At 47.8% G+C, this 101,873-nt stretch overlaps 5 protein-coding genes and 1 long non-coding RNA gene across 14 annotated transcripts; 2 read left to right on the forward strand and 4 right to left on the reverse strand.

The window, feature by feature from the left end:
* Positions 1 to 553: 553 nt before the first annotated feature.
* Positions 554 to 46,175, reverse strand: SRP68 (signal recognition particle 68). Of its 2 annotated transcripts, XM_066237461.1 has the most exons (16): positions 45,996 to 46,175; positions 42,668 to 42,734; positions 35,883 to 35,996; positions 32,060 to 32,255; positions 30,423 to 30,505; positions 30,026 to 30,135; positions 29,591 to 29,673; positions 27,622 to 27,762; positions 14,820 to 14,918; positions 12,372 to 12,436; positions 7,789 to 7,945; positions 7,043 to 7,137; positions 5,280 to 5,409; positions 2,698 to 2,773; positions 2,213 to 2,265; positions 554 to 1,388 (listed from the first exon to the last, which is right to left on the reverse strand). In XM_066237461.1, the coding sequence occupies exons 1-16, from the start codon at positions 46,156 to 46,158 to the stop codon at positions 1,161 to 1,163; spliced, it is 1,860 nt and encodes a 619-aa protein (XP_066093558.1). In that variant the 5' UTR covers positions 46,159 to 46,175; the 3' UTR covers positions 554 to 1,160. The 2 variants fall into 2 exon arrangements, with proteins under 2 accessions (XP_066093558.1, XP_066093559.1); XM_066237462.1 differs by lacking the exons at positions 7,043 to 7,137; positions 7,789 to 7,945.
* A 1,987-nt stretch (positions 46,176 to 48,162) lies between these two features.
* On the reverse strand, positions 48,163 to 51,054 carry LOC136309039 (N-alpha-acetyltransferase 35, NatC auxiliary subunit-like). Its single transcript, XM_066237048.1, is given in 4 exon segments — positions 48,163 to 49,056; positions 49,059 to 49,209; positions 49,315 to 49,608; positions 50,010 to 51,054. Coding segments are annotated over 4 exon segments (2,175 nt in total). The 5' UTR covers positions 51,012 to 51,054; the 3' UTR covers positions 48,163 to 48,328.
* A 4,310-nt stretch (positions 51,055 to 55,364) lies between these two features.
* Positions 55,365 to 58,473, forward strand: GALR2 (galanin receptor 2). Its single transcript, XM_066237538.1, is given in 4 exon segments — positions 55,365 to 56,362; positions 56,365 to 56,479; positions 57,704 to 58,130; positions 58,132 to 58,473. Coding segments are annotated over 4 exon segments (1,116 nt in total). The 5' UTR covers positions 55,365 to 56,130.
* A 438-nt stretch (positions 58,474 to 58,911) lies between these two features.
* On the forward strand, positions 58,912 to 64,622 carry ZACN (zinc activated ion channel). The gene is made up of 9 exons (XM_066237539.1): positions 58,912 to 58,924; positions 60,451 to 60,575; positions 60,724 to 60,768; positions 60,937 to 61,043; positions 61,338 to 61,507; positions 62,410 to 62,534; positions 62,659 to 62,869; positions 63,007 to 63,171; positions 63,617 to 64,622. Exons 1-9 carry the CDS (start codon positions 58,912 to 58,914, stop codon positions 63,805 to 63,807), a joined length of 1,152 nt encoding a protein of 383 aa, XP_066093636.1. The 3' UTR covers positions 63,808 to 64,622.
* Positions 64,623 to 64,745: 123 nt separating this feature from the next.
* EXOC7 (exocyst complex component 7) lies at positions 64,746 to 80,832 on the reverse strand. Of its 8 annotated transcripts, XM_066237904.1 has the most exons (21): positions 80,334 to 80,816; positions 80,111 to 80,176; positions 78,654 to 78,838; positions 78,351 to 78,456; positions 76,848 to 77,070; positions 75,189 to 75,356; positions 72,324 to 72,416; positions 71,344 to 71,412; positions 70,224 to 70,369; positions 69,797 to 69,949; positions 69,438 to 69,536; positions 69,047 to 69,109; positions 68,718 to 68,784; positions 67,997 to 68,035; positions 67,193 to 67,258; positions 66,805 to 66,925; positions 66,477 to 66,572; positions 65,632 to 65,695; positions 65,398 to 65,439; positions 65,136 to 65,269; positions 64,746 to 64,919 (listed from the first exon to the last, which is right to left on the reverse strand). In XM_066237904.1, exons 1-21 carry the CDS (start codon positions 80,514 to 80,516, stop codon positions 64,817 to 64,819), a joined length of 2,286 nt encoding a protein of 761 aa, XP_066094001.1. In that variant the 5' UTR covers positions 80,517 to 80,816; the 3' UTR covers positions 64,746 to 64,816. The 8 variants fall into 8 exon arrangements, with proteins under 8 accessions (XP_066094001.1, XP_066093994.1, XP_066093993.1 ...); XM_066237897.1 differs by lacking the exon at positions 72,324 to 72,416 and having other exon boundaries at positions 80,334 to 80,810; XM_066237896.1 differs by lacking the exon at positions 71,344 to 71,412 and having other exon boundaries at positions 80,334 to 80,810.
* A 1,194-nt stretch (positions 80,833 to 82,026) lies between these two features.
* Positions 82,027 to 86,370, reverse strand: LOC136309560 (uncharacterized). The gene is made up of 3 exons (XR_010726302.1): positions 85,484 to 86,370; positions 84,940 to 85,074; positions 82,027 to 82,290 (listed from the first exon to the last, which is right to left on the reverse strand). It is a non-coding gene; the product is annotated as an uncharacterized lncRNA (long non-coding RNA).
* Positions 86,371 to 101,873: the final 15,503 nt, after the last annotated feature.

Below are 101,873 nucleotides of genomic sequence, written 5' to 3' on the forward strand. Positions count from 1 at the left end.
ATACTCACACTCTTCTCCCTTCTGCAATTCACTGGGAAGACAAGAGGTACAAATGTGCCCATGGAGGGATTCATCTCGAAATAATGTTCTCAGATCTTTAGTCGTTCAAACTTCTCTTTAAGGGGCTCTAGTTGGCTCTGTCTGGACCACACTTAAGCCCGTTTCCTGTGGTGGATTCTCTTCCCTATGGATGAGTTTCCATCTCCAAAGGGATTTAGAAGTTTCAGGTCCATCTCATGCTTAAAGCACTTTTATTCCCTGCTTTCTCACATAGCTTTTGTGACTTATTATTGATGCTATAATAGAAATGAAAGAGTGACTAAGGAAAAAATAAAGGGGTAATGAAAGAAACTGATTCAAGTATAATGGCATCTAAACATTAGTCTGGAACTCTTTAGAAGCAGTGTCTGCAACACTCTCTTATCTGGCATCAGACATACCTGCATTGCCAGGAACTCAGGGTATACCTGACAGACAGGTTTGTGCAACAAGGCCCCCAAAGAGAGACCTGGGACTGGACGTAAGTGAGGGCATGTAAAAAATGGGCACAATCTCCAACATATTTGCCTTTTAATATAAGATTTGTTTTCATCATTTCTGAGTGTAACACATTTCTTCTAAAAATAGAGCTCTTTGCTTGTTCTGAAACTTCCACTTGGAGGTGAAGGGGGTAAGGCTGACTGTAATTCTTGGGTGACATTGCCAAAGGGTCCTAGTCACAAACAAACTTTTCAAGGGGGTCTGGATGCTCACAGCAAGGAGGAGTTCGTTTCAAATCCATGGTACTGAAGAAACAGGACAAAACATTCTGAACCCACATCTGTATCTGGTGTGAACCTCCTCCCTGAACACATTACTGACCAAAGGAAATCAATCACAGCTCACACAGGACCAGAGGGCAGTGGCCTTCCCCCTCCCCCAGAAGGAACAGACAGAGGGACCCTGCACACATGTACCAGAAGACAATAGGGTGCTCTCCTCGCACAGTGGTTAAGGATGTAAGTGCACAAATACACGAGACATAGGGATGCAGGGCTGAAGATCTTACACTCCCGCCCTGGGCCAATGTGGACCTGGATTTAATATCATGGAACTTGCTGGGGTTTCCTCACAATACAGATGGAATCAGAATCTTCCCTTGCCCCCAAGGAAGAGCCTGGTTAGCTCCTGAACCCAAAGATTCCCTTGATGTAGCCAGTGAGGCCACTCTTGGTCTTCTGCTCCAACTTGTCCTCAAGAGGTGGGAAAGCCACATGGTTGAGGGCCAGGTCAAAGAACAAAGGCTTGCACGGGATGGGCTGGAATCCTGGTGGGAAGTGCACGAGGTTGGCTTGCTTAGTGACGAGGGAAGGATCTAGGCAGAATGTCTCAAACCGTTCAATCAGAGGCTGGAAGTCAAAGCAAAGGGAGGAATCAGGGATTAACCACAGACTAACGGGATGTTCACTATGTGTGAAGCACCCAGTTCAGGGCCTATATGTGCTGTCGCAGTGGTCCCCATAAATCTCCTATAAGGGAGCTACCATGTCCCAATTTCACAGCTGAGAGTCATTAACAGGTTAAGAAAGAGGTAGGCTAGGATTGCAGTACATACATGCTGACAGAGGTCCAAGTCAGAACTCTTAGGGGTGCTACTCTGCACAGACAAGTCCCTAATCTTATTTGGGACCATCTAGATGACACCTAACAGCTTACACAGGCAGCTTTCAGGTTTTTGAGTAAAAGGGAGGGAAGTAGATTATTTCCTTAGGATTAAGGGTCCTCTGTTCCACCAATGTGTACACACACTCCCAGTAAATTATAAATCCTACTTCTTTTTTTAAAAGAATTTGTTTTTGTGACGAGACAAAGAGAGAGGGACAGATGGGGACAAACAGGAAGGGAGAGAGATGAGAAGTATCAATTCTTTGTTGCAACTCCTTAGTTGTTCATTGATTGCTTTCTCATATGTGCCTTGACGGGGGGCGGGGGGGGGGCTACAGCAGAGTGAGTGACTCCTTGCTCAAGCCACCGACCATGGGGTCATGTTTATGATCCCATGATCAAGCCAGTGACCCCATGCTCAAGCTGGTGAGACCACGCTCAAGCCAGGGACCTCGGGGTTTTGAACCTGGGTCCTCTGCGTCCCAGTCCGACGCTCTATCCACTGCGCCACCTCCCGGTCAGGCTAAATGCTACTTCTTACTCATTGAAAGCCACAGTCCAGACTTACCTTATTGTCCTTGACTTGGGAGGCAGTATCTGTTTGGTGCAAGTCACTTGCATCTGAAAGTTTCACAGGGATTTGGTAAGGACAAGGACTTAGCAAAGTAGATTCACAAATGACACCTATCAATATGTAGGCTCAAAATTCCAAGAACAGAAGAGGCAGACCTGTGGGTGAGTTAGCCCTTTCCCTCCTGGGCCCAAGCTCTGTTCAGAAGCTGCGCAGAGCAAAGACAGTAAGTAAATCCCAGACCAGTGCCATCAGCCCCATGAAGCAGTGCACTGTATGGAAGATACAACTGGGGAAAAGGACAGTTTAATAGTTTCTCTAAATTCTTCCACACAGTCGGATGTCTTAATGCTCCACAGTAATGGCAGGGAAAATAAGAGCCTTACAAATGAACCTAATCGATGCCTTTCAATCTCCAAAGAGCAGTGTGGGGTGGAGGGCAGAGGATCAGCAGTGAATCTCTGGGAGAACAGGAGGCTCACCCAGGATAGCCGCCGCCTGCAGAGAGCATTTCTCCGATCTCACTTGCGTGATGAGCTCTTGTACATTGGGCAGGTCCTGCAACGATTCAGAAACCGTGTACTCACGAGCCAGTCAGAGAAGCACACCAAACCAACCTGACTGAGTTAGGCAATCCCACTGGTATTTTCATGGGATTTTAGACGTTTTAACCAATTCTCCTTATTACAAAAACACTAGCCTATTTCAAATGGGAAAAATTAAACCATGGACTAAGTAATAATGCCTAGAAATAATGAGATTAATGATAATATTAATAAATAAATTTATTATACATAAAATGCATTCATGCCATGTGTTGTCCTGAGCAGTTTATGCTAATGATCCTGAGATGGTCTGTGCCCATTTTATAGATAAGACTGAAGCACACGAGCCTGACCGGGCGGTGGCGCAGTGGATAGAGCATTGGACTGGGACACGGAGGACCCAAGTTCGAGACCCCGAGGTCGCCAGCTTGAGCACAGACAGGCTCAGCTGGCTTGAGCAAAGCTCACCAGCTTGAGCCCAAGGTCGCTGGCTTGAGCAAGGGGTCACTCGGTCTGCTGTAGCCCGGGTCAAGGCACATATGAGAAAGCAATCAATGAAGAACTAAGGTGCCACAACAAAGAACTGATGCTTCTCATCTCTCTCCCTTCCTGTCTGTCTGTCCCTATCTATCCACCCCACCCCCATCAAAAAAAAAAAAAAAAGACTGAAGCATAGAAAGGTCAAGTAATATGCCCACTTGTACTCCCAGGGGCAGCAAAGCTGGGTTTCACCTGGGCCAGCTGGCTCAAGTACAAGGCCATCATTTTCTTTCTTTCTTTTTTTGTGACAGAGAGAGAGAGTCAGATAGAGGGAGAGATAGGGACAGACAGGCAGGAATGGAGAGATGAGAAGCATCAATTCTTCATTGCGGCTCCTTTAATTGTTCATTAACAACTTTCTCATATATGTCTTGACCCAGGGGCTACAGCAGAGTCAGTGCCCCTTGCTCAAGCCAGCGACCTTGGGCTCAAGCCAGTGACCTTGAGCTTCAAGCCAGTGACCTTTGGGCTCAAGCCAGCGACCATGGGATCATGTCTATGATCCCACACTCAAGCCAGTGACCCTGCACTGAAGCTGGTGAGTCTGCACTCAAACTGGATGAGCCTGCGCTCAAGCCGGTGACCTCAGGGTTTCGAACCTGGGTCCTCTGCATCCCAGTCCGATGCTCTATCCACTGTGCCACTGCCTGGTCAGGCGAGGCCATTATTTTCTTGCCTCCACCTCTTACTTGACAATATTCAGAGTGATCTGATAAGGTCTGGATACTGCTAGACACCTCACAGCTCTATTCCTCAACACTCTCCAGACCCAAGGGTACATTAGGAGGACAGGCATTGGTAAACTGTCTTTCTCCACTGAGAGAAGCCATCATGCTAGTTTGCCTCCACATCCCGACATCCCGCTGTGATGCTGCTGCCACACTGGTCGCCCCCTCTCTGCTTACACCATCTACTCCGTTCTAGCTCTCTGCCTTCATTCCAGGACCTCTTCCTGCTTGTGCATTCACAGATGGGCTATTTCAGGCAGGTCTCATGACTGTGGCAAAACTACAAGCTCTCTGAAGGCAGAAATCAGGTTTATACTTCAGCCCCTGCAAGCCTCGTGCTGTTCTGAGCAAACAGCCAGAGTCCCAAGAGTAGCAACTCTCATGCACCACCTCGAGATCATGCTCATCACTGTATTGTTATTATAAACCTGATTGCATTTTTCTAAACAGTCTCTGCTCATAAAATACACATGGATTCCCTGGACCAGCCAGTACCTTAAGAGTCTCTGCATCACCTCAGCAGTCCATGAGATGAAAAAGCTAGCTTCCCTCAACAATCAGTAAAGAAACCACACACCCAATACTTCAGATCAGCATGCATGTTCTGATGTACACCCAAATCGCCTGCAGGTCTGGCTAAAATGCAGATTTCGACTCCGAAGGCCTGGGTGGGGCCTGAGAGCCTGCATTTCCAGCTAACACCCCAGTGCTGCTGCTGCTGCTGCTGCCGCTGGTCCAGGCACACTTTTTGGGGAAGGGTTCCAGTGCTGGCTCTCAGCTCGGCTGCACACTAGAACCACAGAGGGGTTAAAAGCTCAGTGCTCATCCCAGACCCCACACCAGTTAAGAGTCAGAATCTTGGGGCAGGACCCAGACATCCATTTTTTTTTCAAAGGCAGCAAATCAAGATAAATCCTATAGTGTGTCAGGACCAGAGAGGCATATGACTCCAGACATCTGTTTTTTTAAAAAATCTTCCCAGGCAATTTCAACATGTAGCTGAGTCTAAAAATAGTTCTTCAGGTTTTTTTTATCCAAAGGAATGACTTTCCTTTTTAGAAGCTGAGTCCCCCTCACACCTGGAGTGCTGCCGAGTTCTACAGCCTGCAGCTCCAGGACACTCAGGGACATACCATGTCCACGGCTGACCAGGCAGGACTAGGCAGGACCAGCCTGAGGAGCGGCAGCTCCTACAGAGACTCAGTGCACAACTTCTCCCAGCTTAGAACCAGGGAGAGGCCAATGACTCACCTTTAGGCTATTCCTGAAGGCCCTGGCATCAGAATTTACTTCATTTGCATACTTCAAAACTCTGTCATACAGGACGAGGGCTTCACTCCACTTTTTCACCAACACATAGGACTGAGCAATAAAGAAACACCTGATGGGGAGGGAAAAGAACACAGTATTCTAAAGCAACAACTTCCCAAGAGCAAGGTTTTCCTTGAAGTTTAGGCTAAATTTTAGATTTGGAAACGTTTCTGAACATCAGGATCACTGTCTGGAAGACTGTAACATTCTCATATCCACATATCCAAGTCTGTCAGGCTACCCAGCACTGGCCCCTGCAATCGGAGGGGACAGTGAAGGTCTGATATAAATCTCACCCAGCACTGCCCAGAGCTGGATCACAATTGTTCATTTCTGCTCATCTCTTTTTCAAAAACCAAATCCAAAATCCCCTTCCTTCCTTTTTTTTTTTTTTTTTTAATTTATTAAGTGAGAGGTGTGGAGGCAGAGACAGACTTCCGCATGCACCCTGACTGGGATCCACAGGCCAAACCCACTAAGGGTGATGCTCTGCCCATCTAGGGCCGCTGCTCCACTGCTCGGCAACCAAGCTATTATAGTGCCGTAGGTGAGGCCACAGAGCCATCCTCAGTGGCCAGGGCCAACTTACTTGAACAGTTCGAGCCATGGCTGTGGAAGGGATAGAGAGAAGGGAGAGAATCAGAGAAGGGGAAAAGGAGGGGTGGAGAAGCAGATGGCTGCTTCTCCTGTGTGAATTGAACCTGGGACTTCCACGTGCCAGGTTGATTCTTTTTTTTTTTTTTTTCCTGAAGCTGGAAACGGGGAGAGACAGTCAGACAGACTCCTGCATGCGCCCAACCGAGATCCACCTGGCACGCCCACCAGGGGCGATGCTCTGCCCACCAGGGGGCGATGCTCTGCCCCTCCGGGGCGTCACTCTGCCGCGACCAGAGCCACTCTAGCGCCTGGGGCAGAGGCCAAGGAGCCATCCCCAGCGCCCAGGCCATCTTTGCTCCAATGGAGCCTTGGCTGCGGGAGGGGAAGAGAGAGACAGAGGAAGGAGGGGGGGGGTGTGGAGAAGCAAATGGGCGCTTCTCCTATGTGCCCTGGCTGGAAATCAAACCCGGGTCCCCCGCACACCAGGCCGAAGCTCTACCGCTGAGCCAACCAGCCAGGGCCCAGGTTGATTCTCTATTGCTAACCCAACCAGCCAGGGCCCAAAAGCCTCTTCCTTATGAAACCAGTCCACTGGGATCAGCAGAGCTTTAGGGCTGTTGGCCCAACAGGACAGAAGGGTCCACAGGGGCCAGGAAGAGGGGCAATGTGGGTCAAAGACAGGGTGCCCTGGGGCACCAGAGTGCTGGGGTATCAGGTTCAGAAAAAGAAGGGCTATAGTGTGCCCTTCCGTCCAGGTCTCGATCTTACTACACAGGCCACATAGAAGTTACAAAGAACATGAGTTGTTTAAAAAACTGAGAAGTTTAGCTTTCTCTCAGCTTCAGCTCAGGGCCCGCTCTGGTTCTGCTAACTGCCACCTTTTCCAGCACTTGTCCCTTTCCACTGGGAGGAAGGCATTTACTGTGTTTGCACTGGCTCCCCGCCCTATCCAGGAGCAGACAAAGGACACTGAGAACTCTCAGCCACGACCTGAGATTTCCCTCAGACATGCTGGGCTGACTGTTCTCGGACCTTGAACAACGTAACCACACAGCCAGTGACCCAGCCTTCCAGGGGCAGAGGGAGCCTGTCAACCCTGCCCTTACCTGTAAGCCTTATACACCAGGGTCCTGAGGCCTATCTCTTTCTGGAAGGCTTTATCCTCCTCTAAGCCAGGGAGCTGGAGCAGTTCCACCAGGTTCTGCATAAGACGCAAAAAGAAAGTTCATGAAGAGGCAGCCTCAGACTGAGTTTTTGACACAAGACCTTGTAAGAACAGACAAGGGTGAAAGGAAAGAGCCTGAGCTTGAAAGGGAAAGGCTGAGAGGATGACCTGGCAGCCACATCTGTTTCACCGCCATCCTCTCTGACAACAAAAGCCTGTTTTCTTCTACCTGACTCAGCTTACTCCTGAACCCCTACAGAGATTGCTTGGAGCTGCTCAGCTAGAGGGGACTGCTCTAGCTCTGCATTTTTTTCAGAGTGGCCTGCTCATCTGGCATCCACACAGATGCCTGTGTGTATAAATGTGTCTCACAGCCCTACTCACTGGCAAACTCTCAGCGGGTCAAGACAATGTGGCCCTGGTCTCAGGATACACCCCAGCAGGTGGGGGAGTATCAGACATGGGAGAAGTGCTCAATGAAACCTATGGGCTCACTAGTCTCTGCATATCAAACTTCTAAATATTGAGGTCACAGACTATGGAAGTGGTTCAAGGACAAGACCTCTGTCTTTTACCAAGACACTAACAGCTGCTGGTTATCACCACCCTTCCACTATGCAAAGCAAGGTCACTTGTGTCCAACACACACAAAGGCCAGGCCCCTGCTTTCCCAGTCCTCCAGGCCACCTGCAGAATGATGTCATAGAGTCGGATCAGGTCCTGGGGCCGGGGAGAACGCTTGCTGTCATCTTCCAGCTGCGACTGCAGCAGGGCCTTCTGCAGACCTTTAGCCATGTTCTCGTTCCGCTTGATTGCCGTTGACAGCTTGATGTAAGTCAGGTAGCTGGAAGGTAGCACATGTTAGCTCAGGCTATGCTCAGGGAAGCTGAACTTCTATCAAGGGCATAGGACAGCCTGACCAGGCGGTGGCGCAGTGGATAAAGCATCGACCTAGAACACTGAGGTTGCAGGCTCAAAACCCTGGTCTTGCCCAGTCAAGGCACATATGGAAGTGGATGCTTCCTGCTCCAACCTCCCTTCTCTCTCTCTCTCTCTCCTCTCTAAAATGAATCAAGTCTCAGAAGGGCATAGGACCATATGTTGGGACTGACCCAGGGAAAGTATGGGGGAGAGGGCATGTCACATAGCAGAGCCATTTGGCATGGTCCTCAAGCTCAAGGGGCCCTCAATTCTGGCTGCTGTTCAGTGGCAAATTTGCAGAAGACCAGGATTAGACCTTAACACAAAATTTTACTTTAGCCTGAATTATAGCCTCTGTTTCCTTTTTTAAGAAGCACAGAGCATCCCTTGTTGGTTGGCTCAGTGGTAGAGAGTCAGCCTGGCATTTGGAAGTCCTATGTTTGATTCCTGATCAGGGAACACAGGAGAAGCACCCATCTGCTTCTCCACTTGTCTCCCTCTCTTTTCTCCTCTTCTCCTGCAGCCATGGCTCAATTAGAGCGAGTTGGCCCTGGGCGCTGAGGATGGCTCTATGGTCTCCACCTTAGGTGCTAAAAAATGGCTCCAGTTGCAATGGAGGGCTTGCCAGGTAGATCCTGGTTTGGGTGCATGTAGAAGAAAAAAAGGAGGGAGGGAGGGAGGGAGGGAGGGAGGGCAATCACAGAGTTCCTAATTCCAGAGGTAGTTTCATGGACAGCAAGCTTGTGCCTGAAACAAGGACTAGTTCATGGCCTGGCCCACACTCCCACTATAAGGGTGCTGTGCTCACACAACAGCTGCCCCTCTGATGACCTCTCTTCTCTTCACAGTGAGGGACAGTCTCTTTGGATGACTGTGCTTATTAAACATATGTTTATACTATGGTGTCTGCTCATTTTGACTGTACCACTAGGCAAATCTCTTTACTATCTAAGGGTAAAAACAGGGTAATCAATTAAATATCTGTTTAAAGAGATGTGTTGTTGAATTGGGCACCTTAAACCTATATAATTACGTTTCAGTGTCACCTCAATAAAATCAATTTTAAAAAATCTGTTTAAGAAGTGTTTAGGCCTTGAGATCCCCACCCTCCTCTGGCAGAAGACTGCAGGTAATCTCATATTGTATCCCTGGGAAAGGAATCAGAAAAGGCCTGGGGACAGGGACACAGGCCTGGCTGAGATCAGGGACTCCATAATGAACCAGGGGGATTAAAGGTCTGTCAAATTCTGAGTGCCGACCTCCTAACCCACGTTCTCTTACTTAGCTTCCAGAACAAGAGCAGCCTGCTACATTCTAGGGCTGTGACCAGCTCAAGAAAAAACCCTGCAAGGTTCTAGATGTGGGGTCCTTGGTGGAAGGGCTGAGCCAGAATGCCTACAGTGAAGCCCAAAGCTGGCAAGCCCCAGGCATGAGGGCAGAGCTGCGGCCAGACAAGCCCCGTGCTTTACAGGAATTGATGACTCACATTATTTAAGCCTCTAACAAGAGAGAAGTCAAAACTGAGGAGGAAAAAAGCAACTTAGAAAAACCAGACTTTATAGGGAGCAGAAAATATAAGAAAACTATTATTAATAACCCCTAAAAGATAAGGGAAGATTTTGTGATTGTAAAATTAGAATGAAAAACTGTATTTTAAAAATAATATTTAAGGGCCCTGGCCGGTTGGCTCAGTGGTAGAGCGTCGGCCTGGCGTGCAGAGGTCTCGGGTTCGATTCCCGGCCAGGGCACACAGGAGAAGTGCCCATCTGCTTCTCCACCCCTCCCCCTCTCCTTCCTCTCTGCGCCCCCCCCCCCCCCCCCCGCAGCCGAGGCTCCACTGGAGCAAAGATGGCCCGGGCGCTGGGGATGGCTCCTTGGCCTCTGCCCCAGGCGCTAGAGTGGCTCTGGTCGCGACAGAGCGACGCCCCGGAGGGGCAGAGCATCGCCCCCTGGTGGGCAGAGCGTGGCCCCCTGGTGGGCGTGTCGGGTGGATCCCGGTTGGGCGCATGCGGGAGTCTGTCTGACTGTCTCTCCCCGTTTCTAGCTTCAGAAAAAAATACAAAATAATAATAATAATAATATTTAAGAACACAAACAAGTTCTTGGAAATTAAAATGGTATCAGAAGTGAGAAAGCCCATTCAGAGTTGGATGAGAGGTCAGGAACGGGGGAGAGTGGACTGGAGTAAGTGAGGAGGCTATTGTGGAAAGGGTACAAAACACATAATCGCAAAGCCAAAAGTAGCAACATATACATTATTTAGAGACATGAGGATTAATACCAAAAACCTTTGTTAAAAGAATTAAAAGTATCTGCTTCTGAGAAATGGGACAAAAGGCCATGAGACAGATTTCCATAAAGCTTTGAAAAAACTAGACTCTCAAAACAAACTATACTGCTCAAAAAATTAGGGGATATTTCAAAATGAATATGAAGCTATAAAATATCCCCTGATTTTTTTTCTTTCTTTCTTTTTTTTTTTTTTTTGTATTTTTCTGAAGCTGGAAACGGGGAGGCAGTCAGACTCCCGCATGCGCCCAACTGGGAACCACCCGGTATGCCCACCAGGGGGCGATGCTCTGCCGAAACCAGAGCCATTCTAGCACCTGAGGCAGAGGCCACAGAGCAGTGGTTCTCAACCTTTCTAATGCCGTGACCCCGCAATACAGTCCCTCATGTTGCAGTAACCCCAAACCAAAAAATAATTTTTGTGGCTACTTCATAACTGTAATTTTGCTACAGTTATGATTCAGAATATAAATACCTGATATGCATTATGTATTTTCTGATAGCTTTAGGCAACCCTGCTGGGGTCGCAACCCACAGGTTGAGAACCGCTGCCACAGAGCCATTCCCAGCGCCTGGGCCAACCTTGTTCCAATGGAGCCTCAGCTGCGGGAGGGGAAGAGAGAGACAGAGAGGAAGGAGGGGGGAGGGGTAGAGGAGCAGATGGGCGCTTCTCCTGTGTGCCCTGGCCGGGAATCAAACCGGAGACTCCTGCACGCCAGGCCGACGCTCTACCACTGAGCCAACCAGCCAGGGCCAATATCCCAATTTTTGTAAGCAGTGTATTATTCACAAAGTGGTATAGGAATTTAGATACATCCTCACAAAATTTTATGAAAATACAAAAGCTACCTGATTTCTCATTTGTCAAAGCTAGTCTCCTGATCATGACCAAAATCCACCATCCAGATACTAGCTAGATCTGAAGGTGGGAGAATGGATCCAAGGGCAAGGGGCTTCCCAATCTAAAAGTTCTGGGCCTTGTTGAAGCTGTTGGGATCTTTTCAAGGTTAGAAAGCTGGAGCAACTTCTGACTTTTTGTGACTGTTAAGCTACAAACAGATCCCTTAATTCCCTATTTTTCTCACAGGGTAGTTGAAATACAGGACATTGTCATCTGGACAGTTAATCTGACATTCACATTATCATCAAATTCCCTAAGAATGGGGATTAGCCTGGTCTGTGGTGACGCAGTAGATAGAGCATCAATCTAGAACACTGAGGTCGCCAGTTCAAAACTCCGGGCTTGCCCGATCAAGGCACATACAACAAGCAAGCAATGAACAACTAAGTGAAGTAACCAGGAACTAATACTTCTTGCTCTCCCACTCTCTCTCCTCTCTCTGTAAAATCAATAAATAAAATCTAAAATAACCAACTTGACAAGGTGATGTATAAATGAATACTATAAAGCAAAGGGACAAAAGCAGACAAGATATGCCTGAGGAAACACCTGGTGCTGGGAACTTGCCCTACCAGATACCAAGACTTCTTATAAAAGACGGTAAACCACTGTCCGGCTCTAAGTACAGACACACACACCAGCAGAGCAGAGGAGCAGGGAAAATGGGGGCTGAGCTTCACAGGGCGGACCCAGCAGGTCGGCGGGGAGGCCAGAGTCGCCCATGAATAGTACTGAACATTCTAGCACCCTCACAGAAAAAGTGAAGCAGATCCTTACTGCAGTAAAAAATAAACTCCAAATGGAATTAAACTTGAGTGTAAACTGAACTTAAATGTGAAAGGGATAATATCAAACATTCAGAACACAGAGGATGACCACAGAGTGGTTGGCTCTGGAGGAGGAGTGGAAGGAATCAACCAGGTGCTTCGAAGTCATTTGAATTCCAGTTTTTATGCAGTATAAAAATTTTAAATTACATATAGATTAGAATTCCCAAATGTAATATATATACTCTTACATGATAAAAGTGTGCATAGATACATGAGTATGTGATATATTAAAGTATACATTCAATCATACATAAACATTATATATATCTTCTTTTGTTCCAATAATGTAGTTCACAATATTTAAAAAGTAAAAAAATCACAACCCTTACCTGTGCAGGTATTGAAGATTAGATACCTTCCCCAACTCACCATCAAGGGTATAATCTCTCTGTTTCTGCAGAAAATGAAAAGGTAAAGATAAAATAGTTGATCTTATCCTTGGCTCTGACCACTTCATTCAGTGGTGTGGTCCCCAAAGTGCCCTGGAAGGAGTCCTCAAATATCAAAGACCTACTGGACATATTCTAGAACAACTGGGTCACTTAGTTGCCACTGGCATTTGAAAACTGGACTTCAGAAAGAGATGAAACTTCAGATTAACGGCCAGTAAGGTTTCCTGTCCGCAGTTCCCACTGGCCAGGTCCACTGCACTAATGGCAAACATCCCATAGTCCATGGCTCCTTGTAGGGTTCTGGGCCTTAAACCCGTGTTGGACCCCTTGTGCTGTCAGCTCCTGCATTTTGGGGTTGGCTGAATAATAATCCCCCAAAGATGTCCACATCCCAACTCCAGAACCTGTGAGGCTATTCTCCTCCATGGTAAAAGAGACCTGGAAGAGATGATGAAGTTAAGGATCTATTGATTAGCCTGAATTATCCAGGTAGGTCCAATGCAATCACACACTCCTTAGAGGTGGGAGGCAAGAGAGTCAGCGATCCAGTCAGAGACTGAAACAGAGGTCAGAGGACAGAAGATGCTATGCTGCTGGCTTTGAAGATGGAGGAAAAGACCATAAGCTAAGAAATGTAGGTGGCTTCTAGAAGCCAGAAAATGTATTCTCTGGGATTCCAGAAATGAATTCTCCCCTGGGACCCCTCGAGCTTCCAAAAGGAATGCAACCTCAAGTGCCCATTCAGACCCCAGACTGTTACGGTCATGAACCTGTGCTGTGTAAAGCCACGGGGCAGACCCCAGAACTGTACGGTCATGAATCTGTGCTGTGTAAAGCCACGGGGCAGACCCCAGAACTGTACGGTCATGAATCTGTGCTGTGTAAAGCCACGGGGCAGACCCCAGAACTGTACGGTCATGAACCTGTGCTGTGTAAAGCCACAGGGCAGACCCCAGAACTGTACGGTCATGAATCTGTGCTGTGTAAAGCCACGGGGGGTGGCAATGTTATAGCAGCAACAGGGAGCTAAAACATCTTGGTATCACCATATGCATTACATTCTGTGAGGGGTCCCTCAACTACTATGAATTCAAAGTGAATGACCAAGACTGGGGTTCAATATGTATCTGTTAAGTGGATGAACGGAAGTACAATATACAAAGGCAGCTAATGGTTAAGGAAAACAGGTGATGACAGCCCAACAAATATTTATCGAACATTTTATACCCAACATATTGTGGTAGATGCTGAAGGAAATATATCATTCCTTTTAAGATTCTTATAATCTTGAGGAAAAATATAACAAAAAAGTAAATATAAAAAAATACACAAAATTTAAAAGGCAATTCTTGATTATCAAAGAAAATATTGGCTATAAGTATGAGATATTTAGAAAATGGAGAGGTCTTTGTGAGCTAGGATGGTGCAGGCAGACATCTCAGAGATGGTGAGCTATGAGCGGGACCTTGCAAAACAGGCCTGTATGAATTGTGAGAAGGGAGAAAGGGATAAGCCAGGCGTGAGGAAGGAAAGGAGAAGAGTAAGGAATGCATGAGGTGGGACAGGTACACGAGGAAGACAGTGAGTACAACAGTGTGAGGTGGAAGATCAGGGAAGCAGCAAGGTATGGGGCTGGAAAAAGAGGCTGGACACAGCAGCGGAGGAAGGCCTGGACACCAGCTCAAGGCATCTGGACTGTATTTGCTAGACCAGTGGTCTCTCAAGCATGGGGCACACAACCCGAAGAGGGTGGGCACAAGGAGAAAACTACAACTCCTACTTATATTTATTTCATTTCTAAAAACTTTGTTTTTGCGCATTTTATATATTACAACTCAGTTGAATAAGGTATACATTTGCAAATAAACATTATCAGGGGTAAATGTTCAACTTACTTACAGGAGTGCATTATCACAGACGTTTGGAGACCACTGCTCTAGACCTAGAGGATCACTCGGCACTAACTAGGAACAGGAGGAACAGACAAGCAGAGAGAGAAACTACAAAGGGAGAGTAAGTAGGGCTTTTGTTACAGGGAAGAAAGAGGCAAAATGGTTCCAAGGTTTCCCAGATGAATGAATGAACCACAGTGATTTTATTAGAAAAAGGAAGCACTGGAGAAATCTACCTGGGGATATGAATTTGAGACCAAAGGCTTAACAGGTAATACAGGAAACCATTAAGAGAAACAGGATGGAGAAGAATTCCTCAAGCTGATGGATCCAGAGGCTTCTCTTGTTTGTCAGCCAAGCACCACACCTCAGAACAACAGTGGCTAAGAGTCAAGGCACTCAGACCACTGGGACCCCACCTGGGAATGAGACACACAGACAGAAGAGGATCTCAGCCCAGAGCAAAAGCAGGCCATGCAGCTAATGGTCCTACCTGATCTGGCTTAAGCTCTTCCCGAACGGCCTGGATGGCATCCCGACACTCGCTGAGCATGGATTCAAACAGACGCTCCTTGGTTTCTTCACTTTCAGCCTAAACAAAAGCAAAATGCAGTGAAGATTTCCCTTTGAGTAAGCCACAGTATTCTGACGGGAGGAGGGCATGACAGTGCTGATTCCCCCGTTACACACGAAACAAAACCAAAATGTACCCCAAATCAGAGAGCGTTTCAATTGTTACTATTCTCTACAATATAAGATTTTTCTCAGAGTCATACTCATTATTTATATAGAAATGGAAAATTTATATATAAATAAAGAGAACAAACTAAAAGGTATCTGTATAACCATCTGAAACTATCTTGTCAGGCAACTGATGCTTCAAATTTTTTCCTATCTTAGAACTTACTACTACTTTCCTCCAGCGCTTCTCCCTCTGCTCAGGCCCTGCACCTGGCATCCCCGGAGGGGCCTTGCTGATGAGATATGGGGCACAGCTACTTCACAATGAAGCACATCAGAAGTTTCTTTTCCTTTCTGATCTAGAACAAACTGTCTTAAACTCTATTGTACAACAGCAGAATTCTCCTTACAAACGTAACCCGAGCAAGTCAGTAACATGACGAATCAATACCAATCAGAAATACATTTCTCTTCACTATCATACAGGGTTCTTCTCTTCACCACCAAAATTCTGCACTCAGATATCACATATGGTCTGCTGAGAACATTTTGGGGCCAGACAAGGCTGACAAGCACTCAATGACAGTCTCTGCACAAGTACAGGGTGTCACCCACCTGCTAGCCAGCTAGGAAAAGGGAACGGTGATTCACTGACTGAATACCTGCCCTACCACATTATTGTTCTAAAGAATCCCATTGAGCCGGTAGAAATGGACGAAAGGAGGTGAACTTGTGTTACTGGTGGACCCATTGTGACATTAAAATATCAACATTCCATTATTGTATTTGACTTTTCACAGAAACTAACATCCACTCTGATCTCTTGACATTCAACTGACCTCTAAGAAAGCCCAAAAGACAACCCAGTACTGCTCACTCCTTTAAGAGATGGTTGGTAGGGGTTTAAAGAAAAAAACTTTTTTTGTGTGTGGCAGAGACAGAGAGAGAGTCAGAGAGAGAGAGATAGACAGGGACAGACAGGAACAAAGAGAGATGAGAAACATCAATTCTTCGTTGCAGTTCCTTAGTTGTTTATTGATTGCTTTCTCATATGTGCCTTGACCGGGGGGCTACAGCAGAATGAGTGACCCTTTGCTCAAGCCAGTGACTTTGGGTCCAAGCTGGTGAGCTTTGCTCAAACCAGATGAGCCCACGCTCAAGCTAGCGATCTCGGGGTCTCAAACCTGGGTCCTCAGCATCCCAGTCCGACACTCTATCCACTGCGCCACCACCTGGTCAGGCAACTCTTTTCTTCTCTTAAAAGCTCTTACGTTTTTTCTAGTTTTCAGTGTGATAAATAATTCCTTGTGAATTACCTAAATTAAACATACTTTTCTATTTACAAGTCACTTGACTCTCCTTTTGTTCCCTAACTTAAGAACAAGCCAGGGACACAATTATTCTATAAATCTACAAAGGCAAACACAGCCACCATCAACTCACTGAATCCTAGAGCAGTGCTACTCAATGGAACTTACTGTGATAACACAAATGCTCCACACTTGCACCATCCAATACCACATGTGTTACCTACCTGTGATTACTGAGCACTGGAAATTTTAATTAATTTAAACTTAGCCATGTGTGTTCAAGTGGCTACTGTACTAGACAGTGCAGCTCTGGAAAAACACTTCATACAAAACATTGTTAAACACTTCGTTATAAGGTTCTTCACAATCATTTAGTCAAACTTGCTGGTCAACTTTCAAAGTAAAAATCCAGTGGAATGAGGCAGCCATATTAATAGTTTAACAACTGTAATAAGATTCAGGAACAGACGTGGCACAACCACACAAAGAGCAGAGCCACATCCTCAGCAGGCAGGATGAACTCCCACTTCATGTCCGATACCACGTCATCCAGCGAATCTGCCACCAACACCCTTTTAGAGACGGGAGGGGTTTAGCACTTACAGCATCTTGTGTATAAGTAAGAAAAGGGTAACTTCATTTTACCAGCAATACAGGTCTGTGTCCTTTCCCACAAGGAGGGTATGGCTCAAAAGAGAAAATGAAAATACTGCTAACCCTCTGTACTGCCATGTTATCACCTTTATTCCCTTTGAATGAGGACACCTTTGTATCAAAGTGTGAAAAAAGCGAGACTCCCACTATTCTCACAACATTCTAGGTTCCATGGGGAATTTTACAAAAGTCTGAAACCACAATGAAGGAAAAGTCTATGTGAAGGGAGGACTTGAGTCAGGCATGCATGGTGACTCAGAGACCACCAACCTCTGGAACAGAACATCTCACACTCTCCCTGGGCGGGGCAAATGTCTCTAAACAGGAAGATCTAAACCAGGGGTCCCCAAAATTTTTACACAGGGGGCCAGTTCACTGTCCCTCAGACAGTTGGAGGGCCGACTATAAAAAAAACTATGAACAAATCCCTATGCACACTGCACATATCTTATTTTAAAGTAAAAAAACAAAACGGGAACAAATACAATATTTAAAATAAAGAACAAGTAAATTTATATCAACAAACTGACCAGTATTTCAATGGGAACTATGGGTTTGCTTTTGGCTAATGAGATGGTCAATGTGCTCCTCTCACTGACCACCAATGAAAGAGGTGCTTCTTCCAGAGGTGCGGCGGGGGCCGGATAAATGGCCTCAGGGGACCGCATGCAGCCCGCGGGCCGTAGTTTGGGGACCCCTGATCTAAACATTTTTTGCTACTTATACTTTTATTCTATAAACCTACCTTGGAAGCTAGATAATTTTGAAAAGACAAAGGAACAAGAAACACCTCTCTACATGTAAGACAGGACTCCTCAGAATCCACACGCAAACCTCCCAAGTTTGCCACTGAACCAACAGAAGACACTCCAGACAGACATGGCAAACTCCGTGTTAAGAACTGTGGTCTGCCTGGACCTTTCCCCAGGTGTGCCTATGACAAGAAAAATCTGAGGCCCAGAGGAATGTGTTACTCATTAGTACTACTACATATATTCTGGATCAGTTTTTATAAAACTTCAAACATCCTAGGATGTGGCTGGAGGTCACCTCTCAAGGCTAACTGGTACAGAGGAAAATCAGGGCTCTATGTCCTAAACTGGTGACCCTCCTACCGGCCATCACCCTTTGCTGTTAAAAACAGACTTTCCAGATTGTTTTCACTTGTCTACGGAAATTGCTGGAAAGTAGTGGTTTGACTAAGACAAATAAGGCAAGTCTGACCACATTCTTCACCACACCCATAGGAGAACCAGGGGATGGAAACCAAGCCTCCGCCAGCCCACTGAGGTCTAGAAAAAAATTATGGATACCTGGTAAAGGGAGGTACAGACCTCACTTAAGACTTTTTTTTTTTTACAGAGACAGAAAGAGAGTCAGAGAGAGGGATAGATAGGAACAGACAGGAACGGAGAGAGATGAGAAGCATCAATCATCAGTTTTTCATTGTGACACCTTAGTTGTTCCATTGATTGCTTTCTCATATGTGCCTTGATCGTGGGGCTGCAGCAGACCGAGTGACCCCTTGCTCGAGCCAGCGACCTTGGGTCCAAGCTGGTGAGCTTTGCTCAAACCAGATGAGCCCGCGCTCAAGCTGGCAACCTCGGGATCTTGAACCTGGGTCCTCTGCATCCCAGTCTGATGCTCTATCCACTGTGCCACCACCTGGTCAGGCTAGATTGTTTTTTTTAAATAGGATAAATGTCTCCTTTGAACTCAAACATTAAAACATTAACCATAAACTTAGGATAAGAATCAGACCTGTAGAGCCTGACCAGGCAGTGACACAGTAGATAGAGCATCAGTCTGGAATGCTGAGGACCCAGGTTTGAAACCCTGAGGTCGCCAGCTTGAGTGCGGGAGTGCAGGGTCACTGGCTCAGTTGGAGCACCCTCCACCGGTCAAGGCACATATGAGAAAGCAATCAATGAACAACTAAGGTGCCGCAACTATGAGTTGATGCTTCTCATCTCTCTCCCTTCTTGTCTGTCTGTCCCCCAATCCCATCCTCTCATTCTCTCTCTCACTAAAAAAATAAATACAATCAAACCTGTGAATATTTTAAACCTGCCACCCCACCCAAAAGAGCTGCCTCAAAACACAAGCACAGTGACAATCAAGTGTTGACCAAATATTAATAAAACAAAACAGAAATAAATCACAAAGACAACATTAAAGATGTGAAGACTTAAAGCTTGACTGAAGAAACTCAGGATTTTGCAACTGGATTTTGGCAGTTGATTCACTCTCAGCTCCAGTCTTTTCAGTTCAATGTTTTATAGCTCCCTGAATTATTTCTTCCTTCCACACTTTTCAGTAAACTGTTGTTTCAGTATTTAAAGTCATAAAAACCTCAACAAGCCAGTATCAGGTAGGTTAGGATACACTGAAATGAAGAGCCCTGTATCTCCAAGGCATAGCTCTTGGTTTCCAGGGAAGAGAACTCAGCACAGTAGTGAGGACTGGCAAGGTGAGCAAGGCCCATGTTATAAACAGCCAGATCATCTCAGTGGCACCAAGGGGCAAGTGGTTCTTCTTGGGGTTAATCTCAAATGGCCAAAGGGCATTTTCCACCTTTAATAATCTACGATTCACTCAATTCAATACATGTTTAATCAGCTAGATCTGACATCTAAGGATTTAATTCATTTTGACACTGTACTTATTTTATTTACCTGCTGGACTTGGCATATGTGTGATAGAGGACATGAGGCACTAAACTATTTTTTGTTCTGTTTTTAGCAAAAGAGAGAGAGAGAGAGAGAGAGGCACAGAGGGATGAAGGGAGGGGGAGGAAGAGACAGAGGCAGGGAAGGACAGAGGGAGGGAAGGAAAGGGAGAGAAAGGGATAAAGAGGGGAGGGAGAGATGAGAAGCATCAACTCTTAGTTGTGGCACTTTAGCTGTTCATTGATTACATCTCATATATGTCTTAATCGGGGGTTCCAGCCAAGCCAACAACCTTGGGCTTAAGCCAGAGACCATGGGGTCATGTCCATGATCCCACGCTCAAGTCAGTGACCCTGCACTTGAGCTGGCGAGCCTATGCTCAAGCCAGATGAGTCCGTGCTCCAGCTGGCAACCTCGGGGTTTCAAAGCTAGGACCTCAGGGTCCCAGGTCGACGTTCTATTCACTGAGCCACCACCAGTCAGGAACATTTGAATGTTTTTAAATTTAATAACAGAGGCAAGAAATACTCAGAGGATAATGAGTTTAAAGAATGGAGACCTTTAGAAAATGTGAATACAACACAAAATGCATCACTTTCAAATTATAGAGCTTTTAGAGTATTGTGAAGAGCTATTTATTGAAGAACTGTTCTCTTCTTGATAAGGGCTGTAAATACCATAACAAAACATAGCATGTGAAGAAAAAAAACCTATCAAAACACTGAGATTCTTTTACTCTCCCTCCACTGAACATTTTTTGGCAAATGCATAATAATAAAAAATAATAAACAAAAGCTTTGAAATGAACATCTGCATTACATCAAGATAAAAATTCTTAGCCCTGGGCCTGACCAATGGTGGTGCAGTGGATAAAGTGTCGACTTGGAAACGCTGAGGTTGCCGGTTCAAAACCCTGGGCTTGTCTGGTCAAGGCACATATGGGAGTTAATGCTTCTGGCTCCTCCTCCTTCTCTCTCTCTCTCTTCCCTCTCTAAAATGAATAAATAAAATCTTAAAAAAAAAAATTCTTGCCCTGGCCGGTTGGCTCAGTGGTAGAGCATCGGCCTGGCGTGCAGAAGTCCCGGGTTCGATTCCCGGCCAGGGCACACAGGAGAAGCGCCCATCTGCTTCTCCACCCCTCCCCCTCTCCTTCCTCTCTGTCTCTCTCTTCCCCTCCCGCAGCCGAGGCTCCATTGGAGCAAAGATGGCCCGGGCGCTGGGGATGGCTCCTTGGCCTCTGCCCCAGGCACCAGAGTGGCTCTGGTCGCAACAGAGCGATGCCCCGGAGGGGCAGAGCATCGCCCCCTGGTGGGCAGAGCGTCGCCCCCTGGTGGGCGTGCCCGGTGGATCCCGGTTGGGCGCATGCGGGAGTCTGTCTGACTGTCTCTCCCCGTTTCCAGCTTTGGAAAAATACAAAAAAAAAAAAAAAAAAAAAAAAAAAAAAAAGAGATGTGCTTTGATTAAGCAGCCTTTAAAAAAAGTATACCTTGCCTGACCTGTGGTGGTGCAATGGGATAAAGCGTCAACATGGAACACTGAGGTTGCCGGTTCGAAACCTTGGGCTTGCCTGGTCAAGGCACATATGGGAGTTGATGCTTCCTGCTCCTCCCCCTTCTCTCCCCCTCCCCTCTAAAAACCAATAGGGCCCTGACCGGTTGGCTCAGCGGTAGAGCGTCGGCCTAGCGTGCGGAGGACCCGGGTTTGATTCCCGGCCAGGGCACATAGGAGAATCGCCCGTTTGCTTCTCCACCCCTCCGCCGCGCTTTCCTCTCTGTCTCTCTCTTCCCCTCCCACAGCCAAGGCTCCATTGGAGCAAAGATGGCCCGGGCGCTGGGCATGGCTCTGTGGCCTCTGCCTCAGGCGCTAGAGTGGCTCTGGTCGCAATATGGCGACGCCCAGGATGGGCAGAGCATCGCCCTCTGGGGGGCAGAGCACCGCCCCTGGTGGGCGTGCCGGGTGGATCCCGGTCGGGCGCATGCGGGAGTCTGTCTGACTGTCTCTCCCTCTTTCCAGCTTCAGAAAAATGAAAAAAAAAAATAAATAAAATAAATAAATAAAAAATAAAAACCAATAAATAAAATATTAAAAAAAAAAAAGTATACCTGCCATTATCTGTGTATACTAAAGAGGAATATTTTTGTTTGTTTGTTTTGACCGAGACAAAGAGAGAGAGAGAGGGACAGGTAGGGACAGACAGGAAGGGAAAGATATGAGAAACATTAATTCTTTGTTGCAGCATCTTAGTTGTTCGTTGATTGCTTGTTTTGATTGCTTTCTCATATGTGTCTTGACCGGGAGACTACAGCAGAGCAAGCGACCCCTTGCTCAAGCCAGAGACATTGGGCTCAAGCCGACCTTCTGACTCAAGCCAGTGACCATGGGGTCATGTCTATGATCCCATGCTCAAGACAGATGAGCCTGCACTCAAACTGGGGACCTTGGGGTTTCGAACCTGGGTTCTCCACATCCCAGTCTGAAGCTCTATCCATTGAGTACTGCCTGATCAGGCTAGAGAGAAATATTAAACAAGATATATTTAACTACATAAATCTGTATGCTGAAAATGAGGGGGGAACACAGAACTAGCAGTTGTTTAAAAAGTTAAAAAATATATTTTTTATTGATCTGAGAGTGAAAAATTGATTTATTATTCCACTTATTTATGCAGTCATTGGTTGTTTCCTGCATGTGCCCTTACCAGGAATCGAATTCACAACCCCAGTGCACCAGGATGACCCTCCAACCGACCGAGGTACCCATCTAGGGCAAGTATTTTCTTTTTTTTAATCTATTCAAGGTTGGAATAATGTTGCTGTGTTTTCTTACCAATATTACCAAAATTTTTGCCAATACAGTACTGCCTCAGATGGGATGGCTATGACCTGGATATTGAGAAGTCATCCTGTCAACTATACCAGTAGCCCCCAACCTTTTTTGGGCCACGGACAGGTTTAATGTCAGAAAATATTTTCACGGACCAGCCTTTAGGGTGGGATGGATAAATTTATCATGTGACCGAGACAAGCGTCAAGAGTGAGTCTTAGACGATGTAACAGGGAATCTGGTCATTTTTTAAAAATAAAACATCGGCATGACCAGGCAGTGGCGCAGTGGCTAGAGCATCGGACTGGGATGTGGAGGACCCGGGTTCAAGACCCCAAGGTCACCAACTTGAGCACAGGCTCATCTGGTTAGAGCAAAAGCTCACCAGCTTGGACCCAGGGTCGCTGGCTCGAGCAGGGGGTTCCTCGGTCTGCTGTAGCCCCACGGTCAAGGCACATGTGAGAAGGCATTCAATGAACAACTGAAGTGTCGCAATGCGCAACAAAAAACTAATGATTGATGCTTCTCATCTCTCCGTTCCTGTCTGTCTGTCCCTGTCTATCCCTCTCACTGACTCTCTCTCTCTGTCTCTGTAAAAAAATTAAAAAATAAATAAATAATAATCTTTTAAAAATAAAACATCGTTCAGACTTAAATATAAATAAAATGGAAATAATCTAAGTTATTTATTCTTTCTCTGCGGATCGGTACCAAATGGCCCACGAATCGGTACCGGTCCGCGGCCCAGGGGTTGGGGACACTAAACTATACCAAATCTCAAGTTGAGAGTAATCCTTTTAAAAATGACTGGTTGCACAAAGCTCAACCAGTCACCACATGATTGAAATGATCTCTAATTTTAAAAGCAATGGCTTCACGTACAGATTTAAAATGTTTTCCCTCAGTCTAATTTAGCTGAAGTGGAATTATTTTATAAATAAGGCAAAAGACCTCCCCAAATACAGATTTTAATTCTTTATTTATAAGAAACAAAAGAAAGATAAATTTAGAAAAAATGCCCCTACACCCTCTACTCCCATGTGGGAAACGTGCCTCCCCTACTAACTGCTCAATGAATATGACTCCTCTGCCAAGGACTATTTGTTTCACTGAAGGCTGTGGTTATTCAAGTCTTTACCAGGGACCCACGATCCTGGTTGTGTACTTGAAGTAAAATGACATTTAGCTATTCACCAAAGCCAAATTAAATGACCCTGTTCCTAGTCTTCCTCATGAATCTAACAGGATTTGTGGAAAAATTCAAGAAATGCGTTTTGGAGTCAAAAGGGTATGGTTTTCTTTCATTCATTTTTTTTTTAATTTTTATTTTATTTATTTATTTTAGAGAGGAGAGAGAGAGGGAGGGAGAGAGAGAGAGAGAGGAGAGAGAGAAGAGAGAGACGGGGGGAGGAGCTGGAAGCATCAACTCCCATATGTGCCTTGACCAGGCAAGCCCAGGGTTTCGAACCGGCGACCTCAGCATTTCCAGGTCGATGCTTTATCCACTGCGCCACCACAGGTCAGGCAAAAAGGGTATGGTTTTAAATGCAAGCATTCCCTTCTATCAGGCATATGGCTGCAGGCAAGTTATATAGTCTCCTGAGACACATTTTCCCATCTTTAAAATGACAGTGTTGAGTGTTGCCCCTCTTGTAAGGTTAAAAAGATAAAAGCATAAATGCATCAGGCAGTATATCTAGGACGTTAAGGATCATTACCTTTTTTTTTTTTTTTGTATTTTTCTGAAGCTGGAAATGGGGAGAGACAGTCAGACAGACTCCCGCATGCACCCAACCGGGATCCACCTGGCAAGCCCACCAGGGGCTACGCTCTGCCCACCAGGGGGCGATGCCCTGCCCCTCCGGGGCGTCGCTCTGCCCTGACCAAAGCCACTCTAGAGCCCGGGCCATCCCCGCTCCAATGGAGCCTCGGCTGCGGGAGGGGAAGAGAGAGACAGAAAGGAAGGAGGGGGGGGGATGGAGAAGCAAATGGGCGCTTCTCCTATGAGCCCTGGCCGGGAATCGAACCCAGGTCCCCCGCACACCAGGTTGACGCTCTACCGCTGAGCCAACTGGCCAGGGCCGGATCATTACCCTCTTTTGCTCATCACTGTGGTGTCTCTGTCCAGATGACCAGGTGAGAACATCAAAAATCCTTACAAAATGGCCTGACCAGGCAGTGGCGCATGGATAGAGCGTTGGACTGGGATGCAGAGGACCCAGGTTTGAAACCCCGAGGTCACTAGCTTGAGTGCGGGCTCATCTGGTTTGAGCAAAAGCCCACCAACTTGAACCCAAGGTCGCTGGCTCCAGCAAGGGGTTACTCGGTCTGCTGAAGGCCCACGGTCAAGGCACATATGAGAAAGCAGTCAATGAACAACTAAGGTGTCGCAACTGATCATTGATGCTTCTGACATCTCTCTCCGTTCCTGTCTGTCTGTCCCTATCTATCCCTCTCTCTGACTCACTCTCCGTCTCTGTAAAAAATAAATAAATTTTAAAAAATCCTTATAAAATGTTAATAAAAACAGGATACAAAACTGTATCTCAGTGTAATTCCAACAAGCAAAAAACATGTAACATTTCATGAATACAAAAAAGACTAAAAAGAAGAGGGTTTTTTTTTAGTACAATATAATATTTTAGTACAATGAAAGTATATGGGAAGTGAGACTCCAGATTGATGTCTTAAAACATCATTTATGTTTTCTAAACTTTAAGCTGAGTAACTTATTATTATTATTATTATTATTATTATTAAGTGAGAGGTGGGGAGGCAGAGACAGACTCCCACATGCGTCCTGACAGAATCCACCGGCAAGCCCCCTGGCAAGTCCCCTACCAGGAGATGCTCTGCCTGTCTGGGCCATTGCTCTGTTGCTTGGCAACTGAGCTATTTTAGCACCTGAGGCGAGGCATGGAACCATCCTCAGCACCTGCGCCAACTTTGCTTGCCAATTCCCAACTTTGATCAACCATTCAAGCCATGGCTACAGGAGGGGAAGAGAAAGAGAGAGATTGGGGGGGGAGGGAGAAGCAGATGGTCACTTCTCCTATGTGCCCTGACCAGAAATCAAACCTGGGACTTCCACATGCTGGGTGGATACTCTACCACTGGGCCAACTGTCCAGGGTCCTGAATAACTTTTTATTTTTATTTTTGTATTTTTCCAAAGTTAGAAGCAGGGAGGCAGTCAGACATTCCCGCATGCACCTGACAGGGATCCACCTGGCATGCCCACCAGGGGGCATTGCTCTGCTGCAGTCAGAGCCATTCTAGCACCTGAGGCAGAGACTATGGAGCCATCCTCAGCGCCTGAGCCAACTTTGCTCCAATGGAGCCTTGGCTGCAGGAAGGGAAGAGAGAGACAAAGAGGAAGGAGAGGGGGAGAGGTGGAGAAGCAGATGGGCCTTTCTTCTGTGTGCCCTGACCGGGATTGAACTCAGGACTTCTACACGCTGGGCTGACACTCTACCACTGAGCCAATCGGCCAGGGCCCTGAATAACTTTTAAAACTAATAAAAAGGGCTTTTCTTGCCCTTTATCTGATATAGGTCTGCAGCCCCATTCCTAAGGAGCCCCCATTTAATTTGCCTCTGTGGGCCTCTCCCCACCCCTTGTGTAGCTGAAATTCCTGACCTGTTACCACTGATGGCAGATGCTTTTCTTCCAGCACGAAGCATGTTAAAACAACATAACGCAATTACATAATCTAAATGGTTATTGCTACCAAAGCCCTAGTCCAGAAGAGATTCTGCCTCACTATAGTCTGATGAAATGCTCTCAGGAAAAGATTCTCAGTCTCTAAGTTAAAACAAACAAACAAACTTTCTGGGATTGTTCTAGTCTTCCGCTCTTTAAGCAAATAAAAGGAAATGAGAGGGGCAAATGAAAAACAGAGAAAGGCACAGGAAATTCAATCATTGAAAACTGTCTTCAATCCAAAGTAGCTATTCTGGAACAAGTCACTGAAAAGTTTGGATGCTTAAAGCAACTCATTAGCACAACTAACAAAGCACCCTGATAAGCAAATTATTCAGGGTCAACAGCTTATCATGGAGTCTCTTGAAAGAAACACCACTGGTCCTTGGGGAGGCTGTAGACACACTGAGCAGTCGGGCTTTTTTTTTTTTTTTAGATGCTCTTCACCTCATATAAGAGGAACTCTAAAAAGTGCCTTAATCACTGTCTGCTGTGTACCAACCAAGAGCACCAGGATCTCATCTTTTAAAATTCACTTGGTTGGCCCTGGCCGGTTGGCTCAGCGGTAGAGCGTTGGCCTAGTGTGCGGAGGACCCGGGTTCAATTCCCGGCCAGGGCACACAGGAGAAGCGCTCATTTGCTTCTCCACCCCTCCGCCGCACTTTCCTCTCTGTCTCTCCCTTCCCCTCCCGCAGCCAAGGCTCCATTGGAGCAAAGATGGCCCGGGCGCTGGGGATGGCTCTGTGGCCTCTGCCTCAGGCGCTAGAGTGGCTCTGGTCACAACATGGCGACGCCCAGGATGGGCAGAGCATCGCCCCCTGGTGGGCAGAGCATCGCCCCTGGTGGGCGTGCCGGGTGGATCCTGGTCGGGCGCATGCGGGAGTCTGTCTGACTGTCTCTCCCTGTTTCCAGCTTCAGAAAAATGGAAAAAAAAAAAAAAAAAAAATTCACTTGGTTGTTCACATCCACAAACAGGCAACAATTATGTCAGTAAGCAGCTCTGCATGAATAGTACATATATATCACACATCAAACAAGATATTCTGGCTTAGCTAGGCTCTCCTCAAAAGGTCCAGGAAGAAGAGGGTGTCCCTTTAGGGCTAGAGGGCTAGAACAAGAGGTCACAACTGGAGGAATATAACAGCTAAGCTGCTGCACCACCTGCTGGGCCAAAAGTTAACCCCTTACCTTAGGTCAACCTCTTATTGCCCCATTTTTATGTTGATGACTGTCATCGTAGATTTCTTGCCCTTTAAACATAATATCTCCTTTATAAACTTGGCTTTTCAAATAACTTTATTCAAGAAGGTGCATCTTGAGACTGTTACCAAATCTCCAACAGCATTAAGATAATTTTTTTGTGTGTGATAAATAAACACCAATAAAATACTACATCTTAAACACACAAACATACACCTCTTCACATACACAGAGGAGAATAGGTACTTCCTCTTTACCTGAGCAATGGCTGCCTCGTTATCAGCCAATCCCAACAAAAAGATCCTCACTTTGTCAATCTTCACTGGGACCGTTCTCCCTCTCCATTCCACTTCACTCATGGTGGCTGCCTGTTTGGCTCGAGTCTGAGTGATCAAAGCCTGGAAGATAGATTAAGAAAATTTAAGCTTTGGCCTGACCTGTGGTGGTGAAGTTGGTAAAGTGTTGACCTGGAGTGCTGAGGTCGCTGGTTCAAAACCCTGGGCTTGTCTAGTCAAGGCACCTATGAGAGTTGATGCTTCCTGCTCCTCCCCCCCTTATCTCTCTCTTTTCTCTCTCTCTCCAAAATGAATAAATGAAATCTAAAAAAAAAAAAAGTTCAAGCTTTAACTGATGAATATAAGTGACCACAGTGAAATAAGTAGAAATCACTATTTGTCTCTTTCTATAACCAACATATTATACCTTATAGAGTATATTCAAATTTATATTTAAATTCCTCCTTGATATATCTTGGCTTACAGAACTCAAATTTTAAGAGGACAAAAGAGGAGGTTAAAAAGGCTATCACGCCTGACCAGGTGGTGGTGCAGTGGATAGAGCGTCGGACTGGGATGCAGAAGACCCAGGTTCCAGACCCAGAGGTCGCCGGCTTGAGCACGAGCTCATCTGGGTTGAGCAAAAAAAGCTCACCAGCTCGGACCTAAGGTCCCTAAAGTCACTCGGTCTGCTGAAGGCCTACGGTCAAGACACATATGAGAAAGCAATCAATGAACAACTAAGGTCTCGCAACGAGAAACTGATCATTGATGCTTCTCATCTCTCTCCGTTCTTGTCTGTCTGTCCCTATCTATCCCTCTCTCTGACTCTCTCTCTGTCCTTGGAAAAAAAAAAAAAAGGCCATCACTAAGTTCTGCTAAGGGTGTAAGGAGAAAAGCATGCCTGTATACACCAGGAGAACTTAAAAAATAATTGTCAATATGTATCAAAACCTTCCCAAACATTCAATTCCACTTTTAGCAATTTACTCTAAGAAAATAACTAAGAATGTGTACAACAACTGGGGATATAGATATTCGTGGTAAGACTGTTCACCACTTAATAACAGTGAAGTACTCAAATAAAAAAGATGATGATGAGGCGGTGACGTAGTAGATAGAGCATCGGACTGGGCCAGTGAGGACCCACATTTGAAACCCAGAGATTGCCAGCTTGAACATGGGCTCATCAGCTTGAGTACAGGGTCACTGGCATGAGCGTGGGATCATAGGTATGACCCCATGGTTGCTGGCTTGAGCAAAGGGTCCCTTGCTGTGCTATAGTCCTCCCTCCATTAAGGCACATATGAGAAAGCAATCAATGAATAACTAAGGAGTCACAATGAAGAATTGATGCTTCTCATCTCTCTCCCTTCCTGTCTATCCCTATCTGTCCCTCTCTCTCCCTGTCATAAAATAAATAGCCTGACCTGTGGTGGCACAGTGGATAAAGCGTCGACCTGGAAATGCTGAGGTCGCCGGTTCGAAACCCTGGGCTTGCCTGGTCAAGGCACATATGGGAGTTGATGCTTCCAGCTCCTCCCCCCCCCTCCTCTCTAAAATGAATAAATTTTTTAAAAAATTAAAAATAAATAAATAAATAAATAAATAAAGATGATGTGAAAATGTATTTATTGAAATGGAAAAAAAAGGGCATGTAACATATTTTAAAAGACTGTTACTAAGTAGTGTATATTAAGATTCCATGTTTAAAATACATGGCTTTTTCCCCTACAAGATAATTGTCAAATCATTGATAGCAGTTACCTCTGGGTGGTAACCTACATGATTCCATTTCTTCCCCATCTTTTGAGTTTTTTACTAAAAATATATACATATAAGTATGCATATATTAATAGCAATTATATTGGGTGATGAGATTACAGATTATTTCTTTTCCTCGGCTTTTTTAAATACAAGACTTTTCACAAAAATATATATACTAGATTACCTCCAATTTTTCAGCCAGGAGACCTTCGGTGCCCCCAGACCTCAGTCTCATCTGCATGAGTTCATTGATAGCTGACTGGTCTCCTGAAAACAAGAGAGACACAGTGGGAAATCCTCAAGGGTCTGGTCTGGTCTGTCCTCTCCAAAGCCACTAGATTCAACTCTGATGTGAAGGAGCTCCCTCCACAAGCAGAGCAGTGACTCCCAGTCCTGTACAAAGGTCACAGGGGTACAGAAGACAGCAGGGTAGAAATGAAAGCCAAGACGTTGCTTTCTGTGACTATGAGCAGGTCTGCCTGACAGTTCTACCTTTCTCATCAACCAAAACCCTTGTCAAGGATGGACGGAAGGAAAAGGGAAGAAAGTGACATAAGTTCCAGGCTCTCTGAGCTCGACCACCCAGCAGCCAGCAGTGCTCGGCACAGCCCCTGCTCACCAATGTTGTATGCACAGTAGCGGATGTTGGGTGAGATCTCTTCCACACGCTGGTGGTACAGCACGGCCAACTCTTCCGTGAAAGCACTGGCGAGCTTCTCATAGATAGTTCTGCAAGGAGAAATACCAGGTTTCACAGCAGACTTACTTAAAGAAAATGAACCCACAGAAACACAGTGGGTAAAAACAAAACACAGGACTTTGAGGCCCTTCTACCAACCACCAGAACTGGCACATTTGAGGATAAAAGAGGATAATCAACATTTCCAAAGGGAAGAAAAACAAGAAGTTGTACAGTACTAACTTCCATAGACACAGTCATCAGCTGATCTGCAGCTTGAAGGAATGTGACTATTTAGAATCAAAGCTGGCCTCAGCCTTTGGATCGAAGAACTCACTTGCATTTGTTAAAAGCCTCAATGGCAGCTTTCCACTCTTGATGTTCAAAACGGAGCATTCCTGAGAGGTAAGCCGTGTAAGCCTGGAGGGAAACAGGGGAAGAGAAACTGCTTCAGTACCCAAGGACTAGTGTTACAGCTCAGCCTCCTCTACCTGCTTCAAACCTGGGTTTCAAGAAGAGCCCTGACCAAGTAGCTCAGTTGGTTCATCGTCCCAATACACCAATGTTGCAGGTTTGATCCCTGGTCAGGGCACACATAAGTAGCAACCAATGGATGCACACAAAAGTGAAACAACAAATGTTTCTCTTTCTAAAAATTAATAAATAAAAAAGAATATATATATTCAGGTTGCCTTTAAAAGAGAAAAACTTTTCACTAATCAAATGTGATATACAGTACTTTGTTGCCATTCATTTATTTCCAGGAGAGAATTTCAAAATAAAGAAAATTTGTTTTCTTAATTTGACTTAAAACCAGTTTCTGGGCAGTAACATAAATATCAAAAGTTGAATACAAACTTGCAATATCTATCCCTTTTTAAAAAATTCATTTGAAAAAATTCTTATCATGTAAACTTTTCCAAATACAAAATGAAAGCTTTCATCTACATGTCAAAAGAAACGTGAGCTTTCTTTAAAAGTTAGAGCTAATTATTAAAAACCAAGAGCTCAAAAACAAAAGACATGAACTTCACCTTGAAAAACCAAGATTACTAAAAAAACGACGAAAGAACAAAACAAAAATTACTTTTTTCCTCTCTCCTGACCATCAATTTACAATCTACAAACTCTGCTGTTTAACTGTATCTTTTTAAAGTCATATCTCTAATCTCCACAGTAAAGCAAGGCTGATGTTAAAACACTAACCTGGGCCCTGGCCAGTTGGCTCAGTGGTAGAGCGTCGGCCTGGTGTGCAGGAGTCCTGGGTTCAATTCCCGGCCAGGGCACACAGGAGAAGCGCCCATCTGCTTCTCCACCCCTCCCCCTCTCCTTCCTCTCTGTCTATCTCTTCCCCTCCCGCAGGCAAGGCTCCATTGGAGCAAAGTTGGCCCGGGTGCTGAGGATGGCTCTGTGGCCTCTGCCTCAGGCGCTAGAATGGCTCTGGTTGCAACAGAGCAACGCCCCATATGGGCAGAGCATTGGCCCCTGGTGGGCATGCTGGGTGGATCCCGGTTGGGCGCATGTGGGAGTCTGACTGCCTCCCCGTTTCCAACTTTAGAAAAATACAAAAACAAAACAAAACAAAAAACACTAACCTGGCCCTGGCCGGTTGGCTCAGTGGTAGAGTGTTGGACTCGTGTGCGGAAGTCCCGGGTTTGATTCCCAGTCAGGGCACACAGGAGAAGCCCCCATATGCTTCTCCACCCTTCCCCTCTCGCTTCTCTCTCTCTTCCCCTCCCCTCCTGAAGTCATGGCTCAATTGGAGCGAGCTGGCCCCAGGCACTGAGAATGGCTCCATGGCCTCCACCTCAGGTGCTAAAAAATGGCTCTGGATACAACAGTACAAGGGCCCTAGAGGGGCAGTGCATAGCCCCCTAGTGGGCTTGCCGGGTAGATCCCGGTCAGGGTGCATGCCGGCATCTGTCTCTGTCTCCCCATCCTCTCACTAAATATAAAAAAGAAAACAACACTAACCTGAGCCTCCAACTTGGTCTTGGCATCCACACGATTGCTCTCACACAAGTGCTCCAATTCCTCAGCATGTTTCACGGCTTTGCGTAAGCGAGACAACAAGTGGAACCGTTTTCGGGGTTCAGTGTTGGCTTCCTGTTTGAGCTGCATGGCATAGCTCCAGGCTCTTTCAGCATCCATCAAAACCAGAAGCAAATATCTAAACCAGGGACAAGAACGAGCGAGCTCAACAATAAAGGTCAGGAGTGTCAGACTCAGGCATTCTCCAGGGCACAGTTTTCAGCCTCTCAACTTCTGTCTTCATGCTCCCTGGCTCTCCTCCTAACAACTTGTCTCACAGTATCAACCATGACTCCCAAATCAGCATCTCTGATCCTGACTTAGGTTCCCCCTCAGGTTTCTAACCAACCACCAGATACATCTAATTGAAAAACCTGCTCCCTGTCCTGGCAGGATAGCTCAGTTGGTTAGAGTAGTGGTAGTTAACCTGGTCCCTACCACCCACTAGTGGGTGTTTCAGCTTTCATGGTGGGTCGTAGCGGAGCAATGAAAGTATAAATAAAAAGATTTAACTATAGTAAGTTGTTTTATAAAGATTTATTCTGCCAAACTTAGCAAAAATCCGACATAAAGTAGTTGGTAAGTAATTATTATTATATGCTTTAACTTGCTGTAACTCTGCTTTATAAATTTTGTAAAGTTACTTCCCTACTTTAAAAATCACTATTACTGTGGAACCAGGGGGCGGTTAGAAAATTTTACTACTAACAGATACAAAGTGGGCGGTAGGTATAAAAAGGTTGACCATCCCTGGGTTAGAGCATCATCTCAATATGCCAAGATTAAGGGTTTGATCGTGGGTCAGGACACATATAGGAATAGATCGATGTTTCTGTCTCTTTTTCTCTCTCTCTAAAATCAAAAAATAAATTAAAAAAAAAAAAAAGCCTGCTCCCACCTCAAACTTGGCAAACCCAGACTGACTCCTCCCCATTTTTAGCAAATAGAAGCTGTCCAAGCACATGATCTGGCCTCTCCTTTGAATTAGCACCTCCTTCATCCCAACCCAGTTAGAAACCAAGGCCTTAAGAGGCAATATATTGAAGTGGTTTAGAAAAAGCCTCTCGAGTCTGGGTTGGAATCTCAGTGCCATCACTCATGACTCTGGGCAAAGTACAAACCTTTCTGTGCCTGACTCTCCCATGCAGTAATACAAGTAACACGCTTAGACCAGAGCCTGGCACTCACTGAATCCTAAACATGTTAGCTACTTTGTCCTCACTATGGTGAATCTTTGTTTAATTACTGCCTGATTCATCTTCCTTATACATCAGCTTTTCTCCAAAATAAAAAAGGTTCTTGCTGGTATAAGAGACTCTTCCTAACTTGATCACATCAGATTTATTCAATACATCCTGCTTAATCTCATCATAGCCCCTGTACTCTAGTTTTCTGACTGTCTCTACACATCAAGCTCCCAGTCCCTTCGCTGCCCAAATGGAGGCTAACACCTGTCCAGAACATGACAGTTCCTGTACATCACTGCATGATGTTTCCTGACACAGAATGTTCTTTCGTCTCACAATTCCTTCTGGTTCAGCATCCTCCACACAGGCTTCCTGGTTCCCTATTAAGAACCCCCAAGCTAATCTCTCCCTTCCAAGACTTCAGAATTCTTAAGAGTCAATGACACACAATATGGCAGTTTTGTTATCTTGCAGTTCTTCCTGTTTTGTACTTGACCAGCATCTCTCAACAAGATCACAGTCAACAAGGTTTAAGAACTAAGCCTTGTAAACTCTTCTACATCCAGTATGGTGTTTGGCTCACTGCTGGCCATATACTAGACCAGAGGACAGAAATTTTTTTTTTTGGGGGGGGGGTTTGTATTTTTCTGAAGCTGGAAACAGGGAGAGATAGACTCCCGCATGCGCCTGACCGGGATCCACCCGGCACGCCCACCAGGGGGCGATGCTCTGCCCCTCCGGGGCGTCGCTCTGTTGTGACCAGAGCCACTCTAGCGCCTGGGGCAGAGGCCAAGGAGCCATCCCCAGCGCCCAGGCCATCTTTGCTCCAATGGAGCCTCGCTGCGGGAGGGGAAGAGAGAGACAGAGAGGAAGGAGAGGGGGAGGGTGGAGAAGCAGATGGGCGCTTCTCCTGTGTGCCCTGGCCGGGAATCGAACCCGGGACTTCTGCACACCAGGCTGAAGCTCTACCACTGAGCCAACCGGCCAGGGCCCGAAATTTTTTTTGTAAAAGGCACAACAGATTTTAGATCCTGTAGGGCATATGGTCTCTGTCACAACTACTCTGTTATCATAGCACAACCAGCTGTAAACAATACTAGACAAATGGTGTGGCTGTGTTGTAGTAAAACTTTACTTACAAGAATAGGTGGCAGAAGGACCAATTTGGCCCACAGGCTGAAATCTGAAGAACCAACCTAGAGACCTTCAATGCATGTTTCTTGATTCTTTTTTTTTTTTTTTTTTTTTTTTTTTGCATTTTCTTTTGTATTTTTCTGAAGCTGGAAACAGGGAGAGACAGTCAGACAGACTCCCGCATGCGCCCGACCGGGATCCACCTGGCACGCCCACCATGGGGCGACGCTCTGCCCACCAGGGGGCGATGCTCTGCCCATCCTGGGCGTCGCCATGTTGCGACCAGAGCCACTCTAGCGCCTGAGGCAGAGGCCACAGAGCCATCCCCAGCGCCCGGGCCATTCTCGCTCCAATGGAGCCTTGGCTGCGGGAGGGGAAGAGAGAGACAGAGAGGAAGGTGCGGCGGAGGGGTGGAGAAGCAAATGGGCGCTTCTCCTGTGTGCCCTGGCCAGGAATCGAACCCGGGTCCTCCGCACGCTAGGCCGACGCTCTACCGCTGAGCCAACCGGCCAGGGCCTGTTTCTTGATTCTTCAGCAAAAATACAGCCCACAAAAATAGGAGATACTTCAAAATGAATATGAAGCGATAAAATATCCCCTAATTTTTGTGAGCAGTATACTAAGCATGGGTGTATTCAGCACCGAAACACAGAACTCTTCTGTAATAATTTACACACAGCCAGATTTAAGATACACTGATTTAAGCAAACACTTAAGACACTGAAATTTGCATTCTACAAACCTTACCCAATAACTAGATTTTAACCACTGACTTTAACATTTACCATCCACCACAGTTGTTTTTTTTTCTTAATTCAGCAAGAGGAGGGGAGGTGGAGAGAAAGACTCCCACATGTGCCCTGGCCATGATCCACCCGGCACACCCACTAAGGGGCGATGCTCTGCCCATCTGGGGTGTTGCTCCACTGCTCAGCAACCAAGCTCTTTTTAGCACCTGAGGCGGAGGACATGGAGCCAGTCTCAGTGCTCGGGACCTACTTGCTCCAATTGAGCTATGGCTGCAGGAGAGGAAGAGGGGGGCAGAAGAGGGAGAGAGGGAGAGGAAGGGAGGAAGAGAAGAAGAGAGGGAGGAAAAGAGAGAGAGAGAGAGAGAAGCGAGAGGGGGAGGGATGGAGAAGCAGATGGGTGCTTCTCTTGTGTGCCCTGACTGGGAATCGAATCTGAGACACCACATGCCAGGCAAATGTTCTACCACTGAGCCAACTGGCCAGGGCCCCACCACAGTTCTTAAACAAGTTTTTGAACCTCTTGAGCCTGTTTCCTAATCTTATTATAACACAGCAATAGTAAAAATGCCCACTCCACATAGCTGCTATAAAATCACACAAGATAATTAAAGAGTTTGGCACAATGTCTGGCCCACTAATTGTTCAATAAATGTATTAGCAATAAGTATTTAGCATCTAACACTGAGTAGTCAATACCTGTTATCAGTCAGAAGATCTTCAGTTACTTTTTTCCCTGTGAATTTGTGCCTGTTCCCCATCTTGAAGTTGAGTGTTTTCCGGAGACGTCTTTGTCTACGGGAACAGTAGCCCCTATAAGAAACCACAAACAAAAATCATTCAGCCAAACTGATAGTACTTTCAGCAGTATATTCTATATAATAAGGTAAAGTCAAAGGGTTAACATGTTCTACTTATTGTTATTATAGATACCACACATCATCTTGCAAACATTCCCTGAACTAAAACATGCAGTAGTCTGATCGGTATCAGAGAAAACGCAGAGACAAAGGACACAGTACCCCTTCTCAAAGAACCCAAATTCTAGTTGGGGAGGATGGTACAGAAAAAATGGCAACCAAGAAAACAAGGCAAATGTCCAATTGAATGCAAAGGGCACAAGTAATCATTCTCTCCTTGTTAACACTTTTGCTAGAGCAGACTTATGATGGGTTTTGAAAAAACGAGTAGGAGCCTCTTCTGCCAAGCCACCCTGTGCTTATGCAGCTCTTCATTCTTCTATTATAGCATAGAGGACTGTAATCATGTTCTCACATGTCTGTCTCACAAATGTAAACTCTTTTAGTGCAAAGATGGTTTTATTTTCAAATTTCTTTTTTTTTTGGTGACAGAGAGAGACAGACAGGGATAGATAGGGACAGGAAGGGAGAGAGATGAGAAGCATCAATTCTTCATTGCAGCACCTTAGTTGTTTGTTGATTGCTTTCTCATATGAGCCTTGATGGGAGGGGGGGGGGCTACAGCAGACCAAGCGACTCCTTGCTCAAACCAGCAACCTTGGGCTCAAGCTGGGGAGCTGTGCTCAAACCAGGTGAGCCTGTGCTCAAGTTGGTGACCTCGGGGTTTCAAACCTGGGTCCTCTGTGTCACAGTCTGACGCTCTATCCACTGTGCCACTGACCTGGTCAGGCATTTTCAAATTTCTTAGCACAGTGCCTAACATATACATGTTCAATAAAAGTATTTTGACTAAACTAGTGTAAAAAACATACAACATTTTACCAATCCTTAATTAAATAATACAGCATAGAATATAGAATATTTAAATGATACTTTAATATTTTAGTCTTAAAGCTCCCAGGGTATATAAAAAGAAAAATAATAGTCTGGCTGAATCTATAAACTAGATCATTTCCCTCAATTCATAATTTTTGCTTTATCACTTAATTCTTTTATATGAAAATCAAATGGAACACCCATACATAGTGGGGAGAAACATAAACTGGTAAGAATTTTCTGGCAATATGGATACATTTCATCAAGAACTTTAAAAATGTTCATATTCTCACCCTGGTTAGATAGCTCCACTGGTTAGAGCATGTTCCAAGGCACTTACAGGAATAGATTGATGCTACTGTCTCTCTCTCTCACCCTTGCTCTCTAGATAAAATCAACTAAAAAAAAAAGTTTATGCTCCCTGAACCAACAGTCTACTTTTATATTATTCTATATTAAGAAATAATTACAAAGAGGTTTGAAGAGAGATTCACAGGAACAAACATTTTAAATATACAACACTGGCTATTGTATACATAACCAACTTGGGGGAAAAGGTGAATTAATTATGGTATGCCTATACATTGGGTAATAATGAAACTAGTAAAAATCGTGTGTAGGACATTTTTATAGGCAGAGAGAAACACATGCAATCCATAAAATACATAAAACTCAACAAAAAAGTGGGATGCAAAGTTGTATATACAATATAAGCAACCTTATGGAAAAGTGCATAGAAAAAGACTAGAGGCCCTGGCCGGTTGGCTCAGTGGTGGAGCATCGGCCTGGTGTGTGGAGGTCCCGGGTTCGATTTCCGGCCGGGGCACACAGGAGAAGCGCCCATCTGCTTCTCCACCCCTCCCCCTCTCCTTCCTCTCTGTCTCTCTCTTCCCCTCCCGCAGCCGAGGCTCCATTGGAGCAGGGATGGCCCGGGCGCTGGGGATGGCTCTGTGGCCTCTGCATTGGGCACTGGAGTGGCTCTGGTTGCAGCAGAGTGACGCCCCGGATAGGCAGAGCGTCGCCCACCGTGCCGGGTGGATCCCGGTCGGGCACATGCGGGAGTCTGTCTGACTGCCTCCTGTTTCCAGCTTCAGAGAAATGCAAAAAAAAAAAAAAAAAAGACTAGAAAACCAAAAATATTATTTGGTAGATATACATATACAAATGCATTTATGTATTTAAAGACATAAAAATGACCCTGGCCCAGTAGTTGGTTAGAGTGTTGTTACAACACACCAAGGTTGTGGGTTCAATCCGGCTAGATTAGTTATGGTTTTGTTTTGTTTTTAAGTGAGAAGAGGGGAGATAGACAGACTTCCACATGTGCCCTGACCAGGATCCACCCGGTAACCACCATCTGCAGCTGGTACTTGAATCAATCAAGCTGTCCTCAGTGCCTGAAGCCAAGGCTCAGGCCAATCAAGCCACTGGCTGTGAGAAGAGGAGAAAAGAGGGAGAAAAAAGAGGAGAAGCACATGTGCCTTGACCAGGATCGAACCTGGAGGTCTGCATGCTAGGCCAATGCTCAATACTCTATCCACTGAGCCAACTGGCCAGGGCTGGTTATGTTTTCTTGTGTGTGCTTTTTTTTGGTGACAGAGACAGAGAGAGGGGACAGATAGGGACAGACAGACAGATAGGGAGAGGTGAGAAGCATCAATTCTTCACTGCGGCTCCTTAGTCTTAGTTGTTCATTGATTGCTTTCTCATATGTGCCTTGACAGGGGGGGGTGCGGGGGGATGCAGCAGAGCGAGTGACCCCAGCAACCTTGGGCTTCAAGTCAGCGACTTTTGGGCTCAAGCCAATGAGTCTGCACTCAAGCCAGATGAGCCCGCACTCAAGCCAGCGACCTTGGGGTTTCGAACCTGGGTCATCCGCGTCCCAGTCCAACATTCTATCCACTGTGCCACTGCCTGGTCAGGCTGGTTATATTTCTTAAAAGCTTATTTGTTAGATACAAATTCAAGTATTGATGGGTGAAGTGGTATGATATCTAAATTTTGCTTTAAAATAATTCATTAAAAAAATGCAATATAGACCATACTGAATCCTGGCAAGGATGCAGAACTAGAGCTATCATGTTGGTGGAGAGCAGTGCAAACTGCTATAATGATTTTGGAAAACTGCTTGTAATATGTTACTAAGGCTAAACTTAAGCATACCCTATAGTATTCCACTCCCAGGTATATATCAAACAGTTATGAATACTTCCCTCCACCAAGACATACAAGAATGTTTATGGCAGCATTATTTGAAACAGCCTAAGACAGGAAACTGGCCAAATGCCCAGCAACAGTACAGTGGAAAATAGTGGTACAATCACATGACAGAATACCATATAGAGAATAAAAGAACTACAACTATATACAACATGGAAGAATTTCAAACACAGTGTTGAAAGAAAGAAGGCTCTCACAAAAGAGTATATACTATGTATGTATGCTATGCAGATATATGTACAAGACACAACCAATGAGTACACAACTAAATGAAACAATTAGTGGAACAAAGAGTTGATACTTCTTTCTCCCTACCGGCCTCCAAATCAATGGGGGGAAAAAGTAAACCTACTATAAGGGATAAGAAGTCATGATCACAGTGACCCTTGGGGAGGGAGGGTTTGTGATACTGGTTATGATCTGTCTCTTAATCTGTATGCTGGTTACAGGTTTTGAAAAAAATTTTTCTTTTTTTTTAGGTTTTGAAAAATTTATTAGCCTGACCTGTGGTGGCGCAGTGGGATAAAGCTTCGACCTGGAACGCTGAGGTTGCCTGTTCGATATCCTGGGCTTGCCTGGTCAAGGCACACATGGGAGTTGATGCTTCCTGCTCCTTCCCTTTCTCTCTTTCTCTCTCTTTTTCTCTCTCTCTCTCTCTCTCTCCTCTCTGAAAATTGAATAAATAAAATCTTTTTAAAAAAAATAAATTCCTTAAAAAAAATTTTATTGATTTCTGAACACTTCTGTGTATCTAAACTATACTTCAGTAAAATGGTCTAATAAATCCTTTAATAAAATGTTTTTTTTAAAAAAGGAGTGAGGCCCTGGCTGATTGGCTCAGTGGTTGAGCGTCGGCCTGGCGTGCAGGAGTCCTGGGTTCGATTCCCGGCCGGGGCACACAGGAGAAGCGCCCATCTGCTTCTCCACCCCTCCCCCTCTCCTTCCTCTCTGTCTCTCTCTTCCCCTCCCGCAGCCAAGGCTCCATTGGAGCAAAGTTTGCCCAGGCACTGAGGATGGCTCCATGGCCTCTGCCTCATGTGCTAGAATGGCTCTGGTTGAAACAGAGTGACGCCTCAGATGGGCAGAGCATCGCTCCCTGGTGGGCATGCCGTGTGGATCCCGGTTGAGCGCATGCAGGAGTCTGTCTGCCTCCCCGTTTCAAACTTCAGAAAAATACAAAAAGAAAAAAGAGGCCCTGGCTGGTTGGCTCAGCGGTAGAGCGTCGGCCTGGCGTGCGGGGGACCCGGGTTCGATTCCCGGCCAGGGCACATAGGAGAAGCGCCCATTTGCTTCTGCACCCTCCCCTCCTTCCTCTCTGTCTCTCTCTTCCCCTCCCGCAGCCAAGGCTCCATGGAGCAAAGATGGCCTGGGCGCTGGGGATGGCTCCTTGGCCTCTGCCCCAGGCGCTAGAGTGGCTCTGGTCGTGGCAGAGCGATGCCCCGGAGGGGCAGAGCATCGCCCCCTGGTGGGCAGAGCTCGCCCCTGGTGGGCGTGCCGGGTGGATCCCAGTCAGGCGCATGCGGGAGTCTGTCTGTCTCTCCCCGTTTCCAGCTTCAGAAAAAAAAATACAAAAAAAAAAAAGAAAAAAAGAAAAAAGGAGTGGGAACATATGCAACAAAATGGGCAAAAAGCTGATCACTGTAAAAAATGTGTGATGGGTTAAATATACTATCAAGTCTACATTTGTTTTGGAAGCTTAATAATAAACAACAAATCAAGTCCTAACAGTCTCCTGATGAACTCTTCAGTGGCTTTCCCCCGCACCCGGCTGGACGCCTGCACAGGATACCCTGGCCTACGGGGCTGACACATTCTGGTCCTGCCACTTCTCCCACTGGATCCCTAACACACTCAAGACCTGTTCATTCTGCCAGTGCTGCTAACCCTTCAGCATATAGCTGATTCCTTACAGTCTGGGACGCAGACTGTTGTAATATTTTTTTAAATATCAGGTAGCCAAAGCCTCTATGTACAATATAGTACTGCACCGAATGACACATTAGGCATCTACTATATGTTTTAGACTCATACAAAATGTTTTCCAACTTAAAGGCTGTTATAAAAGTTTACCAATAAATTATAATGATGGAAATTCCCCTTATATGTTTAAATACTATAAACTTTTAGCGTGCGGAGGACCCGGGTTCGATTCCCGGCCAGGGCACACAGGAGAAGCGCCCATTTGCTTCTCCACCCCTCTGCCGCGCTTTCCTCTCTGTCTCTCTCTTCCCCTCCCGCAGCCAAGGTTCCATTGGAGTTAAGATGGCCCGGGCGCTGGGGATGGCTCTGTGGCCTCTGCCTCAGGCGCTAGAGTGGCTCTGGTCGCAACATGGCAACGCCCAGGACGGGCAGAGCATCGCCCCCTGAAGGGCAGAGCGTTGCCCCTGGTGGGCGTGCCGGGTGGATCCCGGTCGGGCGCATGCGGGAGTCTGACTATCTCTCCCTGTTTCCAGCTTCAGAAAAATGAAAAAAAAAAAATACTATAAACCTTTGAGTTTAACCAAGACTACACAATATAATTGTTAAAAAAAAAAATGAGTACCACCTGATTAGATGATGGTGCAGTGAACAGAGTGTCGGACTAGGATGCTGGGGACCCAGATTTGAAATCCCAAAATTGCTGGCTTGAGTATGGCTCATCTGGCTTGAGTGTGGGATCATAGACATGACCCCATGGTGCTGGCTTGAGCCCAAGGTCTCTGGCTTGAGCAAGGGGTCACTCACTCTGCTGTAGCCACCAGGTCACGACACATATGAGAAAGCAATCAATGAACAACTAAGGTGCAGCAGTGAAGAATTGATGCTTCTCAAGTTTCTCCCTTCCTGTCTATCTGTCCGTCTCTCTGTCTCTGTCATACAAAAAAAGAGTATCATTAATTGCTTATTAATTTCAGAAGTTTCCACTGTATCTGCAATATTATAAGGCAAAATGGATAAAATACTTGGCTCCTTTTATTCATTATAAAACTTTAAACTTGGCCTGACCTGTGGTGGCGCAGTGGATAAAGCATCAACCTGGAAATGCTGAGGTTGCCAGTTCGAAACCCTGGGCTTGCCTGGTCAAGGCACATATGGGAGTTGATGCTTCCAGCTCCTCCCCCCCTTCTCTCTCTCTGTCTCTCCCTCTCCTCTCTAAAATGAATAAATAAAAAATAAAAAAAATAAAAAACTTTAAACTTGAAGATTAAGTACCCTTTGAGGATTCATTATAAATTCAGAACTGGACTTTCTAGTTATACTTTCTAATATCACAAAGTAGGATATTAAGAAAAACAGCCTGACCTGTGGTGGTGCAGTGGATAAACCGACCGAGGTCGCCGGTTCGAAACCCTGGACTTGCCTGGTCAAGGCACATATGGGAGTTGATGCTTCCTGCTCCTCCCCCCTTCTCTCTCTTTGTCTCCCCCCTCTCTAAAATGAATAAATAAAGTCTTAAAATAAATAAATAAAATGATCTTTTTTTAAAAAAAAGAAAAACTAAGTTTGAAAATGCCAAAATTATCTACATATCTTGCACATGATACTAACCTGTACCTCTGGAAATCTCCATGCCGTAAACCATGCTGCTGCTGGGATTCCTTAATAATCTGCAGAACTAGAGCCAAGATTAAGGAAAAGCTTACAGTGTAGAACCCAAATCAAAACATGTTCCCCACCTGACCAGGCGGTGGTGCAGTGGATAGAATGTCGGACTGGGATGCGGAAGACCCAGGTTCGAGACCCTGAGGTCGCCAGCTTGAGCGTGAGCTCATCTGGTTTGAGCAAAAGCTCACCAGCTTGGACCCAAGGTCACTGGCTTGAGCAAGGGGTTACTCGGTCTGCTGTAGGCCCCCGGTCAAGGCACATATGAGAAAGTAATCAATGAACAACTAAGGTGTCGCAAGAAAAAACTAATGATTGATGCTTCTCATCTCTCTCCGTTCCTGTCTGTCTGTCCCTGTCTATCCCTCTTTCTGACTCTCTGTCTCTGTAAAAAAAAAAAAAAAAAAAAAAATGTCTCCATTAGTTTACATTTTCATCAAACCACAGCACTGGTTTGCTCAGTTAGTTAGAGTTGTCCGGAGACACTAAGGTTGCAGGTTCCATCCCCAGTCAGGGCACATACAGGAAGCAACCAATGAATGCACAATTAAGTGGAACAATAAATGAATGCTGCCTGACCAGGCGGTGGCGCAGTGGATAGAGCATCGGACTGGGATGCGGAAGGACCCAGGTTCGAGACCCTGGGGTTGCCAGCTTGAGCGCAGACTCATCTGGCTTGAGCAAAAAAAAAAAGCTCACTACCATGGACCCAAGGTCACTGGCTCGAGCGGGGGTTACTCAGTCTGCTGAAGGCCCGTGGTCACGGCACATATGAGAAAGCAATCAATGAACAACTACAGTGTCGCAACGAAAAACTAATGATTGATGCTTCTCATCTCTCTCCGTTCCTGTCTATCCCTCTATCTGACTCTCTCTCTCTGTCCCTGTAAAAAAAAAAAAATTAAATAAAAATAAAAAAAAATAAATGCTTTCTCTCTCCCCCTTCTCTAAAATAATCAAGCAATAAAAAAAATCTTAATTCAAACCACAGCATATTAAACATTTCTGCAATACTTAGCACATTAACTAGTGAAACCTCCTATAACCATTTACTTTCTTTCATTGATTTTAGAGAGAGAGGAAGGGGGAGAGAGAGAGGCAGAAACATCGATTCATTTCTGTATGTACCCTGACTGGGGATGGAACCTGAAACCTTTGTGCACCAGGACAATGCTCTAACTAACCAAGCTATCCAGCCAGGACTGTAACCATTTTCAATAGCCATCCTGCCACAGGACAGGACTAAGTACAGAAAAAGGTTGATTTCCTTAACTATTATACAGTGTGTCCGTAAAGTCATGATGCACTTTTGACCGGTCACAGAAAAGCAACAAAAGACAATAGAAATGTGAAATCTGCACCAAATAAAAGGAAAACTCCCAGTTTCATACCTATTCAGTGCAGTTCGATGTGGGCTCACGCACAGATTTTTTAGGGCTCCTTAGGTAGCTATCCCGTATAGCCTCTACAGACTCGTCACTGACTGATGGCCTACCAGAACGGGGTTTCTCCATCAAACTGCCGGTTCCCTTCAACTGCTTATCCCACCGAGTAATGTTATTCCTATGTGGTGACGCTTCGTTATAAACGCGCCGATATTCACGTTGTACTTTGGTCATGGATTCGAATTGAGCGAGCCACAGAACACACTGAACTTTCCTCTGTACTGTCCACATCTCGACTGGCATGGCCGTGGGCTGCTCCGCTGTATACATGATGTTATGTCATCATCTGCGCATGTGCGCATGTTGCCACAGCATCCTACAGAAACGGGGAGGGTTTTCCTTTTATTTGGTGCATATTTCACATTTCTATCATCTTTTGTTGCTTTCCTGTGACCGGTCAAAAGTGCACCATGACTTTATGGACACATTGTATTCCCACTTTCAAACTAAAGAAGGAGGGAAGCCTGACCCATAGTGGTGCAGTTGGTAAAGCATCAATCTGGAACGCTGAGGTCGCTGGTTCGAAACCCCAGGCTTGCCTGGTCAAGGTACATATGGGAGTTGACGTTTCCTGCTCCTCCCCCACCTCCTTCTCTAAAATGTATTAAAAAAAGAAAAAAGGAGGGCATTAGCCATTAAAGGTTATTGAAACCCAACAGCTTAAATTAAGTTGTTGGATTTTAAATGTAGACTGTAATTGGGGTGGTGCCCATTGATCTACACGTAGACACAGTAATTTATTTGTTCAAGCAGATTCAGGCTATAAATGACGTGTATTACTTCTCTATTTGCATAACCTCCTACAGCTGCCAAATCTAAATTTTCTTAACAGCTGTGATGCTGCATGAGCCTATGGTTAGCACATGCCAACCAAACTAGGCCACAGTTTGCATAAAAAATATTGAAGTTTTTCTTTTAAAAGAAAAAGCCCTGACCAAATTCTCCTTTTTAAGAATCTTACAAGTGTATTTTAAAATACTGAATCCCCAAAGGACTATTTCAATAATTAAAAGGGGACAAGGAGATATAAAGTCCGTAGTAAAATAAAGGCATCCTAACATCCACTTAGAACTATACCATCAGTTCAAAAAGTAAAACTCAACCCCGGAAAACTTAACTACATTAAGATGTCAAGCTAAGTGTGTCATTTCAGAAATTCAGCTACATTTTCTTCTTTTGTTACTTCATTTCAAAAAGCACAAACTAGTGTCATCAGCATTCAGCTATGATTACACCCTGATGTAAACTAGAAATCAGTTCCTCCGGCTCATCTGAACTCTCAAAACAAAATGCCTGCAGATCTACTAAGAAAGCGATTCAAATGATGCTAAAAAGCTACCATTTTGACATTCAAAATGGGCATCAAGCTTTTTCTCAGATCACTCTTTGCCTTCACTTCCAGAACATCAAACCGTAATTTTTACTACTCATTCTCCGACAAAAGTATTAAGCCAAAATGTCAAGATTGAAAAATTTCCCCCCAGTTCTGTGGCTGAAGGTGCCAAAGCCGGAGCTCGGTGGGTTGGGTAGAGTGTCACCGCCTCCACCAGCCCACCACTTGGGCAACTGCCGGCGAAGTGCAGAAACGTGCCCAATGCCCCGGTGCCGCCTGAAAGAAAAGGACATTCTGCAGCTGGAGAACGAAAAAAGTGCGAGGAAAGACCGCTCAAAACACAGACCCTGGAACTCTGTCAAAAAGTAGGGGCGAAGGAAACTTCAACCCGTGGCCTCTCTTGGCCAGGACCTGCGGGGACCGATGCCACTCCCGCCTCCGGCCCGCCAGATCGACACGTAGTCATTCCAAGTTAGGCCTGATTAGTGTAGGATACTCTCCAAACTCAGGCTATCCCCGAATTCTTTGTTTGCCTTCGATCCGGCTGAAGGTCGTTCGTTTTCTTTATTTTCTTCTCCGGCACCGCGTCCGCTGCCGCCACTCCCGCCGCCGCTGCCGCCGCCGCCGCCGCCGCCAGGAACCTGTTTCTCAGCAGCCATCTTGCCCAGCGCCGCAGAGCAGGACGGGATAGAGGAGGCGTGACGACCGCGGCGGGAGACAGAGGAACCTGCCAGGACGGGCTGATGGGATAGCGACGGACTCCGCCGCCCGCTGCCCTTCCCGCAGGCAGCAGCCACTCGCTGGAGCTCCGCTGCGCGTGGACTCGGATTCCCCATCCTGAATCGTGGGGGACTGGGCTGAGGATTCTCAGGCGCAGAGGGGATCATAGCTGTTGAGGTCTTCTTCGGGGCAACCCCACCTCCCGTACACCAAGGGCTGAGGACCCGGAGATGGAACCCCACCTTCTGCATCCTTGCACGAAGGATCCCGCGCACAGAGGCAGGGAGCGGGTGGCTAAGGACTTTGAATTTCGAAGTATCTACCTCCACGGGGACTCGAGTGATGGAGTGCCCCTCTAGAGGAAGGAAACAGCTCTCCTTTGAGGGAACAGCCTGCGAAAGCGAGGACCAGAGTAAGCGCTGATGGAGTTAGCAAGTACCGATGGAAGAACTTGATGACTGCTGGGGATATGTGCCCTTCTCTGGATTTTGGGGCGAGCAGTCTGAGGAGAGAGAGTTGAGGAGAAGGAGACTATGGATCTTGGCTCTGCAATATGGCACTACGGGCTCTGGAGTCTGAGTCCTTGCGCTCCAATCCTGGCTCCACTATTATTGGTTAGGAGATGTTGGGCAAATAACTTCCTCTCCGTCTATACCTTTTCCCCCATTTGTGAAATGGGGATGATCAATTAAGACGGTTAATACGAAGATTAAACCAACTGATGCATTTTAAAGTAAGTCTCTATTCAATACCACTAATCAGAAGAAAAATGCAAATCAAAACCACAATGAACTATTGCCTCACGCCCATTAGGATGGTTACTATCCTCCCGCCCCCAAGTTAGAAACGGGGAGGCAGTCAGACAGACTCCCGCAGGCTCTCGACAGGGATCCACCCGGCATGCCCACCAGGGGGCGATGCTCTGCCCATCTGGGGTGTTGCTCCCTTGCGGCCCTTGGCCATTCTAGCGCCTGAGGCAGAAGCCATGGAGCTGCCCTCAGCGCCTGGGCCAGCTTTGCTCCAATGGAGCCTTGGCTGCGGGAGGGAAAGAGGGAGATGGAGAGGAAAGAGAGGGGAAAGGGTGAAGAAGCAGATGGGCGCTTCTCCTGTGTGCTCTGGCTGGGAATCAAACCCAGAACTTCCACAAGCCCGATGGACGCTCTACCACGGAGCCAACCGGCCAGGGCCAGATGGTTACTATCCTTTTTTTTTTTTCATCTCTGGTAGTACATTTTTGTCAAGAAATTTATTAACCTTTACAAACACTATTTTTACTCCATTCATAAAAAATGACTTATGGCCTGACCAGGTGGTGGCGCAGTAGATAGAGCGTCGGATTGGGATGCGGAAGGACCCAGTTCGAGACCCGCAGGTCGCCAGCTTGAGTGCGGGCTCATCTGGCTTGAGCAAAGAGCTCACCAGCTTGGACCCAAGGTCGCTGGCTCCAGCAGGGGGTTACTCAGTCTGCTGAAGGTCCATGGTCAAGGCACATGTGAGAAAGCAATCAATGAACAACTAAGAAGTTGCAACGCGCAACGAGAAACTGATGATTGATGTCTCTCATCTCTCTCCGCTCCTGTCTGTCTGTCCCTGTCTATCTCTGCCTCTGTAAAAAAAAAAAAAAAGAAAAATGACATGATGAAATCTGTAATAAAACCATATAACGTTTGTCAATGCATTCACCAAGACCAGCTTCATCCATGGACATAACGAACCACTTTAAAACAGCAGTTTTCGCCTGACCTGTGGTGGCGCAGTGGATAAAGCGTCGACCTGGAAATGCTGAGGTCGCTGGTTCGAAACCCTGGGCTTGCCTGGTCAAGGCACATATGGGAGTTGATGCTTCCTGCTCCTCCCCCCTCCTCTCTCTCCGTCTCTCTGTCTCTCTTTCTCCCTCTCTCTCTCCTCTCTAAAAATGAATTTAAAAAATTTAAAAAAAAACAGCAGTTTTCATTCACATCATATAAGGCTGTCAAACTGAAAAAATTCCTTGTAATGGGTGGTTATGCAAGAATCCATTTTACTTCATGTTATGTGGTAAGTGATGGATGGATCCTCTAAGAGGAGAACCGGAAAGTAGATTTTACCCCTTTTTGGTCTCCTTCCGTCTCAGACAAGTTTCACAACAGGAAAATATTTGTGAGCAGAGAAATCAAATTTGGGAGGAACCTTAGATTTCTTTTTGTGTCCTCCTGCCAATAACTTCATAACCACAAAGTTGGGATTGGCAACCTTTAAAATTCCATTGACCTCATGGTCTGGGTTTGGGATATTTTCCAGTATCATTTTTGCCTGCTGGAAGTGCTTACTGGCTGCCACATAGAGCTCTGGAGACTGAGGAGGAGGGCTGTATTTATTGAGGTCTGACATCTCCTTGAACTGCAGGTAGTGCACTGGGGGTGGTGTCATTACGCTGTTGAATGGAGCAAATCGGTGCTCATACCGAACTTGTTCACTGTCAAGCTCAAACTTGGGTTTCAGGACTTTGCCATCCATGTCAAACGCTACCATGGTCTTAAACATTCCAGCACACATATTCTGATAGGCCTGGCTCATTGTGATTTCTCGGCTCAAAGGGCGAACTTTCTTCTTTTTCTTTGTTTTTTTACTGCTCCGGCCCTTCTGTTGCTCTTCCATTATCCTTTCCTCTGCCATCTGAGAGCCGTCGGCAGGACTCAGTGTTGACATCAACCACGCATACAGGAATTCAGAGAGGTACCAATATATGTAGTAGTACTCATGCATGCTGTAGAGCTCCAGCTCAAAGCCATTCAGAAGATACTGTATCATAATTCTGAGGTTGTGGTAAAGGACCCAGGTACCTAAACAGGCCAAACACTATCCTGTTTCAACAGCATAGTGTGAAGAGCTGCATCAACCTTCTCTGCCTCATCCTGCAAGGTAGCAAATTCCTCAAGAATATGACCAAGTTTGTCTCTCTGTCAAGCCCGATTATGCCCATGGATCTGAATTAGACTACAGAATGGCATCTGTTGTTTTCCGAGATGGAGGTCATAGTTTAATCCAGCCAGGCCTGTGGTTCCTGAGGGTTGTAGTAAGAGGGCATCAAAAGGTACCTCTGTACCTGCCCCTACCTGAACACAGTGAGTGACAAAGGAGTCGATACAGTCCTTAGCCTGGTGATTGTTATATACACAGCACTTTGGGGAAAGCACCGGAGGACTGACAAATGACCGAAGTGCATCTTTCACCATGTCTTGCATGAGATGAGTTTCAAAGACCTTTTTGTTATCCACCAGAAAAGTGATTTGTAATAGAGATCTTGAAAGAACACATGGTGATTGTTCACTAAACTCACAGAAAAAATCCAGGATACAATGTAAATTTGTTAAATTGACTACTTCACAGACAGTTTTTATTCTATTAATCTTGCAAAATAGTTGACCATTTCTTCCTTTTTTTTTTTTTTTTTTGTATTTTTCTGAAACTAGAAACGGGGAGAGACATTCAGACAGACTCCCACATGCGCCCGACCGGGATCCACCCGGCACGCCCACCAGGGGCGAAGCTCTGCCCACCAGGGGGCGATGCTCTGCCCCTCCGGGGCGTTGCTCTGTTGTGACCAGAGCCACTCTAGCGCCTGGGGCAGAGGCCAAGGAGCCATCCCCAGCGCCCGGGCCATCTTTGCTCCAATGGAACCTCGGCTGCGGGAGGGGAAGAGAGAGACAGAGAGGAAGGAGAGGGGGAGGGGTGGAGAAGCAGATGGGCGCTTCTCCTGTGTGCCCTGGCGGGGAATCAAACCCGGGACTTCTACACGCCAGGCCAACACTCTACCACTGAGCCAACCGGCCAGGGCCATTTCTTCCCTTTTAATGATTTTTGCATATCGAGGGAAGGTGGGTGGAAGGAGCCTCTGGTTAACAAGGGGCTCAAACCCCATCATAATTGGATGATCTCCTTTTGTAGTATCATTCTGGGCCTGGATGCCATGATGCAATGAATTATGAATGGCAGAAAGAAGATCTGCTGCTTGAACCATCAATTTTTGAGCTTCTGCAACAGCACTGGTCTCTTTCTTAGTAAAGGCTATAAGCACGGTCAGTAACACTCGAGTAAATTTCACTCTGCTGAATACTGCTAAACACTGTTGGTGTTCTAATTCAACTTCTGGATCTCTTTCCTCTCCTTGTCGACTTCGAGTACTCTTTACTCTTCTTTGCATGTCATCCTCCACATCTTTTAGCATGCCTGTAACGCGAAGATCTGTCACACTGTTAGCCATTTTAAACCCATAAGTCATTGACTGAAAATCTTCCTCTTCAAAAACAGCAGCTTTATTTACTTTTTCCCTTGCAATGTCACAGATTTTCAAGATTCCCAGAGCAAAAGCTTTCATGGCAGGATCTTCTATAAAGTCTGGATTATGAATGTAAAGGCACGTAAATACTGTCTGTGCCAAGGAGTGGCCTTCTAACCATGTTATCAAACAGCAAAAACATATATCCATTATTCCTATCAATTCAGGCAAGGTGAGGTCTTTAATTTTAATGGTGCCATCCTTGATAGCTTGTTCAAAATTGAGAACTTTTCGATTAACTTGGTTTCCAATCATGCCAGCATCCATCTTGGGATCCATCATTTCAATGGCAGACATGGCTTCAAAAAGACCAAATAGCTTATCATGAAGCAGTTCTCCCAACTTTAATTCTCGACAAGCTTTTTCAAAATCCTGAGTTATGTCCACCCAGTTGGTATTGCCTTTTTCCACCTTTTCTGATATACTGAGCTCCCATCCTGAATCATCGTCTTCGGCAAAGGCTTTCATATCCATTATGCACCTCTTCCCTCACCACCGCCAGTTGGGCCGATGGCGGCCGTCGTTTCTTCCCGTGGAAGAGAGATGGTTACTATCTTAAAATAACATGCAGCGGTAAGGATGTGGAGAAACTGGACCTGTGATAGACTTGTGGCATGAACATAAAATAGTGCAGCCACTGTGGAAGACAGTATGATAGTTCTTCAGAAAATTGAAGAATTACCATAAATCCAGCAATTTCACTTCTGGGTATATATCCAGAAGAATTGAAAGCAGGACTGAGGTATTTGTGCACTGACATTCATAGCAGCATTATTCACAATAGCCAACAGATGGGAGCAACCCAGTGGCCCTTGAGGCATAAACAAAATGTGGTTTGAATATCCATTCAGTGGAATATTATTCATCCTTAAAAGGGAAGGAAATTCCAACACATGCTACAACATAGGTGATGCTTGAAAATAATGTGCTAAGTAAGCCTGTCACAAAAGACATACAGTATGATTCCACTTATATGAAGTATCTGGTGTAGTCAAATTCATAGAAAGAATGGTGGTTGCCAGGGGCTGGAGGCAGGAGAAATGGGGAGTTATTGTTTGATGGGTATAGAGTTTCAGTTTTGCAAGATTAAAAGTTCAGGAGATTGGCTGTGCAACTATGTAAATAGAATTAACACTACTAAACGACACACTTATGAGTGTTTTAAGATGGTAAATTATATGTTTTATGTATTTTACCACAAAAATAAATCTTAATTAAGTAAGTCTTCCAAATATTCATTGACAAATGAATTAATAAACAGAAAATGTATGTCCATACAGTGGAATATTACTTGGCCATAAAAAGCAATAAAGTACTAATATATGCTACAACATAGATGAGTCTTTAAAATATTATGCTACCTGAAAGAAGCCACACAAAATGCTACATATTGTATGAGTCCATTTATATGAAATATCCACGATAGGCAAATCTTTAGAGACAGAAAGTAGTGGTTGCCTAGAATTTAGAGTAGGGGTGGAGATTGGAGGCTGATGGCTAAAGGGTAGAGTTTCTTTGAGGAGGAATGATAAAGCTCTAAAATTGATTGTGGTGAAGGTTGTACAACTCTGTGAATGTACTGAAAACCAAATAAAGACTTTAAATGCCTGACCTGTGGTGGCGCAGTAGATAAAGTGTCAACCTGGAACGCTGAGGTTGCCTGTTCGAAACCCTGGGCTTGCCTGGTCAAGGCACATATGGAAGTTGATGCTTCCTGCTCCTCTCCTCCTCCTCCTCCTCCTCCTCTCTCTCTCTCTCTCTCCCCTAAAATGAATAAATAAAATCTTTAAAATAAATAAGTAAAATAAAATATTCATGAAAAATATTAAATAATACCTGGCCAAAAAAAAAAGACTTTAAATGAGTAAATTGAATGGTAGGTGAGAAATATTTTAATTCCTTTTTTTTTTTTAAGTAAGTCAGATTGTGTAAGACCTTTAGCGAAAACTCTGCAGTGGCTCCTCATTTTACTTAGACTAGAAGCCACTGTCCTTACAGTGGGAAAAAATCCCTACATGCTATGCCTCTTACCTCTTTTTCTTCCAACCTCCTTCTTGTTCATTCAGCACAGCCATACCAGCCTCCTTGCTTAGGCACCTAAGCACATGTCTGCTGTAGGGCTGGTAATGGCTAGTCTCTCTATCTGGAAGGCTCTTCTCCTAGATATCTGCTAATTTAGCTCCCTCAGCTCCTTCAAGTCTTTGCTCAAATGTCACTCTCCAAATGAGGTCTGCCTGACCACCCCATTTTATTTATTTATCTATTTATTTATTATTTATTTATTTATTTATTTGTGACAGAGAGACAGACAGACAGACAGGGACAGACAGATAGGAAGGGAGAAGCATCGATTCTTTGTTGTGGCACTTTCGCTATTCATTGATTGCTTTCTCATATGGGCCTTGACAGGGGTGGGGGGCTATAGTAGAGCAAGTGACCCCTTGCTCAAGCCAGTGACCTTTGGGCTCAAGCCAGTGACCAGGGGTCATGTCTATGATCCCACACTCAAGCCAGTGACCCTGTACTCAAGCTAGTAACCTCAGGGTTTCAAACCTGAGTCCTCTGTGTTCCAGTTTGATGCTCTACCCACTGTGCCACTACCTGATCTGGCCTGACAACCCCATTTTATTGTTTTTATTTTTTTAATATTTTATTTATTGATTTTTAGGCTTTCTCGTGGATGTCTTGCACATATCACATTTTGTAGGGGCCGTTTCTTTTTCTTTTTTTTTTTTTCATTTTTCTGAAGCTGGAAACAGGGAGAGACAGTCAGACAGACTCCCGCATGCGCCCGACCAGGATCCACCCGGCACGCCCACCAGGGGCGACGCTCTGCCCACCAGGGGGCGATGCTCTGCCCATCCTGGGCATCGCCATGTTGCAACCAGAGCCACTCTAGCGCCTGAGGCAGAGGCCACAGAGCCATCCCCAGCGCCCGGGCCATCTTTGCTCCAATGGAGCCTTGGCTGCGGGAGGGGAAGAGAGAGACAGAGAGGGAAAGCGCGGCGGAGGGGTGGAGAAGCAAATGGGCGCTTCTCCTGTGTGCCCTGGCCGGGAATCAAACCCTGGTCCTCCGCACGCTAGGCCGACGCTCTACCGCTGAGCCAACCGGCCAGGGCCGGGGCCGTTTCTTTTTTTAAAAAATTTTTTTAGCCTGACCAGGCTGTGGCACAGTGGATAGAGCGTTGGACTGGGATGTGGAAGGACCCAGGTTCGAGACCCCGAGGTCGCCAGCTTTAGTGCGGGCTCATCTGGCTTGAGCAAAAGCTCACCAGCTTGGACCCAGGGTCGCTGGCTCCAGCAAGGGGTTACTCAGTCTGCTGAAGGCCCACAGTCAAGGCACATATAAGAAAGCAATCAATGAACAACTAAGAAGTCACAACGTGCAATGAAAAACTAATGATTGATGCTTCTCATCTGTCTCCATTCCTGTCTGTCTGTCCCTGTCTATCCCTCTGACTCTCTGTCTCTGGAAAAAAAATTAAAATAAAAAATAAAAAACCAAAAACCCGCCCTGGCCGGTTGGCTCAGCGGTAGAGCGTCGGCCTAGTGTGCGGAGGACCCTGGTTCGATTCCCGGCCAGGGCACACAGGAGAAGCGCCCATTTGCTTCTCCACCCCTCCGCCGCGCTTTCCTCTCTGTCTCTCTCTTCCCCTCCCGCAGCCAAGGCTCCATTGGAGCAAAGATGGCCTGGGCGCTGGGCATGGCTCTGTGGCCTCTGCCTCAGGCGCTAGAGTGGCTCTGGTCGCAACATGGCGACGCCCAGGATGGTCAGAGCGTCGCCCCTGGTGGGCGTGCCGGGTGGATCCCGGTCGGGCGCATGCGGGAGTCTGTCTGACTGTCTCTCCCTGTTTCCAGCTTCAGAAAAATGAAAAAAGAAAAAAAAAAAAAACCCTTACTTAAAAAAAAATTTTTTTAATAGTACCCCATTTTAAATTGCACCATCACTATTTACCCTGACCCATTTTGCCTGCAAGTACTTATCAGCTTGTAATAGATGAATAACTTACTTTAGTTATGTTTATTGTGCACCTCCCCTGCTAGAAAGGAAGCTCATGGAAGGCCTTGACCTTTGTAGAGCTCACTGGTAGATCCCAAGGACCCAGAACAGTGCCTGGAAAGGAGTAGGTGCTTAACGAATACTTACTAAATAAGAGAATGACAAGTATCTCATAAAATATGAACTGTTGTTATCTTTCTATTCAATGAAAAAGCTGGCAGGGCAGGATGTGAATAAGGTTGTCCTACCCACATGACCAAGTAGCTGGGCTCCTAAGGCTAAGATCCTGGGGGTTTGGGGGGAAGAGGAAATATAATGGTGTTGACTGGAAGCCAATGAACAGGGCAGGGGAAGGTGCAGCAGAGATGAAACTACAGGGGCAGAAGGTAGTGATTTTCACATCCAGTGAACTGGGGTGGGGTGGGGATTAAATTCTATAGAAACAGTAAGGGTTGGTTCTATGCCACAAAGGCTTGATGACTAATAGGTCAAAATTTAAAACAAATATTTAAGTTTTATTGTAACCTAAACACCCTCCTGGCCCTCTAGGAAAATACTGCTGGTGTGTGGAACGCTGTTACTTTGTATTTAAGTTTTCCGTTGGATATCTGTTTAGGGTAAGAAGAAAATTTGATTCATTCAGATTCAACAAACTGGACTCAGGACTCTCAGACACATTTCATTCCATTCTTACTAGTGTCCTCTGAGAGGGTGTTATTACCCATGGTACAGCTGAAAAAATTGAGGCATAATGCCAAGGACAGAGCCTGACACACAGGAGATGTCCAATAAATATTATTTATTGAATTGAATTGGAGGGAGAAACATTCAATGGTGGAGAGCAGGGAATGAGACGAAGCTGAACAAGTTCCCTCATTCCTACCAGAGCTCTCTGGGGTCTCTGAGCTCTCCTGTGAGGCATGATGCTCCTGGAAATTACAAATAGAAAGAGGAGTGGAACACATGGCAGGGCTGTCCCACTTACTAATTCTGGAAAACTGAGCCCCTCCCCCAAATCTGCCTCAGCCCCTTGTCATCTCCTCATTACCACCTCTTAGCACACGCCCGGAAATCTTTCTAGGACATCCCCTAACCGGCACGGGGAGGTCCGGCGTGCCCATCAGGCTTCAGGAAAGCGCCAAGGCGCGTGGGGGGTCCCGGGCGAGCGCTCCTGGCAGCGCGGTACACACGTGGGTCCCTGCGATCGGTCCCTCCACCATTTCTACTCCCGGGGACGTCAGTTCGCCGCTCAGCGGGGCACAACAGGCATTCCGGGTCTGGAGCGTGCCGACGACGCCCAAGGGCCCTGTGCCCCCGGGTTGGGCTGCCTGTGCCTCGTCTGAGACGCGCCAGCGCCACTCCACAGTCCTTCTCTCCTTCGCGACCATCCGCCTGGGGGTACCATCCTATCCTTACAAGCAGCTCGCTCCTCCCCACCACTCCAGGGCAGCCTTATCCCCAGCTCAAGTCTCCGCCTGGCTCACTGCGCCCGCAGTTGTGCGAAGTCTGCAGCGGCTGAAGCCACGGGAGCTGCGCGTTCACCAGGACCCAGATCGCTGCAGGGACACGGGTAGCCTCGAGTTTGGCGTCATCATGAATGGCTCGGGTGGTCCAGGGGTCGAGTACGCGAGCGAGGCGGGCGACGGAGGCAGCTGGCAGCCTGAGGCGGTCATCGTGCTCGTGCTATTCGCGCTCATCTTTCTCGTGGGCACCGTGGGCAACACACTGGTGCGCGGCGGCCGGGCGGTCAGCACCATCTACCTGTTCCTCCTCAACCTGGGCGTGGCTGACCTATGTTTCATTTTGTGTTGCGTACCCTTCCAGACCACTACACCTTGGACCGCTGGGTGTTCGGTTCGCTGCTCTGCAAAGCCGTGCACTTTCTTACCTTTCTCACCGTTCATGCCAGCGGCTTCACGCTGGCCGTCGTCTCCTCGGACAAGCAAGCGCCCTGGCAGCCCAAGGGTCAGTCACGCAGAGAGCAGATAAGGATTGTACAAGTCGGCGTGTTGGAGAAAGAAGAGTAAGAACGGGGGACCGCAGTGTCCCCTGTTAGGTGTGGCCTCGGGGGGCTGCAGCCTGGAGCGCCGGCAACCGACAATGCGCAGCGTTTCTGGGTAGAAAGCGTTTTCCTGTGCTTGGTCTCGCTTGAGTCTCAATGTACTCGTGAGGCTGGGTTGGGAGAGATTACTGGGCCCAGTTATGTAACAGCCGAGACCGAGTTTTCTTGAATGACTTGCTCAGAGTCGTCCATCCAGTAATCATGTGCGGGAAGCCAGCGGTCTCAAGGTGTCCAATTCAGGCGCCACCCCCTCGCTAGCCTTGAAGCCGGTGTTTGCTTGTCGCACTCGACTCTGTTCCGTACTACGAAATTTCAGCCCTTCGCGGGGGGCCTTTGCCAAAGTCCAAGAGAGCACGCCTGAGGGCCCCTAGCTTGGTCCCACCCCTTCAGCACCCCACTCCAGGCCTGGGTCAAGGTCAGGGAGAGGAGTGCGCCCGAACTCGCCCATTCCCCAAGCCAAGCTAGAGTTTAGAAGGACACCTGGATGATTCCTGGGGAGTAAATCCGGGTCTGACTACGGTATCTCCCCGCCCCCTCCGCCCCTACGTGTTTCCTACCTCCTCCGAAAACACAGCGAGATGAGGCCACAATCCCCACACACCTGTGCCGCTGAGCGCAGAGTGTGACGATGCCAAGATCGTTAGTGGGACCCACAGAGCCTCGGCTTCTCTGAGGAGTTTCCTTGCCGTGCCGTGCCTGAGGTGTCTCTAAGGCTGTCTGCTAGAGCCTCAAGGCGCCTGGGTCCCACCTATCCGGGCACCGTCACTGGTGGATAATAACAGACTTCTGGAGCCCAAAAGTCAGTTCAGCCTTTGGGGTGCCCTCCCGGGTGGAGTCTGACTGTGGTCGTGTCCCGGGAGGAGCAGATGAATGGCCTATACACTCTCCTTTCCTGCTGCCGGGTCTTGCCCCATATCTAGACGCGGCTTCGAGTGTCTGGAATGCACTGAGTCGTCCTCCATGTGTGTGTGTGTGTGAGTGGTGTGACCGTGCGCTAAGGACCTTCCTAGAGAGCTGGTGTGAGATTCGAGATCCAAGGGTCCGGGCCTGCACCCGCGAATCCGCCCGCTAAACCAATGTCTCCCTTCCTGGCCTGACCCAGAGGTATCTGGCTATCCGCTATCCGCTGCACTCCCGTGAGCTGCGCACACCTCAAAACGCGTTGGTGGCCATCGGGCTTATTTGGGGTCTGTCGCTGCTCTTCTCTAGACCTTACCTGAGTTACTATCGCCAGTCGAGGTTGGCCAACCTGACTGTGTGCCACCCAGCGTGGAGCTCGCCTCGACAATGTGCCATGGACCTCTGCACTTTTGTCTTCAGTTACTTGCTTCCTGTGCTCGTGCTCAGCCTGACCTACGAGCGCACTTTGCACTACCTCTGGCGCGTGGCCAACCCTGTGGCCATCCGCTCGGGTGCCCCGCGCGCCAAGCGCAAGGTGACGCGCATGATCATCATCGTGGCAGCGCTCTTCTGCCTCTGTTGGATGCCTCACCACGCGCTTATCCTCTGCATGTGATTCGGCCACTTTCCACTTAACGCGCGCCACCTACGCACTGCGCATCCACTCGCTCTTGGTCGCCTAAGCTAACTCCTGCGTCAACCCCATCGTCTCTGCGCTGGTCTCCAAGCACTTCCGCAAGGGCTTCTGCAAGATTTGCGCTGGCCTGCTGCGCCACGCGCGGCGCAGAACCTCAGGCCGCCCGTGTGTCCCAGAGCAGGGCACCCTAGCGGCAGTGTACTGGAGCGAGTCCACTGACCTGACGCTTGCGAGCGAGGCCGAGACCTCCGCCGCTGTGCTGGCGCCCCCTAGCGGCGTGGGTCCCGGGCCGGCCCTGGCGGGACCAAAACGTATCCAGCAGCATCCTGACAGTTAATGTGACTTAAACGCACTTAGAGCTTATGCTAGGGTGTTAAAAGTTTGGAGTCAGAGGTCGAGGAATCTTGGGTGGAGTTTCGCCTGTTAATAAAATAAGCAAACCATTTCACTTGTGCAGATGAGCTGTCTCCGCCTATCTCATGGAGCTCTGTGGTAAAAAAGCCTCTGGTACTTCACAGGGGGAGCTTTGGAAAATTGGGTGCAGGTGTTTTCCTGAGTTACGGGGAGAGTGGGCAGCCTGTGCCGGAGACAGCAGAGTTAAAAATCTGCGTAGAAAATCCTAAATGAGTGAGGCTGGCGAGAATGCAACGGGGGAAGGCTCTTTGTACGTGGTCAACCGGAGGCGCCAGTGCATATAGATTGGCAAACCAGCCGCCGCCAATGCGTGTGACACAAGCAGGCAGTGTTTAAGCTCACTCGATAAAGTCAGTCGATGATGGATGTAGACAGTATGTGTGTTCGTGCGCCATTGTGTGGGGCGTCCTTGAATACTCCCAGCTCCGTTGGGCCCTTTCGAGTCTCGGCAGCCCTATCAGTGCCTATGGACTTTCAGCCTTAAGGTTTCCTGGACTTTCTGTAGCTATCTGGAATCAGGTCTGCAACCCCTCGGTTTCTCCTGCAGGCCAGGAAAGTCGCGCCCCGCCCATGCTGATCCTGTTCCAGGGCCCACAGCAGCGATTCTAAGGCACTGCTGGGATGGGGCAGGCTGAGAATCAGTGCGGGAATAGGGATGCTCTGGGACTTTGCTCCTGACCTAGCCTCCACCTTTCCCTGGGTTCGCCCCACTCCAGGAGTCCTTGAGCCAAAACTTTATACGTGGAATTGGCTCAGTCCTGGCCAGATAGCTTGGTTGGTTAGAGCATTGTCCAAAAGTACAGAGGTTGCCAATTGGATCCCCAGTCAGGGCACACACAGGAACAGATCAATGCCTCCCCCCTTCTCCTTCCTTTCTCACTAAAATCAACCAATAAAGATTTTTAAAAAATGAAATTGGTGCTTGACCAGGAGGTGGCGCAGTGGATAGAGCGTCGGACTAGAATGCCGAGGACCCAGGTTCGAGACCCCGAGGTCGCCAGCTTGAGCGCGGCTCATCTGGTTTGAGCAAAAGCCCACCAGCTTGGACCCAAGGTCGCTGGCTTGAGCAAGGGGTCACTCGATCTGCTGAAGGCCCGCGGTCAAGGCACATATGAGAAAGCAATCAATGAACAACTAAGGTGTCGCAATGCGCAATGAAAAACTAATGATTGATGCTTCTCATCTCTCCGTTCCTGTCTGTCTGTCCCTGTCTATCCCTCTGTCTCTGTAAAAAAAAAAAAAAGAAATTGGTTCACTGTTTAATGAGAAGGAAAACCCTTAAGGGTGTGCCTATCTCACATCGTTGAGTGCAGGGCACTTTGACAAGGGCTTGTGTTCTTAACCAGGCAGGTGTCCACTATGGAAACGCAAGGGAGGCCCTTGGCATCTGCCCAGATTGGAAGGACTGAGTCAGGGAAGCAGGGGTGTTGTTCTATGCTTGCCTGGCCCACTTGGCTGGCCTTGAACTTGGCAACCAGTTCCAGGTGGTAGAAATGGAGCAGGACAGGAAAGCCTAGGCAGGTGCAGGGCAGGCAGGGCTTGGCCCTGGGCTTTGTCTTTGGATGTTTGCAGAAACCAGGGTGGGATGGGGGTGGCAAGTCTAAGGCCCCAGGGTCATTGTACAGAGTAGCTGCCTGGACCGACTGCTCAGTCCTCAAGAGAAGCGATTGAAATAGAAATTGTAGCTTAGGTGCTGCTGCTCCGTCCAGCCTCTCTATGCAGCCACTAATGATGGCCTTGTGGCTCCTTCTTCATCTCGTTTTCAGACTTGGCACCACTTGGTCCTTGGACCAGGGCCACAGCTTCTACGCAGCAGCTGTTGGTAGGTGGAAGGAATAAGGGAATGAACCTTGGGATTTGGTCCCCAAGGCACCGGATGACTTCAACCTCCATCCCTCAGCTTGGCCATCCTTCTTCAACCTCAGCTCGCCCCTGGAGGTTCAGGAAACCATCCAGATTCCAAACAACGGGAGTGCGCCCCTGCTCGTGGACGTGCAGGTGTTTGTGTCAAATGTATTTAATGTGGTAAGAGTCCTTAGGCCAAGGAAGGGGCAGGGGCTAAGTGCTGAGCTGGGAATGGGGCAGGACTCAGTCCCTGCAGTGCTGTGGTCCCCTGCCTTATTTTGTCATATAGCAGCGATCCCTCAGGTGACTTGCTGCCTCTCTCCCCCAGGACATCCTTCGGTACACAGTATCCTCCATGTTGCTGCTTCGGCTGGTGAGAGGCCACGGTGGTGGTGGGGAGTATGAGTGTAAAATGGTGGAGATGGGGCAGGAGAACCTTCTCTGAGCCCGGCTCAGAAGTACCAGTCTTCAGCAACCTGCCAAGCTGAGAGGCATGTATATATGGAAAGCCAGAGCCTTAGTGGTATCCTTGTGTCCCTAGTCCTGGCTGGACACTCGCCTAGCCTGGAACGCAAGTGCGCACCCACGGCGGGTACGTACGCTGCCCTGGGACTCACTGTGGACACCAGAACTCACTATCCAGGAGGCGTAAGTGAGGCAGGAGTTCTAGTCACAGGAACCACCATGCATGTCCCTGTGTCTTCCCCATCTAGAGCCTGGAGAACCTCTTAGTGAATATCCTTCTCCTGGTGGTCCTGCCAGACACTGGTGTGTCCCCAAGTTCCTCTCTTCTGGTGGCCAGACCATTAGCATGCCCCCATGTTTCCCTCTTCCTTTTGGAACCTGTGGGCAGGGGACGGCAGTTGGGCACATGCCCGAGTCCCCCCTCCTCCCCCTTCAGAGAAGGGGCTGGGCCTCTGGCTGTGGTGTCTTTCCCTGCAGGCTCAGGGTGGACTGGCAGGACCAGAGCCCACAGGCCCAAGTGTACCAAGATGGCCACGTTGAGCTCTACCTAGACCTCACCACGGAGACCAACTGTGACTTTGAGCTCCTCCACTTCCCCAGGGACCAGAGTGACTGCACCCTCAGTTTCTACGCTCTCAGCAACACTGGTGCTGACTGGACAGGAGCTGGCGGGTGAGGGTAGAGGGGCGGGGAAGCCTCTGGCCTCCAGCAAATGTCTGACACAGATATAGTGGGCCTGTGTTCACACCATCTACCCCTGGGCTTAGGGGAGCTGAATAGATGGATCCAGCAGAACATGCTTCTCACCCGGTATCTCCCAAATAGCAGCCCTGTCTCCTAGTTCTCCCTGCTCTCACTGTAGTCCCTCAGCAACTGCAAAACAATTGCCCTCAAAAGCAAGGGCCAAACTGCTGTGGCTAGTCCACTGGTGTCAGCTCAGGTTGCTGCAGCCTCATCCTGAAAACATCTTGAAGGTGTAACCACACAGCCAAAACCCCACAGACCTGTCAGGCGATGTCCCAATTGGCAGAGAAGTCCCACCTTTCCCTTATATCCTTCCCCTCTGGGAAATACCACAGCTGCTGCCCCATGAATCCTAACATTTCAGATGTAAGATGGTACATGGGTAGATGAGTCTGTGAAGTGCATTTATTTTTACAATGAAAATTAATCTATTATCTATTTATTATCTGAAAAAGCCCTTCCACTAGCTCAGCGGTTCTCAACCTGTGGGTCGCGACCCCAGCGGGGGTTGACCGACCAAAACACAGCGGTCACCTAAAGGATGGCTTTAGGCGACCCCCACCAGAGTCGCGACCCACAGGTTGAGAACCGCTGCTCTAGCTGGAGAAAACTTGGTGGGGTGTGTGTGTGCAAATTCAGGTTTGGAAAGTCCTTGCATGAACCAGTTTCATCTCCAAGTCTGCCTCCAACAGCCATCAGAAGTCTCCATCACCCCTGGGCACCAGCTTGTTCCTGCCCCTACTCCCAAGAGATTCGGGGTCAGGGGTATCTCTTTAGTTCATCGTTCTCACCCCCACCCTCCCAGTGATGGAGCTGGAGTTCCAGGCCCACGTGGTGAATCAGATTGTGAGTGTCAAGAGGGAATATGTAGTTCGGGATTTGAAAACCCAAGTCCCAACCCAGCAGCTGGTGCCCTGCTTCCAGGTGACGGTGAGTCGGGAGGTGGCTTGAGAGGGCTGCAGGGGCATTGAGGATGCAGAGCTAGGGGCATGACATCACCCTTCTATTGCCTACCCCCTGTACATTACCCCCCAAAACTCTTATTTCCTTCCAGTTGCGCCTACAGAACACAGCATTAAAGGCCGTCATAGCTCTGTTGGTACCTGGGGAGGCACTGCTGTTGGCTGACCTATGCGGTGGGCTATTGCCCCTCCAGGCCACAGAGCGCATTGCCTACAAAGTGACCCTGCTGCTGGGCTACCTTGTCTTTCACTCCTCCCTGGTGCAGGCCCTGCCCGGCTCCTCCTCCTGCAACCCACTGCTCAGTAAGCCCTGCACCCTCCTGGTCCTGGGCGGGACCACTCTGCCTGGCCTGCCTCCTTTCTTCCTCTCTGCTCAGCTCCCTGGGCACTGGAGGCACAGGCCTGGGCCCTGACTTTTGCCCTACCCCACCCCTCCCCAGTTTACTACTTCACAGTCCTGCTGTTGCTGCTATTCATCAGCACCATGGAGACGGTGCTGTTGGCTGGGCTGCTGGCCCGGGACCACCTCAGGGCCAAGAGCAGCCCCAGCCCAGTCCTGAGAAGGGAGCAGCAGGATCACGAGGCTATAGGGCCTAATCCTGAAGGTGCGCAGGGGCTGAGGCCTTTCCTGCAGGGTGGGTGAGGAATGAGGCTAGGAGCAGGTTTGATGGGGCAGAGCTGGCAGGCTGCATGTCTGGTGCTGGGGTCAGGGGTGCTGGGCTATTTAGAGGCTCCTTGTGCTCACTCTGCTGACCCCACTGTCCCACATCAGCCCTTGGAAGAAGCAGGTCTGGAGCAGCGAGCAAGGTTAGCTTCCCTGAAGGCTGGGTGACTTCAAACTCCCCAAGATAACCCCGTGCCTTCTGAACTTCCTCTAGGATGGTCTTTCTTCAACTCAAGATGGCCTAGAATAGGCCAGACCCCAACATTTACTAGTCGTGAATCTGTGGAAGGGAGAAATATGGCTGAAGTCCCTGGGTTACTCTTCTGCTCTGGGAAAGGGTGTGAGGCGAGCCCTGAAGTGCAGCTCCTTTCCTTCCTCCCCCACAGAAGCCACCAGAGGAGTAACAGGGTCCCAGAGGAGCTGGGCTGAGGCCGCCGACCACACCTTCTTCCTGCTGTATGTGGCAGGGGTGGTGTGCAGCCAGTTCATCTTCATTGGACTCTGGATGTGGGCGACGTGCAAGTCTGATCCAGCCCCTGGCGAGGCCACACCCCATGGCTGGCAGCTCAGGCTGTAATAGGGCAGTGCCCAGGGCTGCAGACCTGGGAGAGGGCCAGGTCAGGGTCTCTGGAGGGGAAGGGAGGATGACGTTTTCTGTTTCCCTAAGCTTGGAGGACTCCAGGCCACCTTGAGCTCTCTTCTGTTACCATGCAAGCAATGAGTGTGAAATAAACCCATCACCCAAGTGCACCCCAAGGATCCGTCTTCAACAAGCTTAGCAGTTCACACTTGTTCTATAGAGGTCGGGTCCCACCTCACATCCCCTGACCCATTCCACTCCTGACCTCACCAGTGGCCACCAGTCAGCCAGTTCCCCTCCCCCCAGCCTAACTGCTCCTTCAACCACTGCTGCTTGACCCTGGGCTAGGATGGACTGGGCACCAGGAAAGAGGGGTCTAGAGGCAGGCTGTACAGGGGGGTTAGAATGCCTCTGAACTGGTGAGAGGTGCTGGACCCCAGAGGGAATGGAGAGAGCTCACTCCTGGGGGACAGAACACCCCAGCCCTAGGCCATGGGGAATGCGTTTTCTGCACTAATTCTGAGAGCAGATTGGTCCTGCCTGTTTTTCCCCCAGGCTCTCTGGCTGGGATGTGGCCTGGGCCTGTCTACCCACAGGTCTGAGTGGGCAAGGCAGTGCTCCAGCCCCAGCTCTGAGCTGGGCTGGCGGTGGGGTTGTTCTGCCTCCTGCTCTTGTGCTCATGAGGCAGCTGTAGGCACAGGCCTTTGTCTTCCTCTCTGTCCTCTCCTGTCTTGAAACCATTACGTGGCCCCTGAAGGCTGTGGTCAGGGACAAAATACCAAAAGTGTGAAACCCAGTACCCAGGAGAGTGCTGGTTTGGTAGAGGACAGGGGCTGTGGGAAGCAGCACAAACTAGGCCCAGGGACAGGGCTTCTGGCCTGGGCAGTGAAAAAATGTCCCTGTTCCAAAGGACATCAAAGTCACCCAACCCAAAGACAAGTTAACAATGGTTTATGTGTCCAATAATATGCTAGTCTGGTGCAACCAGGCAGGGACAGTAGGAGGTTCAGGCGGAGGTGTCAAAGAGACGATCAATCATGTCGCCCACCTGCTCCACTTGGTACTTGATGTACTTCTCAGGGTTCTTGGTGAAGGGCACGCTGCCATACCTGACCAGGTACTGAGGTCAGCGAGGAGGCCTAGTGCCTCCCCTGTTCCACCTTCAGTCTAAGGTCTTCTTGATGGGGCGCCCCTGAGAGAAATCCCTACCTGGCCCCACGCCAACACCCAGGGCACTGGATCTGCCACCCAAACACACCACACCATCCATGTTTCTTAAAAGAGCACAGAGCCCCTGCTGGGGAAATGAGGAGTGTGGGGCTCACCTGTGCAGAAAGGCCCCATAGGTCTCCTTGACAATGTGTTTCTGAGCCTGGCGGATCTTGTCCCTCTGCTCCGTGTCGGGAATAGCCCAGGCTTTCTGTATCTTGCACAATTCTTCAAGGCCATCATTGAAGCCCTGGCCACCAAAAAGGTGGAAAGAGAAGTGACCCAGAGACAAACATTTGGGTCTGTGTCATTACAACAGCAGCAGCAGCAGCAGCAGCAGCAGCAGCAAGCAGTGGAAGGGAAGGGATCCCAACTCACCTTAAACCGCTCCTTGATCATCTGCCTCTCCTTGTCCCGAAGCTGAGGGGCCAAGAAAGAAGCTCTCCTCAGAGCAGCATCGCCTGCCCCTGCTCCTTCCCCAAAGGTCTGAGCCCAGCCCCCTCTTCTGCAGCTCTCTTATCACAGAGGGACTCTTGTCTGCTTTTTCCCAGAGAATGATGAAAGGTATCTCATCTGATAGACATCCCCTCCCAGTCCAGACCTTCAGCCCACCTTGGCTCCGGGTTGGAATACAGGTAGATTCTTCTCAGCGATGTAGTCAGTCACCTTTAACCAACTACCAGGAGGGAGAGAAAGCAGAGGGCAGAAGAGGGACAGGGCTCAGGCAGCTACTTCTTCCTGGGGTGGGTTTGCTTTGTTTTTTAAATCTCTTGATTTACTGAGGGGGAGTGGAGAGGGCAGGAATTGATCTGGGTCACAACTAAGCAAAACACCTCTGAGATTTTCCTTGGGAATAGAAAGTGTTTGAGATGCTTGCTTTTAAAATTAAGAAAAGGAAAAGGAAACAGGAACAAATACTATCAACTATGCTTCACCTCAGTTACATAGCAAACTAAAATGGAGAAGCAGATGAGAGGGAAAGGAGAGGTGGAGAACTGGTAAGAGGTAAGAAGAGGAAGACACTTTCAGGGCTGGAAGGAACACAAGGGGAGAGACAGAACCCCCCCCCCCCCGCCCCAGGAACAGAAGAGGGAGCTCTGCAGAATGATGCTCATCCAAGTTTAAGTGCTCTTGCTACTTTGTTCTTTGCTTGGGCCAAACATTACCTACATCCTTGACACTCAGCCCTTCAACTATGCTTCACCCTCGGCAGGCAGACAACCCTCTGAAGAGGCTGGCATAGTGGCCCCCTAAGGAGCACGGAGCAGTGGGGGGGGGTGCTCCCATCACCACCCCATGAATGTGATTCAAAACAAGCAGAGAATTGGGGTCCCCAGGGCAGCAGTTGTCCATTATTGATCCCACTCCAACTGGGCCCTGTGTCCTGAGACTCTGGAAAGGGAGCGTGAGTGGTGGGTTACAGGGGCGGGGGTGAGCAGGAGGGCGCAGCCTCTTACCTGCGCTGGTAGGTCTGGATCTGCTGCTCAATGTGCTCCCGGTAGCAGCACTCAGCAGTCTTCTGGGTCACAGCCACTAGCTGGATCAGCTCAGACCTGGGGTTGAGGAGGGGACAAAGTCTAGGGGAAAGAACTGGCCCCCAGGACCCAGGCTGCAGGCCTTGGCAGCAGCACCAGCGGGGTCTGCCCACCCCACCCAACCTTCAGGAGCTCTAAGAAGGCAGAACACACACACACACACCTCTGGGTCCTGGGGCAGCAAAGAGTAAAACACTAACCCCCCAACTGGACACACAGAGGGTATAGAGCAGCACATGCCGTCACCTACTTCTCCAGGGCCTTGAGGATGTAGTTGTAGTTGTTGTGCAGGAAGATGGCGCTCAGAGCTGGGTCCTCATACACCTTGGACTTGCTCAGCAAGTTCAACTGCAAGTTGCCCAGGACTTTACCTGCACAGGGAAAGATATGGCCACTCCCACATGGCAGTTTGACCAAAACCACCCAATCCCAGGACCCACAAACTGAGTCCTACCTGTCACTCCCCAACTCCACATTCTACAAGCCTCAAGATCCCTTGCCTACCCCGCCTCACCCCTGAACCCAAGGTTAGGTTGTAATTCCAAAGGTCACGGGGGCTCAGGAGCGTGACCAGAAATGGTAGCAGAGCCGAGGCAGGCACTAGGCTGCAGGGCTGCTGGCAGCCAGAGAGCACTCACAGAGGTAGGTGCTGAGGAGGCGTTTGCTGAACTCGGAGCTGTAGCTGGTGGCAGAAGAGCTGGTCTCTGGGAGAGAGGAGAAGCCCTGTTACTGCAGCGGCAGCAGTTAATACCCTCTCTGATCTTCTCCCAGCCCAAGGGCAACTGAGGTCACACTAGGTGGGGCCGCTGAGCCTTCATTTCTCTGGCTGATGGGAATGAAACGAGCTCAGAGCAGGAACTGGATATCTGTTGAGCTCTAGGACTCCCCACCTGCTGCATAGAACACTCCCTTGGACTCTTTCTGGAACCCAGGGCAAGCCCCTCTATAGTGACAGGGTGGCCCATGATCAGCAGGAAGGCTGGCAGGACAGGAGTGGGACACACCCTGCCCTTCAACCCTCAACCCATGCTGGGTGGTATCCAAGGCTGTGCCATCCCGTCTGTCAACAGGGTCAGAATGGGCTCCCACGGCCTCTCCCCTTCCCCCACCACCTCCTCTACCATGCCCTTCTAAGCAGAGGGGACCTGCCCACACAGAGCAGAAGGCCAAAGCAGGGGAGAGGGAGAGGCTGGCAGGTGCTGGGCTAGGCTGGAGGATATATGCACGGTGCTGAGGACAGCAGGATACCGCCTGGGTAACCTCACAGATGGAGAGTGGCCATGTGTAGAGCTGTGAGAGCTGGGAACACCCAGAAGGGACCCCTGCCCTCTAACCCCACTCCCCAACAGGTCCTGAGTCTGTCCGGTTGCCTTAGTCCCCAGGGGACCTCACTCACAGGGCTTCAGAGGGAGAGGATGGGGCTGTAGAACCCTGCTGCTTACCTCGGGGGTCTAAAGGAATATTGTATGTGTCCCCAAGAACTACGGAGTGAAAGGCAGTGCATACAGAGGGGGAGAGACAAAGATGAGAGAAAGATGCAAAGTGCAAAAACAGGTTAGAAATGACTGTGTCATCCCGAGTCAAGCAGACCACTCCCCACGACAGCCAGAACACAGACAGCAGCTCACACCAAGGCCAGACCTGCTGAAGACCAGGGGACACAGGAAAGTGGAGACCTGGAGACCCATAGGCCAGGAGCTGCCCCCTCAGCTCTTGCCCTCAGTGAGGGTAGCAGGGAGGGCCTGGGCCCAAACACATGGGGCTGCATCTCAGTGCCTGGATAGACTGGAAGACACCAGGCTGGTCCTGAGATGCCAGCCTCCAGAAGTATCAGCTGTGTGAGACCCATTAGGACAGGTGAACACAAGGGTATGTGAAGAAATTTGGACAGAGAGCGGGGCAGGAAGGGCACCTTCAAACACATGAGTGCTCTCCAGAGAGAGACTGGGGCAGTTAAACCCTGCTCTCCTGCTGCTCAGTCCTGAAGCTGTCTGGAGGACCCAATTAGCTTGGGGCACCACCACAGACCATAGCTCCATCCAGCTCCACAGGCTGGAGGTAATCTCACCAGAGGTGCCCACGGGGGGACTAATCCCACATCCTCAGGCAGGAAGGAGGGGCTACAGGGCTGCCCCCACACACACACTACGAGATGCCAAGTACCTTGGGAAGCCAGCATAGCGCCCGCCGTCTCCTGGAAGTCCAGGAGCTGCTGCAGGAAAAGGATGGCCTATGAGGGGAAAACGGGTCCCAGAAGGTCAAGGGCAGGACCCAGAGGCCACATCACCCCCCACAATGGGCCCCTGTGACTATTATAGGGTAAGTGCAGGACCAGGGGCCTGCCCGGTGAAAAAGATAGTGGCAAACTTCCAGTTTCCCGCTTTGGGTTTGGCCTGCGAGGGAAAGCTCGTTCTGCTGGAGGCGCTAAGCACTCCATGGTCCTGGTGGCTCTGGGCCCCTCCCCTCCCTCTGTGACCTCGGGCAGCACCTACATTACTTGTGAGCTCATGCACAGTACCATCCTTGGGCATGTTGTACTCCTTGTCTGGGTCATTCTGTGGAAAAAACAGTCAGATTCCCTGGGAGAGCTCCCATGGGAGACATCAAACCCAGCCCATCTATCAGCCTGGTCATGGCGCCACCTCCTGGCAGACAGGTGTCAGGACACCCTGTGGCACAAAGGTGAGCAAGACAGAAGACACGCCAGGAGGAGATGGGGAGCTTCAGGCCTGGAGTCCCCAGAAAGAAAGAGAGGCAAGTGGGTGCTGACAGGAGACTCGCAGTGCAGCTGGCTTCCCTTGTGCAGATTTGGCCGTTCAGACCCTGCCCACTGAACGAGTTCCCCAGCCAAGTCACTGGTGACAGCAGAAGGCGGGAGATCACCTTGATGTTGTCAGCGAAGTCCTCCAGTGCTTTGGCACCAACAGTCTCCATGGAGGTGATGAGGCTGGGCAGCTTGTTCTTGGTGCTGGCGGCCGTTCCCTGAGAAAGCACACAGCTACACAGCGGGCTGAGCCCTGGCCACTGTCCTCAGTCACCGGCTGTATGTTAAGTTTCGTTCAGGCCCAGCTGCTACCCCATCCCTCACCCTAGGGGACTGCCTCTTCTTCACTCACAGACCTGTGAGCTGCTTCCAGTTACCCTTGGGCAAAGGTGTGGGGGCAGAGAACGTGGTTCTCTTGGGAGGCTGTGTCGGTGGCAGGACTCCTCCCCATATCCCCAGAGCCTCCCCAACCACACACCTGGAGCACCTGGTCGAACTCAGGCTTGGTCTGCTTGAGGTGCCGCAGGATGGGGAAGACGGTGAGCACGGCTGAGAAGTCGTGTCTAACAATGGCCTTCCGGGCGGCAGAAACAATGTTATCCCCCTCAAGCATCAGCCCGTCCAGTGCATCCTGAGAAAGGGACACACAGAAAGCTCATAGAGGGGGCAGAGTGGTGAAAGCTTGTTCCCAGGGACAGTGAGGGCATCCGGAGGGATATGGGGGAAGCCAGTATGCTTCTGATGGGGAGGTACCAGCTGGACATGCCACCCAGGACAGCTCCCCAGGATGCAAGGTGGAGGTGGTGGCTGTACTTGAGGGTTACAGATACTAGGCATGGCCCAAACTCAAGCGTCTGCAGAGACAGCTCTTGCTATGGCATCTGGACACAGGGGAAGGGAAGAACCTGTATCAGGGAGTCAAAGGTCTTTTTCTGATGGTGCTCAGGGATGACTTCCATCAGCAGCTGGTACTCGCTCTGGGCCAGCTTGACAAAGGCACTGATGCAGTGAATGTAGGCGTCGGTCTCCACATCCAGCATGTCGTCTCTTCCTGGGGGGGACAGCAGCACACTGAGCTGCTGGTCTGGGGACAGCCCTCTCCCTGCTGCGGGGGCACAGGTCTCCCCAGTCCCTGGCCTGTGGCCCAGACTGGCAGCAGACAGGGAGGAGGAAGACTGTTCTGGCAGAAAGTGAGGACTCCAGCAGGCCCAACTGAGTTGGGGGGAAATCGGGGGCTGAGTCTAGTCTTTGTCCTGGCTGCAGTTTTAGCCGTGCCATGGATAGTATTTATGTCCCAGAGAATCAAGTACTGGAGGTATGGGAGATAGATAAAAGGGTAAGGAGGGAAATCTGTAAATGGATTTCCTAAATAGGGTGTGTCTGACCCCAGGAAGAGGATTTTGAATTGTATGGGAAAGAGGCCAGCCAGGGACAGGCAGATAGTGGTGTCCACCTCAAGGAGATGGTCATCTATCTCAGAAAATGCTGTGTCTGTGAGGGCAGGGACCAGTCCAACCAGCCCTCTAGAACACATAAGAAGATGTGGGCTATGGCCTAGAGGCTGACTGGCATGGGGTTAAAATTTGATCAGAAGCAAAGTGAGCCCCAGAGAGAGAGGGCTCCTTGGTTGTCAGCTGCCCCAGGAGACTAGGTCCCACTACTGGAGGCTGAGGCACGGGCGCCAGCAGGCAACCTAGTTCTGTGTGCCAAGGGATGGGCTCTCAGAAGTCAGAACTGTGGCGCTGTTGCTGGAGTCAGGTGTCAGGGCTCCCTGCCCTCCAAGGAGCCACCTTCCCTCTCTGCCTGCCTTCCAAGTAGTGGCAACTTCTCCCCTTGGCCCGGGCCCTGAGAAACAGGTGTGCACTCCCACCTGGAGAGAGGCAGGTTGACCTAGTTCCTGAAAGAGTGAGACTGGAGAGACGCGATAAATCCGGCCCATCCTTGAAGCAGAGGGGCCAGCTGGGCCCTCTGGTGACTGCTGTGAGGGCAGCAGTGGCTGCCCTCAGTCTGGGCTATGGTACTCACCGGCCAGTGGCCCGTGCTTGTCGCTCAGGGCCTCGGACAGGTGCTTAACTCGGAAATCATGCTCGTGACCTAGCGAGACGTCGGCCGCACAAGTGCAAGCAGCATTTAATCAGGGGCTGGGCAGGTGGGCCCTCAAGGACTGGGAAAGAAACCCTCAATCTCCAGTTAGGGGTATGAAATGGGGTGTTGGGGAAGGGGCATTGGAGAGGGTTCTGAACCCACTCTGCCTCAGACCACCTTGGGAACAGCCGTTTCAAGCCTGATTTGCAGTGCCCCAGGCCACCCTTGGGAGCTGGTTTCCTCAAGCCTGGAGGCCAAGAGAAAGATGTGAGGACCCAGGAGAGTTGTGAGGAGCCTCTGGCAGCTGCACAGGGACTGCCGCTCGAACCCAGCGGGTTATCTTGTCATACATGGAGAGAGACTCAGTTAAAGAAGGGTTGCTGCCCAGTGAATGGAAACAGCCTTCTTTCTGTTCCCCAGTATCATTCTTATGAAGGAGGGTTGAGTCCTCCAGGGTGGAGCTGTCCTTCCCTGATAGAAGGAGGAAGGGACATGGCCAACCAACTGCCCATCCCCTTGCTGCACATATACACAAGCCCATCCTGAAGTTGGGGTAGAGAGGGTGACCAGGAGGCCTAGGCTGGTGTGGTCCTGCCACTGCGGGTCTGAGCGTGAAAGGGCTGCCCACGGAAAAGAACTTTCTCTGGGTTCAAACACAAGACAAGGACAGAGACGTGGGGGGTGGGGGTGGGGGTGACTCAGGGAGGGCAGGGCTGCCGTCAGCCAAACAGGACCAGGCCAAGGCCATGAAACCTGTCGCTGTGCCAGCTGGAGTGAGTGGCACAGGGACATGCAGTGCCCACCCTATTCCCCTTTCAGGGTTTCTTCCGAGGCCCTCCTTGGGGGCTGGAGGCTCTGCCCTGCCACGGGGTGGACACGGTAGAGGAGGAGATAACAGGAGAGGGACACAGGGTGATTACCTTCCAGAGGAATGAGGTTAGAGCCCCCCTTTTTCCCATCTAGACCATGCTGGGAATACTGTTTCAGAAGGTTCTGAGCCTTACGGATCGTCCCTGTCACCAGAGCCACACAGAGAGGAGATAAGAAGACCTAGGAAACGAGTGAGAGAAAACAGCAGCAGCCCTCCACCGGCCCACGGCCCCATGCCCAACCTTCCAACAGTGAGCATGCCCGGACACCACCTCGCCCAGCAGACCCTCCCCCAGGGCCACTGGACACCCAGCAGACAGAGAACAAGGAACGGACACATTCCCCAAATAGAGCTTCCAATTCTGCGGCTAACCCTCATTATTCTGGCTCTGGGCTTGCTTTAGGACATGCCATGGCTGAGGATGAGGTGGGCACAGACCTACCAGGAGGAGCCCAAACAAAAGCACTCCTGAGTGGCACTGAAATCAGAAAAGACGAGGGCTTGAAAGTTAGGGACGGAGGAGCTGATGAAGCTTTCACACCCAGATGACACAACCAGGGGCAGAGCCTGGGGCACCCAGAAGCTGGGAGGCCTGCACCCTGCTGCTAACTCCAGGCAGACCTCTCCGGGATGCTCAGTGTTGGCAGATCACCAAACAGTAGTCAAGGGAAAGAAGCACCCAGGAGCTGGTGAGATGGAAGGAGCATCCTGGAGGGCAATGCCCAGGAAAGAAGGCTGGAGACCCAGAGACAGCCTGACCCCATGCTCTGAAGCTATGGAAACCATCAAAGCAACTGGGAAAAACTCAAAAGCTGAGAGGGGTTAACAGAAGCCATCTCACAGAGAGCAGAGGGAGAGAGTGGGAAAAGAAACATGCTCTTGGCACACAGAAAAAAAACAACAGTTAGTGTCACAAGTAAATACAATGAAACAAAACTGCAGCACCCCCAGCCTTGGGGTCAGCCACCTCCCTGAGAATGAGACACCTCAGGACAGAAAATGTGGGGAAATCAAATAGCATTTCAAACAGGCAAAACTCTGGTCCCTCATCCCTAGAGACTGCCAGTCTTGTCCCCTAAATCTCAGAGCATACTGAGGCTGCTGAGCCCTGGACATGCCCCACAGACGCTAGGTGAAAGAGGCAAGGTCTGGAGGGACTCACTTCTTCCTGTTCGCACCACACAATCAGCTCCTAAAACCAAGTTTGGGGCCCCAGCTCTGTATTCGTCTCTGTGTTCAGTGAGCAGCCCTGTTTACCAGTGCATCAAGTTCCTGCCCGCCACTGCCCAGGGCAGATGGGCACGCTGGGTCTGCAGGAGCCCCACTGTTGCCCAGTCACTTGGGCGCGAACTGGGACTGCTGACCCAGCAGTTGCCAAAGCCATCAGACACCCCATCACCACAGAGGACGCTGAGGCTGGCGTTTCATCACTAGCAACAGAGGCCTCCCTGCTCCTCTCCTCAGAGCCAAGGACTATTGTCCCCAGGCCTGATTCCTTAGTCCCAAATCAGTCCTGAGCCCACCAGCTCCTGACAACTCTTGATGCCCCACAGAAACCACGGGGACCTTCCCTGGTCGTTTCTCTCTCGGGTCTACAAGCCAAGGATGGATTAGGTCCACTGTGAACCCTTCCTCCCAGGAGGCTCTGTCCCTGCACAGCCAGCCAGCACTCCTGGGACAGAACACAGCAGGTCCTGGGGACTTCAGGGCCCGTCACAAAAGAGACAGAGGGGAAGTGAGCACTGACTGGCCAAGGTCCAGGCAACTGCCCAGACACAGAACCTGCTCATCACACAGGCAGAGAGATGAACTGACCCACGTGCAGCAGCCGCTGAGGGGGCGGGTTTAGTTGTCACTAGTTTTTGGGGTGAGGGCGGGGCAGCCAGGGTACCCATATTGGAGGAGAGAAGGCAATGCACTTCCTTCTTGCGCCACCAGCTTCCGGAATGCTTGCCTGGCTGTGCCCCCAGGGCAGCCTCCACTCTGCCATTTCTCCAAACCCTCAACAAAGGTGCTGCTGTGGAGTGGGAACAGCCACCCTGTCCTCTGAAGGGCACAGGCAGGTAGGGACCAAAAAGTGTGAACTCTACATCAAGCCTGTTTTCACGAGGGATGGAGCCATGGGCCACGCTTAGGGCATGTGCCTGCAGCAGCCCCTCACCCCAGAATGTCCCAGCCTGTTCTTGAGCCGAGGGCAACATCTCTCAGCAGCCAGAGACAGCCAGGCTTTCCCAGCAGCAGGTACACACAGGGACCCTGTTTACCTGTACAGACTACGGGGGACAAGATGGCGGCAGACAGTGAGCTGTTCACCCAGGACACCAACAACCCATGGCCCAGGGCTCTCTTCCCTCAGCATCCCTCTCTTGACTTCCCGGCTGGAAGGCACTAGCTTCCCAGAGCTGCCTGAGAGCTAGGGGAACCTCTTAGGAGAGGATGGCTGGGATTATTTTCCTTTCTGGACTGACTGTGAATGCATAACTCTTTCCTATCCACTTCTCAGCCATGTGTCACTTCAAGCCACCTTGGCTTTCTAGAAGGGGAAGGCTGCCCTGTCTCCACCCCATGGTCTTGTCTGTAGCAGTACAGCCGGCCTCCTGAAGGGACAATGGGCCCAGCAAGTGGCTCTGCCCCGGCATCCTGTTACCCTACCTCTCCATATCTGTGACTTCCCTCCACTCCAAAGACATTATGTAACCCCAGACTGTGCTGAATAAGAAGGAAGAGCCTCACCCAATGGGGGCCTTGTTGGGTGGGTAAACACTTGCTTTCTGTTCTGTATACCTATACCTGGGGGTTACTCTGAGAACAATCTCTGGAGGGGCTGATGTTGCTAACCCCAGGGTGGCCAACAGCAGTCCAGGTCCCACACAAACTTCTGGCTGGTGCTTAATGGGCCAGAGCGGGGCCTCACCTGGCCGTTTGATGGGCTTTTTGGTGGGTGTGTCTTTCCTCTTGGTGGGGATGGCAGGGGAGTAAGGAACCCCAGAGGCAGAAGTGCTCTTCCGGAAATGTTCCTTCAGGCCCCTGATGGAGCGGTCCAGCTGGCTGGAGCGAATCTGGTAGTAGACGTTCATGAAATCTGAGGAGAGACAGGGTGACAGGGCTGTGATGGCCAGCGTCCCTGTCTTTCCCCTCTAGGTCGGCTCACAGGGTGGTGGCAGTGCTCACTATTTCTACTTGCTAACCCCTTCCTAGCTCCCACTCTGGCTTGCAGCCACCCACAGGCCTCATCCCAAATCAGGCAAACTTTTTTTTTTTTCAAATCAGGCAAACTTTTAAGAGGAAAAATATTCCTCTTAAAAATAGAACTGATAATTTTTCATGTTTTGAAGCTAAGGTTATTTTTAGGTAAAAAATACAAAGCTAATATCCAAATTCAACTTAGTAAGGGTCAAAGGATGTGAACGATCAAAAGGAGGCAAAGAGACAACAAACAATAGTGAATGAAAAAACACACTGTATCTTTAGCCATTAACAACGTGCATGGAGGGTTAAAGGGCTTAAAATGAAATAGTCATTGGAGTTTTTGTTTTCTAAAATTTTGCTTAATCCAAGATTTTTTGCTTCTTAATTCTAGGAACAGCTAAAGAAATGGTGGTGCTGCCATACCATGGAGTATTGTCCAGCTGTTAAAAAAACAAAGCAAATGTACATGGACTGATAGGGAACAATCTCAAGGCTATCACAAGTTAAAAACAAAACAATTGTAGCATGGCTTTCCATTCTGGAATGAGGAGAGGACACACATACACACAGTCTCACAGTTGTAGGAGTTTTTAGAAGGATATAAATAAATCTTAACAGTGCTCATGTTTGGGCTATAAAATTGTAGGCATCCAAAAAGTAAGGAGACAGACTTTTGCTTTTCATGTGAGGCTTTCTGTACTATTCAAAAATCTTATAATTGGCCCTGGCCGGTTGGCTCAGCGGTAGAGCATTGGCCTGGCATGTGGGGGACCAGGGTTCAATTCCCGGCCAGGGCACATAGGAGAAGCGCCCATTTGCTTCTCCACCCTCCCCCCCTTCCTCTCTGTCTCTCTCTTCCCCTCCTGCAGCTGAGGCTCCATTGGAGCAAAGATGGCCCGGGCGCTGGGGATGGCTCCTTGGCCTCTGCCCCAGGCGCTAGAGTGGCTCTGGTCGAGGCAGAGTGACGCCCCGGAGGGGCAGAGCATCGCCCCCTGGTGGGCAGAGCGTCGCCCCCTGGTGGGCGTGCCGGGTGGATCCCGGTCGGGCGCATGCGGGAGTCTGTCTGACTGTCTCTCCCTGTTTCCAGCTTCAGAAAAATACAAAAAAAAAAAAAAAAAAATCTTCTAATTAATCCAAAAAAGAGTAAAGAAAGAGAAAAGTATGATGTATAAAGAAAAACTTGGATTTGACTAGATTTACAATTTGATACATAAGCTGTAGATTTATTGCTATATTATTCCCTATTAAATTTTTACATATATATCTATAGATATATAACTATTCAAATATATACATATAAACCCAGGTGGGTTAAAGAAATAAAAAGAGACCCCCTGCCTCTGGGCCTGACCTGTTGGCCACCCTCCCTGGTGGGGCCTCTCACCTTGGTTGCGGCCGTACTCCACCAGCCAGCGGGAGATGCGGATCACGTCCAGGAGCACGCCCTCGGGCAGGTGTTCCAGGGGCACCTCCTCCTGGACCTCCACCTCCTCCTCACCACTGATCAGGTCCAGGATGAGCACTGGAGAGACGACCTTACTGTGACGAGTCATCAGGCTGCGGAACTCAGACTCTAGAGACTCCTTCCCCCGCTCAAACAGCAGCTTCTGTAGGGGCGAAGGAAGGAAGGAAGGAAGGAAGGGAGGAAGGAAGGAAGGAAGAAGGAAGGAAAGAAGGAAGAGGGTCCGCTGCTGCTGCTGCTTTGGTATGGAGCTAGCCCTCACCTCCCCCTCCTTTGCCTCCACTTCCTTTAACCCAGACAAGGAGCGCCAGGAAGCCTTCTTTGATTACTTCTTCACCTCATGTTCTCTCAAACTGTATGTTCACAGATGAAACCCAGGGTTTCGTAAGGAGATGCTTCATAAATATTGACTATTTTCTTACTGCACTATTAATTTGTCTTCTTGTTTGAAAAGGGTTTGCAATAAAGAAAAAAAGATAAATTGAACAATGTCACATTAAAAACTTTTATGCTGCGGGCCCTGGCTGGTTGGCTCAGTGGTAGAGTGTCGGCCTGGTGTGCAGGAGTCCCGTGTTTGATTCCTGGCCAGGGCACACAGGAGAAGTGCCCATCTGCTTCTCCACCCCTTCCCCTCTCCTTCCTCTCTCTCTCTTCCCCTCCCACAGCCAAGGCTCCATTGGGGCAAAGTTGGCCCCGGGTGCTGAGGATGGCTCTGTGGCCTCTGCCTCAGGCGCTAGAGTGGCTCTGGTCGCAACAGACCGACGCCCCAGATGGGCAGAGCATCGCCCCCTGGTGGGCATGCCGGGTGGATCCCCATCAGGCGCATGCAGGAGTCTGTCTTACTGCCTCCCTGTTTCCAGCTTTGGAAAAATACAAAAAAAACCCCCAAACTTTTATGCTGCGAATGATACCATTAAAAGAGTGAAAAGGCAATCCACAGAATGAGAGAAAATATTTGCAAATCATCTATCTGATAAGGGACAGGTATCCAGAACATGTAAGAGAATTGAAAACACATTCACACATGTTAATGCCACTGCACTGTTCACTTAAAATGTGGATGGATTTAGAGGGTATTATGCTAAGTGAAATAAGTCAGAGAAAGACAAATACCATATCATTTCACTTATATGTGGAATCTAAACAACAAAATAAATGAACAAACAAAACAGAAATAAATTCATAGATACAAAGAATAACTTGGTGGTCACCAGATAAGAAGGGGTTAGTTAAAGTATACAAATGCAACAAAAATGTATATCTGTAATTCCTGAGGCAGAGGTCTTAAGGACCGCAGTATGGGTACTGTATTGTATACTTCTGTTTATTCTATCATATTCTCCTTTAAGCTGGTGCAGTCTCACATGAGACCAGGGCAGGGGCTGGTGTCCCCAAACCTCTCACATTATCCTGCTGGACCCTTACCACTTTGTTGAGCTCTGGGCTATCTGGGCTATTGTCCTGGAAATACTCCACAGCCTTCTGAATTTTGGCCATGCTTCCCAGGTACTCTTCCAGTCTACCTGTAGGGCTAGGAAGGAAAGAAGTCTTATCAGCCTGGGTGGATGGAAGATGAAGAGAAGGACCAAGAAAATAATGTTTGGAAGGGGAAAGAAGAAAATTAATATAGAAAACTCCAGTCTCAAATATATTCTACCTCTCCCTTCCACAGCCTAGGGCCACTGGTCCAGGAAGCATTAAGAATGTGAGCCTCTGGCCCTAGCTCACCCCTCCCTGATGATCTTCTCAGTGTCACTGGCCACATGGTAGTAGCTGATGACATGGTCCAGGCAGGACAGAGTCTTCTCAACATTCTCCTGCAGCCGCTGCAGGTTCTCTGTCTGCTTGTGCACAGGGATGATGGAGTTCTCCAGCTTCATAAGGCGGCTCTCAAAGGACGACAGGATAGATACCTGCGGGGAAACCCTGTCTCAGGCTTCACAGCTGTCCCGGCATCACTTCTAGACACCCACCAGGTCTTTGGTATTTGCTGCCTTTTCTCTGGTTTTCTGGACAATAAGCTCCATGAGGGAAGGGACGGGAGTGCAGCTGTTCCCCACTGCATCCTCAGCACCTCCCACATGTCTGACACATAGGATGTAGTCCAAATAAATTGGATGAAGTTTGATTTGAAGGCAAACCAAGCAACAAATGAACTTCTCCTAACATAATCATCCCAGGATAGTTTCCCTTCCACCCTGTGAAGCCAAATCTTAATTTCCATTCTTTCTGAGGCTTTCCTAGACTGAACAGAAAGTAGTTTCATATGGAGTAGTCTCAAATGCATTGCTGGCACTTTCAAAAGCCTGCTCCTTAAAGGTGAATGCCATTAAATAAGGACTTTATGATTGTTACTAAAGAGATACCCAAGTTTGTATTTACTCAATTTATACTTTATAGTATCCTCTAGAAATAAAGAAGAAAACTCGTATTTCTTGAGCACCTACTGTACACCAGGTACTGTACATGTGTTTCCATGTATTAGCTCCTATGACCTTCACATTGTCTGTTTTTTTTTTTATTTTAAAAATATTTTATTTATTCATTTTAGAAAGGAGAGACAGACAAGGGGGGAGGAGCTGAAAGCATCAACTCCCACATGTGCCTTGACCAGACAAGCCCAGGTTTTGAACTGGTGACCTCAGAGTTCCAGGTCAATGCTTTATCCGCTGTACCACCACAGGTCAGGCACATTGTCTCTGTTTCATCAGATGAGTTAACCACAACAACTGAAGGGAGAGGGCTAGATCCTATATCTGTCTGACTTTGGAGCTCACACTACCCCAAAGCCCTCAAGGGGTGATGGCTGAGCCTTGCCTGCCCCCAGAAATCTCGGAAGTGCTAACCCTGCTCTACAACCATCACTTAAATTAAGGATGACATATGGCCAATACCCAGCCTACCTAAGTCAGTCTCACTAAATGTTTCTGGAAGGAGAGGAGGAAAGCTTGAAGAGGCTGGTGGGGGGAGGGGGGAGACAGCAGCATCTTCAATGAAGAGGCGTACAAGGGGAAGGGAGCTAGGTAACAGACATGCCACACTGCTGCTAGAGAAACCCACACATTAACACCATCACAACCCAGGCCAAAATTCCAGGCCTGATGGACCGGAACCGCCAGGTCGCAGGGCTCTCCGCCAGGATCTGGAGGCCTGCTCTCTCTCCTCCCAGCAGAGGGATTACTCACCATGTTCTTGGTGAGCTGGTCGCTCTTCTCCAGGCTGTCTCGGATGAAAGACAGCGTCTCCTCTTCCTGGGGGAGCAGAGAGGAGGGAATCACCAGAAGCTTTAGGCTAAAGATAACAGCATCGCAGACCCATGGCCTCGTCCCCAAGCCCTTCTCCTTTCAGGGATTGATGTCCAGGCCCCTTCCCTCACCTCCTCCCCGGCCTCCCCAGCCTCAGTCCAACCTGCTTCAGCTTATCCTCGATTTCCCGGCGTCGGACTGACGCCTCCTGCGGGGGAATCATCTCTACGACCCTGTGGGTCCCACTTCCAGTGTTTTGTCTTAGCGTGTGTACCTTCTCGGCTTCCGTCGCTGTCACACCCACTTCCGACCTTGGCCCCGCCCCGGAGTACGCTGGTGGTGCCATGTTGGGAGTGGCAGGCGGAAGTACTTCTGCGCAGAGCACTGCAACGGGCTGGGGGGCAGGCAGCCATCGAGAGTGTGGCTGGCAAGTGTGGCTCAGGTGGACCAGCCCGGAAAGCCTCGTTCAGCACTTTACGTCTCTGAACAGCACCCAGGCCATAGTAAACGCTCAAGAAAAATACCGCTTTCGTCTTGCTCCGTAGGTCTTAGGAACGGAATCCTCTATGACTGTGAACAAATACTTTGAACTTTATACAATATCATTGCACTTCTGTAAATAAACTATTATATGTGTGTTTCTCCCTTCCTTTTGCTCTAGAAAAAAATAATTAAAATAAATAACAAAATACCCCCGCGTGACCTGAGTGGCACAATGGATAAAGTGTCGACCTGGAATGCTGAGGTTACTAGTTTGAAACCCTGGGCTTGCCTGATCAAGGCACATATGGGAGTTGATGCTTCCTGCTCCCCCCCTGCCCCTTCTCTCTCTCTCTTCTTCTCTCTAAAATAAATAAATATTTTTAAAAAACACCTAAAGTTATAGTAATGGCTTACATATCTATGTTAAAAGGTGTCCTGCTATGGCCAGACAGTTCAATTGGTTGGCGTGTTTTTGATTTTCTCAAATATCCTTCACTAAGTGTAATTTGGTTGCCAGCCGCCATGTATCCAGAGTCTTCTGTTTGCCCATCTCTGTTACAAGCACCATCTTTGCTCCTTATCTCGGCTAATCCTCACAATAAACTTCCAAATGGGGCACAGCTGTTGTCGAGGAAGCTTGAGAGGAAGTGGGAGGTCAGCTGCATTAAATCAACACAGCTGGCTGGGAGAGGGCTCTCCTCTGGGCCCACCCCTATGTTTGTTACCTCAGGAGGTCTGTTTTTGCTATGCAAAGCTGCCAATCTGATTTTCAAGAAAATCGCTGCTTATTTTTATGACAACCATATCTGGAGAAAGGAAAACAGAATGAAAAGATGAGTTTAAATTATTCTCAACCCAATGTCAGGCATGTGTCGACAGCAGACATTGATTCAGTAAAAGCTGTGATTCCCTAACTATACTCAGAACAAACTGCTTTAAGCAAAAGGAGCAAGTGGTGTTTCAACTGCAGTTTCAGAAGCCTTAATTTTCCTTCACAGACTTGTGCAGAACACAAAGGTGCTAATCATAGCCAAGTTCCCTCCCTGCTGACTCACAGATTCTCTTTCCAGAGGGAGGGAGGAAGAGCTCTTTCTCCCCCCCCCCCGCCCCCCACTCTAGGCTAGTGTTCTTTCTTTGGTTACTTCCTAATTCCAGACTTGGTGCTTTTTCTGAGGTAACAAGTGTAACATTCCTCCAAATTAATGTTGCCTAGCCTGGTAGACATACTGAAAATCTGTATGCTATGATGTAAACAACTACAGTGTCTGTTCCCTGGTATTACAGATATTTAAATATGATAGATGCATTGCAAAAAACAAAAACAGCAAAACAAAAGAACTCAGAAAAACACCACAAAATTCTAGAATGGTAAGTAGAGTACAAGGAGTGCTCAGTTTCTAAAGATAAGGTTAATTTAAATAATTTCCATTAAAATGCCTTTTTTATTTTTTTTAAATTTAGTGAGAGAAGGGAAGGCAGAGACAAACTCCCTCATGCATCCAGACCAGGATCCACCCAGCAAGCCCACTAGGGGGCGTTACTCCATTCTCAGCAATTGAGCTCTTCTTAGGGTATGAGGCAGAGGCCATGGAGCCATCCTCAGCACCCAGGGTCACCTCAGTCCAATTGAGCCATGGCTGCAAGAGGGGAGAGAGAGAGAAGTAAGAGGGGCAGGGGTGGAGAAGCAAATGGGCAATTCTTCTGTGTGCCCTGACCAGGAATCGAACCTGGGACATCCACATGCTGGGCCAATGCTCTACCACTGAGAAAGCCAGCCAGGACCAAAATGCTTCTTCTAAAAAAACAAATTTTCCTTTTTTCTGTAATGATCAAAAATGTTTTTGTTTTTTTTTAAATTTAGAAACCACAAGCCATTAACAGTGTCATCTGACAGAGTAGTCAGGAAGTTTTTGGGTTTTTTAAAGTCCTTTTATATATGAAATGAGAGAAAGGGCCTGGGTATACAAAGCACAGGAGTGGACAGCCTATTGTGTGCTTTCCTATAAGGAAGAGAGAGCAAAGGAAATGTTTAGTGCACTTTCAGCGACATGTGGGCTCAAACCTGCAATTTGGTTCGAAAACTATTTTTCAAATTAAATGTAATTCAAACTGCAAATAAGGTATATGGTAAAAAAACAAAAACAAAAAACAAACAGTGCCCTCCTCTGCCTTGACTCCCAAGCACCTCTACCCCAGGAGCAACCAGATGATTAAGGACTTTCTAGATGTATGCATACAAATCCAGGAATATTACACACAGAATAAACCCTTTTTTTTAAAGAAAACATAAATGCTATCACATTAAACATACTTTCCTGTAGCCTGCAAGTTCACTTAATGGCATACCTTGATCATCTTTCAATATTGATATTAGAGATAGATACTCTCTAATATCCAGGTTTTTGCTATTGGAAACTTTGCCCCATATACATAGTGGCTTGTGCATGATCACCCCTGTATATATACATGTATATGAAACTGAAACACATATACATTTAAATTTTCTACAGAAATGTACAAATTTCCATCCAAAATGGTTGAACTCATATACACTTCCAATACCAAAGTATATATATGTACCTATTTCTCCACACCTTAATCAACACCGCGTTATCAAACTTTAACATTTTTGCCAAGCTAACAAATGAAAAATGGCATCTAATGTTTAATTCTGAACTAAATGGAAAGGAAAATAAAACATCAATATTTGTGGGAAGCAGTGAAAGCAGGGCTGAGGGGGAAATTTGTAGCATTGAATGCGTACATTATAGTGGGGAAAAGTCTAAAATGAGTAATCTATGCTTCCACCTTAGGAAACTAGAAAGAGCAAAAGCAAATTAAATCTAAAATAAGCAGGAGAAAAGAAAAATTAGAGCAGAAATCAATGAAATTGAAGACAGGAAATTAATAGAGAAAATCAAGGAAATCAAAAGTTAGTTCTTTAAAAAGATTTTTAAAACCAATAACTTCTGGTCAGGCTAATCAAGAAAAAAGAAAGAAGACAAAAATTACTTATACCAGGAATGAATTAGGAGGCATCATTTCAATCCCATGGATGTTGAAAGGATACGAAAGGAATATTATGAACAACTCCATGCCTTCAAATATGATAACTTAAGTGAAACAGACCAATTTCTTGAAAGACACAATCTACCAAAACTCACACAAGGAGAAATAAATAATCTAAATAGGCCTATTGCTATTATAGAAATTGAATAAATTACTAGGATTCCAAAACAGAAAGCACCACACTCAAATGATTTCTTTCCTTTTTAAAAATTATTTATTTATTTATTTTAGTGAGGCGAGAGAGAGAAGAGCGGATGAACAGGAAGCACCAACTCCCATATGTGCTTTGACCAGGCAAACCTGGGGTTTCAAACTGGCAACCTCAGCATTCCAGGTCGACAATTTATCCACTGAGCCATCACATGGTTTCACTGATGAATTCTACCAAACCTTTAAGGAAGAAATGATACCAAGTTTCTACAATCTCTTGCAGAAGACAGAAGCAGAGCGAATACTTCCTAACTCATTCTCTGGGGTCAGCATTACTCTAATACTAAAACTAGCAGAGATACTACAAGAAAGAAAAACTACAGACCAACCTCTCTCACATACAGGTGCAAAATACTCAAAATATTAGCAAATCAAACCCAACAATGTATAAGAAGAATTACACATCACAACTAAATGGGATTTATTTCAGGTATATATTTCATGTTTAATATTTCCTTTGTGGCTTCTCTCTCTTTCTCTCTCTCAAAAACAAAAACAAAAACAAAAAAACCCCAGCCTGACTAGGCAGTGGATAGAGCATCGGACTGGGATGTGGAGGTCCCAGGTTTGAGACCTGGAGGTCACCAGCTTGAGCGTGGGCTCACCTGGTTTGAGCATGGGCTCACCAGCTTGAGCCCAAGGTCGCTGGCTCGAGAAAGGGTTTACTTACTCTGCTGTAGCCCCCTGGTCAAGCACATATGAGAAATCAATCAATCAATGAACAACTAAGGAACCGCAAGGAAGAATTGATGTTTCTCATCTCTCTCCCTTCCTGTCCGTCTGTCCCTATCTGTCCCTCTCTCTGACTCTCTCTGTCTCTGCCAAAAACAAAAACAAAACAAAAAACAAAACTTCCTATGTATTCTCATTTTGTTTATTTTCTCCAGGCAAGCTTTAAAATCATTTTCACAATTGCAGATTGTCCCTTGAATAAACTAGTTTAAATTCAAGTCATCAAAGAAGCTGGGGGGATGTCACTAGGGTAACATTGGAGGCAAAGTGCAAACCTGGAAAGGGAGGGTTGGAAGGCTGGACCTCGTCCTCCTGATGGAGCTTGTGAAGTAGTCCACAGCTCACTGGCATTAGCTGGAGCCCTGCTGAGGGCAGATCAAAGGCAGGCAAGAAGCAACTGGTCTTCAGAGCTGAGGGACAAAAATGAAAGAAGAAAGCTTAGGTCGCTAGGGCGGGTGGTATCATGAGGGTGACAGGAAGACCTGGGCTGCCTCTCTAGCATCCAGCTGGAGACAGAGAGGCACTATGAACAAATAAATAACTAAGTGATGACTAAATCCAGGAGGATAAGGGAGGGGCAGGGGCATGGAGGGAGGACCAAAGGAGTGAGATCAGCTCGTGGGTGTGTGTCCCAGAGTAGGGGATTGAGGGGAAGGAGGTAAGCGCGCCTCTTGCAGCAACTGTGAGCCTTTCTGTCCTGAAAATCACAGCAACATACTCACAAGGAGCAGAAATACCACACAGAGATGTGGCTGAAAAGAATCGCTATTCCCTTCTGCCCCTCTGTGGACGCCCCAGCCTCCCACTGTAACTTGTCACCTTCCTCAGGCCAGGGCGCAGGAGGTGGGAGTCTGGCATTGGACACGTGTTCCCATGGAGTATGTTCCACGTGGTGGCTGAATCCTGCCCTTCTCCAGCCTGCTCTCCCTGGGGGTATCTTCAGTTTCAAGGTCTCTTCTTTAGGACTCCCTTTCGGCTTTCCAGAAGCCTCTGAGCGGGTTTTGAGGACGCGGCTGTGCCACATGGCGCGAAGGCCCTTCTAACTCAAGTCAAACCAAAGCCAGGAAGGGGGGGGGGGGGGGGGGTAAGTGCCCCAGCCCTTGGGGTCGGAACAAGGGGGCCGCGAGGCGGCGCTCGACACCGCCTGTGCCTTTCCGCGGCGCCCGGCCAGCTGGAACCTCCGAAACTGTCTCGGGGGCAAGGAAAGGAAGGAGGGAGGCCGAAGGGCAGTGGATGTGTGGAAACAGAAAAAGGGGGGCAAGAGAAGGCCCTTAAGAGGAGCGGAATGTGAAGTCGGGGAGAAAGCCCATAAACGAGCAAAACTCGAGAGGGCACGAAGAAAGGCACCGCGGAAAGAGAGGCCGGCAGGGAGGCCACACCGTGTGCCTGGAGCCAACTTTCCCGGACTTACTTCCCTCTTCCCGCATGCCCCCACCGGTCGGGTCCAAGCCAGCGGGCCGTGGTGACGTCGGACGCTGGCACCCGCGGCTCCAGGCAACGGAGGACGCCGGCGGCCACATAGCCGTCCGCGGAGGTGCCGGCGGGGCTCTCTGCGCACCCACGGCCGCCTAGTCCGGCGCGCTTGGACACTCTGGGCGAGCTCCGCAGCCCCAAACCCCGGGCACCTTCTCACAGGCCGCAGGCCCTGGCGCGCTTCGCAGCCTTGTAGACCCCTTGGGCACGCGCCGCAGCCCCGTACCCTGGGGCAATTCTCATGGTCCGCATTCTGGAGCCGGGAAGGCCAGGCTCCCTCGGGGCTGGCCGCTTGCCTAGAACGTGACTCAGCGCTTTCTCAGTGCCTGGCCTCAGAAAGACCCCTACCTACCCTGGCCGTTGTGGGCTTGGAGCACGGGGGCCCCGGCAGAGGAGTGCTCATCCCCTACTCATGCCCTCCCTCTGAGTGGAGTAGATTTTTATGGAGTAGGGGACAGATTCCATCGTTTGTTCATCAACTCCAGGGCACTGTCTGAGGGCGATAGGCAGCAGGAAGAGGTAGCAGAGCACTCATTAAGGAGCAGACAGACTAGTGTAATGTGGGTGGCTGAGGCTGTTGTAAGGTACCAAAAAGCTGAAAATTGATATTGATTCTGGGAGGATAGAGCAGGCTTTCCTATCAGGCTTTCTTGTCCCATCCTTCCTTTAGGGAGGGGAGGGGGGAGAATGTAGAAGTTTCTGGCTTGCAAAAACAATGGGTCATTCAATTTTAAATCCAAAATAAAAGTTAACCTAGAAACTTCTTCTCTTTCAATGGGAGACAGAATTTATATACTACCTTGCATTGATTGTAATTCCTCCCCCTTCCTGGAATCTTTTTTTTTTTTTCTTCTCAGAGACAGAGAGAGAGTCAGAGAGAGGGATAAACAGGGACAGACAGATAGGAAAGAAGAGATGAGAAGCATCAATCATTAGTTTTTCATTGCAACACCTTAGTTGTTCATTGATTGCTTTCTCATATGTGCCTTAACCGTGGGCCTTCAGCAGACCGAGTAGAGTATAATAATTGGGAACCCAAGTTGTCCCGATTAGTTTCCATACATTGATTGGTGGCTAAATTTAATAATAAATCCACCACAGTGGCTTAAAACATGCTCAATACAAAGCGGGTGCCATGTCTTCTTGGTCATGCAACATTTGAGTCAAAAACAGGAACTGAAACAATAGCAGCAGCATTCCAAGAGACAAACTCTTCTAAGGATAAGGGACCCTCAGAGGAGGAAGGAGAGTTCTCCGAGGCACATGAGGACATGGCTACCCTTGAGAAGGCTTATAAGAAAGTTAGTATAAATTCTAGCAAAGGAGAGGGGGGAAAAATAAAAAATAAAAATTCAAAAAAGAATAGGACTCAGCTAGGAAAAAATCAATGTGCATATTGTAAGGAAAATGGACATTGGAAAATAAATGTTCCAGGTTACAAGCAGCTAAGGGTAAGAAAGAAAAGAGGAGCCCACAAATTGAAAGGGTTTCTCCAAACTCTGGAGCAAAAGAACTAGCAAGTAAGCAGTTTGAGTGAGAAAAACACCGAGTGGCGATGTGTAATGCGCTGAGCGAGGATAGGGGCCCAGTACGCATGGTCCCTCCCTCTCCGAAGTTGTTCTCTGGTCTCCCCCGGTGCTGCACCTGGCTCAGGCAAACAGCAAACAGCCACTGCCTTCAGGTGCATGGTTAGGTTAGGATTCAGCCTGCTGTGTGCAGAGCAACAGAAAAGAGCAATGAAGTAAGGATAAAATAACTAAAATGTAGAATAAAAATTAGTTTCAAATGTCCACCGGTGGACCAAAGGAGGTTTTGTCCATTTAGAAATTACAGGGTAAAAATAGTATTAAAAATTAAAAGTTTGCTTAAAAAAATAAAGAAAAAGTGTGGAACATGTTAGTTAATTGGCAGTTCTTAAATTGCAACTCCAGAAGCAGTAATAAAATCATAAAAAATAGAATTATAGAGAATAAAATAAAAAATAAGCTCTCCATGGGTTAGGGATGATGGCTTGCTGCCACCCACAAGTGTAAAAATTAGAGAAAAATTCCAGCACTGTCCCACGGGAGAAGAGGGTTTTGGAGGCTCTCCAAGTCTTTCAGTTATGTATAAGACATGAAGTTCATAAAGAAGACCCACAGCATTAACCATAATGGTAAGAATTGTAAAAAAAAATTTCAGGGAATTGTGGGAAAAATTGGAAACCTCATACAGGCTAAAGCAACTCACTATTGGGAAAATAATTTTGTACAAATTATATTTAGCTGCTCAAAGCAAGGCAGTTAGTTTACAGGTGGCAAATTTATTTGAGACTTGCGTAGGAGAAGCCTCATTGTTTTGCTAAGGGGCTTGACTGCAGAAAAAAAAGTCAAAGCAACAAGCTCTCAGTTCTTGGAGTCTGCTTCTCCCTCAGGCATCCACCCCGCCCCTCATGATTGAAATTACTATAAGTCAAAAGAAAATATCTCATTGCCAGCTGGGTAGTTTATACCAAGAATCCCTTATTGTATAAAAATATTTTCCATGTTAAAATGTATGTGTTGTTTAAAAGGCCTTTTGTTAATTCTTTTATTTGCTGTTTTATAGTCCTATAATATTGGAATCTTAATTTAAATATTAAAAATTGTTAATAATGTCTTTTTATATAATGTTTAATTTATTATTTTGAAACAGTATTGTTAAAATTTCTTTTAAATGTTAATGTACTGAATCATTTAGCAGCAAAGAGACTCTGGAATTCTAAAAAAGACACCCAAACCTATGTTTCTTGAATTAATCCAGCTAATAACGTTGTTTTGTCTTTTTTCCAAAAGTTAATAAAAAAGGGCTTTCAAGCCCCTCAGTGAGATCTTTTGAGCATGGCTTTTAAGGTCTATAATGGCCAAGGGACTAACAGAAAAGTCAAATAAGGTCCAAAAAAGGTCAGAAAATACCAGCTTTTGGCATACGCTCTTAAAGACTCCAGTGTCGCCTGACCTGCGGTGGCACAGTGGGTAATAGCATCAACCTGGAACACTGAGGTCGCCAGTTCAAAACCCCGGGCTTCCCTGGTCAAGGTACATATGGGAGTTGATGCTTTCTGCTCCTCCCTCCCTTCTCTCTCTGTCTCTCTCTGTCTCTTCTCTCTAAAATGAATAAATAAAATCTAAAAATAAATAAATAAAAAGATTCCAGTGCCCCAAAGGGCTTCATAGAATTCCATCAGGGCCCTGCTTCAAGAGCGGAAAGGTCATTGAACTGAAGCCTGCCAGGCTTCTTGGCCCCACCAGAGGACATGTCTTTGCTATGGAAAAAGGGACACGAGGAGGTAAGCTGTCCCCTTGCTCCATGGGGGGAGGGTTCAGTCTCTTCTAGCCCTGCTCCAGCTACCTGTGACCTGACCTTGCCCAGCTTACTGGGAATTGCCACTGAAGGCCCAAGGACATCATTCATGAGCCTAAGGTATTTCTTCTAAGTAGCAGATAAACTGATCTCATTTCTTGTGAACACAAGGACCATCTACTATGCCTTGCCTAAATATTTGATCTTTATTTATCCCTCGAAAATCTCTACTGTGAATATTGACAGTCTGATTTTATTGCTTTATTTAATGTATAATGTCTCCTTTATTCCTCTTGTCTCAATGCCCCATGCCTATTGTAGGCTGGAACCTGCTCCTAATTCCAGCTAGAAGCAGTGGTCACTAGGACTTAAACTCTAGCTGCAAAATGTAGAAATGGAACTGTTAGAATCCATCAGAGTCCGAAAAGACCAGTGTAACAGGCTTTCTTAAAAGGAAGAAAGGAACCCTGCTGGGATGACTCATAAGGGAGAGTCGTGCCAGGCACAGATTAGGACGTGCTTTTTTAAGAGTTAGGGGAAGGGGAGTAGGAAGGTGTGTGGCCAGTAGGTATGGCCAACCTTACAGCCATCTGGCCCATGCAGGTTCACATTGGATTCGAACAGATGGTAATGAAACAATGGAGCCAAGAACTGGTGGGCCATCATCTTTAATCCTAGCTTGCACCCAGCGGGCAAGTAAAAACACACACTGGGATCCAAAACCCACTCATTCAGTGCTCACAAAGCTACTGGCTTTATCCGAGTTTCCTAGAATCAAAGGTTTCTAACTCACCAGACTTTTTCACCTCTGTTCCCCATCTCCTTCCTTCTCCCTGCACATACTCTGCACAAACTGGCTTCTCACTCAGCACTCCATCATTTTGGCTGCTTCTCCTGGCCTCTTTCACGTGACCTTTCTCTGCTCTCCTCTCTAATGCTAATCTCAGGAACCAAGAGAGAGCAAGCTCCCGGTCTGCCCCACTTTATAGTATATAAATCAAAACCTTTAATCCAATATACAAATAAGAAAGTCTCTGATACAAAGTCAGTTATCTGAGACATAATGGGATTCCTCATGAGAGTGCACCACCCACATCATGCAATCAGTCAAGGGTGTGGGGAAAAGCTTAGTCTTAAAACTAAGCCTTAGGCTATAACCACCCTGCCTGCTTACAGCCTGTCCCCACACACCCAATACAAACTATAAGCGAGCAAACATATATATCATATTTACAAACTTATTTGACCAACAGAAGGGCTGTGGTGTTTTCAATCACCCAGGACATCTCGGTTTGTGACATCAGACATTCCTTTGTGGTTGGTCATCTGCTGCAAGCCCTGAAATGAGACTTACTGACAGGGTTAAAGAAATGAAACCTAAGAGTAACCACAACTCCAATGCCTTGTGGACTTTTCCTAAATATGTGTAACTCCTGTTCTTTAGGACATTTTTTAGACTTAGTAAAATTACGTTAAAGTGTTAAGAACATTTGTGACTGTAAGAATTTTATTTTGAATCCTGTTATATTAGTTAGAATTTTATTTTTGTTTAATAATCTAGTAGGTGTAAGGTATTTTTCCCCACCGAGAAGGAAGGAAGGGGCTGGAGCCACGAAGTGTGGAATAACAAAAGGCTTTATTGAGGACAGTGCATCTCCCACCCAGCGAGGTTCCCTGGCCCCGAGTTAAACTGGAGGCCAGGGAAGTAGCAAGGATTAAACCACGTGGGAGATATTTAAAGGGGTCCTCTAGGGAAGTGGAGCTACTATGACGTGGTGAAATCTCACTGGCTGGCCGATGGTCACTTTTTTCCAAAGGGTTCCTGTGAAAAACCTCTTTAGGCGTGCTTGGTTGTGGGCAGTCCTAGCCAAAGTTCGTGTGTCTGGGTTCCCCACGTGACCATTCCGCATTATCCATTATCCACCCACCTTACATTCTGACCTTTTGTGTTAAATAGAAAAGGGGCGCCGTTTATTCATCTGGCTACTTCCTGCTGATTAGGGGCATCGTGGGGAAGGGGAGATCAGAAGGTGGTGGTTTTGAGGGGTGTCAGGAGGAACATCTGTGTGGCCGTGAGTTGAGAAACTTCACGGATGCGGTCCTGTAAGGATTTAAAAAAAAGAGGAGTAATAGGGGGATTTGTAAGGTCCAGCCTTTTGGTGAGCTGGAGATGGATGGAGTCCAGTGGTTCTGACTGCCAGTGGTCCTGTAAGGAGGCAAGCTTGAGGCAAAACTGCATGTCAGGAGTGGCATAAAAAGGGGAAAGGAAGGGGTCCCATCCATTCCCATAACTGAGTCCTGTGAGGGAACTAGAAGTCCAGAGTGTGATGGCAAAACAGAGAAGGTAGCCCCCGTGTCCACAAGAAATGAGATGGACTTACTCACTTGTTGCAGCACACCCTGGGTTCTCCGAGTCCAGGCTGTGTCCTAGGAGTTCGAACGATGCACCCACCTGACTGGATTGGCCTTCCCATTTGGGCGGCTTGTCCTCCACGTAGAGGCTCTGAGGAAAAACCTGTTGCCCAAAGGGGCAATTGCTCCGCCAGTGACTGGGCTGTTTGCAGTCAGGGCAGGGCTTAGTGGGCAGCCGTGGGCAGGGGCCCTGCCGGGACCAGTGGTCCTGTTTGCTACACTTAAAGCAAGCTGCTGGTGCGGTTTCTCTTTGTGGCTTGAACTTGGGTTGGGCACTTCCTGTGCTTTGCCTCTGTTGTTCTACGAGCCTCAGGGCTGCCACAAGAGCCTGGGTTTGGAGCGTTACCTTCTGCTGCATGTGGGCCTGGCGAACAGCCTTGGCCTGTTTTTACTAATTGGGACCATTAAGAACTTTAAATGCCACCTGACCAGGCGGTGGCGCAGTGAATAGAGTGTTGGACTGGGATGCAGAGGGCCCAGGTTCGAAACCCCGAGGTCACCAGCTTGAGCGCGGGCTCATCTAGTTTGAGCAAAGCTCACCAGCTTGGACCCAAGGTCGGTGGCTTGAGCAAGGGGTTACTTGGTCTGCTGTAGCCCCACGGTCAAGGCACATATGAGAAAACAATCAATGAAAAACTAAGGTGTTGCAATGAAAAACTAATGATTGATGCTTCTCATCTCTTTCCGTTCCTGTCTGTCTATCCCTCTCTCTGACTCTCTCTCTGGCTCTATAAAAAACAACAACCACACAACAAAAACTTTAAATGCCATGTTCACAGGTTCTGGGGCTTGGGGGTTGAGAATAAAAAGAGGAGGGCTCATGCAGAGCCCGGCACCCAGATCCCACAGAAAACACTGGAGCCAAAGGCAGGACAGGGCCAGAACTTCCTGCAAGAAAATTGGGGTTAAAAAAAATAATAATAAAAAAAAAAAAAAAAGAAAATTGGGGTTGGACGTCCTGAAAACTGGTGTAAGAGCCAATGCCAGGCTGAGAATAGCCTGATGGAGGAGGAGTTTAAGAACACAGTGGAGAAGGGAAGGGCCCTTGGCCAGCAGGGGAGGAGAAAGATGGTAGTGGTGAATAAGAAACAGGATTTTGCAAAGGGAGGGGAGGGGGCTCTCAGAGGGAAGAGACTCGAGCACAAGAGAGGTCCACAGAGGGACCAGAGAAAAGTCTTGAGAGAGGGGCGCCCCGGGGGTCAGACAGGAGGGAGAGAGGGTTGGGAGTCCACGGAGAAGGAAAAATTAGGATCGGAGGTTTTAGGTGAGGTTTCTCTGGCCAGAAAAAGGCCTGTGCGGTGGAACAGGCAGCACAGAAATTAAGGACAGGTGCGCAAATAATTAGAAGTCGTGTATGTAAGAGATCTCCAATCAGTTCCCAGCTTTTTTGGCGATAGTTAAATTGGTGAGGGTGTTAAAACCGAAAGTCCCTTCAGGAAGCTAATTGAGTGGGTTCTGTGGCCTGGCCACAGCGGAGAAGAAGAACAGTTTCTTCTTTAGGGAGGGAGGTTCCTGTGCCTCCACAGCTGCCCTCAGTCCTTGGAGTGGTCAGATTTGAGTATTAGCGTCCTAAAACTCAAGGTCTGGCCACGGACGGAAAAGGTAAAGTGGATATGCTTGGGACGTCTCCACAAGCACACACTCACTCGGAACAGAAAAGATCTCCCTGACGTAGCTACGGTTTCAGACAGGGAGTCTCGGAGGAAAGAACTGAGAGGAAGGTTGGAGGCAGGGGACTTACCGCACCGTGCGCCGAAGTGGGTGGAAAGTCGGAGATCCTGGCTCTTTCTCGGAGGGGACAGAAAGAGGAACGGTCCTTGCGGACTTCAAACTCCTCCCAGATTTTCGGCACCAAAATGTAAGGTATTTTTCCCCCGCTGAGAAGGAAGGAAGGGGCCGGAGCCACGAAGTGTGGAATAACAAAAGGCTTTATTGAGTACAGTGTATCTCCCTTCTGGCGAGGTTCCCTGGCCCCAAGGAAAGATGGAGGCCAGATGGAGGCCAGGGAAGTCGCAAGGATTAAACTGCGTGGGAGATATTTAAAGGGGTTCTCTAGGGAAGTCGGGCTAATATGACGTGATGAAATCTCACTGGCTGGCAGACGGTCGCTTTTTTCCAAAGGGCTCCTGTGAAGCCTCTTTTGGCGCACTTGGTTGTGGACGGTCCTAGCCAAAGTCCGCGGGTCTAGGTTCCCCACGTGACCATCCCCCATTATCCACCCACCTTACGGTAGACTTTAGTCATTTTATTGTATTAAAACACTTGTTATAGTATTTGTTAACATTAGCTATTGAATTTTATTATTAATTGTATATTTTTTCAGTCTGCCTTAAAATCGGAACATAGTAATTCAAATGAATAGATGCCACCCAGAACCAGTGGGGTCTTGGGACCATTATTGCCAAAGGAACATTTGAAACCAATTAGAAAAAGATTTGGCCAATAGGAAAGAAACACAATATTAATTAGAAGCTAATTTAAAGCTACATTGTGCCCGCAGGTACCCAAAGATTCAAGGCAAATAAATTGCATGAATCAAATAATAAAAGAAACGTAACCACCCCTTTCCTAAGTAATTGCAGAATTTACAGGTTACTCAGCAAAATGGTCAAAGACTGTCAAGAGGCACTTCCAGCAGTACATCACCCAAGGACTGACTTTCACGTGGACAAGTTCACACACCGTGATCCTGACAACTCCCACTGCTGCTAAGGTAGAAAAACAGCATGCCCTACTCCAACCACAAACTGGAAGCTGGTTGGTCTACATACAGCGAATGTATGAAAAACTCACTAAGGACTTCTTTTTATCAGACTTTGGGAAAAGGGAAACTAGAATAAAACAAAAGCCAACTTAATTGTCACTAAAAGTTAAGATTTTTTTTCTTTTTTAGATTTTATTTATTCATTTTTATTAGAGAGAGAGGGGAGAGAGAGATAGAGAGAGAACAGGGAGAGGAGCAGGAAGCATCAACTCCCATATGTGCCTTGACCAGGTAAGCCCAGGGTTTTGAACCGGCAACCTCAGCATTCCAGGTCAACACTTTATCCACTGCGCTACCACAGGTCAGGCGTAAAAGTTAAGATTTTTAAAATGCCCTGGCTGGTTGGCTCAGCGGTAGAGCGTCGGCCTGGCGCGCGGGAGACCCGGGTTCGATTCCCAGCCAGGACACATAGGAGAAGCGCCCATTTGCTTCTCCACCCCCCCTTCCTCTCTGTCTCTCTCTTCCCCTCCCGCAGCCAAGGCTCCATTGGAGCAAAGATGGCCCGGGCGCTGGGGATGGCTCCTTGGCCTCTGCCCCAGGCACTAGAGTGGCTCTGGTCACGGCAGAGCGACGCCCTGGAGGGGTAGAGCATCGCCCCCTGGTGGGCAGAGCGTCGCCCCTGGTGGGTGTGCCGGGTGGATCCCGGTCGGGCGCATGCGGGAGTCTGTCTGACTGTCTCTCCCCGTTTCCAGCTTCAGAAAAAAAAAAAAAGATTTTTAAAATAAAAAATTCTGACTAAAAAGAAATTATATAATTTTAATAATAAAAAATATAAGGTATAAAAATACTTTATAGGCCCTGGCCGGTTGGCTCAGTGGTAGAGCGTCGGCCTAGCGTGCGGAGGACCCGGGTTCGATTCCCGGCCAGGGCACATAGGAGAAGCGCCCATTTGCTTCTCCACCCCTCCACCGCGCTTTCCCTCTCTGTCTCTCTCTTCCCCTCCCGCAGCCAAGGCTCCATTGGAGCAAGGATGGCCCGGGCGCTGGGGATGGCTCTGTGGCCTCTGCCTCAGGCGCTAGAGTGGCTCTGGTCGCAACATGGCGACGCCCAGGATGGGCAGAGCATCGCCCCCTGGTGGGCAGAGCGTCGCCCCTGGTGGGCGTGCCGGGTGGATCCCGGTCGGGCGCATGCGGGAGTCTGTCTGACTGTCTCTCCCTGTTTCCAGCTTCAGAAAAATGAAAAAAAAAAAAAAAAAAAACTTTATAAAACAGGTTGTTTTGCTTAAAGGCTTTTAATCACTGTAAAAAAAAATAGAAGGCTGGATAAAAAAGATGGGGCACATATACACCATGGTATACTAGTCAGCTAGAAGAAATGATGACATCGGATCACTTACAGCAGATTGGTATAATCTTGATAACATTATGCGGAGTGAAATAAGAGAATCAGAAAAAAACAAGAACTGCAGGATTCCATACATTGGTGGGACATAAAAGTGAGACTAAGAGACATGGACAGGAGTGTGGTGGTTATGGGGGTGGGGGGAGGGATGGAGGGAGGGGGAGGGGGAGGGGTACAAAGAAAACTGGAGGACGATCTCTCTTTGGGTGATGGGTATGCAACAGAACTAAATGACAAAATAACCTAGAAATGTTTTCTTTGAATATATGTACCCTGATTTATTGATGTCACCCCATTTAAATAAAAATTTATTTATTAAAAAAATAATAGTAATAAAAAAACAGGTTGTTGTGAAAGCCAATTATTTCTGGATAAAAAAATTTATAAAAATTAAAAGTTTATATAAATTATAGAAAATTTGTGCAGGTTGTAAAAGGTTTATACAGAAAAAAATTTAAACAGTCAGAAAACTGATTTTCAAAGAATGTTTAATTAGTCACCCTAGCTAACAATCCTATTGTCTGTGGCAATTAGTCCTCTTACTTTAATATTGTCTTGTACCATGTTTAATCAATTTTATAGCAAGGTTTGTTCCTGTCTGTTAAATATCTATTATATATTATAAATTAATAACCCTATACAACAGCCTCATTCATATTCTTAAGTAAACTAAGTCAAGGATTTGACTTAGGAAATAGAACCAGTGGGGAATGTTGTAAGGCAGTGTTTTTCAACCAGTGTGCTGTGGCACACTAGTGTGCGGTAAGACATGGTCAGGTGTGCTGTGGGGACATTAAACATGGGTCCCTAAACTACGGCCCGCGGAGGCTATTTATCCACCCACCGCCAGCTGCCTCCATCCGAACATAAACATTCCCCTCACAATCCCTCCTGCTATCAGCGACAGGAAGAGTGGATCTGTTGCCAAAGAGTTCCCCATTCTGGCCAACAAAGCTATTTTGACATTGCTCCCGTTTTCAACCACATATCTATATGAGCTGAGCTTCTCAAGCTTGACTGCGATAAAAACTAAAAACAGAGAGACTGAGAACTGTTGAGGAAGAGCTTCGTGTGTGTCTTTCTATCATTCCTGCCAGGATATCCCTTTTGTGTTCATCAAAACAGGCCCAGGTTTCACACTAAGTGAGTATAAATACATTTAGAAACTATATTATTAACTATATGTATAATATGTACTGTATTAGAGTGTCATTTTGTGTCATTTTGATAGGTGGTGTGCCCCAGGATTTTTTTTTCTCATTTTTTTTTCTTTCATTTTTTTTTCTGAAGCTGGAAACAGGGAGAGACAGTCAGACAGACTCCCGCATGCGCCCGACCGGGATCCACCCGGCACGCCCACCAGGGGCGACGCTCTGCCCACCAGGAGGCAATGCTCTGCCCATCCTGGGCGTCGCCATGTTGCGACCAGAGCCACTCTAGCGCCTGAGGCAGAGGCCACAGAGCCATCCCCAGCGCTCGGGCCATCTTTGCTCCAATGGAGCCTTGGCTGCGGGAGGGGAAGAGAGAGACAGAGAGGAAAGCGCGGCGGAGGGGTGGAGAAGCAAATGGGTGCTTCTCCTGTGTGCCCTGGCCGGGAATCGAACCCGGGTCCTCCGCACGCTAGGTCGACGCTCTACTGCTGAGCCAACCGGCCAGGGCAGGATTTTGTAAATGTAAAAAATGTGCCACAGCTCAAAAAAGGTTGAAAATCACTGTTGTAAGGTACCAAAAGCTGAAAATTGATATTGATATTCTGGGAGGAAAGGTCAGGCTTTCCTGTCCAGTCCCTCCTTTAGGGAGGGGAGGGAGAAGAATGTAGAAGTTTCTGGCTTGCAAGAACAATGGGTCATTCAGTTTTAAATCGAAAATAAAAGTTAACCTAGAAACTTCTTCTCTTTCAATAGGAGGCAGAATTTACATACCACCTTGCATTGACTGTAGTTTCTCCCCCTTCCTAGAATCTTGAGAGTAAAACACCTCTAGGCTAATGAGGGAAGATGAACCCTGAAAGATTTGTAAACATCTTTGATTGTGTTACCTTGAAAGTCTTTTTTTTTTTTTTTTAATTTTTTTTTTATTTATTCATTTTAGAGAGGAGAGGGAGAGACAGAGAGGAGAGACAGAGAGAGAGAAGTGGGGGAGGAGCTGGAAGCATCAACTCCCATATGTGCCTTGACCAGGCAAGCCCAGGGTTTCGAACCGACGACCTCAGCATTTCCAGGTCGACGCTTTATCCACTGTGCCACCACAGGTCAGGCGAAAGTCTTAATGTTTTTGTGTATCCCCTAAACAAATGTTGCCAGCTTGTACTGTGAAGTCATGCTCTCCCTCGCCTGTGTGTGATCAAGGGTATATAAGCAGCCCCTGAACTATTTTTGGCACTACACGATTTGGGCCTGCAGATGCCCTGTGTCAGCCATGTGCGGCCGGCATATTTAAAATTTCCTCTAATAAAACTCTTCAAAATTTATCTGGACTGGGTGTCTCTATGTGAACTCGATGAAATGAGGTACAGTGCCTTTCAGAATCTGGGGTGCGGTACTTTATAACAAGGCAAGGCAGGTTCACACTGGATGGGGGCTGACCATAGAAAAACTGCGGAGCCGGAAAGGGTTGGGCCATTCCATTTAATAAAGTCTCACAACCACGGATAAGCACACAGGCAGGGGAAACCACCCCGTGGGCAAACAAAAAGCAAAATGCTGTGTTCTCATAGCCGGCTGGCAGGCCATCTGCTATCCCCAATCTCTCATCTCTACCGACTGCGCAAGCACCCATAGCCTTATAGAGGCTGTGCACCCGTGCCTCTGCCACATGCTCACACAGTAATCAAGCGTAAACAGCAAGCAAGCCTAACACAGCTGCCTCACACTAGACTGTGGGTTCATCCAGATCCTCCTGCTGGCAAAGTTTGCAGATAAGACAATAGTCCTCCCCTGACCTGTAGTGGCACAGTGGATAAAGCATAGACCTGGAATGCCGAGGTTGCCTGTTCGAAACACCAACCCCCACCCTCCCACCCTGCTTGCCTTATAAAGGCATGTAGGAGAAGCAGCTACTACTAGTTCATGCTTCCTGTTCCTCCCCTCTTCTCTCTCTCACCCTCTGCTCTCTAAATAAAATTTAAAAAATAGTCCTCCTCTTGGAAACATTTGGGAATTTGGGGTGCAAGCTGGTGGGATACAGACCATAGGGCCTGAATTGGAAAAGACCTTCACAGCAACCTGGGCAGGTCAGGGAGGCCTTGGGGAGGCACAGCTGTGTGAACTTGGTTTTGAAGAACAGGAAGAACCCCAGGAAAATGGCCAGTCTATAGCAGTAGGGAACAAGTCAGGGTGAGAGGTGTTTTGCTGGTGTGGTCAGGAGTAGAGGTAGAGTGGCCTCAGGGGATTGAATGAGATGACCCTACCTGGGGCTGGTGTGGGTGTAAGAATGAGACAGCACTCCATCACCAGATGTGCAGGTTTTATTAGAGGAGAAAGACCTGCCGGGGCACTCCTCCAGGAGAAGTACACCGGGTTACAGACTAGGGGCAAGTTATATAGTGTTTGGGAGAGCCTGAGGGGATACTGAGGCAAAAGTTCTGGTATGTCCGGAATGCTCCTCCTTGGGGGGCTTCAAGCATGTGGGTGTTGAATCAAAAATCCTGGTATGTCTGGAGCCCCTCCTTGGGGCGGCTTGTCAGCTTTTTGGAATTCCTCTGTCTCAGGGGCGATAGTCCAGTAAGGGTGAGGTCTGACAGATAAGCGGAACATCAAGAGGTCAGTTTGGAATACACGTATCTATCATTTCTCAACTCTGTGGTTACATATAAAAGAAAGGCAGTTATTAATTTTATAATATATGGTAAGGGGTGATGAAAAGAAAGAGGAGAAAAAATTGGAAAATTATTGCTTCTTCTGGAAAGAACTCAAGAAGGGAATCTTGCCAAGCCAAGTCCCCCATCCAGTTAAGAAGGTCATCAATTTCCATGCTGTGAGGGCTGAACCAGGCGATGTCCTCGAACACCTGAGTGAGGAAGTAGAAAAATCTTGCAAGGTAATAATTGTGAATTGCTTGCTGCGAGTGCCAAGTGGACAGAGTGACATGGTGATGCATGGTCTCCTGGATGAGCCTCATGAGACGTGCTGGTCTGGTTCCCCTCAAGTGGGAGGAGATTTTAAGATACAGGAAACCTGTTGGTATAAGTTTTTAGAAGGACTGAATATGTGTGGTTTAAAAGGAAGCGGGTTTGGAGAACATTCAGGAGGGAACTTCTTGGGCTGAGGGGTGGCTTCTTCCTGCTGTCATCCCTACCTATTTGATATTTCCCTTGTGAAGTTCTCCTTGGGGTATTGGGGAATAGAAGTGTAGGAGCATTTGATTGTAGGTAATCCTAGAGATTTCTTTCATCCTGGCCTGTAGGAACTTGATAAAGAAGGAGGCAAGTATTTGGAGATCAGGAATGCAGAGATAAGGAGGGTTGTATAGCAGGGGTGAAAGTTCTTCCATGGTAAAGTTAGAGCTATTTTTTCCTGGCAGCCTTGGAGAGAGCAGTTAGCTTGAGCTAAAAGAAATGTTTCATGTCTATTTGTAGGCTCTTCTTCAGCTAAGAAGACCCAGTGATTTTGTCCCCTTACTATGTGAAGGGTAAAAAGACTGAGAAGCATTAAGAGGTGAATGCTGCCCGGCCTGTGGTGGCGCAGTGGATAAAGCGTCGACCTGGAAATGCTGAGGTCACCGGTTCGAAACCCTGGGCTTGCCTGGTCAGGGCACATATGGGAGTCGATGCTTCCAGCTCCTCCCCCCTGTCTCTCTCTCCTCTCTCTCTCTCTCTCTCTCTCCTCTCTAAAATGAATAAATAAAATAAAAAAATTTAAAAAAGGTGAATGCTATTTATTCTCCTAGTTCTTCAGGGACACGGGAGAACTTTAGGGTTAGGGGACCTGTAGGGGTTGAAAGATAGGATTTAGGAGGTTTGCTGATATAGGGTTTTATATTTTTCTGTTTCGTGAGGGCAGGCTTCAGGGTTGGTGTGTAGGGTTAGGTAGATTTTTCCAATTTTCTGATTCGCGAAGGTCTGCATGCAGTTCTGTAAGAAACTAGTAAACAAACATAAGAGGCAGGGTTTAAAAGTTAGAAAAATAAATAGGAGAGTCAGTGGACCAATGAAAGACAATAGTAAAACGCCCAGTTTGTGTGAAACCACTGATTCCATGTTTACAAATTTGCTGGGCTTCAGAGAGAGAGAGAGAGAGAGAGAGCGCAAATAGGAATAAGACAGGGAAGTGGCCAGTCCCCCTGCCCCTAGACCTACTTTTGTAGAGATTTTTAAAGCAACAAGAAGAGAAATTACCTGTATAGTTTGTTTGGTCTTTAGATTGATGGATAGTGTATTAGGAACTGAAAGAGGCTCATGGGGTGGGATTAGGTTGATATTTGAGGTGAGACAGATTAGGGTACAGGTTTCTGTACAATTAGTAAGGAGATACATATACTTGTGGTCTCACATGAGTAGAAAGCACCTGATTGGTTAAGGCAGGTTGAGAGGTGAATAGAGAATAGAAGGACAAGGGGTTGGTTTTGTTTCTCTGTTTTGACTGTATAAATTCTTTTTTTTTTTTTTTTTTTTTTTTTGGTACAAATCTCCTACAACCTACACAAACCTTCTACAACTTATATAAACCTTAAACTTTCATGCACTTTCTTATCCAGAAATAACTGGCCTTCATAACAAGTTGATTTTCCTTTTTCTTTCAAAAATATTTCCATACCTTATACCTTCTATAATCAAAACCATACAATTCCTTTCTAGTCAGAACTCTTGATTTAAAAATTTTCAACCTCTAGTGACAATCAAGCTGATTTTCTTTTTATCCTAGTTTCCCTTTTCCCAAAGCCTGATTAAAAGAGTCCTTA

Source organism: Saccopteryx bilineata, chromosome 6, assembly GCF_036850765.1.
Source record: "Saccopteryx bilineata isolate mSacBil1 chromosome 6, mSacBil1_pri_phased_curated, whole genome shotgun sequence".
Lineage (NCBI taxonomy): Eukaryota > Metazoa > Chordata > Mammalia > Chiroptera > Emballonuridae > Saccopteryx > Saccopteryx bilineata.

Coding starts and splice junctions, on each gene's coding strand:
- SRP68 (XM_066237461.1), bottom strand. CDS start 46,158: ATGGCTGCTGAGAAACAGGTTCCTGGCGGCGGCGGCGGCGGCGGCAGC. Junction 27,763..29,590: donor TCCTGGCTGAAAAATTGGAG/GTAATCTAGTAT, acceptor TCTATCTTCCAG/GCTTTGATCACTCAGACTCG. Junction 5,410..7,042: donor CTGGTGTATAAGGCTTACAG/GTAAGGGCAGGG, acceptor CCTCCCCATCAG/GTGTTTCTTTATTGCTCAGT.
- ZACN (XM_066237539.1), top strand. Junction 61,044..61,337: donor GAACTCACTATCCAGGAGGC/GTAAGTGAGGCA, acceptor CTTTCCCTGCAG/GCTCAGGGTGGACTGGCAGG. Junction 63,172..63,616: donor TATAGGGCCTAATCCTGAAG/GTGCGCAGGGGC, acceptor CCTCCCCCACAG/AAGCCACCAGAGGAGTAACA.
- EXOC7 (XM_066237904.1), bottom strand. CDS start 80,516: ATGGCACCACCAGCGTACTCCGGGGCGGGGCCAAGGTCGGAAGTGGGT. Junction 72,417..75,188: donor AAAGCCCATCAAACGGCCAG/GTGAGGCCCCGC, acceptor CTCTGGTGACAG/GGACGATCCGTAAGGCTCAG. Junction 65,440..65,631: donor TATTCCAACCCGGAGCCAAG/GTGGGCTGAAGG, acceptor TTGGCCCCTCAG/CTTCGGGACAAGGAGAGGCA.